The 134,747-nt window shown below is 54.7% G+C and overlaps 9 protein-coding genes and 1 long non-coding RNA gene across 22 annotated transcripts in view; 5 read left to right on the forward strand and 5 right to left on the reverse strand.

The window, feature by feature from the left end:
• Positions 1-582: 582 nt before the first annotated feature.
• On the reverse strand, positions 583-24,394 carry SPOP (speckle type BTB/POZ protein). The gene is made up of 10 exons (XM_061343225.1): positions 24,284-24,394; positions 13,968-14,110; positions 13,386-13,507; positions 11,650-11,801; positions 11,422-11,549; positions 7,261-7,438; positions 6,761-6,816; positions 6,221-6,343; positions 2,578-2,720; positions 583-1,844 (listed from the first exon to the last, which is right to left on the reverse strand). The coding sequence occupies exons 2-10, from the start codon at positions 14,043-14,045 to the stop codon at positions 1,700-1,702; spliced, it is 1,125 nt and encodes a 374-aa protein (XP_061199209.1). The 5' UTR covers positions 14,046-14,110; positions 24,284-24,394; the 3' UTR covers positions 583-1,699.
• A 10,639-nt stretch (positions 24,395-35,033) lies between these two features.
• On the reverse strand, positions 35,034-38,772 carry SLC35B1 (solute carrier family 35 member B1). Of its 2 annotated transcripts, XM_061343178.1 has the most exons (9): positions 38,648-38,772; positions 38,472-38,575; positions 37,951-38,081; positions 37,620-37,650; positions 37,273-37,430; positions 36,834-36,960; positions 36,242-36,348; positions 35,710-35,863; positions 35,034-35,262 (listed from the first exon to the last, which is right to left on the reverse strand). In XM_061343178.1, exons 1-9 carry the CDS (start codon positions 38,755-38,757, stop codon positions 35,210-35,212), a joined length of 975 nt encoding a protein of 324 aa, XP_061199162.1. In that variant the 5' UTR covers positions 38,758-38,772; the 3' UTR covers positions 35,034-35,209. The 2 variants fall into 2 exon arrangements, with proteins under 2 accessions (XP_061199162.1, XP_061199163.1); XM_061343179.1 differs by lacking the exon at positions 38,648-38,772 and having other exon boundaries at positions 38,504-38,575.
• Positions 38,773-40,115: 1,343 nt separating this feature from the next.
• FAM117A (family with sequence similarity 117 member A) lies at positions 40,116-64,721 on the reverse strand. 9 transcript variants are annotated; one of them, XM_061343171.1, is made up of 10 exons: positions 64,594-64,698; positions 62,731-62,834; positions 61,216-61,357; positions 46,495-46,661; positions 43,012-43,128; positions 42,389-42,502; positions 42,004-42,138; positions 41,308-41,524; positions 40,896-41,016; positions 40,116-40,452 (listed from the first exon to the last, which is right to left on the reverse strand). In XM_061343171.1, exons 3-10 carry the CDS (start codon positions 61,250-61,252, stop codon positions 40,119-40,121), a joined length of 1,242 nt encoding a protein of 413 aa, XP_061199155.1. In that variant the 5' UTR covers positions 61,253-61,357; positions 62,731-62,834; positions 64,594-64,698; the 3' UTR covers positions 40,116-40,118. The 9 variants fall into 9 exon arrangements, with proteins under 9 accessions (XP_061199155.1, XP_061199154.1, XP_061199159.1 ...); XM_061343170.1 differs by lacking the exon at positions 64,594-64,698 and adding an exon at positions 64,408-64,494; XM_061343175.1 differs by lacking the exon at positions 62,731-62,834 and having other exon boundaries at positions 64,594-64,721.
• Positions 64,675-75,644, forward strand: KAT7 (lysine acetyltransferase 7). Of its 2 annotated transcripts, XM_061343167.1 has the most exons (15): positions 64,675-64,892; positions 66,276-66,423; positions 67,046-67,222; positions 67,403-67,642; positions 68,204-68,286; positions 68,732-68,821; positions 69,478-69,576; positions 69,742-69,852; positions 70,432-70,623; positions 71,041-71,130; positions 71,542-71,682; positions 72,323-72,416; positions 72,579-72,725; positions 73,109-73,215; positions 73,867-75,644. In XM_061343167.1, the coding sequence occupies exons 1-15, from the start codon at positions 64,878-64,880 to the stop codon at positions 73,966-73,968; spliced, it is 1,836 nt and encodes a 611-aa protein (XP_061199151.1). In that variant the 5' UTR covers positions 64,675-64,877; the 3' UTR covers positions 73,969-75,644. The 2 variants fall into 2 exon arrangements, with proteins under 2 accessions (XP_061199151.1, XP_061199150.1); XM_061343166.1 differs by lacking the exon at positions 64,675-64,892 and having other exon boundaries at positions 66,252-66,423.
• A 688-nt stretch (positions 75,645-76,332) lies between these two features.
• On the reverse strand, positions 76,333-80,254 carry PRR29 (proline rich 29). The gene is made up of 6 exons (XM_061343180.1): positions 80,118-80,254; positions 79,737-79,824; positions 77,965-78,080; positions 77,238-77,407; positions 77,060-77,127; positions 76,333-76,902 (listed from the first exon to the last, which is right to left on the reverse strand). Exons 1-6 carry the CDS (start codon positions 80,193-80,195, stop codon positions 76,871-76,873), a joined length of 552 nt encoding a protein of 183 aa, XP_061199164.1. The 5' UTR covers positions 80,196-80,254; the 3' UTR covers positions 76,333-76,870.
• A 1,196-nt stretch (positions 80,255-81,450) lies between these two features.
• Positions 81,451-88,174, forward strand: LOC133206855 (vasoactive intestinal polypeptide receptor 1-like). The gene is made up of 13 exons (XM_061343129.1): positions 81,451-81,576; positions 83,022-83,136; positions 84,074-84,181; positions 84,759-84,865; positions 85,097-85,194; positions 85,275-85,407; positions 85,608-85,761; positions 86,346-86,406; positions 86,600-86,666; positions 86,768-86,859; positions 87,084-87,213; positions 87,625-87,666; positions 87,885-88,174. The coding sequence occupies exons 1-13, from the start codon at positions 81,505-81,507 to the stop codon at positions 87,975-87,977; spliced, it is 1,272 nt and encodes a 423-aa protein (XP_061199113.1). The 5' UTR covers positions 81,451-81,504; the 3' UTR covers positions 87,978-88,174.
• Positions 88,175-91,479: 3,305 nt separating this feature from the next.
• Positions 91,480-123,550, forward strand: SCN4A (sodium voltage-gated channel alpha subunit 4). 2 transcript variants are annotated; one of them, XM_061343251.1, is made up of 26 exons: positions 91,480-91,797; positions 97,709-98,004; positions 98,621-98,739; positions 99,589-99,678; positions 100,312-100,440; positions 100,537-100,628; positions 101,067-101,375; positions 102,616-102,679; positions 103,067-103,208; positions 103,866-104,078; positions 105,605-105,760; positions 105,940-106,063; positions 106,766-107,004; positions 108,015-108,188; positions 108,480-108,836; positions 111,403-111,831; positions 114,704-114,833; positions 115,051-115,205; positions 116,100-116,273; positions 116,799-116,921; positions 117,039-117,317; positions 118,271-118,324; positions 119,611-119,748; positions 120,516-120,620; positions 121,330-121,600; positions 122,068-123,550. In XM_061343251.1, exons 2-26 carry the CDS (start codon positions 97,744-97,746, stop codon positions 123,258-123,260), a joined length of 5,520 nt encoding a protein of 1,839 aa, XP_061199235.1. In that variant the 5' UTR covers positions 91,480-91,797; positions 97,709-97,743; the 3' UTR covers positions 123,261-123,550. The 2 variants fall into 2 exon arrangements, with proteins under 2 accessions (XP_061199235.1, XP_061199234.1); XM_061343250.1 differs by lacking the exons at positions 91,480-91,797; positions 97,709-98,004; positions 98,621-98,739 and having other exon boundaries at positions 99,479-99,678.
• Positions 123,551-127,030: 3,480 nt separating this feature from the next.
• CD79B (CD79b molecule) lies at positions 127,031-131,130 on the forward strand. Its single transcript, XM_061343096.1, has 6 exons — positions 127,031-127,212; positions 128,795-128,833; positions 129,296-129,604; positions 129,840-129,958; positions 130,232-130,273; positions 130,723-131,130. Exons 1-6 carry the CDS (start codon positions 127,119-127,121, stop codon positions 130,819-130,821), a joined length of 702 nt encoding a protein of 233 aa, XP_061199080.1. The 5' UTR covers positions 127,031-127,118; the 3' UTR covers positions 130,822-131,130.
• Positions 131,131-133,277: 2,147 nt separating this feature from the next.
• GH1 (growth hormone 1) overlaps positions 133,278-134,747 on the forward strand; it is a 5,209-nt gene continuing 3,739 nt past the window's right edge. For both annotated transcript variants that reach the window (XM_061343123.1, XM_061343124.1), the window contains exons 1-2: positions 133,278-133,665; positions 134,427-134,590. In XM_061343123.1, the coding sequence (XP_061199107.1) occupies positions 133,656-133,665; positions 134,427-134,590 (174 nt within the window). In that variant the 5' untranslated portion in view covers positions 133,278-133,655. The remainder of the gene's footprint in view (positions 133,666-134,426; positions 134,591-134,747) is intronic.
• Positions 134,439-134,747, reverse strand: part of LOC133206851 (uncharacterized) — a 2,935-nt gene continuing 2,626 nt past the window's right edge. The window contains exon 4 of the long non-coding RNA XR_009723890.1: positions 134,439-134,567. This is a non-coding gene — a long non-coding RNA (uncharacterized LOC133206851). The remainder of the gene's footprint in view (positions 134,568-134,747) is intronic.

A 134,747-nucleotide genomic window follows, 5' to 3' on the forward strand; every position in this document is an offset into this window, starting at 1 on the left:
GATCACCCAGTTCCAACCCCCTGCCATAGGCAGGGACACTTCACACCAGACCACGTCACCCAAGGCTCTGTCCAACACGGCCTTGAGCACTGCCAGGGATGGGACAGCCACAGCTTCTCTGGGCACCCTGTGCCAGCGCCTCAGCACCCTCACAGGGAAGAGCTTCTGCCTCAGATCTAACCTGAACTTCCCCTGCTTCAGTTTGAACCCATTACCCCTTGTCCTATCACTACAGTCCCTGATGAAGAGTCCATCCCCAGCATCCTTGTAGCCCCCTTCAGACACTGGAAGCTGCTCTGAGGTCTCCACACAGCTTCTCTTCTCCAGGTTCAACAGCCCCAGTGTTCTCAGCCTCTCTTTGTAAGGGAGCTGTTCCAGCCCCTGCTCATCCTCATGGCCTCCTCTGGACTTGCTCCAGTGTGCAACATTCCTTCCTTAATCCTACCTGACTTCCAGGAGCAGCGTGGCACTGTCAGTCCATGGCAGCAGACTGAAAGGGAACGTTTCTGGCGCTGGATTTTGAGTGGGCAGTTTTAGAAGTGAGCCACCCGCAGCAATGAAGAGACCACAGGTACCACACAGTACAAAATAGTCATTATTTATATTTTCCAAAAGAAAAAACAAAAAAAAAGTTACCAGCTATTTTGAAAGTTCTTCCCTGTAAGAAGAGTGACTAATAGAAAGGAACAGGACTGGCTCCGATACAGTCAGCAAGTCAGGTACAAACAGTTGTTAAGAATCATGTAGCAACTCAGGACAGGGACTCTCGACGCAGCGTTCATCAACAATAAAATTTATCTTTTTTTTTTTCTCCTTTTTTGTCCTTTTTTGTATAAAAAAAAGGGGGGAGGGGAGGGGGGAAATAAAGCAGGGAAAAATGCCAAAAACATTTCCCACAATATCTAAAACCAGGAACCGTTGTTCTCGTCAGACAGCACGCTCCGCAGCCAGGAGTTTCTAGAGTCCTTTCCAACCCAGCCTTGCTCAAAGGCTGCCTTCAGGCTCTCCCTTCTCCAGAACACACAGCCCTTCACTGTCCCCTTGCACTTCAACCTGTCATTTTATAAAGGGGGGGTTCTTGGCTTTTGTTTTTTGCAGTTAACATACAAGTGCTACTAACAGAGAAACTGATCTTCTTGTTGCTGGATGGCAATAAGGAGTTAGACAAATGTCCCGGTTTTAGCTCAGCTGGAAGGACTTAAATTCTCTTTTGTTTTGATATAAATACTACTGGAGCTCCCATCAGGTCTTTCCTTCCCAGAACCCCCCTGGGAATTCTTTTTGACCCTCCAATGCTCTCCAAAGCTAAAATGTCCTCTTGCTCCAGGCATCTGACCATTTGTTCTGTGCAGAGACGTTGTTTTGCCCAGGACCTCTGCTGGGTTATCCCGACTTGGGTTGGTGCCTAAACCAGACCCTGGACTTAATTGACTCAGCCAAGTCGAAGGGAACACACAGACGATGCAGCGACAGGGATTCATTAGGTTGAACAGCCCCAGAGCCCCAGGCCCACCCTCCCCCCTCTCCCCAAGTTACTTGGTGCTGTTTTAAAAAGTCTGGGTGTCACGAAGCAGTCTCTTCCCCCCAACAACAGAGTAAAAGCTCCACAGATTTCGCTGTCTACCTGGTGGTCAAGGTTACAGCAGCAACGGATGATGCTGCTTCCAGAAAAACATGGGGTGGTGTGACAAAGACGACTTTAGGATTGCTTCAGTCGCTTACGTGGGGGTCCCAGAAAGGGACACTGTGCAGAGGCCAGAGAGCGATATGCCTCAGCCACCAAATGGGGATGTGACACTACCATAGACTTCCAGCCTGATGTCTCCATGACGTCAGAAGCATGACTAGGAAGAAGAGAGAAGAGATCTAAGTTAGCACCTGGGGATAAGAAGGATTCACTAAATAGATCCTTTCCGCCTGCCTGAGAAACCTCCCATTTTTAGGGCATTGGTTTAGAGTCACTCTGTGTGTATGTTAGATAGCTTTTGTGGAGGACTGTAAGCTCTGGCTCTGCTGGCACAGCTCTGTGCTGAAAAGGCCTTCAACTGCAGGATGAAAAGCTCCAACATACATGATCCCAGGTGGAGGACAGCAGGAACACAACGCTCATCCACCCCGACAACTCAGCACAGGAGTATTTTAAAGCACTGAGAAAAGCTGCATGAACTGACAAATGAGATTAAAAACGTTTCCAGACATCAAAGTAGTTGGTAGCTATTTTACACCTACTGAAAAGGGTCTTTCTATTGTAAGTTGCAAGTAGTCCCTCAACATCAGGAACTACCCGATATTCTATTACCTAAAACTGCTTGTGATCTTAGGAAGAGATCCATAATGACTCACAAAAACAGTCCTGCTGTACACTCTGAACAGTCCCAGCAGGACAAGACTAATTTGCCTTTAGGGCAATGCCACTTCTGAGATGGCAGATAAATGCAGGACCACAATGGGGAACTATCAAAGAGAAATAATAGAGGAGAATCTCCCCTGCATGCGATGGTCCCCAGGTTGTGAACCCTATTGCTAATAAACACTTTCCTCTAGATTTACTGCATCCTGGACCACAAGTAAACTCACTAGTTAATGAAGTCCACAGCTTGAGTTTTCAGTTGATCAGCACTATGTAGGTCAGCTAGAATGAGGATCTCAGCTGCGTTTTCCACAGACAGGTTACTGCACAGGGCGTCCTCACACATCACCTTCAGACGTTCTAGAGCATACTGCAAAATACAAGCCATGGTACAGTTACAAAGCAGAACACACTTAATCAGGCCTGATGTGAAGCTTTACTCGTGCTCCTTCACCCTTCAGTACTGAACTACTCTATTATGCTGAGCAGAGCAATGTGCTTTGCTATATAAACCTGCACTGTACTCAAAGAAAATAGTGACAGCGAAAAAAAGAGATAAAGAGCAGAATCATGATGCACCCACCCTGAGGAAAGCAATGGAGAGGAAACATACCCACCATAACTCAGCCCGGCCTCCTTGTGTTACACGCTTAGTGGTGCTGTGTTCATGCTTTGAAATGAGAGTTTCAGGTCACCTGTAATACTTACTATCTCAGTTACTACAAGGCACAGAACGCTAAAGGCAAATCTTTAACTCTACTACTGCATGACAGTACTACTCAGGTTCAATGGGAAGACCTATCTGACAGTGAATGCTCCATAGCTGTTCCAGGGATGTTTAGGCAGTTTTCACTCAATATCTTTGCCATTAATGACCTGCACATTAAGGTCAGCCTTGCTCAAGCACATGCTACTAGTTTAATACTGCAATGATAAACACCCCTGATTTCTTGTAGCTGTCCAGCTGGAAGCAAAACATCACAGCCTGTCTGTAATGCCTTGGCAAAAGCTCTGTTCTAACTTCACATTCTCCATCTAAGAGTTTTTACCCTCCAACTGTGCACTTGCCTCGAGATTTTTCAGATCCACAGGGTTGGGCCATGTCAGTGCTTTGGGAAATTCAAAGGATATGCTCAGAAGAAGAGTGCTGCCCAATAAATTCCACACTCTACTTGCTGCAGCACTTCAATCAGGATTAAAACATGCCAAGAGTTTCAAAAGCAACACAGTGGTCTTGGGCAGCCTTCAAAAAGGGCAGCACTTAGAAAGCTGCTAAGTCACTTGTTATCAAGAACTCAAACCCAAGCCCCAAACCTCAGTCTTGTGGAACATCATAGCTGGGAACTGCTAGAAACTTGTGACACTCTTGGCATGTGTGAGCTGATTCTGGGGTTTGCAGCTCTCTGGAGGAAAGAAACAAGAGTATTTCTGAGTAATTCTGAATAGTCTAGATCCTATGATTGCATTTCACAGGCACTAGAGAGTAGTCAATTCTAATGCAGTTCTTACATGAGTTATGACATTAGCACCACAGAAGTTGTCCTAAAGATTAAGCACAGTTAAGACTTCAGGTTATGATTTCAAATTGAGTGACATTTCTATATCATAAAAAAAATCTTTCAGATTTATGTATGTGACAGAGAACTGCATTTGAGAGCATCCTTCATAGTGTTTATGAGGCTTCCCTGGACAACTCTGGGGTGACATTCTTCAGGATGCGAGGCCACAGTTGGAAGAGATCCTGGATTTGTAAAGACTGCTCTGTCAATCTGACCAGAGAGCTGGCACCAAGCTCATTCGCCTGATGCTGGGAGCGCTGCCCTCTGATGAGGGCTATTACTAGACATTGATTTTATATTCTAATTGAGATTTTCATCCCATCTGGATTAAATTTAGATGCCTAAATTTAGATGACAGAAACAGTTTTTCCACTTAAGACTCCATGATAACAAGTGCTTCAATTGAGGCATGGCACTCATAACCAGGACAGTTTTATCCCTCAGAACATCCCAGAAGGCAAATCAAATTTCCTTGCTTCATCTGTTTCAGTAACTAAACCAGTTTCAAATGAGGGGCAAGCCATGAGTTTCTATTATTGTCTGTCAGTAGCTCAAACCAGCAGCAAACAAAGGTAAAAGCATTCCTTTTGTCAACTGAATATTCTCCTCCACGCATGTACAACTTTTATGTCAATTTTCACTACAAATAGCTCAGATTCTAATTACACAGTTGGGCAGAAGTTGCCATTCTGGTCTCTCAGGTACCCAAACTCCCTCCTTTCTTAATTACACTTTAAAAGAACACCCTACCTAATAGCGTGCTTACCCAAGAGGCTGAAATAGTATCTCCTGGGCTGAGGAGATGTGCCTTGTTTTGGTTTTAGTCTAATTACATCTTTTCCCCAAGAGACAGGAGGAACTCGGAAGAAGCTGTTGAATACTTGAGCAAGTATGAGATGGTTTATGTGCTTTCATCAAAGAGGGTTTATTTCTGCTTTTAAAAGACACCCAATGAGTTTAAAAGGGGAAAAAACCAACACCCTACATTAAAAGCCAAGGAACTGAAAGTTAAAGCCTACTCTGTCCTTAATGTACTGCTTCTTACTTCCACATATCTCAGTTAAAGATGTGAGCTCTCAATCAATACTCTTTAAATATTGACTAAAATATGTGGCAATGATTATAATCAAGCAGAGAATCTCCTTGCATTACTTCCCACTTTTACTCTAGTTGCAGTGGCCTAATCATGGCATATGGAGCATTTCACCTCTCAAATCAGCATTGTTGATGAAGCCCAGGTCCGCAGTGACAGGGAATTTGATGGCCATGTGGTGGTTGCGTGGAACAAGGTTACATGCATCCACATCTTAGAATCCACCACCCTAACTGGCACCCACAAGAGAATCCAAGGACTGAAGAAGCATGGAGACTGAACTACGGTCTCACCCCTAGAGGTGGTCCCTCCAGGTCAGAGTTGAGGCACATTGGCAGGGCAGTGTGGAGAATCTTGCACTGCTGCTACCCGTGCTGAACCTGTTCCATGGATAAAGTCAGGACTTTAGTCTCCAGTGCTGTCAAACTGGCATCTTTCACCAGCACTAAGTTCACTTTTAAGAGAAAAAAAAAAAAAAAAGAAAAAGGAAATACAGTTTTGGTTATATATTAAGAATTTCCAGTGGTTAAGACAGCTCACTGGCCAGCAGAGCACTCTTCTGTCCTTGGGGCTGCAAAGGGAAGGAAGCAGCAGCTGCCTGGCTGGCAAGGCCACAGCACTGCTACATGGGGACTACTAGCCGCCTTCCAGTCAGACCATCCCCAACACCTCCCTTGCAGGGACCCTGCAAGACCACAGCTGGGTTAGGCAGCAGGGCTTCCTCCAGTGCACCCCTTCTCGCCATCAACAGCAGGGACTGCCACTGCAAGAAGAAAAGAAACAACACCTTCCCACTCTTGGCTATCCATCGCTTTAGAGCATCTCTTGAAGGTGCAGCTACCAGGCAGAGCAGAAGGAGAAGCACGCCCTGTTTGCCAAAACAGAACACTACGTTGGAGATTTGGTAATAATCACCCTAAAAAGGTACCACCAGGCTCACAGTGTCATTTTCTTCTCATCCCCAGCTCTTATGCTAGGTCATGCTGAATACAGACACGTCTGAAATCTCAAGAAAATGCTTAACAATGAGCAACAGAGACAGAAATTCCTGATTCTTGTATGTTAAGATATATATCTATACAGCTGTAGGTATCATATATATATAGCCTATCTTATACTACATCCAGGTTCACCTATAAGCAACAACCAAGGAGCACTCTGTAAAGCAAGGCATGTGTCATTCCTGGTTCTCTGCACACCCCTAAGTCCCAACCATACCTTGTCAGCAGCTGCCAGCAAGTCATCAGCCATTTTGTCCAGATTTGGTGCCTTCCCCGTGTAAATAAAGCACATCATTTCCTTAAAGACTTCAGGCTCCACATCATTGATTTCAACGCGATTCTGTAGCAGGACAAGGAAACTTATTAAGATCCTGACAAGAAGCAAAAGGCTTCCTTCCACCCAAGCTCCTTCAGCATTCAGAAATACCCAACAATTTAGAATGCATACTAATTGACAGAGAAGAAGGAAATCATGTGGATGGAGCAAGAAAAACTCTTTAAGTTGTATTTCACATTCTCTCCTTCTCCCTATCCCACCCAGACTCTTTCCCCATGAGTCACAAAGGCAACAAGTGCCTCTCGATCTCTTTCTTCCTCCCTTGAGGACAGCTGAAGCAGAGACCTGCATCTAATGTGAGAAAACCAGTTAAAAGATGACAACAGTCACAAACCCTACCTAGGTCAGATGGGACCAGTGATGCTAACAGCTGACTACAGAGCTATTCACCTAGGCAAAGTTCTCCTTCCTTCAACTCACCTTTTTACTCTCTTCCATCTCATGTTCAAACATGGCGCTGAAGACCGGGGAACGTGCTAGAGGTGAGGAACAGAAACCCCAGTTAGATACAAGTGGTACACAAGTTCAGGGTTTGACATCCAGTAAAGTGGCTGATGTAGCTTCAAACCGAGTATGGAAGTCCTTTCAACCAAGGCTGAAGGGCACATGGGTGGTAAGGAATGTTTTTTGAGTTTCCTCTGGAAACGTGCTAACTGCTCCTCACAAATGCTTTAGGAATACATTACAGTACACTACAGCCACAACAGAATCCTCTTCCCGTTCTCCTCATAGAGGGAGACAGGCAAATAAAAATGGAGTATGTATTTCTTCTCCACCTGTTCACAGCTGTCTTGTACTACAGCTCTGCAGTTAAAAGAGCTGCAGAAGCCTCCTTTAAAGGTGAAGCAACTCAGAAACAGCCATTTGCCATCAGGTCGTTGTCTCCTAGCCCACAAAGAGCCCTCCAGTTCAATACCAACCTGCCAGTATGGCTTTGTGAGCCTGGAACTCCTGGCCTGCCACGCACAGGCAGCAGTCAGTGAAGCGCGAGTTCTCCCAGAGTCCTCCCAGCTCATCTGCCAAGCGGCACTCGGGCACCTTCACCATGTTCATGGTGTTCTGGCCAGAGATGTTGACAGAGTCCTGCACCACGCTCACCTGGAGGGGGAAGGAGAGCAAACGACCCCAAATCTCAAACACATGCTGTGACAACTGATCTCCCTACAGGAAGCTTTTGTTTCCAGGGCAGGTGAAAACTACCAGCACGTCTATGCAACTTCATCCTTACTTTATTAGATGGTATCCTATGGAAGTGAAACCTTATTTTTCTGCCTTTACAGACATGACACCTGACCTAGTTTTTTCCTTCCATCAACACTCTTAAACCCTCCCCAATCAATAATGCAATATAGACAGCAGGACAAATGAAAATGAAGCATACACAGAGCTTCTATAACCAAGCACTGCATCCACACGTGTATGCAGGGCAGTGTCTGACCCCTCTTACTGCTTCTGGTTCTCAATTCCTTCCATCACATTGTCAAATACCCTTTAGAAGAAACAGTAAGCTAAAGAAAAGCAGCTCTGTGTCAAGTAATCTGGAAGTTTGGGGAAGGCAGATTCCTTATCACCTGCTCTAAAGCACACAGGGTTAGGCAGGGACCATCCATGCTGGCTGATGAGGAACCTTCACAAAGGGAAGCGTTAAAAGCCAGTTGAGCACTAAACCATTCTGGTTAAACACAGGGTAAATCATAACCTACAGCAGACTCCAGTTAGGAGACATCAGAGTGACTGACACTACCCTCCTCTAACAAAGAGGAAAGGAAGAAGGTGACTGACAGGGGAGCTACGCAAGACTCTTTCCTGGATTTGCTGTTAAGTCCAAGTTAAATTTCACTTCTATTAATAACCAATGGCCAAAGAAGAACAAGGGTCAGTAAAACAAGCTTCACAGTTATGTAAAAGGGGAAATGATGAAGTGAGATGACAGAAGTATCTCCTGAGGAAAGAAGCCTGCTAACAGCACAGACCCCAGCTCCTGACAAACCTCCAGTGGGTTTCTGAGGGCAGCCACAGTTAAACACCCAAACCCAAACCTGTATCAGATGCTGTTTGCCAAAGGACACCAATGGTCAGCCAGAGCTGAATCCCAGACTGGTTTTGATTGGAAGAGACCTTAAAGATCACCCAGCTCCAACCCCCTGCCAAATACGAGGAAACTAATATTCTTCCTTCATGGATTTGACAGCTACATTCTGGTCTTCCCCTGTGCCATCCAGACCAGCAACATGGACTCGATGGCTGAAAACCGATCAGATTCATTCAAAGGAATTCCAAGCTGTAGATCCCTTGCTGGAATTCAGTAGTGATTACAGACCAGCCAAAAACCCACTTGCTACCTGTGTCTCAAATGAACAAATAAACCTCTCCATAGATGACAGAAAGTCAATTACTCACATGAAAATCTATTACATGGCCTTTTACATAAGGAGTTGAGAGATTCCAAGTGGTGATCAGCCTTAGGGGTAAAAACAGGGAAGGTTTTGCTCAAGGTGATTTCAACATCTCAGCAAGGGCAGCAATGCTACCGAGCTCAGAAGAGAGCTATTACTGTCACTTTGAGAACACCATTCTTTGTGGAGCTTTACCAGGATATTTGCCTATGATGTTGAAGAGAACTGAAAGAGCAAAGAGTGATGCAGTTGGGATTTGAACAGTCAACCCCACCTGCAAAACAGCAGTTGAGAAATCCCCCAACTGACAACTAAGTGAGGTCAGATGTGAAACACTTGACAAGACACATCATTCTCTGCCCTAATGGCATCTGCAGCAAGACATCATCTGTGCTCAGCACCAGACATGAGCAGAGAGGAAAAGACCTTTTTCCTTTAATAATGCAATGACAAGGTGCAGCAGAGACAACCTTCTGGTCTCCAGAACACTCCCAACACATCCCCACCTAACAAACATCAAGTATTGTTAACTCCTTGGAGAGTTTCTACATGCAAAACACGCTTGCTGAAAGTACAGATGTGAGCAGCATCACTTGGCACCTGTGGCCAGCAGGGAAGCATTAGGAGAGCATATGGCACATTGGTTTACATGCAAGGAGACTTGTAGGCTCAGGAAGGAGAAGTAAAAAATAGAAAGAAAGAGTGGGGGAATAAAGCCCCAAGAGGAAGCTGGTGAAAGCTGTTGCCAAACTGTTTCCAGACAGCAAAACCTTCCCTCTGATATGACTAAACTTCAGATTTCTTACATGCTCGAGTGGAGAACGAACTGAAAGAGAAAACAGAAGACGTCAAGGCCAAGTGAAGGCAGCAGCAAGTTCTCTCTTCATCCAGAACAAACAAAACCACCGAGCTGAAGCTTTTCAAAGGAGTAGCTCAGTGAAGAATGAAGTGACTGGAATTACCAGTTGCCAAGACTACTGGTGGAGCTCAGGTTTAGCTGCACTGAACCATGCAAATTCCCTTCTCAGACATTCATTTTGGAGATTCACTCCACAATTGGGAGTTTTCTGGTTCTTTCATCATGGAGGAAAGAGCATTTGCCAGACCTACAGAGATGGGAGCCAAGACACTGTCCTCCTCCCATATTCACAGAATCATAGAAACGTTTGGGTTGAAGGGACCTTAAAGCTCATCCAGTTTCAACCCCTGCCATGGGCAGGGACCCCTTCCACTGGAGCAGCTTGCTCCAAGCCCCTGTGTCCAACCTGGCCTTGAGCACTGCCAGGGATGGGGCAGCCACAGCTTCTCTGGGCACCCTGTGCCAGCGCCTCAGCACCCTCACAGGGAAGAGCTTCTGCCTCCGATCTAACCTGAACTTCCCCTGTTTCAGTTTTAACCCATCACTCCTTGTCCTGTCACTGCAGTCCCTGATGAAGAGCCCCTCTCCAGCATCCTTGTAAGCCCCTTCAGACACTGGAAGCTGCTCTGAGGTCTCCACACAGCTTCTCTTCTACCAGGCTAAACAGCCCCAATGTTCTCAGCTTGGCTCCATAAAGGAGCTGCTCCAGCCCCAAGCACCCTCATGGCTTCTTCTGGACTTGCTCCAACAGTTCCATGTCCTTCTTATGTTAAGGACACCAGAACTGCACCCAGTGCTGTAAGTGGGGTCTCACGAGAGCAAAGGAAAGGGGCAGGATCAAGTGTTAAAGAAAGGGCCTTCTCCATGACAGTAACTATTTTTGCTAGTGATCCTTTAGAAGTTAAATATGTGAATGTCTATGGTGGCCAAGCAAAAGTGAAAATAAAACCCAAACAACAAACCCAAGGTAGAAAAACCTCCTAAAAAAACCCAACTACTGAACAGCTCTGAAGCATTTCCTTCACTCTTGACAGAATACACAGCAAAAGAAGGACTCCCATAAAAAACAACACTGCAAGAGATCCAAAGAGAGAACAACTCGTTCTACCTGTCTTCTGGCAAAAATCACAGCTACAGGAGGTATTCTGCAGCTAAAAAGCCAATAGAAGTGAAAGCAGCAGCAGAAGCACTGCAGACCCTGGAGAGTTTCAATTTGCTCATTTAAAACTTAAAACATCTAGCTGCAGAAGTAACTGCATCTTTGTCTGAAATTAGTGCTATTGAAATCATCATTCTGTAAGCAGTTGAGAGAAAAATACAGACACAATGAAGAGAAAGTAGTGGTTCCTATAAAATTCCTTTTTCTTCTGTTTTTCTTGTTGTTGGCTCCATAAGCACACTGAGGGAAGAATTTCTTTATTCAGCAGGCAAGTAATAGGCAGGCCAGTTGCCACCACAGAGCTAGTGCTGGTTATTATCCCAAGTGAGTTTCAACTTAAACAATAGAAACAGATGGATGATAACACTAAACCACAAGTGAAATGATAATCAAACACGCTTCATTCCTATCATCATCCCAGGTAAAAGACAAATCTAAAGTAACACACAAATGCATGGGAGTGAATCGCCATGAATCACACCCAGAAGCAGAGACAGGAAGCACACACACTGCCACACACATACCCAAATAAAACCTAAGTGCCATAAAACCAGGCAGGATTTCTCCTGACACCTCTGACTCTGTAAAAGCAAGGATGAAAAAATCAGGTCACATCTACCTCCAGCTAATGGAAATGCTGCTCTTTCAGCGGCACAGCAAGACTTACCTCACAGAAGAGAGTGAGTTTGTCATCTGGAAGAAGTCCATTGGCCTCATCCAAAAGAAAGTCTCTTCTAATGAATTTCTTGAATCCCCAGTCCTTGCCTTGTACAAATCGATACGCTCGCTGGCTCTCTGAAAGAGAGACGGTGCTTCAGACACCAGCTGAGCCTCGCCTCATCAAACAGCTAACACCAACCTGACCCCAGCAGACAAGACATGAGTTTTTACCCACCCATTGCTTTTGTCTCCTCTCCTTTAGCATTCAGGATGGAGAATTTGAACTTGGCTCGAACTTCACTTTTTGGACAGCTCACCAGCAGCAGATAGAGGGATAGATAATCTTTACTTTCTTCATCCAAGCCTTTGGGGTTCACACGTAAACACCTGTAAAAGCAGGGATCTGAGTCAGATGCCAGGGCCAGGTCTGGCAGGTCATTCCCAGCATACAGAGAAAGGCCACTGTGGAGTTTTCATCATCAAATGTACAAAAATCAGTTCTGTTTAACAGACACACTGAAACGATAGATGGGTAAATAGAGTGGAACTGCGCGCTGCACTCAGACTCATGCTACATCTCCACGACAGGTAATAGTATACAGACAGGAATTATGGGCAAAGCAACAAAACACAGGGGGAAAAGAGGAAGGGGTTTAAATTACTGAAAAGAACCCGGGATGACAATTTTCACAAAAGGAAAGTGAAAGAAATGGTTGAACGGAAGCAATGGCTCTGAGGAAGTGCAACAAATCCAGAGAAATGCTTGGTAAAAATTCCACAGGAAGCAACTGAAAGGAGAAATGGGGTTCTGGAAGGCTCGTGGTTTCTCAAACACCATCATACGAGGGCAAGAAAGAAAAAACTACTCCTGTGTGAAGAAAATGTTGTAAGTGCAGGAAGAGACTTAACTCATATAAGCACTTCCATGACCTGAAACTTGCCACAGAATCTTACCAAAAGCAAGATCTAGGCCAAATGACTAACAGCTCAAAGACATAATGACAAAAAAGCAGAAAGATCTAGACACTGACTGAGCTCTGCCCTGCAAAGGTTGCAAAGGTAACGTAATGTAATAGCAAAGAGCAGCCCAAAGAAAGCACAGGGCTGCCACCCAAAGGAAGGGAACACAAACTGTATCACAGACACTATTATTTAGCGTCTGATTTGCTGCAATCTGTCCTAAGGAGGTTTAAAGATAAATGTTAACACACTTAATATCAACAAGGGATAAAATAAGGAACTGGGTGTCTATGGATCTCCCAGGTCAGCCAAGACCCACAGTAGATGCACATTCCGAACAAAGTCTACTCTGAGTTACTGGGAATTACTCAAAGGGAACTCAAGGAAGGTAAGGAAAGTTTTAAAGGAAAGGGAAAGGGCAAAAACAGGGCAGAAGGAGTTACAGAACATTGTCACTTCCATCACCTCTATGTTAAGTCTCCAAATCCCCAAAAAGCTGCCACAAAGAGGAAGGTCATACAGTAGCAACAGTCTTCTATTGCAGGATTTAGAGTGCAGGCAAAAATTACCTTTCTAACAACACAGGGTATTAGGGACTGAAAGTGGGAGGCTGAAACAGAGCTTGAACACACTGGCTGTGGACTCACATTGCCTCATAGAGCTCACTCCAAAAAACCCCCCAAATTAAGACATTACTAATCCTCCACAGCATGTCTCAGCTTCAAGGCAGGATGTGATCTCCCTTCCAGCTATGGGTTTCCATTAGTGCTGAAGGTTTCCATTAGCAAACACTGCAAACAGCAGTTGTTTTGTGTTCCCAAACACAATGCTGAAGCAACAGCGCTTCTCTGTGCACACATTGTACAGTCAAGGAAGCAAGAGCCCATCTGTGCCCTACAAATATTTTCTTCCATATTTATAGATATATTTTATAGATTTTTCTCTGTTTTAGAACGCCAAACACACAGTTCTTTCACACAGTTGTAGAAGGTGAACCTCTCTATTCCTTACCATTTGAGTTTATCATTGGCTCCAGATGAAAACGTTGAGCTTTTGATGACCTCACCCATTTCTTCTCGGCAGAAGCTAAAGTTGTTTATGGTCCACATGTAGGAAAACTTCACTACCTTGATCTGAAAGCAGAGGAGAAGAGGTGGTTTAGGGTCATGTTCATTCACCCCATCCATCTTAAGGGCAAAAAGCACAAAACCTTCAAGTTTTACTGAGTCATTTACATGACAATAACCCCCAAGCACAAGACACAGAGGCAGCTGGACCACTCCAACCTCTCCAAATGCCTCCTCTAAATTTCTCCTTGCCAAGTGCAGAGGGCAACAGTCTGTTGCCTTGGAGAATCACAGAATTATAGAATAGTCTGGGTTGGAAGGGACCTCCAAAGCTCACCTAGTGCTACCCCCCTGCAATGAGCAGGGACATCTTCAGCTAGACCAGGCTGCACCAAGCCCCGTCCAAGCTGGCCTTGAACACTTCCAGACTCTGAACTCCAAACTCAAAACTTGTTCTGATTCGCTTCTTAACCACAAGGTTCTAATTGTGTTGGGTCAAGAGCATCTCAGCAGAGTGGGGACTTACCTGAGTGTAGCACCAGCTTTCTGCTACAGGTCCACTCGACATTTCTGCCGGAGGGGGAGGACTCGGCACTCTTGACATCGCCAGTTTGAAGATTCAACAGGATTTCAGCCCTCAGCAGAAGAAATCCGGAACTGAGCTTCACCCTGTCCATCCCAGGAAGAGGGAAAAGAAAAGGAAAACCATTGAGAATAAAGAAAAACCCAGACCAACCTCCAGGAGCGCTGCTACATCCCATGGGACACACGTTAAAGCCATCATCCTGCTTTCTCCCTCCCCCCTTCAAAATGTGTTGTTATATGAACACATTTCCAAGTGTTGCCATATGTTTTCTGGAGAGGGGATATACCACCTCCACTCATTCCTTCAATGTGCAGCTCCTTACAGGAATAAGCCCAGCACATCACCTTGCTTTAAGGAGTCCAAAACTCCCACTTGACTTGGAATTTACTACTTTACTCTGAGGCCACCACTCCGGCTCACTACTTACCCCCTGTTTTCATTCTGAGAGACTCAGACTATCAGAGATCAGATCTGACAACTGAAGTTCTTAATCTGAAAGAGCCACAGGTAGCAACATGCAACCCAAGCTCAACAGCAAAAGAAACCCTAGGTTCAGTGACTCCACATCAACAGAATGTTTTCTTACAGCTTCAATCTCCTGAAACCAGACTGCTAGGGAATGTGTTGGGAATTATTTCTCTACTTTTGGATGCAGACCAGACCTCTCTCAAGCAAGGCTCACACCAGCCTATGGCTGCGTTCGAGTTCTGTGCCCCTTCCCAAAGCACCTGGCAATACCAGCACACACGCATCAGCTAACTGTAAAAACCAGAAGTGGGGGTTTATTAGGTTTCATTTCCTTTGAAAGAGCACATGTGAGCTCATGTCAATACTGAAGAAGAGATACTGGCTATCAGGAGCTAAGAAAGAAGAGGAGCACCCTGCAGAGATGCAAGTTAACTCCATAGAAATGTATTTCCTGGAGCAAAGCTCAGGGGCAAACGATTTGGGAAGGTGACCTGCAGAGGCCCAGCACTGATGGTAACTGAGAGCTCTCACGGCAAACTGCTTCCCAAACTTCTTATATTTGCAGTTTGTGCTCTGCAAGTGGAATGAGGGGAATGAAAAGACAGGGACATCAAACTGCACTCCAGGCACTTGCTGCAGGTTTTATTACCTGAAACTTAAAATTACTCCAATTCCTCCACTCTCTGTCATTCAAATTAAGCCAAACTTGGCAGACACTTTTGAATACTCAGCTAACTGCCCTTCTATTGGCAACATTCAGTCTTGTCTCCAAGACCATCACTGCTTCATTGTCTCCAGACACAGTGAAGTGTCTCCAGGGTCTTTCTGAGACAGATAAAACCTGGAATTCCAGCACAAGCAGCAAAACCCACTTCCTCTCTCCAGGGCTGGAATGCTGCCTTATTGCTGGTTTTAGCCCAGGGGCAGGAGCAGGAGAGACCCAAGCTTCTTTCTTCCCCTTGGAGTTCACAGCAGCACTGCTCAACCCCCCCACCCCCCCCACCCCCGTTCCATTGTTCTGTTCACAGCTATTTTTAATCTATATTGTTCCAGTGATGTTTTATAGCACAGGCACAGACACGTGGGACACACACTCATGAGAGGAGAACAAGTAGCCAGGGAGAAGATGAAGTTTCTTAAGCTCACTCCTCACTGACATCAACCTAAGCAACAAGGTGCTAAGCCTAAAAAGTTTGACCAGAAGAAAGAGCAATGAATAAAGTGAAATCAGGTTTTGTTTGTTGCTACAATTGTAGTTAGTTTCAGTCATTTCAGATTTTAATAATACTTCATTTCATTCTCCCCTCGGGCAGGTTCAAGCCTGTCCCTCCATCCCTTGTCCCAAGCCCCTCTCCAGGTTCCCTGCAGCCCCTTTAGGCACTGGAGCTGCTCTCAGGTCTCCCCTTCAGGAGCCTTCTCTTCTCCAGGCTGCCCCAGCCCAGCTCTCTCAGCCTGGCTCCAGAGCAGAGCTGCTCCAGCCCTTGCAGCATCTCCGTGGCCTCCTCTGGCCTCACTCCAGCAGCTCCACATCCCTCTTGCGCTGCTCCCCAGAGCTGGACAGAGTCAATTAAACCTCAAGCCACAACCACCCATTTGGTGGGCACTGGTGCTGGGCACTGTCCACCACTTCAAGACACTGCAAAGCTCTGGTGAGGCCTGTGTGCAGCATCAGTGCCCAAGCCGCGTCTTCCCAGTGCCTGTGAGGTTACAAGGCTGCTCTTGCCCGGAACCAAGTCCCAGCCAAGGTGTTTATCAACACTGAGCATTCTTCTAGAGGAAGAACTTTTACTTCCAAGTAAACTGAAGCAATTAAATGCCTCCACACACAGATCAGAGAAGTGGTTTAACACTTCTGCGCAATTACACAGTTGAAAGACTCCAGAGGGGCCTTCTTGAAGACAAATTGGGAAATTTAGTGATAACACTTCCCCTTTATGGTATGAAAATGAAGGATTAATGACCAGGCAAAGAAGAGACAACAACTGTGTTACAATGGCACATTCACCAAGCCTGCTGGAACACCCTGAGAAGTTGGAGGGCAAAAGTTAATCCCAGATTCCTGCGTTTCACCAGTCTCCCAAGGAGCTGCTCTCCAGAAGGCTGCTGGGGAAGGAAACAGATAATCGTGTGATGGCCAAATTGAAACTTTAACAGCTCCTTTCTGTATCCAACAGAATTTCAAGCTAGATCATCTTACAGATGCAAAGAAGCTCTAGAAAGCTTCTGTGGTGTAAAAAGCAAGGCGACTGTATAAGCTTGAGACACATTAGACTATATAATGTCCTCTGAGTAACTGCCACTTTTATCTCTCATATCCTTTCCTCCCAGATGGCTTGGCCAGGTAGGTGGCAATAAAGGTTATGACAGCCTGCTAATAGAATTGCTGTATGCCAGTTATGCTCTTCAAATGGCCCAAAGGTTGGAGATTTGAAAGATTATTCTGCTCTTTGGAAAAGACACTTGGTCTGGTGTGTCAGAGCTTCCTACAGATGCTTTGTGAGGCAGTTAAAAATGGTTAAAAAGAGGTGTTAAACGCCAGTGTACCCACAGCTCAACATGGCAATTGACCATCAAATGCCATCACTGGTACTTTTACCACTGTAGTAAATCACAGTGGGCATAAACAGGTAATATCCAGCAGTGTCCTTTGCAAAAGCTAGCAGTAAGGAAAAACTTGCCTCTTGCTTTGCTCAGCAAGCACAGGAACAGGGGAAGTAAAAGGTCACTGAAATATATCCTTACAAGTGTGCTTTCGAACCTGCCATGTCCTGTTCCTCCTTCAAATGGAGCATTGTGTGCAGTTCTGGTGTCCTCTACATAAAAAGGACATGGAGCTGTTGGAGCAAGTCCAGAGGAGGCCACGAGGATGGGCTCCAGTTGAGAACACTGGGGCTGCTCAGCCTGGAGAAAGAGAAGCTGTGTGGAGACCTCAGAGCAGCTTCTGGCTACAAGGATGGTGGAGAGGGGCTCTTCATCAGGGACTGGAGCAATAGGACAAGGGGTGATGGGTTCAAACTGAAACAGGGGAAGTTCAGGTTGCAGATAAGGGAGAAGTTCTCCCCTGTGAGGGTGCTGAGGCGCTGGCACAGGGTGCCCAGAGAAGCTGTGGCTGCCCCATCCCTGGCAGTGTTCAAGGCCAGGTTGGACACAGGGGCTTGGAGGAAGCTGCTCTAGTGGAAGGTGTCCCTGCCCGTGGCAGAGGGGTTGGAACCGGCTGATCTTAAGGCCCTTTCCCACCCAAACCGTTCTATGATTTTCCATTCTTGGAATGGTTTTAATTTATTTTTCCTCCTAGGCCAATTTTCCCATTACAAAACAAGGGGGGGGGAATATATTAAAAATAAGTTTGGTCACTTCCAAAAATAATAATTTGTACAAACTCTGAAGGGCTGGGACAAGAGTCAGCAGAATATCAATGCTGTGAGAACTGCACGTCTGACATAGATTGTGGAAGAAAAGGAACACCAGTTTTTAGCTGTAGCACATCCTCCTCCCCAGATATCACCAGATAAAATAGCAAAAGCTAAAACTAACCCAAGGAAAGAGAGAGGAAGTTGGTGGGAAGCAGCAGCCAAAATTCCTCTAAATAACTTTCTGCTTTTATAAACAAAACCTCCACTGAGAATCTGTGCTCTTCAGTCCTTCAGTTGGATTTTTGGTCTTCTTCTAACACTGCCTCATTCCAGTGTTTGAACACATGTAGAAACCTGTACCCCCTTAAATCACATCCAACCCTACCTAGAAATAACCCAAAGTATCTGGAATTACACCCACACCAGTAAATATAAAAAGTAATCACATTCTTAAAAGTAAACTGGATTTGTAGTTTTAGACACTGTTTGTGTTTTGGTCACCGCATGTTTGCTTTGCCTCTTTAACTCTTTCTACTTCTATATTTAATCTTCTTGAGGTACATCCTGAGATGCTTAAAGCTTAAATCTCAAGACTCTTTCTCCTCAGAAGTTAATCTTCATCCTAATTTGATAACTCAGGTCAGAAGCATGTTCAAAGGCAAGCAAGCTCTCATTCCTTTCTCTCCAAATGCTCCTTTTCACCTCTTTGCTCTTCATTCCTGCCAGTCCATTCCTGCTCATTTCTTTCCTCTCACAAGAAAAAGTGTTACTGGAACACAGTACAGAAACAATGAGCTTGAGCAGACTCCAGTCTTCAGTAAGAAACCTGAGCTTGGTTTTGAAGAGAAGGGGTTTGTTATTGACCGTGAACTCCCTCATTTCAGATTCTCCCTCATAGGCAAACCGTAACAAGTATTTTACAGCTCCAGTTCCTACTTGTAGGGGAAATTGTTACCTGTCACTTGTCAAGTAGCTCAGTTGCCATTTTAGCAGATTTCTTGAGACAAGTAAACCCTGTGCACTTTCATAGCATGGAAGTCTTCCAAATGGAAAGGTAACGCCATGAACACTGCTCTTCCCTAAAGAACTTCCCAAGGACCTGGGCCAACAGACTGCAGAGCTGACCTCCAGCAAACCACCAAGACTGTAATTCCCTCTGGAGCCCTTTATTTAGATGAACTTCCCACTAATTCAAATACCTGCTGGTCCTCTCATCACATATTCCAGGTGCCACCTTGCCTTAATATTTCTAAGAGATTACCAAGCCCAGCTTGAGCTGAAACACACTTTCTGCCATTATCCTTCTGGGAATTAGGCTTTCAAATAATCCATTTAGAGATGACGTGTGGCCAGTTCTTGTTGCTTTTGTTTTCTTCTTCTTCCCCCTTCTGTTCTTATAAAACCACTTGAACAAGTCCTCCTCCTATTTTCCCCACCAATAGCAAAGCTCAATAAGCTACTGGGCAATATTATCTATGGAGAAATATTGATTATCTGCTAGCCAAGAGCCAACTCAAACTCACAGAAGTTATAACTCTTTCTAATACTGGGACTTACCACACTTGCAGGTTTGGTTAAGGTTGGCGCCAACCTAAAGCAAGGATAGTGCAGCACATTCCCAGGATATAGCTGAATATAATCTACTGTAATGCCTGTCCTTGCACTCCCTGCTATTATTGTATTATATCGAATTTGAACAACAGCCATTTCACTTGCTAGAGAGCAGAGGGCAGTGAGGCAGAACACAACATCTGATGGGCAATCTTCAGAAGTTCTAGATTTCAGTACCCCCACTGACACACTGTTCTCTTTGGGCAACAAATGAGCACAAAGCCCCCACAGTCTAACAGGAAATCTTAAGTAATTTGTCTCTCTCAAATGCAGGAGCGAACTAACTATTCTCCGAATTTCAGCTAGTGCCCACAAGTGCTTCTAAGAAATACAGCAAACTGATACATGTGGTTTTTAAGCACAACTTGTTGAGGCTGCACACTTCTACACAAAAAAAGCAGCTGAAGGAAACGAAGGCACCAATATAGTGGTGCCATTTAACAGGATTTTGAAATGACAAAGGCAGCTTTATGAGAGCAGGATACCCAAGAGCCTGACTTCCATGCAGCCAAGGAGATGCTGTATCGTGTCTTCACCATAAGCTAACGGAATCTTGGGGAAGGAGAAGGGGATAGGCAACATTCTGTAACAGTCCACACAGTTGTAAGCATGGTTCTAGCCATGTTAACTGACAACATTGTAGTGAGCGTCTGTTCTAGCCTCTTAAGCAGCAGCGCTTGGGAGGCAGCCAGGCAGCCTCTCTGCATTGCCAGCAAGCAGCTCCAGAGGTCTTGGTCTGCGTGGCTCCACCTGCACTCCAGTCTCACTGCTATGAGCGTGGCTCTAAACCCAGGGCTGCCAGCTGAGCTTTTCTTTCAGACACAAAGGCAAATCCATGATTTGAAATGAAAAATTAAAATGAAAAAACAATTTCTTTTTAAGAGAAAATAACTGAGGCCTCAGTAGCTTCCAAATCCAAGCAGAGGAAATAAAACTCCTCCTATGAGTGCTATTTGAGAAAAGTTGCTACATACAATTATGATCTGATTTATGAACAATTTCTGCAGTGACGAGCAAAGAATGTGGGCAGAACAGTAACTAAAGCCACACTTCAAAATATACATGCTCTAAAGTGAAAAGACTTATCCAGCTGATTAAGTCCTGGCAGCAAACTCTTTGTCTGGCTCCAAGATCAGTTAAGTTTTTCCAGACCATCTTCTCTGCCCATGCAATTTTGCTTAATATCAGTTCTTGTCACAGCCTAAACAGAGATATTCACATGTTAGACTCATTTGGGAGATAGCTGTTTACTGGGAAAGATAAGGACTTAGGCTTAATGGAAAGGAGGAAATAAAACCAACCTGAACAACTACACGTCACTGTTTAAATCCCACAAATCATTTTGTGAGCCTCGACAAGGGCCATTCCTGCATATTCATAGTTCAAAAATATATAATTCTTCAAGTTGTGTTTGCTATCAGAAGGCAGTTTCCATTTTTAAACATCACATAGCAGATTGATGCTGCGTAGATGTCACTGCCATGTCTGGCATCACACGTGTTCCCACTGTACTGCTATGAACTCAATGTTAACTCCTAACTAAGAGAACCTTAAACTATCAGGCAGCAATTTAAGTATCCTCATGTCCACCTACAGCGTATGACTTTACAGATGATGCGACATAAAATGGTTCTGAATACGGACAAAATTTAAGTGTTCAGAGATAAATCTTCCGCATGCTTTCAGAAGCAATATTACTGCACTTGCAAGATGCCTAATATTTAAAATACTTTTAAAACAGCATAGTTAAACCAAATATTCTGACTTTTGCTGTAGGTGAATCTCTTCAAGGTGTGCAGAGACATCTTTCTTTTGCCAGACAATTATTTCTGTCACCAGAAGCTGGATCAATTTTTAAAAGCATTAACACTCCTGTGTATGATTCACAGCCCAAGCATTACATCAGCCCCCATTTAAAATGCACAATGTACATGCTGCATTGCTAAGGCAAGCCGTTTTTCAAGTCCACACTCACACAACATAACCTATGGAGTAAGACCTACAACACAGGCTAAGAAAAGCTGAACTGAGATCTCAATACGGAAATGATAACACTCTTTCCTCCAGTGCATCTGAAGTCACCAGTATCCTACTGCCTTCTACTGTATCAATGGCTAAAACAGTATCTTATTCCAGTTATGAATTCAGTGTTGGAGTGTTTAACCCCTCCCATGGTCCTGACATTATAAACTCTACAGATGCTTAAAGAAATCTGGGGAGTTGTAAGGTCAGGGAACACGACAGTGCAACTCCTGCCTCCAGCCAAAGAATTTACTCACACTGTAAAAATGAACTCCCCAGTCTTTCCAGGCATTTGCTACACAGTCAGTGGTTCTGCATCCTTTTAGTCCTAAAACTGTACAGAAGAAAGCCCCAACCAAAACCCCCACAAATTACATTTCATGTGGGCTATGTATTTTCTTGACTTCTCAGCTATGCTCGTCAGCAAAGAGGAAGAGATTCCAGAATTACTCAACTCCTTCCTTCCAAAATGCTTCTACAGAGTTTAGTAAAGGGCCACGAGACCAAGAAAAGAAGTTCTGATACAGTAATATAGCTTCTGAAAAACAACAGCTTCTCTGCTTCCTCAAGGGTATCAATACTTTGATCTCACACCAGTTTCCTGTACCCTCATGTGATTCTAGAGCTTGAGACACATGCTTTATTTAAGAGGGCTCCCAAGAACAAAGTACAAGGCAGAATGCAGCAGCAGCTTATCAACTGAGAATCAAGCAGCAACACATTGTCGTTGTATTTCCTCTCTGTGCTGAGTAGGAAACACCAGCAGTCAGAGGCTGGAGGAATACAGCAAGATCTTACATAAGACTCCAATCGTGCAGAAAATCGAGCCAAAGCTGGGGAGGAGAGAAGGAATTTTCCCAAATTACAGTGCGTATTTCCAAGCATGGAACTATGAACGCAATCCCTAACACAGCAACAGCTCCTGAGCGTACAAAACACAGGTATCTGTCCCAGCTTTTCTGCCCACTCTTGCAGAAACGATGCTCAGGAAGAAATGAAGCAGATGATTTCAAGTTCACAGTGCAATGGCAAGCCCCACGAGTTAAATGCTGAACACAAGAGTGTGCCAAGAATAAAGCTGCTAAGTCCCTCTTATTGTAAACTGGATTGGTGACTAGAAAAATCACAGGGCAACAAACTCGGGTTCACAGTGCAGACCTAACACTGGGCCTGTCTCAGTTCAGAGATTAACCCTAAGCTTCCCCCCACCCTGCTTGGGTTCAGTGGAAACAGAGCAGACTGGTGAGAGGAATTGTTTTGACCATTTATCAGCCCTAACCAAGCCAATACTGTCGCCAGTGCTGGTACCTTCTCCATGTTAAAACATCAGCTAATTGGCAAATCCATTACACAGGAAGTCGTTTTTAAGCACTCCACTGAGCTGTGTGCAGTAAGTGAGGATACTGCTCACCATGTGCCACACCAAACCCCATTGCAACACCCTCCGTGATGCATATCTGTGTGTAAATCCTCGAGTTTCTGGGGAGGAAACACGATTAGTTTTACAGCAGTGGTAACCATACTCAAGTGAACCCAGGTATCAGATTTGACAGTAGTTACTGCAATCTTCTGGTGGGTACAGTTTTGTATTACTGTCCTTTACTGATAGTGACAGGCTGACAGCTTGCGAAGCCCTCCTGCTCTCATGTGGGCTCCATAGCCATCCACCACAAACTACCGTGAGGAAAACAAAGATGTGCTTTTTCTTCAGGTCACAACAAAACAAGTGACACAAGGAAACCAAAGCACTCTTGGCATCTGGGTAGAAAACGTCACTGGAAAAGAAGCGAGCCAGTTACATGTTAACTGAACTAATTCGGGGGGGGGTTAACAACCAGAAAGTTCTGTTGTACACAGCATAAACAAAACTGCAATTCTTTTACACAATTCCACAGGGTTTCACACTAAAACAACCCAAACATAACCACTTAGAACTCTGAAGGCAATCACAAAACTAGTATTCCCTCTCATTATGCCACGATGCTGCTCTACCACTACAGATGTAAACACGTTTAACGCTGCTGAGCTGGAGCAAAAGGACAACAAATAACGTTAATATTCTGTGGTTTTCTCCCCTTTAAAAACTCTGGTCACAAAAAGCCAAGTTTCACAGGCAGCCTCACAAATATTACGGGAATAATACTGTACCTTTATAATACCATCTATCACTAAACAAGGTAACGCTTTTAGCAATTATTAGCACTCCATCAAGCCGCACCAGTGGCATATCTAACTGCGAAAGGGGATTCTTCTGCCTTTCCAGACTGCAGGATGATGCACCATTTCCTCTAAACACCACTGCAGGCCCGAGACACAGCTAAGAGCTCCCAGACACCCGAGATCCGGTTAATCCGAAGCCCAAGCTCCCTCCGGCTGCCGGAACGCGGCACAGCCACAACCTGTCACCCTCACTCGGCTGGGCTGCTCCTCACCTCAGCTCTTCCGCTCCTTCTCTCTTTTTCCCACTCGTGTTTCCACACTCAGCTCCTGCCCCACCACCTCTCCCCTGCCTGGGGATCGCCGCCGAGCCCCGCACCAGGCCTGCTCCCAACTTTTCCCTGCCCTTTCCCCCTCCTTCCCCTCAGGCCCTGCTCCCTCACCCCCCCCCCCCGGCCCAGAGGGGCCGATCCCTGCCCCAGCTCCTGGCGGTCCCCGCCGCTCCTACCTCGGGCCCAGCGGGTGTCTCCCGCGGCGGAGGCGCTGCTCGCAGGCCGAGGCGCGGGCAGGTGCGCTGGGTGGGGATGGCGGCCGCGAGCTCTCCCCCCCCGCCTCACTCCGCGGCCAACCCCGCTACGAGCACACCAGCGGCCGCAGCTCACTATTTGGCAGCATGTCTTCCCAGGCCCGTTGCCCCCCGCAGCACACTCAGCGGCTCATTATTCCGCAGGTCCCCGCAGCAGCCTCCTGCGCATGCGCGGCGCTGACGAAGCAGCAAGACCGAGGCCGATTCTCCCCCCTCCCTCCCGCGCGCGCACGCGCGCCGCACCGCCTCCCCCAGCGCGCAGCTCGTGACCACTGCGCATGCTCAAGACAGCCCCCCCGCCCACCAACGGCCGGGCTGTGCGCGCGCCCCCTGCCGCCTGCCAGCCCCGCTTCCGCACATGCACCCGTGCGCTGAGCATGCGCGTTCTGCCCCGCCCGCCGATGGGTCACATTCTGGCAGCGCCGCGGAGCGCTTGGGTGTCCGCTCAGGATGAATAGCTCACTATTTGCCAAAGCGCCCCTCAGATACTGTAACTCACTGTTTGGCAAAGAGCCCCTCAACTGCCTTGGCTCACTATTTGGCAAAGATCTCCGTTTCCACAGCCGGCAGAGGAGGGGCGCGGCCCGGGGCCGCCCCGCACTCCCGGCGCTGGGGCAGGAGCCTGGCTCCATTCTCCTGCCAGGCACCTGTAGGCAGCGATCAGGGCCCCCTGAGCCTCCTCTTCTTGCCCAGAGGGGTTCTATGGTCCCTATGAAGGTGTTCAAGGCCCTTGTGGGGCCTCCGAGGTGACCCTGCTCTGAGCAGGCTGGGCCAGATGGTGCCCTGAACCCCAAGTTATCCGGCAGCCCTAAGATCCCACCTATGCACGGCCTTCTCTTCTCGTTGTAATGGTCTGCAACCAGAGGAAGCCAGCCTTTCATCGTTACTCGGTCTTAATGACCTAAATGAAGTTATTTCATAGAGAAGCTTCTCCGGAGCTTAAAGCACACCACCGGCCTTTCCCCACTGCCAGCCTCAGCCTGGGCTTGCAGTGAATTGCTACGATTGCAGCCCCACAACCACATTAACCCGTTTGCACCGTGCTCACACAGCTCTGCTTGTTCAAATGGGCAATGGGGTGTCCTTTTGTCCCTTATCTGCGGTGACAAATGCCGCTCCTCAAGCACCACGCCTGGTCCCGTGCTCGAGGGGCCCCATCTGCCCACTGCTGATGCAGAGAACGCTGCTTGCGCCATGGCTAACCCAGCATCCCAGGGTCTCCCAGCGAGCATCCCATCCACGTCCTGGCCTGCTCCTGGAGCCTGCTTCAGCTCCAAGCTGCTGCCCATGGTGACAAAGCAGCAGGCACCCGCCTCTTGTGGAGCTTTCCTATTCTGGCTATGGATCCCTCCTGGAATCCCATTTCCATGCCCTTTGCGTTGCCCTGGGGTTCCGGTTCCCTGCACAAAGTGGATTTTCACTGATGTGTTTTATCCCCCTAGGGCTCGAAGCACAAAAGGGGGTTACAGCACCAGTTCTAGAGAGCACAAAGAGGTTCCCCCCTTCCCTCCTGTGCTGCGCTTAGGCTGCAGATGGAGGGGTTCTCAGCAGAGCACACATCGCTGTGCTTCAGTCCAGCACCGGCTGTAGGGAGGTGAACCCCTTCTGCAGTTTGTGATGCTCTCCTGAGGAAGAGCCCCTTGTTCCCTCCCAGGAAGGGGACAGTGAACATGGGTACCTGAAAACACAGCTGGGATTCCGCCTCTCCTCCCTGTGTGAAGCTATGTGGGGTCAATGCTGTCCTGTCCCGGGTGGCAGATAGAAGCTGCTGTCACTTGCTCCTCACAGACCCCTCTGTCCTTAACACAGCTCTGTAACAGTGACTGCTTGAAGCTTGGCAGCCTGCACGGGGCCATGCTGGTGTGTGCATGGTTCGGCTCTACCGTGCCTGTGAGAGCACCCAGTTCCCAAACAGCTTCCCTTTGGGTACATGGATGCTCCAGGACAGGTTGGTTTCTCTGCATGAGCAGAAATGCACACCCAGGTTTGGAGCTCCTGCTTCCGCGGCCCTGGAAGCTGGGGTTGGATGGGAGGCTTTGGAAATGGATGCCCATGAAACAGCTCCTGCTTTTGGACATTCACTCCCACTTTGGTTTTAATGAGTTTGTTCCTGCGTTCCCCCTTGCAATTCACTGAAACTCTAGCGATGTAATTAGAGAGAGGCTGCATCCGAGCAAGCTGCCAGCGTTTCTACAGCCTGATTAAATAGATCAGCCATCCCTTCAGTGAGAGATTGAAAACCGGGATTCTCATCATTATCTCCCTGTTATCCAGGAAGGAATCTGCAGCACCACGCACGGCTCCAGAGTTATTGAAAATGCAGCACTAATTAAAAGCTCATAGAGGCTCCTGGTGATTGGGAGGGTATGAAAACAGTTATCTAATGATTTCCTGGATTTGCCATCTTTGGTACAAAACCAAACAAACCCACTCTCAACAAAGCCACCCCCAGCCACCACAGAGACTTAATGAGGCTTTTATGTATGCAACAGTCACCCAAACGCTGCAAGGTGCCTGATTCACCTCTCCTTACACCAGTGAGACACCTACAGAGCTCATGGGCCCTGTGTAATGCAGGAAGAATGCTGGGCTCTACTCACAACCTGCAATGGAATCCTTGCTTGGGTTGAGGGTATGGCTCCTGTTTGGGTTCAGTTTAACTCCGAAAATGAAGCTTTATGTTGCAGCCTTTTATGGTTTCGTTGTGAAATAGCAGTGTTTGTGTCCTAGCCAATTAAAAGAGCCAGGATCAAAGAGGTTCTGCTTCCAGCCTGGCTTCTGCTCGGGAACCTCCATCCTCTTGCAAGCGTGGTGCCTGACCCAGCCCAGCACGAAGCCTGCGGTGTTATTTACCTTGTCAAAAGAGCTCTGGCACTGGCGGGCACGCAGGAGGACAGGAAGTGCTGCTATGCTTTGTGATGAAAGCAAAAGCTTCTTTGAACCATGGAAGTCTGAGCATCCTCCAGGGAAAGGGAGCTGGTGAGCTGCTTCTGTTGCGGCAGCACAGCAAGTACTGAGCTAGACTGAGTGCAGCATCCCCCCATGCCTCCACTACAGAGTCAGTAATCTTCAGTGTTGCATGGAATAGGAGGGGAAGTTAAACATTACCCATCTTTACAAACTGTTAAAGAGGGAGAGAAGTTGAGCAGGTTCTTCATATATATGGATAGGTAAAAAAAAAAAGACAAATTTGGGAAAGCTCGCTTCCCATTTCAAAGCAGGAATCCAGAAAAGCATAGGAATTAGGTGGGGTTTAAGCATCCACATTCAAAACGACGACTGACACCAGTTCTTTTCCAACAGACATACCAAACGACAGGTCACTTGCTGCCCTTTCTGACCTGAAAGTTCCCTGTCCTCAGAGCTGTCATTGCAATGAGCAGTTCCCTCCCACCTTCACTGCATTTGGATCCAGCAGCACCTACGGCCCTTGAGGCATGAAGGGAGGACTTTGTGCCAGCGCAGCCACCCCATCCATACAGCATAAATTCAGTGCAAAGCCATAGTGACCAGCACCTCTCCAAGGAAGTGCTGGAAAAGGGATAGTTCCCTTTTCCACATCCAAACCTTTTTCAGGTCTGAGCTTCCTTCTGTGCATGTTTCTTGTCCAGATTTGCTTTCCTGGCTTCCGGGTGCTGTAAGATAACTTAGGCGTGTTGCTGTGATTAAAAACTACTCAGTTGTGAGAAAACAAACCAATCTTGACCTCCTTTGGAAGAGCCCTGACTTGGAGATTTTAATTGCAGGGAAGCTGCTCATAGCACTATTTTTACATGCACTGGAAAAGTATCAAAGCTAATGTTTTAGAAGAGTAAATTATACTTTAAAATGCACTATTATGAGAAAGTGACTCCCTAATGCCTTTGAGTTGGTGCTTTGTTTCTCGTTAGAAGCATCTCCTGTCTTCCCTGATGAGCCTGCTCTTGTTTTCAGGGCTGGTTTGCTTTAAGATGCTTTTGATCCTGGATTCATTAAAACCTGATCCTGCTGCTTCCCACCAGCCCTAATGGTCTGTGAAATGATTTTCCTTCCTCCAAGATGCTGTTAACTCTGCCAGCACCTGCAGAGCGGAGGAGCCCAGAACACTGTCACAAGCCCTCCCGTTTATTCAAACCAGCTTTTGCTGCACAAACGAGGATTCATCTTCAGTGTTATCCCAACAGCCTTCCTTAGGGGAGAAGTGGGAACGGGCAGCAGGCACCTGTAAAGGTTTTTCTCACTGTTCTTCTCCCCTTCTGCAGGTACAGGGAGATAATTGGACAGAAGCCTTGAAAACTGGGGATAAGATTTGCTCTGTGCAACAGAGCATGAGAGAAGGAACGAGCAGAAAGGGCTCCAACAGCGGAAAAACAAGAGCAAGAGAAAGAGAAAAAGAAGCAGAAAAAGGAAGTAAAATCCAGTAAGGGAGAAGTAGGGACCAATGAAGAGAAGCAATGCAGTAAAGGGAGAATGGAAAGCGCATTTGTGGTCTGCACCTTGCAGGGAATAACAACAGCAAAGGGAAAGGCAGGATTTTTAAGGTATCCACAAGGAAGTTTTCAATTGCTCAGCAGTGGAATTCCTGACCAAGTGACAGCTTGGTCTTGTTCTGGTTTTTAGTGCTGGTGGAAGAGGATGTGTGCGTTTGACACCATGATAAAGGTTAACGTTAGCTGTCAATATGCTCTTGATTGCTGAAATTCTAGTGAGGATTGTGCCTTAAATCCTGCTACTCCAGAACATTCTTACACAACTGAAGAGCTTAATGTGGAGCTCATCAGTTCTTTGGGTTTGCCTTCTCATTAGCAGTGTGCTGCAAGGACCATTATGGCATCAAGTTGCTGCAACCCAAATGGCAGTAATGAGTATCCAGGTGTCTCGTTCCATTTGAAGATGCACTCAGCTCTTGCATAGACAGTTGTTTTCTACACCATGTTTCCAAAGCCAAGCACTCAGTAGCCATGAAAAAAGCCAAAAGCAAGGTTGGCTGTGCAGTATTTCAGCCCTGCACCCTGTAGTCTTCAAGTGTGTGATCATATGCTCTTCAATCAGTGTTCCTCACGTTGTTTCATGCTCCCATGTACCTCATCCCTCCAGAACTTCTAATCCAGCAGGGTTTTCCTACCAAAAGTAGGAGCCTCAAAGATCATTGGGCCACTTTCCATTAAAGCAGGGTTGAGAATTCCAGCGTTTACAGAGCTGCTTCTTTGACTGGACTCTGCTACCCCACGGTATAAGGGGCCTGGGGCAGCTCCTGTATGGAGCCAGGCTGAGAACATTGGGGCTGTTCAGCCTGGAGAGGAGAAGCTGCATGGAGACCTCAGAGCAGCTTCCAGTGTCTGAAGGGGGCTGCAAGGATGATGGAGGGGGGCTCTTCATCAGGGACTGTAGGAACTGGAGGAGCTTTAAGGTCCCTTCCAACACAAACCAGTCTGGGATTGTACGGTTCCATGACAGCAGGGTGGAACAGGATGATCTCACACCAATGTGTGAGCCCTTTCTGTGGCTGGGTAAGCCTGTGGCCCATGAAAGGAGCTGGTGCATCCGGGGGGGTTCCCAAGGTTTCTGTAACTTGCACTTCCTCAGATACTCCCGACTGCAGGAACACTTCACCCCTTGCCAGGCATTTCCTCAGTCATCAGGTAACGGGGTCTTGCTGCTTACAGCTGTCACTGCAGCTCTTACCCAGGGCCTCGGGGGGTGTAATGTGAACGTGCTTCATGCGGTGCACAGGGAGAGAAGAGACATCCTGGGAGTCACCGGAGCAGAGAGAGCGCAGCTGATGGCAAAGCCAGGCCTGCAGTGCCCCGCTGGCTGCACCTCGGGCCTCGCTCCCTGGAGGTGGTGCTGGTTCAGTTGTGCTTTGGGTGTGCAGGGCCCAGTTCCACAGCTCCGCAGGGGAACGCTCCCTGTCTGCAGCTCCGGTGCAGCTGCTCCGCCACACGTGAACCCCAGAGTCACCACTGAGCACTGGAGGCTCTGGGCTTGCCAGCAGGTTCTGGAGCAGGGGCAGAATCTGCTCATCCAAATGGGTGCTGCCTCAATCCTGAGACAAGGGCTCTGGTAGAGCAGGAGCTGGAGCCTAACAGTGAGGGAATGAGAGCTCTCGACCTCGGCAGAAGGGACACTCCAGCTCTGAGAACAAACTGAATCAGAGCAGGCTGCAAATTCAGCTTGAAAGCAGCCTGAGCCCCTCAGAGCTGCTAGGGAATACGGCAGCCTTTGCCTTGAAAGCAGTTTGCAGGCTTCCAAGAAGAGATTTTGAGCAGTTTAACAAACGAACATCAAGCAGGGTATAAACTCAACTGGCTCCTGTCTCCAGCTCCGCAGAAACTGGAGGCAATGATCCCTGCTGTTGGAGTGCGCTTGGGAGGCCTGAGGGTTTTATTGCCTTGTAATGTTTAATTTGAGCTGGGAACAGCCCCTTGGAGGACACTTTGCTGCTCTCATTACAGATGGGGCTGGTGTTCACGCTACCGGTGTTCAGGGGCCACTGCGAGACTCCTTAGTGCTGGCTTGAAATACAAAGGGGAAATGACAACAACATTTGATGGCGAAGCATGGGGTGCTGCTCCCGCCTGCACAGCACCAAGTCACCGTCTGCAAAGACCATGATGGAAATCTCGCCGTGCTATCCCCAAAATGACACGTACCTGTTGGAATAGTTCACTTCTTTCCCATTTCCCAGTCTCAAACCAGCTGAACACTCCCATTCCACGGGATGGAAGGTTTCTGTGACTGACCTGGCTCCATGCTTCAGTGTCTGGTCTGTGCTACTAGAGCTGTGCTTGGCAATGCCCAGTGCTGCACATCGGTGCTGTTCTTGGAGTAAGTGCAGCCCCAGTAAAGGACCTGAGCCTGCTTCCCTGGCCCTGGCAGGCCAAACTCTGCTGAAGGAGTCAGCGTTCAGCAGGTTCTGGGTATGAAATCCCTGCTGCTCCTCAACAGCTCTGCTCTTCCCTGCTAAAGGAGGTGACTGCTCCTGAGAGCTTCAGGAAGAGGCCGTGAGCTCCCCAGAGTGACTGAACTGTGATGAGGAGGAGGGTTTGAAAGTATTCATGGAATCCCAGCCTGGTTTGGGTTGAAGGGACCTTAAAGCTCCTCCAGCTCCAACCCCTGCCACAGGCAGGGACCCCTTCCACTGGAGCAGCTTGCTCCAAGCCCCTGTGTCCAACCTGGCCTTGAGCACTGCCAGGGATGGGGCAGCCACAGCTTCTCTGGGCACCCTGTGCCAGCGCCTCAGCACCCTCACAGGGAAGAGCTTCTGCCTAAGAGCTCAGCTCAGTCTCCCCTCGGGCAGGTTCAAGCCATTCCCCCTGGCCTGTCCCTACAGGCCCTTGTCCCAAGCCCCTCTCCAGGCTTCCTGCAGCCCCTTTAGGCACCAGAAGGCTCAATGAGCTCCCTCATTCTGTGTGCATTTGGGGGTTTGAACTCCTGCTGATGGCGTCGCAGGGGGAAGAGGAAAGGAAGAGGAAGGAAACTGCGGGGCGGCCGCCTCTCAGCTGGGGAATAAACCTCAGCCCAGCTGATGCTGCCGCTGGTGCTGCAGGCGGGGACAGGCACGGGCACGGGCACCGCATCAGGGTCAGAGCTGAGCGCTCAGTGCCGGCTCCCGCAGCGCCTGCAGGCGCTCCCCAGCCCCCTGGAGCCACGGGAGCCGATGGGGCTCCTGCAGGGGTTATGTGGGTGCTGAGTGCGCTGCTGGGGTCCTCAGCAGAGGACGTGGAGCAAGGCCAGGGGAGGCCACGAGGATGCTCAGGGGCTGGAGCAGCTCCAGTATGGAGCCAGGCTGGGAACACTGGGGCTGCTCAGCCTGGAAAGGAGAAGCTGTGGCTGCCCCATCCCTGGCAGTGCTCAAGGCCAGGTTGGACACAGGGGCTTGGAGCAAGCTGCTCCAGTGGAAGGGGTCCCTGCCCTGGCAGGGGTTGGAGCTGGAGGAGCTTTCAGGTCCCTTCCAACCCAAACCATTGTATCTGTAATGAAGGCCACTGTGCAGAAGAGCTGGTGGTTGAGTGAAAGCCCTCAGGGACTTGGCTCCAACGTGGTCTCTGCTGATGGCCAGAAAGAATTAAGCAGAATCAAACCTGCCCTTCCAGGTGATGCTTTCGCTGTAGCGCGGAGGCCCCGCAGGGACAGGGAGGGCACTGCTCCGAGAGGAGCTGCTTTGTTTGCTGGTTTTCTCCTTGCCGAGGATTGAAATCAGGCTTCCCCCTGCTGGTAACCGCCTGAGCCACGGCCGGGCTCGGGGCTGGGGCTCTGCAGCCAGCACAAAGCAGAAGGAAGCTGGAATCTCTTTACAGCTTCTCAGCCTGACCCCTGTGCCGTGCGCTCGCAGGGCTTTGCCTGAGGCTCTTGGGCATTAATCCGTGACTCAGCTGCTTGCCCTGCGTCCTCTGCTCACAGAGAGCCCGCTCACATCAGCGCGGAAGGAGCAAACCACGAGCACTCCCTTTACCAGCCCCTTGGCAAGGCAGCTGGGCTCAGCACACGGCACAAGCAGCGCTCAGAGCAGCTACCGGCTCCACCTCGGCTGCAAAGGGCAGCGTTTGACCCTGTGCAAAACCAGTCTGGTGGGGAGAGTCTGCCACCAGCACCCAAACCTCCTGCTTGGGGCTGCAGGAACGGAGGGGCCGAGCCCCCAGCACTGAAAGGAGCAAAATAAACCCTGATTTAAGTCCCTTTGCACCCTTCCGATGAAGCAGAGAACGTCCGAACCCAGCAGAGACACAAAGCAAGTGACAGCAGAAGGGCTGAAGCCCCAACTGCTGCAGGAGAGCCTGGGCACTGCTCGCATCCCCTGCGGGCTCTAAGCTGCTGCTCTGTGCTTACTCCTCTAGAACTCTTCCTCCTTTGAATAAGCAGTGCCAGAGCCGGCAGCAGGAGCTGAGGCTCCTTTGCACAGCCTGGAGTGAGGCAGCATCTACAAGGGGAAGTTGTGCCAACACTTTGTCCATTGCTCGTCTCTTGCTCGAGGACAGAGCCTTCCCTGACACTTCCCCCAGTTCAAGCGCTGCTTCTGAAGACCCTTGTGCCAAAGAGACGTTAAACATCATCATCCCTCCGCAAAAGGTGCCTGGGAGGGGAGCTTCCATCCCCAACAGGAGGAGGTAACTCAGAGCGTGAAGCCAGTACCACATCCTCAGCCCATCCCCCTGGGCTTTACCTGCCTCCAGCTCCAGCACATGCCAGAAGGTGCCCAGGCTGTTGGGGGCAGAGGCACTGCCGCAGGCTCCTGGCAGCTCTGAGCTGGGCCCTGCTCTGACAGCTCCAGGCTGGGCCCTGCTCTCTGGCAGCTCTGGGCTGGGCCCTGCTCTGTGACAGCCCCTCACTGTGGGCAGGGGAAGCCGGCGCTGCGGTGCCAAGCGGTCCCTGCCTCGCCCCTGGAGCCCCCCCGGCCCCGCAGTACCTGAGCTCCGCAGGGCAGGCGGCGCTGGCCGGGCTCAGCCGCAGGCTCCCGGCTCTGGGTACAGGCGCTGGCTTTGGCTGCAGCAATCCTCATGGAGCAGGAGTCAGAGGTGGGGCAAGAACCGAGCTGGAGCAACACCGGGAACGGGCCTCAGAGCTAAAGTGGGTCAAGGGAGCCTGCAGCAGTCGGGAGGGAGAAACTCTCCTTTCTTTCCCCTCTCCCTGGCATTGCTGCAGATCTGTGCTCTGAATACAGACACAGCGAGGACGTTGGTGAGGACAGATCTCGGCTTAGAAAACACCCGGGGAAGCTCCCAGCTTCCTTCTTCCTGCTGCAGCGTGGGGCAGGGCACAGAGCTGAGCCCGCGAGCAGGAGCCTGCAGGAAGGGGGGGCTGCTTCACAAGGAGTCAGTCTTTGGTTTGGGGGGGTTTGGTTGGTTTTGGTTAAAGACGTGGTTTCTGCTGGAGCTGCAGCAGGAAGAGCGGCCTCTGCTCTGTGTGTGCACAGGGCCGGGGGAGCCGGGTCTGTCCCTGCAGGATTCTCACTGCTGAGAACGTGTTTGTTTGCTGCCGGTCGCTTGATCTTTAGGACAACGTCAGCCAGCGAAGAGGGGACGGTGGCAGAGGAAAACCCTCCCATAACCTGGGTTTAATCCTGCTGGGAGCGAGCAGCTTGGGTGCAAGAGTCAATGAGAACCAAACTGAGGCCAAAAGAACCGGAGGGGAGGGGGGAGCAGGGGATGGAGAGACAGAGCCAACAGCAGAGAGCTCAGGATCCCCATGGAGGGCAAGGGGCCAAAGGCACCGAGCAGATGGAGCCCAAGTGGCCGCTGGGAGGAAGGTGTCAAGGGCTCCTGCTCTAAAGGCAGGGCTGGGACAAGAGCTCCTCCCCACACCGCTCTCATCCAGACGGTGCTTCCTTGGCAAGGGCCCTCTCCAGATCTAGAAGCTGCTGTCAAAGCCCCTGGGCATGGGGTTAGCAGCAGAGGGTCCTGTCCCCCAGCACTGGGGGCACCCACTGGTTAAACTGGGTTCCTGTTAACTTCTGCATACACCAAGAGCTGCAGCGATGGATTTAATGCATCTCCGTGGTTGTGCTTCATGGAAGAACATCCAGCAGCTGCTCCAGCAGCTCCGGACCAGCACCACCACCCAATCCATCAGAAGAGGGGGCCGTCTTCACCACAGGCCTTTAATGCAGGCACCCTTCCAGAGCGCACCAAGAAGCTGTGAGGGCTCTAGGGGCAGCCCCGTCCTTGTGCTGTGTCCCCAGAACCCCTGAAATGAAGGCTCGGGAGAGGTGGCCACGGTCTCTTTTTCTTTAATAAAGAGATGGAGGCTGGGTTTTCCCTGTTAAGGCAAGGATGGATCCTGCTGCGGGGAGCTGGGGCGCAGCTCTCGTTACAGAGACAGAACAAAGGCAGCTCAATCACAACCAGAATGGAACTGTTACACTCGGAGGACAATCCTGAATCACGAACCCGAACGACAGCCGGGGCCAAGCTCCTCCTGGCTCCCGTCCTGAGCCCGGGGCAGAACCAATTCTGAGGTACAGGACAATAAATTAAAAGTCCATCCCAAGGGCAGAGATTGCCCCCTCCTCAATGCGACGTCTTCTTCACTCCCTTCCCAAACCTGGCATCGAGTCCGAGGCCTGCAAAGAAGAGAGAAAACAACCCTTGAACCATGGAATGCTTTGGGGTGGGAAGGACCTTGAGATCCTCCAGCCCCAACCCCTTCCACTGGAGCAGCTTGCTCCAAGCCCCTGTGTCCAACCTGGCCTTGAGCACTGCCAGGGATGGGGCAGCCACAGCTTCTCTGGGCACCCTGTGCCAGCGCCTCAGCACCCTCACAGGGAAGAGCTTCTGCCTACGATCTAACCTGAACTTCCCCTGGTTCAGTGTGAACCCATCGCCCCTTGTGCTATCGCTGCAGTCCCTGGTGGAGGTCCCTCCCCAGCATCCTTGTAGGTCCCATGGACCCTCCACCAACAGGATTCTCATCCACCCACCTCTGCTTTGGACCTGGTCTTCTGTTGGCTCTGCCCTCACTGAACCCCATCGGTTTCAGCTCGGGTCAGGGCTTTCCTCTCCAGACTTACCCAAGAACACGAGCACCGTCCCCACCCACTGCATGGAGCTGATGGGGTTGGCAAAGAGGATGACGGACGCTAAGATGGTGAAGAACTTGCGGGTTGTGGTGATGATGGAGCACGTCAGAGGGCCGAAGTACACCACAGTCATGAAAATGAAGCTCTGTAAGAGGCAGAGAGATGCCTGTTGTCAATGGGAGCAGGGAAAGTACAACAGAGATCGCGCTTTCAGGTGAGAACCACTGAGCCAGAGCTGAGTCTTGTTTCAAACCCTGATTATTTGGGTACATTATTTCACACTGAAGGAGCCAGGACAGAATACGAGCACCCCCCACAGCATCCAAACAGGAGGCAGCCTTTCCTGCCCATCTCCCAGCCTGGTTTGGACTGGAAGGGACCTTAAAGCTCCTCCAGCCCCAAGCCCTGTGCAGCAGAGGGGCAGGATCCCCTCCCTCACCTGCTGCTCACGCTCTGGGGTGCAGCCCAGCACACGGGGGGTGCCATCCCCACGAAGCCTGGGGCCCAAGGGAGGTGAATTTACCTGACCCAGAGCACTGGTGAGGCCGAAGAGCAGGATGTTGTAAATGACGCTGGGAAATCGCTCCGTGAAGCTCAGGAACTCCCAGAGCTCCCCAGTGAACAGAATGCCTGCAACAAAGATCCAGCCTGAGAAGCCAGAGGCAGCCCGAGGAGCCACGGCCCCCGGGGTGCACAACAGGAGCTGCCGATGGCGAGGACTAAATCCCAACACAGTGAAGAAAGAGGAGAAGCCACCACCGCCCTGGGTCCTGAATGAAGCCATCACTGAAGCGCACGTTCAGCCCTCCCAGAGCAGCCCCAGCAGTGCCCCCCGTGTGGGGCTGGAAGCTGCACTGATGCTCGCTTCGCTGCTGGGCAAGGGGGCAGGAACCGAGGGGGAGCCAGCGCTGGGCCGCTGCGCTCTGCGGGAGGCGATGCCCTCTAGCGGCCATGAGCAGAGCTGCACGGAGCAGCCCAGGTTCCACATCCAACCCCACCGACCCCAAGCGCTTCATGAAGGGCTTCGGAAAGGGGGTTCCAGCCCCGCTGCTGGAGCTCGGCCACTGCCACTGGGCAGGCTCTGGGCGAGGTGGATTCTGCAGCGCGCTCCTTACCAGCCCCCAGGAACAAGGTGGACCAGAGGTTAACGTTCAGCATCATGTGGTTGGAGCCTGTCTGGTAGTGAGCTCTCATGTGGTCCTGAGACACCCCAGTGAGCCCATCCAGGGTCAGCGACAGCAGCTGAGGGAAGACAAGAGGCAGCGAAGGAACCTTCCCTCTTCATCCCTTCTCCAGGAGGAAAACCTTGACCATTCCCCAGCTTTCACATCCCAACCACGCACTGAACAGCCACGCGTGGCCTCAAACCAGAGGCCAGGAGGGGTGCAAACGCTCTCGCCCTGATCTCACTCCATGGCTCTGGAGCGCTCCCCTCAACCCCAGTGTCCTCCTGTGGACGCATTTCCACATCACCTCCTGGACGCGCTCGAGGTCCAAAGGACGCAGCCTTATCTGTGCTGCGGCCGCTCCTCCTCAGCCCTGCTGCGGACTCACCAGGAGGAGCTCTCCGTAGCCAAAGACGTGCTCCTCGCTCCCAGCCGCCCGCTTCGGCTTGTACAGGAAGAGGGCGACGCCAGCCACGATGAGGAGGACGCAGAAGTACTTGGCTGGGGGGTACCTCTTCCGCAGCAAAGTCACTCCTAAAAGCATGACTGGAAAGAGGCGAGGTCACAAAGTGCTCCCCAGCCCTTGCAGGGGAGCCCAACCCACAGCTAAAGCAGGGGCTGCTCTGCCTGTGCTGCGGCTATGAAGAGGGCAGGAGCTGTTTGATGGGTGAGGTCCTGGTTAAGGGTACAAGAGACCCCCCCAAGTGTACAAAGGGAAAGGTGAAGCTTCCTTACCTGGAATGGGCTTACAAGATTTGCCAAGGACCTGTGAAAGAAGGACAGGGTTAAATACCCACAGAGCATCCTTCGGAGAGGGCGGCAGCAGGAAGGTGATGGCACAGGATGCACCCCCTGCAGAACACACCAGGTGCTTCAAAAGAAGCATCAACCCCCCTGCCCCAACCACCGCTGAATGAGCGGTGCCAGGCACCACCTCGAGCCCTCCAACAGCGAATTCCCACCGTTTCCAGGGTCTCCTGTTCCCTGGCTGAGCTCTCCCAAGTCTCTGCTGACTTAAACGCAGCGAGAGCCCAGCCCAGAACCCCCCGATGGCCCCGAGCCGCACCTGCGTGGGGTAACTGACGAACTGCAGAGCCGAGTTGCTGGACACCATCGCACCCAGGTACGAGAGGGAGCAGGCAGCGTAGAGCCAGCTCCGGGTGCGATCCACTTTGACAGCGTCGAACACATGGATCACTGCGGGGGGTCAGAGACACACCGGGAAACACCTCAGGGAATCCCGGACTGGTTTGGGTTGAAGGAACCTTAAAGCTCCTCCAGCTCCAACCCCTGCCACGGGCAGGGACCCCTTCCACTGGAGCAGCTTGCTCCAAGCCCCTGTGTCCAACCTGGCCTTGAGCACTGCCAGGGATGGGGCAGCCACAGCTTCTCTGGGCACCCTGTGCCAGCGCCTCAGCACCCTCACAGGGAAGAGCTTCTGCCTAAGAGCTCAGCTCAGTCTCCCCTGTATCAGGTTAAAGCCGCTCCCCTTGTCCCGTCCCCACAGGCCCCCATGAGCGCTCCCTCACCCGTTACGAGCACCCCCGGCCGTACCCCCCCCCCCCCCCCCCCCCGGACCCCACTCACGGAGCTTGGCGAAGGCCGCGTTCACCACGCACTGGATGAACACGAGCGTCAGCGCGAACCGGAACCTCTCCTGCTTCGCGCCCTCCCCGTACCGGCCGCGCGTGCTGCAAGAGCGGAACAGGCGTGAGGCGCTGCCGGGCCGGGCGCGGCCCCAGGCCCAAGCCCCCCCCCCTCACATGCTCTCCTGCAGGATGCCGTAGTAGAAGTAGCAGGCGAAGACGCCGAGGCAGCAGACGGGGAGGCGGAGCCGCTCGGGCAGGGCCGCGCCGCCCGCTCCCGCGCCCATCTCCGCGCCGGGGCCGCTCAGCGCCGGCGCCACGTCCAGCACCGCATCGCGCAGAGCGCCCGCCGGAGCCGCCGGCCTCATACGCCCGGCCTGCGCCCGCCCTCGCCCCAGGACCCCCCCCGCGCCTGCCCGCAGCACTGCCGGGCCCGCCTAGGGGGAGGGAGGGGAGCCGGCAGCGCCACGGCCGAGCGTGACCGTGCGGAAGGGACGGGACGGGGCCCCCCCGGGGATATCCCGAGACCGCGGCTCGGCCGCGCTCCCCGCCGCGGGGCACAGCTCGGGGCAGGCAGCGCCGCGGGCAGCCCCATCCTGGGGGCCTTCTCTGAGTGCGGCCCTCGCGTGACGCAACACGATGTGGAGCGCGCGGATTGGCTGTGAGGCAGTGGGCGGAACTAACGGAGCCGTTCCGGGCGGTGTTGCGGCCATCACCGGAGCGACTCTGACAGCGTGCGCATGCGCGAGGAGCTGCCTCACCCTCCGCGGTCCTAGCGCCCGCCCTGCCCCGGCCCCCCAGGTTACGCTCAATCCATTGATTGTAACAGAGCGAAACGGCACAGAAATGGTTTTAATGCCTGAAGGGTTTATTTCGTTCTCTCGCGAGGGCAAGGAACTCCCTCCGTTAAGCTCTGCAAATACAAACCCAAAATAGAGAATTTAAGGAACTGCAAAAATAGTGTCTTTGGAAACGTTTAACATCAAATACAGGCAGAGGCGGCCCCGCTCATCCCCAGCACGCACGTGTGGGCCAAAGGGTTTGAGCATCCCTGCTGCCATGGGCCACCCCCCAGCAGCAGCACCCCCTGGAGCAGGGACCTCTCCCACCTCCAAGGCACCTGGAAAACCTCTGCTCAGGCGCAGGGAAACCCACCAGCCCCAGCTGGCTCCCTCCCGCTGGCTCACACCAGCTCCCGGAGCACAGACGCAACATTCCCGAAGCTTCAGGCTTGTCCGGGGGGGGGGGGGTCCAAGGTGTGCAGGGAGCCGCTGCTCCCCAGCCCCACCTGTGCTGGGGGAGATGAGCTGTGCTGATACAGCCGAGGGCAGGGGGCCCACAGGCCCCTTCTTCCCCCTTCCTGCTCCCCAGGGCTCAGCAATCCCCACCCGAATCCTCCCAGAGCCCAACTTTGCCTCTGCTCCTCTGCACCAGGACAACAATCACGCAGAACAAGAACAATTGAGAACAGGGAAGTGCTTGGAAGAGGGGAGAGGCTCGGGGAAAGGAGCCTCTCCAGCAGCCAGGAATCCCACAGCACTCCGTGCTTCACAGTTCCATCACCCCGCTGTGGGGTGCAGTTCCAGGGCCTCCTCTTGGCTGTCCCATCCCACGCTCAAGGCACCGATCACCAGAGGCTCCAGCGGATTCACACAACCAGGGAGCTGTGGAAGACGACGCTCTCCTCGGCCTGACCGCGCTTCCAGGGTTCACAGCTTAGGGCAGGAGCCGTGGGGGCGTTGCTGAAGCTGCCGCCCGCAGCGTCCTTCTGCACCCCGAGGAACGGGGCCGGGGGCTGGCAGGAGGTCAGCGTGCCCGGGACGGGGCTGGAGGAAGCTGGGAAGCTCCTGAAGAGGAAGCCCACGTTTGGGAAGAGCGGCTTCACCAGGCTGACGGGGCAGAAGGCAGAGCCGGTGGGGTTGAAATGCACCTTGTTCTTGTCTGGGCAGGAAGGCTGGAACGGCTGCTCAGGGCTGGGGGAGCTGGAGAGAGATGGAGGGGATGGCACTGGGGACGGATGCTCCCAGGAGCATGGAGCAGCCACAGGGAGAACACCTGGAGCTGCAGCACCCTTCAGAGGGCCTGAGTGGGAGCTGAGCCCCCTCAGGTACAGAGCAGCATGAGGAGCCTGGTCTGTTGAGAGCTGACTTCTCCAACTGCTGCTGCTCCTCAAGGGCTCTGCTGACCAACACCCACTGCCTGGGAGGGGATGGCAGCACCAGACCCTTCCGAGGGTCAGCATTCCAGCTTCCTGCTCCACACCAGGCCCGGAGCAGCCCCAGTTTGCTCAGGAATGCTTCCCCATGGCTGCTCCCTCCTTTGAGGGGGGTGATTGTAGCAGCAGACCCTCAGCTCCCCCAGCCCAGCAGCCTCTTGCAGGACCGCCCTCAAGCAAGCGCTGCCAACACCAACTCCTGGTACTTACGAAGCTTCTTCAAAGGCCCGGATCCTCTCGCATCCCTCCGGAGGCTCCCGTTTGAACATGTAGCTGTGGTTGGGGCGAGGGGAGGATGCGAAGGCCAGTACTGGGGAGGGGCTGCCCCCCTCTGATGGGGAAGAAAAGGCACATTGGGAACAATGTTTAAAAGAAACCAACAGTGCTCCAACCTCACTGCGTTCCTTCCGACCCAGGGGCTGGAGGCTGCAGTGCTTCAAGCCCCAACCTTTCCTGTGTCATTCCCAGGTCACATCCTCCATCTACTGCTGGAAGCCACCACCACAACTTAGCCATGACCAAGACCCTCTCTGCCATCCCTGCTGCAGCCTCCAACCCAGCAGGCAGACAGGGATGAGCCACTGTCCCCTGAGCTCCCAACCCCTCTGCTCCGGGTTCTTACCTTTCTCTTTGGGCTCTGGCTGCACCTCATCCACTGCACAGGAGGGTTCTTCCATTGTCAGCCTCCCCGGGGGGTGTGGGGAGAGGGGCAGAGGCACCGAAGGGGAAGGAGAGAGGCTGCTCCAGCTGCCACTGCCGGGCTCCAGCACCAGGGATGCAGCTCCAGAGCCTCTCTGGGCAGGCGCCGGTGCCCTGTGCCCATCTGGGACATCCAGGATCTACAGAGGAAGCCAAGTCTTAGAGGAGGAAGAAAGCCCCTTGGCACCAGGGAAGGGGTTTAAGAGCAGCTTTAGCTGCAGAGAGCAGCTGCTTGGGGTGCTGGATCCACTACAGGCAGAGCCTCTGCTCCAAGGACATGGGTCCTTCTGGATCCTGTAACACGCTTCAGTTCCAAGCCATCTGGAGTCACTTCTCCCACATCTGCCCAGTGGCCAGAGTCTGAGTGTCTTAAAGGTGTCAGTGAGGAGTCAGCCACCCTGAGATTGCTACTGGCTGATATCTCACAGCACCAGCGAGGTCTAAGGAGGGAAGCAGCAGCCACTTGACCCAGTTTAGACCATTACATGCATAGGACAGACTGAAACCAGGCACAGAGACTGTCCCCGTGGCCAAGCAGCAGGTACAAGAGGTGTCTTTAGAGGAAGGGATTGCCAAGAGCACCCAGAGCGTCCAGGGCAGCCCCGGGAGCTTCACTTACCCGCAGCAGCTCCTCCTCTCCCTGCTCCTTCACAAACGCCTCCTCCAGTTCCTGATTTAGGCCTTCCAGGCTCCTGTGCAAGCAGGGGCTGAGCTTCCAAATGAGAGATAGAGAAGGGAAGCCTGAAGAAGGGTCCTGTAACACAGCCCAGAGACAGGGGAGTTCACAGCTGTATCTGCACAACTCATCCACAGCAGTTCCCAAGGCTCAGGCTGACAGAAGCCTGATGGCAGAGTCAAGACACGTCAGTAACTGCAGATCAAAGCACAGGCACATGGTGAGGTGGGAGAGAGAAGCAAAGAACAGGGTCCCTGAGGCACAGAACACCTTGGACACCTGCCCTGGGACAGTGGTGATGGCAGAGCAGGGGGAGGCAGGAACGTACCCGCAGGGATGGGAGGACAGCGTGGTCCCCCTGCACTGGGGAGCTCTTCTCCTTTTCTCTGCCACTTCTGCCGTGGAGCTTTGTTCTCTGGAGCTGCTGCTTCAGTTTGGCAATCTGGCAAACAGAGCTTGAGCTAGACCCAGGCAAGCCAACAGCCCCCCCCAGCAGGATCGGGCCCGGCCCCTCTCCTCCAACCCACAAGGATTCAGATGGCTTCAGTCACAAGGAGCAGCTTTGGCCTCCTCAAGGATGGAGCAGAGCCCCTCTAAAGGCCTCCTCACAGCCTGCCCTGCTGCAGTGCACCCAGCACCACTCCTCCAAAGGATCTGGGTTTGCCTCCACCTGCAGCAAGCTGGGAACCACCTGGAACCCACAGACACCACGACACTGACCAGCAATGCACCGCGCTGCAGTGGAGCTGCTTTACAATAGGTGCCTGCTAGAAGAAGCCACCAAGATCAGTCTTTAGCTGGATCACAGAGTGTCAGGGATGAGAATAAGGGCTAAGGTCTCATCTTCAGTAGTCTCCTGGCCTCCCACTCCCCTCCCATGCCAGCAGCAGCCTCCTGTACATTAGGAACTAGCACAGACCTTGCTCAAGCGTTGGGAGTGGTGTAGTTTACCTCTCTGCGGTGGTCTGTGCTACCCCAAGAAGCAGAACGCTTGTGAGCACTGGAGTTGGCTTTCCCCACTTCCACATCATGCCAGGACACTGGAGTCTGGAGTGATGAGAAACATGGCTGAGAATAATCACATTTACTGCTTTAGAGACTGTGCTGGAGTCCTAAGAATAAGTGACCACTTCTGCCCATTCACTGGCCTGCTCTCACCTCCCCCATTAATGCAGTGATCACAGAATCAGTCCCAGCCTGGTTTGGGTTGAAGGGACCTTAAAGCTCCTCCAGTTGCCAACCCCTACCACAGGCACGGGCCCCTTCCACTGGAGCAGCTTGCTCCAAGCCCCTGTGTCCAACCTGGCCTTGAGCACTGCCAGGGATGGGGCAGCCACAGCTTCTCTGGGCACCCTGTGCCAGCGCCTCAGCACCCTCACAGGGAAGAGCTTCTGCCTAAGAGCTCAGCTCAGGCTCCCATTTCAGTTTGAACCCATCACCCCACCCCTTGTCCTGTTGCTGGTGGACAACTGCCACAAGTGCCTTAGATGATCTTAAGCTCCTTTCCAACCCTGACTATGACTATGAGATAAAGAGCATCACCCTGGAGAAAGAACTGCAGCAGCCCCGTGCTGCTGTGCTGCAGGGTTTCGTGTTCGAGGCACTCATTGTATGAAGCAGCATCACCAAGAGGAAAAGCCTCACCCGAGGGTGAGAGCACACAAAGTGCTCCTGAGACCTCAGCCTCCCAGCCCAGGGTTTAAAGGTGCAACCAGAACCAGAGGGGCTGGAGGAGCTTGGGTGCCTCTGCAGCTCATGGGCCTCCATGTGCAGGGCTGCGGGTCCCAAGTGCCTCCTCATGCAGAGCAGCCTCAGCACCACGTTCCCAAGCTGCTGGCCAAGCACCAGGCACGGTTTGAGTAGCAGTGGAAATCAGAAAGCACTGTTAATGTGATCAGCAAAGGGTGTGAGCTTCCTCCCCCTGAACTCAGCCCCGTCCAGCAGCCCCACAGGCACAGCGTTTGAGACCAACCGTCACTCGTTCCTCCCCAACATCCCATTCCAGTGCCTCTCCGAATGCTCCCCCCGTGTCACTGCCATGTCTGTGGGAGGCTTTGGATAACATTTCCCTCCTCCAGGCTCAGGAGGTGCAAGGGCCTGAGAACAGCTCCTCTCGGAGCAGCTGAGCTGATCTCCCCAGAGGCTGCTGCAGGAACAGCAGCTGCTTTAACAAGCCTCTAGAATCCGGGGGATGACAGAAGCTGCTGCTCTCAAAACAGGCTTCAAAGTCTGTTTAAACCAAAGGAACAAGGCAAGTTACCCAGGGAGGCACCAGCCTTCCCTTCCAGAGAGGGATACAGGTGATTTCTAGGCAGAAAAAACAGGCTCTGAATGAAGCCCCTTCTTACACAGCAGCACTGTAAACAGCACTGTGCTCCCTGTTGCCTACATCTCCATTTTGCAATGCCTGTGAGCAGCAGAAAGCACAGCACAATTCAACTCCAGTTTGGTTGGAGAGAAGAAAGAAGAGCCTGAACCACTGCTCTGAGCACTCACAGCCACCCTGACATGCATCAGGCTGAGCTAAGGAGCCGCCTAACGCGATAGGAAATCCTATGGCAAGAACCAGCCTTGCACATGGCACATGAGCTCATTTCCTACCTCAAACACCCTAAACAGCTCAAACACCATTATCTGGCTGTTATCCCAAAGCACTGTGTCACTGTGCATCCCAGGAGATCACACACATAAGGACGAGAGGCACAGGTCCAAGGGACGAGACCGCAGCCCTGTCCCGTGTCACTGCAAGAGGCAAGTGTGTGGGAAGCTGAACTCCAGCTGCCAGGCACGGCCCTGCCTTGCAGGACGGGACAGAAACTGCCCTCAAGTCAACAGCAGCCTCCTGAGCCCTGCTTGAAGAGTCACTGCAGCCTATGGCTGGGACACCCAAGCACTGGGGCCCACAAGAAAACTCAGGCCTAAAAAGGAAGAGAAGCTGCTGCTTGCAATGGGAAGGCCTGAGAGCGGAGGGCGCAGACACCTCCCACCCCTGCAGGCCCGGTGAGGGCAGAAGGAAGTTACAGAACCTTTTGTACCAACTGTGACAAAACCGCTTCCTCAGAGACGGGAGAGAGCAGAGCGCTTTGCACAGCACGAGACAGCCACGAGCTCTGACCCTGTGCAGCGCTGGCACCCTCAGCCCCATGCTCAGACCTGCACCTCTCACTTACCCAGCCCATGGCAGCAACCAGAGCTCAGCAAGGGGATGAACGCGTGCTGATGACACAGAGAGTCCCAGCTTTGGGAACTCCCGAGCCTGAGAACAGGGCAGGAGCAGCAAAGTGCCCGGGTTATGAGGAGGAGGTGCTGATCCACATCCAAGGACTTCATCCCCAGCTATCACCAGCCCAAGTCCTTCGCCCCACACTGGGGTTTGTGTGTGAAGCACTGGAGATCAGTGCTCATTTCATAGGCATTGTGCAAGGTGAAAGTGCCATTTGCAAGGCTCCTGCAGATAATGCTGAAAGGCTGCAGCACCTATTCACTGCCAGGAGTGCTCAGCTCCATGCTCACATAGGAATTAACATAGTAATAGATTCCACTCCAGGAAAAAGAAGGTGTCCCTCTTCTCCAACCTATTCCCCAAGCCATGGCTATGTGCAAGACAAACTCATTAGCCCCAAAGCACTGGGTTAAGTGTTCCCAGCATGTGACAAGGCCAGAAAGGCAGAGTGTGCTTCCCTGCCTAGGAATCAAGTTAGGCAAATTCTTTCCCTTCCTTTCCAGCACGGCCTCTGCCCTCAGCAGAGCTCCTGGGCACTAGAACTGGAACAAAAGCAGGCAAGAATACTTTGGGAAGGGACAATGGAAGCTGGAATCCAATGGGGAATTTCCTGCAAACAGCCCAGCAATAAACCGTTGAACAGCAAAGCTCAAACAGGGAGGGAGCTCACAGAGGCTCCATGTGCTGAATAAACCACTCGTTGAGCAGACGGATGCCCTTACCCTCCCGAGTTCCTCCACCTCTGCAGCTATGGCACTATTTGCTGCCATACAGTAATATTTACAGGTTGCTAAGAGTTCCTCGAGGACTGGAGCTCTTCCATCCTCCAGCAGAGCTACCCGTGCCAGCGAGCCCGTGGTGGGAGCACCCCTGACTCCTCACGGAGTGTGGCACGCAGCCCAAGAGCTTTATATAAGGACTTGGCCCATGACGGCAAGCCAGGAAACACTAACGCAGCATCGAGCCAGTGCTGGAGAAGGGAGCCAGAGGCCATCTGCCTCCAAACAAGGCCAAGGACATTCTAACTCTGCATCAAAGTGGAATCAAGTGAAGCTGGGAAGCAAAAGGGGGGGAAAAGCCTTCCTAGAAAGCTGCAGCTGGATGGGTAGAAGGTTAATGTCTTCCCTATGCACCCCTGTTTACAGCTCACTGCAGTCCTGCAACCCCGTCCTGGGCCACAGGCCTCAAGGGCAGTCTGCAGGTGTTTTTACCTGGGTAGCTTTGTCATTCCTGCATGAGGTGGAAGCTCCTTCAGCATCCCGAGGCCACTGTCCCAGCAGGTAGGAGCCCACGATGGTGTCCAGCGAGGAGGTGCGCCGCACACGGGGCTGCTGGGGACGGCAGCTCTTCTCCACAGCAGCAGCACAGGGAACGCTGGCTGCACGGGGGGAAAGGAGAGAACATGAGACTTCCAAAGCCAAGGCTCAGCACCAGCAGTGTCACAATTAACAGGCCCACATCCATTGCAATGATCACAAGGGAACTGGCCCATACAGCCTGGAGAATCCCAGCCTGGTTTGGGTTAGCAGGGACCTGAAAGCTCCTCCAGCTCCAACCCCTGCCAGGGCAGGGACCCCTTCCACTGGAGCAGCTTGCTCCAAGCCCCTGTGTCCAACCTGGCCTTGAGCACTGCCAGGGATGGGGCAGCCACAGCTTCTCTGGGCACCCTGTGCCAGCGCCTCAGCACCCGCACAGGGAAGAGCTTCTGCCTCAGAGCTCAGCTCAGTCTCCCCTCGGGCAGGTTCAAGCCATTCCCCTTGGCCTGTCCCTACAGGCAGAATAGGCAGGGAGGGAGTTAAACCACACTAAACTCAGCCTTGAAACTGTTAAAACACTCTGTTGTGTTTGCCGAATACCTCTGTATACAAAGGTGTGCAGCCCCCAGCTGAGGCTGTTCCAGGGACATGGTCTGGTGAATGTATCTTTCTCATCAGCTAAAATCACATTTTTGAGCAGTGGAATTGGAGCTCTAGGTGAGAAAAGGGCAGGAACAAAAAGCCAAGCAGAAGGCAAGAGAAGCATCAGGCCCTGCACAGCCACACCTTGCAAGGGCCACACTGGCTTAAAGGCTCACTGTGCAGTTCCAGGCACACTCCCTGCTCCCAACAGTTAACAGCAAGTGCCATGAGCTCCAGTTTAGAAACCCATGAGTACCTGTGGCTTCCTCTTCAATGCCTCATTGCCCACACAGGCAAAGTCACTTGTACCTCCATTACATGTGACTGCATCTGTCCCTTCCTCTCCTGCTGCTCAGAGGAACTGAACCCTACTGCAGCAGGGCAGCCCCATCCCACACTGCTCTGACAGTCCATGGCCCCCAGAAGCTCTCTGGTCCAACCAGAACATCCTGAGTGACTGGGGTCACTTTGTATTCCAAACCTCCAACATGGGCAATGTGGGCAAAAACAGCCTGAAAGGGCTCAAGAACAGACACAACTGATACGATTTAGTGGTGGGCTTGAAGGTCTTTTCCAGCATAGTTGGTTCTATGGCTGAGTGCAGAGACCTGGCCTCCTCCAGTGACACCACTGTGATGGCTGAGCACCATCTAAAGCTACTGATGCATGAACAGCAACAACTGCTGCTCCTTTCCACAGAGCTCTGCCACCGAACAGCGCAGGGAAGGGCCGGGTGCTGCTGGGTGCAGAGGCTGCCTGCACAGCACTTGGGGCACTGAGGCAGGGTGGAGTGTCCTGTTTACAGTCCCTGTGCTATTATCACCCCTGTGCACCGAGCCTGCAGAGCTGCCACCTGGCCACAGGCTCTGGAGTTGGTCCAGGCCAGCTCCACAGCTGAGAAGTGTCAGGTTGTGGAGCTGTTCCTTCCCCTGTGATGGTGAAGCTGCTGCAGATAACAGAGCCCTATCTCCAGGAGCCATTTGGCTGCCTCCAAACGCTGCAGGGGCTTTTGTGCAAGCACAAGTTAGGCTGGTGCAAAGTAGGAAGTCTTCAGATGTGCAGTGTCCCTGCTCTGTCCCAGCCACAGCAGCAGTGAGCTCCGAGATGCCTCAGTCTCTCTAGAGCCAATCTCTGCATCTAGAAAGAGAAAACAGGAGCCTGCAGTAAACTTAATGCAGCTCCTAGGGTCACTTCACTAAGGAATGCTGACAGCTGGACCAGACAATGATGGCAAGCAAAACTAAAGTTCCCCTTACTACTTGGAGTTGTAAAATGTTCTTCCTTCCTTCCTTCCCTCTGCAGATTTCACCCTGGGGAAACAGAACCTTCAGTATCAGAAACTGAGGGACACGCTGTTCCAAGCCTGGTAGTTCTGGAGTACACCCCTGCAAAGGTCTATCTTCAAATGAAGAAGCACAAAAACAACAGTCTGTGTTTAAATACCAGCAGCTTCCCAGTTAACCACAGAGCAACAGATAGAGGCTTCCCACAGAGGGAAGCTTTTTCTGCATTCTGCAATATCCAGGTGTACCAAATGGGTTTGTATGTAGGGTTTGGGTTATTTGATGTGGCAGGGGGAGCCATGCCAAGATGGAAGCAAAGCAGCTCTGTCAGTAACTCACCTGTGCAAGTATCTGCCACCCCAGTGGAACAGAGATTACTATTACATGCGTATTTCACATCAGTGTCAGCTTCCCCAGTCTAAACCCTGTTCTTCTCATGCTCTAACACATCTTACTCAGACAAAGCCCCCAGTTTTGGGTGCAGTGAGGTAACAAAGGCCTAAGTTTAATTTCTTACAATCACAGCAGGACCTTGTGCCAGGAACTTCACTTTTAGGTAAAGTATCCCCATCAAAGCAGGCAGCTGGGTGGGTGTCAGTGTCCCCCACTGCACCCCAGCACCGCTCCCTGCATCTGCCACATCCTCCCACACTATCTGCCTGGAGATCTCTATACAAAGCACTTTCTTGCTGCACAGCAGCCACTCAGACACAGTTCAGGTGGCACAAGAAACACTGGCACTGCTGTGGTGGGCACCAGGGCAGCAGCTCCACCAGCGGAAAGGAAATGAGCTTCCCTACCATGGCAGAGCACTAAAAGCACCCTATGTACATCTTCAGAACTGCTCTGCTTCCCGACTTACGGCTCAAACCCCAGCTCGGGTGCAGAGCAGGTCCTGGCCACAGCACCTGAGCAGGCAGAGCAGGAGGTGAGGCTGAGCCACAGCAAGAAATCCAGCAGCTTCCCTTCTCCTCTCCTCGTCTTCAGATGTAACTGGAGCAGACACAGGCAGGACTTGCAGAGGATGTTAAGAACCTCACCCTGCACAAGGGTACCTGATGAGCAAACCTCTCTTCTGAGCCCAAACCCACTTCACCCCGGCGTTCCCAAGCAGCAGAGGTGGGACTGAAACCAAGACCAGAACTGAAGCTTCACCATTAGAACTCACTTAAATCTCGCCGCAGTTTCCCTGCAGCTGAGCAGTCCCAATCTCTACCAGAGCAGACTGTCAGTCTCCACAGGGAAAGAACTGCCTTTCCCAGCACTGCGCCTCTCTCCACACTAAGAGGGAATGTGAAGATGGGGGAACCCATCCACTGCAGTCAGCCCAGGCACTTCCTGGTGGCACACCAAAGCATTGCTGCTGCTTCATCCCCCAAGAGGACCTTACCTATCACATCACCTGAAAGCAAGGCAGGATTAGGCAAGAAATAAAAGCTTTTCCTCTGGGAATCCCAGAAAGCCCCTGAAAGAGAAGGGGCTGCTTTCCTTGTTCTTAATGAAATCTTAAATCCTGGTTTGAACACTGCAGGAATCTGCAGATGTGCTGGAAAACAGAGAAGCATTTCACAGGAATTCATGGCATGGTCAGAGCTAACTCCCAAGAGAGAAACAAAGGCAAGATCAAGAGCTGGAAAGGTGCTGGGAAGGGAAGTCACAGAAGCTGGAGACGAAAAGAAGATGCTCTCCACAGAGCCAGCTACAGGCAGGTCTTTGTAAGGAGGGAGGCAAGGGGGAGAGCTCAAGCTTCAACCAGCAGTGGAGATCAGGAGCCTGCAGAACGTGCTTGCTCGAGGCACCAAAGGACAAACAAGGCTCTAAGTCCACACAAGCAGAGGGGTCTGCACAAAACCCCCACCCAAGGCAGGGCCACCTCAACCAGCCCAGGCTGCTCCAAGCTCCAGCTCTCTGAAGGGACACATTGAGCACCTCGCTCCCTCTCCATACTTTAAACTCACAAACCCTCTGCTCTTAAAGCACATTTACAACTGAAAGGAAACTCCCACCCACGCCACCATGGGATTTCACAGCTCTTTGCTGCTTTGAGTCAACTGTACCACAGAAACAAAGCCCTCAGCACGCTGAAATCCACGGCACCTTCCGGTGGAGAGGCAGAAGCTGTGGTTGAACCACAGGGTCTGCCCCTCCTGCCTCTTGCCCAAACCACACACACCCAGGGCCCAAACTGCCCCAGAAAGTACCTGCTCTTCCCAAGCACAGCCCTCTAAGAAACCCCATGAGAACCTTTCTCTGCTTCAGCTCTTGACCAGCACAGAAAGGAGCTCCCCACCGAGGGGGACACTCCAGGGGCAAAGAGGGTCCTACAGCAGGTTAAGGAGCTGGAGCCCCTTCTCACACAACCCAGCAGGAATCTGCCCCGTGGGCTTTGCTGAGCCAGCCCCAAGGACTTCACAACTGGCCCTGGAGCACAAAGGAAGCAATTCCAGGCTCTGTAATCACTCCCCTGGTTCCAGGCTGTGAGTCCAGCTGGAGAGCGCTGCTCAAAGGCCACAGCATCTGCAGATAGCATTGAAGGGAATTAAGAAGGGACACCAGCAGTTCAAGACTTCTTTTGAGGTTTTTGGATGCAGATGCTGTTGAAGAGCATTTCCCTCCACCACAGCTCCGAGCCTGAAGCTGAACACGCCAGTGATGGAGGAAAAGAGCTGAACTCTTCACCTTTAACTTCAGGCTTTCCAAGTTTGTTTTTCAAATGAGAAAATCATCTGAGGGATTTCAACATCCTCAAGGCCTCAGGTTGAAGTGCACAGCTCCTCAAGCAAGCCTGATGCAAGACACTGCTTTGGTGGGACCTTCAAGCCCATCTCTCACCCACTGACAGGGGCTGGGCGTGCTTCTGGACTGGTTTGCACAATGACATTGAAGTAAGAACTAGGAAAAAGCAAGCAGATGGGCAGCAGCCTCTCATGGGCAAGAGACTGGGCTAGAAACAAGCAAACACTTGTTCAAACATTAGATCTTTAGGACTTGCTCACTCTGCTCCTGGAGCACACAGATGACTAAGGTGCTGCCAGGCCCATCCATGTCACCTCTATCAGAAGAGTGAAACCCAAGCAATGAATGTGGAGCTGTGGGTTGGGGATTTCCCCCTTTTTTGTTAACCCTGCTTAAATCAGCATCTGGGCACTGGGATGACTGCAGAAGGCAGGGCTCTCACTCTGAGAATTAGAAACCTTTGATTGTCAAGGCCTTGGAAATCTTCCAGTAGAGATAAGGCAAAGTCAAATGAAAACCGAGTAAGACATCTTTGGTATTTCTACAGTTACAAAGGTGGGAAACGAGGAAAATGAAGGTTTCTGTCCCTCACACAGACAGAACTATATAAATCACATTAACACTGGATGACGAGCCCTCCTGCCAGCTCTCTTCCTGGCTGCTTGCAGTAAAGAGAAGTATCACATGCGATAGACCTTCTGCTCACCTTCCTGCTGCCTCTTCTCACTGGGGAGCAGGACACCAAAGCCAACAGCAGCTCAGTGTTACAGCTAGCCTAGAGTGTAAGCACAACAGCATTATGCATGCAAGAGCTGCACAGAGCAGCCTCAGGCTCAAGCATGGCAGGGATCCTACAAACTCCATTACTGCTGTTCCCGAATGCTTCCAGCCTGAAAGAAGGAGAAACTGAGGCACAGGGAGGAGCAGCAGCTTGCCCAGAGTCATGCAGCAGGCTTCAGGCAAGCATGGAAACCATTCTCTCCCGTTATTTACCAACCACACAATCTCCTTTGAGATTGCCCTCATTTCCTGAAGAGCCAAGCCCACATCACCAGGTGGTTTCAATGGCAGCACCACAAGTTTCATTTTTAATGCAGAAAAGCCTGTTTAATACAAATTCCAAGAGGGAATTTACTGGTCTTTCTTGGAGATCTTTCTTGTCCAACTGGGAATCCCACTAACACGGGGCTTCAGCTGCAGGAGCCACGAGGGAAGTGCCCAGATCAGCTCAGTGCAGCCAGTGCTGCCACTTACCCAGGATTTCACCATCCAAGCTCTGCACACAGAGAACTCATTGCACTGTGGTGCTCAACACCATTGCTCTGCCAGGGCTAGGCCAAGCACTGCGGGTTGGCTTCCAAGTGAGCAGTCAGGCAGTGCAGGGCTCACCACACCTGGAACAGAACCACTCCTCTGCACAAGTGGGTTCCTTCAGTTCTCCACTCCCCATCATGGGGAAACCTTTGCTCTGGTCCATGCAGCTACACTGGGCAACCCCAGCTGAAAGAAAAGGTACAGGATGTTCAAGGCCAGGTTGGATGGGGCTTGGAGCAAGCTGCTCTGGTGGATGAGCTTTAAGGTCCCTTCCAAACCAAACCAGTCCACGATTCTATGAAATAAAAACCTACCCAGGGTAAATGACCTGGGAGCTTCCTGGTTCCCCTGGAGCGTTCTGCCACGCCAGGGACAGCTCAAACTGGCCGCAAACAGCACAAGCACTGCTATTACCCCACAAAGCTCATCCCAGCTCAGAGAACAGGGAACCTCAGCAGTGTGGCCTGCAGCCACCTAAGCTGGCAGAATGATGGATGCAACAGGGATGGGCCTGGCCTGCACCTGAAGAGGCTCAAACACAAACACATTACCTGTTTCACCACCTACAGCTGCATCACTAAGAAGAGAATGAATGAAAAGAACCCCAGTCGCTGACCACAGTGACAACCATCACAAGTCCTGCCAGCCTGGATCACTGAACAGCAAGTTAAGTTCTCTTAAAGTATTCTTAGGCCTCCTTCCTGGCATCCCCCAGCTCTTCCTTGGAACAGAAGCCCTTTGAGAGCCTCAGCAGCTGCTCCTCATCTCAATGGGATCCTCTATGATCAGAGCAGCTGCAGGATCAGACCCAGCTCACCCTGCACCTGATCTTCCAAAAGCCCACTCCAGTAGCACAGAGCTCCAGAGCAATCCGGAAAATCAGCAGAGTAAAGTGAGGAAAGAGGTGCTAAAGCAATGGATTTCCATGCTGGGCTCCCAAAAGGTAGGAGGAAAAGTGTCAGATGATGACTCACCAGGATACCAGGTTTTGGTTAAACACTGCCAGTTTACTGCTCCAGCTCCCACACAGGCAGGCAGCAAAGCAGAGCTTACAAAGAGCAAGGAGGCAATGGAAATGTGAACACTTCCAAAACTCTGGATGAAATGACTGTGATTGAGAGGAAAAACCCCAGCTCCTCGAGCCTGAACAGGAGGCACAGAGCCAGGAAGAAATGAAGAGCAGCAATTCTGGCTCGTGGCAGCAGAGCTCCAGCTGCTCTGCCCTCCGAAAGCTGCAGGTAAACTGCAGGGCTCTAACGCAAGCAGGAGCCCGCAGGCTTTGAGATTTCCTCTCTTTTCTTTATAACTTCAGAAGCTACTGAGTAATTGCCCCATTAAGTGCAGCTTCACCTCCAGCTCAGCACAGTGCTGAGGGAAGGATTCACCAGCTCTCCAAAAAATGTATTTCATTAACTTGTTTCAAATGGAAACGGAGCCAAATGCTTTTTAATAGCTCCTCTGATCAATACGAACCCTGCCAGGGGCAGGAATGACTCCAAGTCCCACGCAGGGAAACACAGGACACTTCAGGGCCATCAATTCTCATTGCAGGATGAGCTCTGGCCTCTGCAAAGCAGATTAAAGACCTGCTGCTTTAAGCAAGAGACAAGCGCTCTGAATGCCACAAAGATCGGCTGGACTGACTGTTCCCTCTGGCCCCATGAGTCTGCTTAGTCTTGTACGTAACCACCCAAAAATTGTTTCATTGTTATTTTAACGCTTCTGGAGAGAGCAAACAGCCAAGCACGAACCCAGCATCCATCCCACCAACAGCCACAAGTCACACACAGGAAGAAAAGGCAAAGACTATCATTAGGTCACCCAAAAGTTGCATTTCAATGGGCATTCCTGCAGCGGTCAGAAAACTCTCAGTACTGCAATTAGGGAGCCACTGCCACCAGCGCACAACCAATTGTTGTTCTTCACCAAGCCGGATCAGCCGCATCACACGTGGGACTTGGGTGCTTTTCTTAGGGGGGGAACCAGCTCCAAACAGGCAACTCGCGGTCGCCTGCAAGCACCGACACGTCCTGCCCGCGGGGACTCCCTTCGCTCACCGGCGCTGGCGTCGAGCCCCCGCTCCGGTGTGTGCCCCGCTCCCTGTTCTCCCAGCTGCCCTTCACTTCCCCCCGTACAGCACCAACCCAGTGCACACCGTACTAATCGCATCGGGCCCCGGGTGCTGGGACCGAGCCGGTTCATCCTCGGCCTCCTCCCATCACGCCCCCCCCCGCGAGTCGCACCAGGAGCAGCCGCGCCGCGAACCGGCTCCCGGTGCTGCTCCGGAGCCCGACCCCGGGCCCCGCCGTTACCTGCCCGGCCCCCGTCGCCGCGGCGCTGCTGCAGCTGGAAGGGGACCGTGGCGCGGAGCGGCTGCAGCCCCCCGGCCCCGCCGCGGCACGCGCCCGCGCCCGCTCCCGCCCCCGCCATCCCCGCCCGCCGCCGTACTGAGCCCCCCGCGCCGCCACCGCCGCCCCTTATCAGCGCTCCGGGGGTAGGCGGCGCCAACGGGGCGAGCCCGACGGTCATTGGCTGCCCGCAGCCACACGCCCCGCCCTCCTTAGCGAAAACCAATGAAAGCGCTCCGAGGGCTCCGCCCCCGCACGCGCTGTCACGGTAGCCAATCAAAAACGGGGCCAGCCTAAAGAGGCGTTGCCACTCACGCCAGAACCAATGAAGGAGGGAAGAGAGGCTCAAGCCTTTCCCACCCCGCAGCTGCGGCAGAACCAATCGCAAGAGCGGATTGGCGGGTAACGCCCACCCGGCTGCGGATCAACCAATCGCAAGGCTCCTCTAAACCCCGCTGCTGTTGGTCTTCCCCGTCCGGGCCGGGGGAGGCGCGCCCCGGTGCCCTGGCCCCGTCCCTCCCGTCCCGTCCCTTTGCAGCCCGTGGGGCAGCGAACCGGGCTCCCCCCGCAGCGAGGCCGGGCCGGACATAGAGAGGAAGGCAACGGGCGGAAGGAAGCTGAAACCCAGGCGCGATCGCAGCGCTGCTCCCGCCCTCGCTGCTGGAAGGGGCCGAGGGCTTTCCCGGCGCTTTTCCCACGCGGAGCTCGGCTCCGAGCCCAGCGGCTGCTTATTGCCTTTGAACCGCAACAACCAGTGTGGAAAGCCCCAATGGAGGTTTTAGTGCTGAGTGAGCTCCCAGCGGTGTGCCCCCCCGCAGGCATCCCACATCCAACCTTTTCCCGCTGCAGCCCCTCCCAGCTGAGTGTAAAGAAACATGTAACTGGGAAAAGCACGGTGTGTTCTCAGCGCTGGTGCACAGCAGAAGGTGGGGCAAATCCAGGCACAGGGGGCTGGTGGAGCCAGACAGGGCAGGATTGACCTTGCTCCTCCCTTCTGTATCTCAGGTCAAGGACACGACTCCTCCCAGCCCACTCACAGGGTCATAGAATCCCAGCCTGGTTTGTGTTGGAAGTGACCTTGAAGCTTCTCCAGTTCCAACCCCTACCACAGGCACGGGCCCCTTCCACTGGAACAGCTTGTTCCAAGCCCCTGTGTCCAACCTGGCCTTGAGCACTGCCAGGGATGGGGCAGCCACAGCTTCTCTGGGCACCCTGTGCCAGCGCCTCAGCACCCTCACAGGGAAGAGCTTCTGCCTAAGAGCTCAGCTCAGTCTCCCCTCGGGCAGGTTCAAGCCATTCCCTTTGGCCTGTCCCAACAGGCCTTTGTCCAAAGCCCCTCTCCAGGTTTCCTGAAGCCCCTTTAGGCACTGAAGCTGCTCTAAGGTCTCCCCTTCAGGAGCCTTCTCTTCTCCAGGCTGAACAACTCAAAGGTCATTGGGTTTCACCCTTTCCACTCCCATATCCGCACTTCACTTACAAGTGGACTCTATCTGCTGTGGGTCCAGGCCTATATTCTGCATCCAGATGGACACAGTTATGCAGGCTGAAGGAAGCATCTGCCCATGTGCAAAGGGTGAGGCTGATCTCTCTAACCCAGGAGCCTGGGAAGCTGTGGCATGGCTCGATAACAAGAGGGGGAAAGGCATGAGGTAGCAAAGCAGCCCGGGCTTCATGCCAAGCTGTCTGGAGAGGAGAGGTGGTGGCAGCAGCAGGCAGCTGGGCTATCACTGCAGAGCAGGGCTCCCCATGATCTTCCAGTACCTCTGCTCATGACGCTGCTTCTATTTGCATGTCATCAGGGAACAGAGGGGAAGAGGACAGTGCTACATCCTTGCTTCTAGAAACACCCCGGGGGAAGAGGTGGTGCATAGTGCAACACTGCAGTTACTGAAGGAAAATACAGGAGGTACCTCCTGTACCTCCAGACAGAGCAAAGAGACCACAGAAACCACAGCTTTGGTTATGAGAGCTCAGTAAACAAATAAGATGCCACCCATGGAACTAATCATCCTTATCTCTTCCAGCAAGGAGAGCAGTGAGATCTCTGATAAGATGGAAACCCAGTACACAAGGAGGCACAATGATCCCTGCTCAGGACTGTGCTAAGCTAGGGGAACATTCCAGAACAGCAAGTGTTAGGGTATATCCCTTTCTCAGAGTTACCAGCATTGCCCTGATGACAGGTCAAGTATTGCTCTGGTCATTTAACCTTACAACCTAAAATTCCTCATTCAAAGGGTCCTCGAGTGTCTCCTCTCCTCAAAGTTCTTCCCATCCCAGCTCCCACTGCAGCAACAAGGTAATACCGTACCCTGGTGATCTCCGAAACCTTCCTGCCACCCGAATACAGACATTTCTTCACAGCAACCCGTCTTCCTGAAAGCATTTCCTTCCCAAGGTCCACAGCAGTTATTTGAGGAACCCTTCAGAGCCCTTCCAACCTAGAAATTCAAATTCACCTTTCAGTTTCTCTGCCTTTTTAAGGCTCTGCAACTGGAACTCAATACCCACAGCTGGAACAATGTAAAACTCCTCCTCTGTGCTGCTCTGGGTTAGCATAAAGGAGGTCACAGAGCTGTGCCTGTTCTCATCACACCTCATGCTACAAACACAGCAAAGGAATAGTGTAACAAAGCTGTTTATCACAACCTAAGCTAAGCACCACTCAAGCCCAAGTTTTGCTTTCACCAAATGGTTTAAACCCACACATTTTGCTGTAGTATGTAGGAAGAGGCAGGAAAGCACCAACTGTCACCTATCAAATGGGCTACAGCCATTCCAGCTCAGCTGAGTTGCACGTTATCAGCCAGCCAAGTTTATCTGCAACAAGAACAGCCTTTCTGTAACCTTCCTCACAGACACACACCAGGGAGTTAAGTGAGAGAAAACTGAAGTCCTCCAGGCTCCGCTCTGGCCTACACACTGCAGTCATCTCCCTGTAGTTCAGGCTCCCAGTGACGTGCTGCATAGTAGCAGGAGTAACACCATTTTTTACAACTGCTCAAGGGCTGCACATGAACGATCCAACTGCTCCTCGTCCTCTGCCTGCTCATTTCCTCTGCTTCTGCCACAGCAGTTTCTCCTGGCCCAGGAGAGCTGAGCTACCACACACTAGGGAACTGTTCTGAGCCTCAGAAAGCACAGCAAACAATGAGCAACCACCACAAAGCTTCCCAATGATCAAATCCATCTCGTGGCTCTGGACTGACCCATTTGGCACATTCCTGACAGTCACCTTCTAATGCTCCAACACTGCCCTGTCCCTCAGTGTTTAAAGGAGACTATGTTTGTCTCGCTGGCCTTCCCTTCCCACTGGACACCTCTGAGCAGACCCTGCTATGCACTGCAGAACTGCTACCCCCCACCTCTTCCACTCTAGGTCAGTGTCACTTGAGGAAGTGACAGGCAAACAGGACACATGTGAGGCTGACCAGTTGCCACTGCAGTCCTGTCATTCTGGTCCAGTGCTCAAGTCCTAAATGAGATTATATTTCTGGCTGTTTGCTATGGGTAGGAGGGAGACAGAGCTTAGATTTAAAGTCCTGATCAGCTGAGCATGAACGTGGAAGATCAAAGGGTCATTCAGCACACAAGCTAAGCTTTCCCTCATTGTCCTTGAACAAAATTCCTCTCACTCTGAACTGTGGAGTAAAATGCCTGTCTGTCTCCCACTCTATCCCCAAGAGAGATGGCTGCATTTCACTGCTGGGCAGTTTCTGCACTCAAATGTTTTGAGATAGAAAAGCTCTAAAGAGCAGCAAGACAAATAAAACTGCAGTTTATTAAAAGACTAACAGATTATTCACCAGACCAGCCAAGCTATTTCACAGTCTGGTCATGCCTGCAGTGAAAACAGTGGGAGTTTTGGGAACAGAGCATAAGCCCTGCTAGGAGTAAGGAGACATTATGAAATATCATTTTCACCAAGGCACGGCAAGGCAGAAGCTTCTCCTAATAGTATGAATCATCAATACCCCAGCAGGAAAGAGTGCACTTAAAAGTAATCACTGAAGCCCAGCAGTGCCAACAGAGCATGGAATGGAATACAAGGAGGGCAAGTCAATCAACCAGGTCAGACCAGGCAAGGGACTCAAAACTACAGCTATACCAGATATGTCTCATACCTGCTGCTGCAACATCCTCCACTGCTGCTTGGGTTCCTTCTACCCACTCTGAGAGCCATCTGATCAGCCAACTGCTGTGGTCCTGCAGCTTCTCCTGCTGGAAAACAAGACACATCAGGGATGAAGTTTATGATCTTCTTTGGGATCCTTTCATCCTACACTTGCAGAATTTTGGGTGTATCATCATTAGTGCTGATTTATGCCAGGCTGGAGCTGACATTTGACTGCTCAGTGACACACAAAGGTTGTCTGCAGCAGGACACAACACATCTAAAGGGACATGAGAACTTGTGATTATGCTGGTAGAACCCACTTATGCTAAGTGCTGATCTTGTTATTCCTCCCATGCCCAAGCACACAGCTTCAGGAGTTAACCAACATCAGAGACATACTACAACTTCCTCAGATAACACAGGCTGCATGAGATGTGAGATGTTCTCCAGGAAGGGATGACAGCTTGCTCAGGAGAATGGCTGTTAAATCAGCTCTACAGTTTTAGGACAGGCAGTTTGCTCGGAGGAGTGTCAGCAATTAGAGCTCCAGTTCAGCCATCAGCCTGGCAGATCAGGGCTGCCTTCCTACTTCCTGAACCCACTCTTTCATTAGTGGAGTAAGCAAAGGCAAGTTCTTACCCTACTACACACATGTAACCTCTTCTTCATACCCCCAAAGTTCTTTCTACAACCAAGATATGCACATCAGCTGGAAACTGAGCTACAAAGTCTGTGGCTCACAGTCAGCCTTATGAAACAGAACTGCCCACAGGATGGGCTCAGAGATGCCAAACAGGATAAATTTTCACCTTCGCTTCCTACATCAGTGTCACCTTTGGTGACAAATGTTTCTTACGCCTGTGGAAGTCCGTGTCATTGGGCTGAACAACACAAACAGAGTTTTCCTCTAAGGAAGCATGCAACAGACTTGATTGATTAGGAAGCAAGGCATTAACATCAGTGCCAGGCATTTGGAGAGCACTGCCTAGACTGGAAGGAATGTATTAAAGGAGCACATCCAAAATCCAAAAGCAGACAAGAGTAGCCAAAAAATAGGCAGGAACAGGATGAGGATGGCATAAAAATATCTGGCATGTTAATATGCATTAGTCCTGCCAGGGCAAAATGGGGCTTTATTGCTACTATTTAGTAATTAGATTATCCCATGAGACCCAGGGGAGACAGGGAACCAGGAAGTGCAGCTATATTCAACTGTAACTAAGTGAGAAACTTCTGCTTTCAGCAGAATTCCAGTTAGGTCTTTTTTCCATTACAATTAAAAAGAAGAGAAAGATTTAGGCCAAACAGGACTGACCTTGCTCCCGCTGCCAGCAAACACAGCTCTGCTGGGATGTCTGCATGCCAGAGCCTCAGGGAAAGAGTGAGTTCATGGATTCCCTTCAAGTTTACCAAAACACCCCAATCCATCTGCAGCCAGTTGTGTTCTCCAAGACCTTCACTGTGGTACATGGCCAGGATTCTCCATCCAGGGGGCTTTGCTGCTTATTTATACAAGTTAGCATCAATTCAACTGAAAACCAACACACACACATGCAGCTGTTTGCTGAGCTGTCTGCAACCCAAAGCCCTCCAAACTGGAGTCCTCCTGCTGGGCACCAGCTGATGGAAGCTTTTTCTAATGCAAAAGTAAAAACTGCTTTGCCAATATGCAAATAAATGCCAGAGGCTGGATGGCTTCAGCACCACGAGGGAAGGAATTAAACAGCCCTGGTGTTGATGGGTTTGCTTCTCAAGGGTACCAAGGCCCACTGCAGAACAGGCCTCTTCAGCTGCAAACAGAAGACTCAAAACCACACAGATTTTCTAGCAGGTTACATTCTGTGTCTTGCACCTCCTACCATTTGTACATACAGATCTGCATTGAACCTGCCTGCACATCATGGAGCATCCTTTGCCAAGAACCAAGTTCAAATTTCTCAGTGAGTGACAGGCTCCAAACCCTGCTCAGAGCCAGGCCAGTGGAGATCAGGTTGCTCAGGCCCTGTCCAAAACTGCACTCAGCAAAGAGCAGCTCTCAGTTATCCTACAGTAAAAGTGCCCTTGTGAGAGACTGATTCACTCCCAGTCTTTACGACACATTAAATTGGATGAGGAATTCTTCAGGCTTTCCATGCTTGGCTCAGGAGGTTCTCTGATGCTGCTCTATCACCTACACCTACCTAAAGCCCAAACATTAAGCTAGAGCCCAAACCAGAGGGAAGCCACCTCCACTCACCTTCTGAAGACATGAAAGTAAAAGCAGCTGCCACCATCCTGGGTCTGCGTCTCAGGATAACAGTGCTCTGGATATCTGCAGCACTTCCTCATTACTAAGTCTTTCTGTAACTTCAGCCCCCGGAGCTGCATTGAGATGGTACCTAAAAGCAAGGAAGACATATTCAAGTGCACCATTGCACATACTCATCTGGTGTATTTTCATTATAGAGTTTCTCTCAGTTCTTTTAAAATACACTTGAGCAGGTAAGTCAGCCCTGCAGGAATGCAGCTCAGCAAATAACACACATCAGTGGCAATGTGGCACCTACATATATTCAATAACCAAGGGCTTAAAAAACAAAACAAAAAATCCCTTTGGTGTAATCTAACATGAAATTTCAAGTCACCAATTGCTATAAACTTCTGTCAGTGAAGAGACTGCAAGTCTGTTGTAAGCAGCTTATTAAAGGGAGCTTAACCCCAGCAGAGATCCTCCTAAGCAGAAGCCACATCACTTTTGCTCCCTCTCTTCCCCCATTTCAGTGGCTTGCTGAGGGTGAAGCAGCAGTTTCAGGCACTGACATCTAGTGGCGATGCCAACACGGAAGGCACCTGCCTCAAGCTGAACTCGGTGGTTTTCCATAGGACAGAGCAGTTCCAGCTCCAGCAAATGGCAGGGCTGGAGTTTCTTCAGTCCCAGCCACTGGCTCATGGCCAAGGGCTCTTCACATCTCTGCATACAACTTATTGCAAAAGATGCTTTTATTTCTGCTATCAACCCCTAAGTTTGGGCTGGATTTGGAACTGAAGCATTGCAGCAGGAAGGGAAATCCTTGCAGTGTGCTCTGCTGGAAGACCCACACAGAAGAAGAGCTCTTGCAAGCGCTGTTGTGATCATAAGATCTAACTATTGCTCTCTTAAGAGCTGGAGACACCTCAGCAAACGTCAGGCCACTTCCTCCCTCCTCACTGCTCCCTCCTCCACAGAGCAGGTACTCTGAAGTTACACTAAGTCCATGTTTCAACTGCACAGAGGGCTTATGCTTTGCATACCCATTTGAATGACCAGGAGGGGCTATGGCAGCACAGGGAACTGGGCTCCTGGCTTGTGTTCACCTCTACACAGATCATTAACCGCTCACTTCTGTTTGCTTTGTTTTTCCAGTCACATCCTTTTGGTGGTGGTGAAGTCCTGCCAATACCCACCAACATGAACACCTCACTGCAGACATACACTTCAGCACCACCAGAAGCTCTGATTCTATTTCATTTCTTTATCTGATACAATTGAGCACTGCGGTTTTCACACAAGGTAGGTTTTGGACGGGGAATCCCAAATTTACCTTAAACATTTTAAGTCAGTGTAATAACCCAAGAGCATCACACTCAATAGCCCAGCACTAGATTGGGCTCAGCTGCAACTGGAAATCCTACTAAATTCTAGGCAGTTTTTCCTTTTCCTTACGAAATAAGCACAACTCCCACAGGTGTGTACAAGCGCTGTACACGGATACACAACTCCCGCTTCACGTACCACACATACGGCTTCTCATTCCTCTCTGCTTCACCAGGAGCAGGGGTATTTCATCTTGACTTCATCAGGTTTGCCTTTCATATGTCACAGGAGCCTGGATACACCTAGGAGCAGTAACAAGTTAGAATGACAAAAACGGTGCTATTTACATGACTGAGGGTAGCATACCCTCAGGAGGATTACAGGATTAGCCCTGAAAAATCCTATAAATCCCTAAAGATAAGCAGAGCTGGAAAAAAAATCCTGTTTGACTAAATAACCTTGTTTTTAACCCAGGTCTTTACACAAATCATAGAATGGTTTGGGTTGAAGAGTCCTTGAAGCTCCTCCAGCTCCAACCCCTGCCACAGGCAGGGACCCCTTCCACTGGAGCAGCTTGCTCCAAGCCCCTGTGTCCAACCTGGCCTTGAGCACTGCCAGGGATGGGGCAGCCACAGCTTCTCTGGGCACCCTGTGCCAGCGCCTCAGCACCCTCACAGGGAAGAGCTTCTGCCTAAGAGCTCAGCTCAGTCTCCCCTTGGGCAGGTTCAAGCCATTCCCCTTGGTCTGTCCCTACAAGCCCTTGTCCATAGCCCCTCTCCAGATGTCCTGGGTTTAGCAGTAGCATTCATTTTTCTCTTTCTTGGTAGCTGGTGCAGTGCTGTGGTTTGACTTTCAGCGAGGAACAAAGCTGGTAACTATAATGTTTTGGTTTGGCCAAGGACTTTTTGGGCCTCATGCTCTGCCAGGGAGGAGGGGAAGCCGGGAGGAAGCAGAGACAGGACACCTGACCCAAACTGACCAAAGAGGTATTCCATACCACAGCACGTCATGCCCAGGAGTGAACTGGGAGAGTGACCCGGAAGGGCTAAGGGGACTGCAGGGTTGGAAGAGGTATCAGTTGATGCTTGGTCGGGCTGGGGGGGGGAAGTTATCGGTCACCTGGTGATGAGGTCTTGTATTCTCTTCCCTTGTTATTTCCTTTATCATTACTATTATTGGTGGCAGCAGTAGTGATTTGTGTTATACCTTAGTTACTAAACCGTTCTTATCTCAATCAGTGGGAGTTGCATTCTTTCGATTCTCCTCCCCATCCTTCTGGGAGCGGGGAAGGGGGGGCAGCCCCTGGGGAGGGCGGGGCTAACGTGGGCCTCGATTGCTTCCAGCCTGGCACCACTCACTGGGAGTGAGTGCACAAGTTGTCTGGCTGGGGTTAAACCACAACATCAGGTTTCCTGGAGCCCCTTTAGATTGTAGTTTATTTGCTATTCCTTTCACGTTAATGTTACTGCTATCCTGTATTTAACTAGCTATCAGCCTAATCAAAGGCAAGAGCTCCCACAGAGCTTGGCCCGCGCAGTGGGTGACGGGACCTCTCTGTCCCTCTGCTCCACAACCCCACGGTGCCTCAGTAGCTGCGGGCAGGAACGCGACCAGCTCCAAGTCCCCCGAGAGAGAACCGCACAGCAAAGCGCCACCACCCGGCCCCGAGGGTGTTTGGAGAGCTAAAGATTAACTAACGACAGCCCTCCCGAACGGGAGCCCCAGCAGCACCTCAGCCCTGCCAGGCCCGCCTCGGGCCGGCCCAGCGCGGAGCCGGAGCACAGGCAGGCCTCTCCCTGCAACAGGCCGCGGCACCCCCTCAGCAGCACCGGGCCGGGAGCCGCAGGCGCAGCCTCAAGAGCAACGGGGACTCACCGCCTTCCGCCACCCCATCCCTCCGCGGACGCTGTGGGCTGCCCGGACCCAACATGGCTCCCTGAGGGAAACCCCCGCTTCACACCCGCACTCAAGATGGCGGCCGCGCCGCTCCCGCCAAGAGCCCTCGGCCAGCACCCAAGATGGCAGCCCACAGCTTCAACGTCAGCGGCACCACCAGGATACCTGCCAGAATCCAAGATGGCGGCGCCCGCTGGCGTGAGGCTCGCTCGGGGTCACGTGACGCGGGTGTGGGGGGTGTGGACCGTGTCCCGGCGGAAGCGTGAGGGACCGAGCAGGGCACAGGAGCTGGCAGCGGCGGGAGCGGGCTGGCGCCGCCGGAGCAGACGTGCCGCAGGACGGGAGATACGGCTGCCACCACGGAGCCCGCCAGCGCTAACACGGCGGCGAGCGCCGCTTCGCGGGCCGGGGGCGCCGGGGACCAGGCAGCCTCCCTGCCCCCGCCCAGGATGCCGCGCAGGAAGGTAAGCGCAGCCGGAGAACCAAGGTAGGGCCCAGCGAGGGAACCGGGAGCTCAGGCCGCAGCTCCCCCGTCCTCCCCACCCCCTCCGCTACCTCTCATGGGCACAAAACCGGGGGGGAAATAGCGGCCTTCAGCCCCCAGCGCCCGCCCTGCTCGCTCCCTGATTGGCTACCGCGCAGGCACGCTGGGCGCTTATTGGCCATCTTGCTCGTCACTCATCTCCCTCAACGGTTACCGTTTCCCCTCCCCCGCGCCTGTAGCGCGGCCCGGCTCTTGGGCTGTCCGATTGGCAGGCAGTTGGAGAGCTGCTCTCCTATTGGTCGGACTGCCTTGCCGGACTGGTAGCTGATTGGCTGTAGAGGCTGCCCATCTAGCTCCCCACAATCACCTCCCCGCGCGTGCCTTGTTTCTCCCTTGCTCCCTTCCCCCACCCCTCTCCGTCCGCCCCGGATCGATGCCTCTGTGGGCGCGCGAGCCTGGCGCTGATAGGCTGGTGGCTGACGTCAGTCACGCCCGCCGGCCACGCCCCTTCGCTTTATGAGCGCCTATTGGGTCGTTCTCCCTCTCGGCTCCTCCCACCCGCGTTGTGATTGGCCGGGACGGGCGAGCGTCCGCTGGGTGCAAAACAAAGCGGCGCGGGGCCCTCAGCGACCTCTCTCGCCCTTCCCCTCAGGCGCGTCCGGCCCCGCCGCGCTCCCCTCAGGCCTGGTCGCGGCTTCGGAGGGAGCCTGCGCCCGAGGCGGGGCCTCCCGGGGGCCGCGACCCCGTGGTCCCGGCAGGGAGCGGGCTGGGAGCGCGGGGGGGCTGCCCGCCAGGTCCCGCGGTCGGCTTCTTCCCTCCAAGAGCCGCGCAGGCCGCGGCATGGTGCAGGGGAGCGCGGGGGTTCCCGGGGCGAGGTGAATGCCGCTCCGTTCGCAGCCTCTTCTGGCCCGGCTTCTCCTCAGGCTGACTTTGCGTTCTCTGCCGTGCGTGCACCCTGACACTGCCCTGAACTGAGTGGTGAGGAGTCAGTCCCACCCATTGCTGGAGCCCATCTGTGTCCTGTGGTGCCTTGTGCTCTGCTGGCTGCTGCTGTTGTGAGCTGGCAGACTGAGCGGGAGCGCTTAGCTCGGGGCACATCCTACCCGCGTTCCAGCCTTGAACCTTCATTTACCGGCTGCTTTAAGCACAACCAGCTGTTCTGTGGCCTTGGTGGATCCATTTGCACTGACACTACGCAGTTATTAAACTAAACTATTTTCTCCAGAGGAATGCACTTGATAGTTATTATCGCGTGTGTTGTTGTGTCAGCTTACATGTAGTCCCTAGCACCAAATACGTTACAGTATCAATAACTGCACGTTGCCATGCTCCTGTGCTGATGCCTGGCTCTGTGTCATTGCAGAGGAACGCAGGCAGTAGCTCGGATGGAACAGAGGACTCTGACTTCTCCACTGACCCCGAGCACACCGACAGCTCGGAGAGTGACGGCATGTCCCGGCGGTCTGCCCGCGTGACCCGCTCCTCAGCCAGGCTCAGCCAGAGCTCCCAAGGTGAATGCTTCAAGCAGCCTCTGATGCCCCAAGGATGATGCTCCATGGGCTCCGGGTTCCTGACCTTCAGAACTTCAGTGTGGCGGGTTATACCTAAATAAAACATGCAGGATCACCTGGGAATTAGGTCTTAAAAAGAGGAAAGGTGGTTTGGATGTGGATAGGATGATATTCCTAGGTAATGAAAGCATTGTTGTCTTGCAAAGTAGTTGTTATATTGTTAGGGGAAACGTAATAGTTTTATGAGCAGTATAGGATCACAAAGCCACACACGGGGTCCCAAATGTAGCTCCACACCAGAAGCAATCTTGCTATTCCCAAAGGTTGTCTAAGCAATGATAGTTCTTATCTAAATTAATGGTTCTCTGGCTTTCCAAATGGGAGCTGCATTGTAATTGCTAGTTATAATTAAGAAGGAATTAAGTGCAGAGAAAGCTGATGTGATTCCAGATTCCTTAGTGTTGGTAAAAGTGTCAAAAGATTTAAGCTGGGAAGATCAGAGCATCCCTTTGTGGTGACCATGGGGGGAGAGAACCCGTGGTGATGCCCAGTAGCCAGGGGAAGTACTGACTGGCAGTGGTTGTTACTGTGGGTGCTAATGGTGGTGTTTCTATGGCATTAGATTCCAGCCCAGTTCATAATCCACCATCGTTTGGAGCCGAGGAGCCTGTCTATTCCACGAGGAGGGTGACCCGCAGCCAGCAGCAGCCCGCTCCTGTGACCCCAAAGAAGTACCCGCTCCGGCAGACGCGCTCCTCGGGCTCAGAGACTGAGCAAGTGGTTGACTTCTCTGACAGAGGTAGGCAGGGTGCACTGAGGTGTTAAACCACACATGCTGCTGGGGGGGGGGGTGACTCCGCTCTGAGGACACCGTGCAGTATCCTGAGGACAGAGGGGTTCAGAGGGCTCCAGAGTTGCTTTGTGTATTTTTTGCAAGCTTGCTTTCAGGCAGATTTGTAACATCTTGATCCTTATTCAGACACTAAAAACGCAGCGGATCACGATGAGTCTCCGCCTCGTACCCCCACTGGGAATGCCCCTTCCTCAGAATCTGATATTGATATCTCCAGTCCAAACGTATCCCATGATGAGAGCATTGCCAAGGACATGTCCATGAAGGATTCTGGAAGTGACCTGTCTCACCGCCCTAAGCGCCGCCGCTTCCATGAAAGCTACAATTTCAACATGAAATGTCCCACTCCTGGCTGTAACTCTTTAGGTAATTTCAGCTCCAGGATTAATCTGTTGGGGTTTACCTTCGTGTTGTGATATTCAAAGTGTCCCATCCCCCCCAGTTCAGTTAGACATCCTATAACTGAATTAGGATCAGAAGTATACTGAGAAGTGGGTGTAGAGAAGGGATATGAAGCATAGCTGCAGGTGTATTCTTCCTGGAGTGTTTTCTGGCAAAGAGTGTTTGGGGGTGATAGGGTAAAGAACAAGTGAGGAGATGAGCACAGGAGGAAAATGCAGGCTCTTGCAGGTAGGGTGCTGGTGTCTGCCAGGGGCCCATCTTCAGACACAACTGTTGCAGACCTCAGACAGACCTGGCTGCTTGCACCAGTGCAGCTCTTGAGTTGGCCTGAAAAAGAGTTTCCTTCTTTGCTCTGAAAGCTTGTGCCATGAACCAGGGAGTGTGCTCCTTCTGCCACACTGGTAATAGACTGAGCATGCTCCTTGAAAAGCTCCTGTGAGGGGTCTGCCCACCCGGGATACCTTTTAAACAGAAACTTCTTCAGGAGCATATGTTAAAGGTTGTTTTCTTCCTGATCCTTTGCAGGACACCTGACTGGAAAACATGAGCGACACTTCTCTATATCGGGGTGCCCACTGTACCATAATCTCTCAGCAGACGAGTGCAAGGTAAAGGAGTCTTCTGTTTATCTTCCTCAGTTCTTCACTGCGAGGGTGGTGAAGCACTGCAACAGGTTGCTCAGAGAAGTGGTGAATGCTCCATCCCTGGCAGTGTTCAAGGCCAGGTTGGACAGAGCCTTGGGTGACATGGTCTAGGGTGAGGTGTCCATGCCCATGGCAGGGGGTTGGAACTGGGTGATCTTAAGGTCCTTTCCAACCCAAACCAGTTTGTGATTCTATGGCATTTGTTTTTTGAAACAAAATGCCAAGACCTGTCCTTTGTGAACAGAAAGAGAGTTTACACATTTTAGCTGATGTCTTTAGCTGCAAGACAGCAGCGTTTGTGTCAAACTGTGCATTGCAACTCAGGAAATTCACCTAAGCAGGAAAAGGAAAGGGTGAAGGCCTTGATAGCAGTTTTCTGCAGCACTGACAGGTGAATTTTGGCTTCCAGGTGCGAGCACAGAGCCGGGACAAGCAGATTGAGGAGAGGATGCTGGCCCATCGGCAGGATGACAACAACAGGCACGCCACCAGACACCAGGTGAGTGACCTGCACAGTGGCTGCTTGGTTCAGAGTGCAAGAACCTCAGCTTGGGGTTTCCAGTGGCAATGATTTTCACTTGATTTCCCTTCTTCACTTCCCAGATCAGCTGTTGTGCTCTGACACTCCACATTTATTGTCCCCAGTTTATTTTAGCAAGGACAATTCATTGTATTCCTTAAATGAGAGACTGGGACAGCTGGTGGGAGCAGAGAGGTGGCACTGGTCAGTAATAGTACAAAGGAGGCTGGAGCTGTTCTCAGGATGATCTTTGCTGTGTGCTTTGATGCGTAGGATAAAAGAATTGCTGCAGAACTATAACCTACAATTTTACTGTGACTAAATAGAAAAGAATAAAACTTCAGTTCATGAGCCTTGGACTTGAGCCATGATGACTTCATGAGTCGGGTCCAAGCCTCTCCCTGTGATTAAGCAGTGCATAAGGAGTTCACCCTGTCTTGTGGGATGGAGGTACAGCAAAAGCAAGAAAACCTTCCCGTTGTACCTGCAGTGCCCTCTTACTAGCACAAGGTTTGATTCAGAGGCACCAACCCTCAGCCAGTGAATGTTGGGGCAGAAGCCCTCTAGGGTGGGAAGGTGAAGAATGTCTGACGTGGATGGAGCCTGGGGAAGGTTCCACCTCTGGTTTCTTGCAGGCACCAACAGAGAGACAGCTGCGATACAAGGAGAAAGTAGCGGAGCTCAGGAAGAAGAGGAACTCGGGCCTAAGCAAGGAGCAAAAAGAAAAGTACATGGTAAAAGCAGTCACTTTATTCTTTCATTCCCTCCTGTCCACACTGAGGCCGCAAAGCGGGAGTTTGTTTCTCCCAGTCGTCCTGCAACATTCCCACCTAAAACGCTGCAGGATCCAACAGCTTGGTAGCAGCATGGCAGCGAAACCTCTTCTTTTCTTGTCCTAGGAGCACAGACAAACCTATGGCAATACCAGGGAGCCTCTGCTCGAAAACCTGACGAGTGAGTATGACCTCGAGCTGTTCCGAAGAGCACAAGCACGGGCATCGGAGGACCTGGTGAGACTTCGAACTCCTCACGTGGCTCATAGCAGATGTCTGTCTCAGAAGCGTGAATGCTGTCTGGGTTTTGCTGTGCAGGTAGAACCAGAGTTTGTAAGAAGAGCAGCTACAGCCCAGCCAAGCCAGTGAAGTTCCACTAGGGGAAATGATGAAGTGTCAGTCGTTCAGAGGGTTGACTGGAAGTGCAGCTGGAGTGCATTGGCAGTCCTGAATGCTACAGTGCCTCTGGGATATCTGAGGCAGAGCATTAGGCTGTAGCCTCTTCATACAGATTAGGAAAGAAGCATGAAGTGCGGCAAGGAGGTTGCACTGCTTTCATGGCAGGGGGAGTGTGATCCTAGTGCTAGTATGCTCTTAAGTGCTGATTCACAGGACATTTCCTGATGAAATGAATGGTCAGTACCTGTGTTTGACTGAAGAGCAATGTGGGAGGGGTCATTAGATGTGGCCACACCAAAAGATGAATTTAGAAGACCTGAAGTAAATGATTTCTTTGGAGAAATAAATAGGACCCTTCCTCTCTACCTTCTGGGTTTTTTAGCTATTTTAAATCCTGATCCACTCTTTCCTTTGCAGGAGAAGCTGCGGCTCCAGGGCCAGATCACAGAGGGCAGCAATATGATCAAAACCATCGCTTTTGGCCGTTACGAGCTGGATACGTGGTATCATTCCCCCTATCCGGAGGAATATGCTCGGCTGGGGCGTCTCTACATGTGTGAGTTCTGCCTCAAGTACATGAAGAGCCAGACAATACTGCGCAGGCACATGGTAAGGGCAGAGCTGATTCCTGACCTTTACATCCCATAGAATCATAGAATGGTTTGGGTTCGAAAGGACCTTAAGATCACCCAGTTCCAACCCCCTGCCATGGGCAGGGACACCTCATGCTAAACCATGGCACCCAGGCATCTGTCCAACCTGGCCTTGAGCACTGCAGGGATGGGGCAGCCACAGCTTCTCTGGGCACCCTGTGCCAGCGCCTCAGCACCCTCACAGGGAAGAGCTTGTGCCTTAGATCCAACCTGAACTTCCCCTGTAAACATTCTAAACCATGACTGTTGTTAGCTCAGTTGCTCACTCTAAGAGGTGAGAAGCCTGCATCTTTCCTGGTATATCCAGTAGCTGTTGTAACCTCTTATGCCCTTGGAATATGGGTGTCACCCTAACTTTGTTTTCCTGTCATAGGCAAAATGTGTTTGGAAACATCCACCGGGTGATGAAATCTACCGCAAAGGTTCCATTTCGGTGTTTGAAGTGGATGGCAAAAAGAACAAGGTAACAAACCGCCATGGTTGGGCCACTCTTGAGTGTGGAGCTGTCCTGGGTTCAGCTGTAATAGTTCTTTTTCTCCTTCTTAGTAGCTCGTGCAGTGCTGGGTTGTTCTGCTTTAGTCTAAGAGCAGTGCTGATAATACACCAATGTTATTAGTTTCTGCTAAGTAATGCTTGTGCTGTTCGGGGCATGCAGAGGTTGATATTGCAAACATCAGTTCCCCCCCTTAGGAAGCCAGGCTTACCAAGGTTCATTCGAAATGGAATTGTTTCCTGGCCCAGCTGCTCTGTTTGAATGACTGTACGTCATTGCTCAGATGGTTCAGAATTTTCCTGTCATTTCCCATGTCTTTGTCCATGCTTGGGATGTTCCACTGTAATAAAGGGGCATATCCCATTCTCCTTTTGCTTCTAGATCTACTGTCAAAACCTGTGTCTGCTGGCAAAGCTTTTCTTGGACCATAAAACACTGTATTACGATGTTGAGCCCTTCCTCTTCTATGTCATGACAGAAGCTGACAACACTGGCTGTCACCTGATAGGATATTTCTCCAAGGTTAGTTGAACATACATAAACATTACTACTCACTAGAGTGAGATTCAGGACAACAATTATCAGCACTGAATCTCTCCTCCAATCCTGCAGTCTTAGGATTCATTGCTTTTAGGAATAGACAAAGTTTCAAAACTGATGTGCATGAATTGCTCTTACTGTTTGCTGCAGGTATTGAGGTGCTTTGCTGTAGGCATAAGTAAGGATAAAGAAAATGTAAACAATGTAGAGAAAAATACATTGAAATAGCTATTAGTCACCATCTTTTTTTGTCTGAACATTTCAATCTACACCGTGTGCTTTTAATGCTGCTGTTGTTTTCTTGTTGCATGTAAAGCTGGCAGATGACAGAGGTGGTGGTGAAAGTGTCACTGGCTCCTCAGTACAACTCCTTGTCCAGCCACTCGAGAACTAAAATTGTGCCCCAACCCCCCTATCTAATGGCTCTTGAAGTGAGAAACACTGAACTAGGTTGGGAGCTGAAGGATGATCATGTTACTTGTTGTTAGGCAGGTTTTTCTGCTGTTTCTCCTTCCACTTGTATTTGTATCAGTTGCACAGGCTTGTTCAGTCTGTTGGATTATGATATACCCATTGCTTGTACAGACCTAGACCTGTTCTTCCTCTCTCATCTTGTGTTTAGGAGAAGAATTCTTTCCTCAACTACAATGTTTCCTGTATCCTGACGATGCCTCAATACATGAGGCAAGGCTACGGCAAAATGCTCATTGACTTCAGTAAGTAAAGTTCTGCAAACATCCTGTTGCCAAGAAATCGAACAGATCTGTGGTGGTGGTTGAGCAGTTTTCATCCAGAGATGATTTCTGCATGTGCCAAAGAGGCTGATGGTCAGGAGAGGGCGGCTTAGGAAGGATAAATAGGTTTTCTTTCCTTTGCAGGCTATTTGCTTTCAAAAGTAGAAGAAAAAGTTGGCTCTCCAGAACGCCCTCTGTCTGATTTGGGGCTCATCAGCTACCGTAGTTACTGGAAGGAAGTTCTTCTTCGTTACCTGCATAACTTCCAAGGAAAAGAGATCTCTATAAAAGGTATAGTTTCCAGCTAAATAGCTCGTTGTGAACTGGTTCAAGAACACAGCTATGCAGCTCACCCAGGTTCCTCAGTTCTGAGGCAGGTGGAGGATTATACCTTACTAACTTGGATGCTAAAATTAGTTAGCAGTCATTGATCCTCAAGAGTGAATCAAGCAAAGGCAAGTTGGATGCCAGTGATACAGATAACTGGGGTGGTCAAAAGGGTACCAAGTACAGCAGCAACAGTAATACTGCGCATACCTCCTTGCTATGTGCAGGGCACTTTGGGTGGTTCACTTCAAAAGGAGTTGCATAAAACTTGGAGTTGTGAACCACCAGGTAGGTACAGGTGCAGGAAACGTGTTTCTGCTCTGACATAAACTGATCCTGCTTTGCAGAAATCAGCCAGGAGACTGCAGTAAACCCTGTCGACATTGTGAGCACGTTGCAGGCGCTTCAGATGCTCAAGTACTGGAAGGGCAAACACCTGGTCCTCAAAAGACAGGTAAGGTTTGTGACTGCAGCTCAGGGGTTTTGTTTCTGTCTGTTAGGTTCAGACAAACCTGCTGAAGCCAGTATTTCCTTTGCACTGTGCTGGGCTTTCCAGCCTTTTCATTCCAGTGGGGGAGCACTGTAATTGTCAGGTGCAGTAACTGATAACATAGGTGGGCATCCAAACTGATCCTTCAGCAGTGTAGAAATATGTTGTATTGATCTTCCTTTCCAGTGTGTGGAATAACATTGCACATTATGTAAGTGGCTTTTTAGGGGAGCAATGGATCCACATTCCCATCATGGTCCTTATAATGCCTGGCCCTTAGTGGGCAGATGGATGATGTAAAGTGAACTGAACGAATGGAATCCTGAATGAGTCCTGTTTGTACCCTCATTAGACATGAAACAAGTGGTTTATAAATGCGCAAACATGACATGTTCCCTCGTTGACACTTCACTTTGTAGCTAACAGCACCCTTATCAGTGTGATTGGAAGGGCTTCAAGGAAGCATTGTGGAGGAAATGTTACTTTTCCAGGTGAAGCAGTTAGAAGGCAGTTTGTCATCTTCTGCTTTGTGAGCTTAGATGTGTGGTGTTGTAGCATGGATAATTCTCTAGTGTGGATTTGTTTTAACCTGCGCATTCATGCTCTCTTCCTTAGGATCTGATTGATGAATGGATAGCCAAAGAGGCAAAAAGATCCAACAGCAATAAGATAATGGATCCCAGCTGTTTGAAATGGACCCCTCCGAAGGGAACTTAACTGTGTCTGATTCCTGAAGCCAGTGAACCCCAGCAGTAGGAATTACCCTAGGGATCTCTGTTGTATCTGTTGCTGTTGTGATTGGCTGGTACAGTACCCTCCTGAAAGATCAGTTCCCCTTGGTACTGTTCTGGCCCAGATCTTTTGTGCACACCGCAGACGCTGGTTCTGAGGAACTTTATGTTTCGGCCTCAATGAGGTTGCAAGGATTGGATCTGTATAGGACCCAAACGAAGCTCCGAGCAGCACTGGCCCAAGGAGTTCTGATATCTGGTACTGTACCTGTCCAGTCACTGGTCTTACCCTCATGTTCTTATTCCGATGAGGTTGTGTTGTGTTCTATAATCTGGTTGTTTCTTCCTTCAGGTTCTTTGCATTCTAAGTAACGGAGGTAACTTCTGTGGCTTTTGAACAAGGTCTAAAACTGCTTGTTTGGGGAAGGTCTGGTTTTCCAACAAGCTGCAGTTACACTGACTTCAGCATTTTTAACTAGTCGGATGGACTGTTCTACTCCATGTATCAAATAGCTTTAGGAAGATAATATACCACCTCTTTCAGCAGTGTTTTCCATAGAATATAGCAGGGCTTCACATAGTTAATATTGTACAGTCAGAAGCTTGCATATCTTGTAACTGAGTGGTGTGATTCTTAGTGTTACCCTGGAGGAGTCGAGGCCAAGTGTGTGAGAACATCGAGGTCTGAGATGTTTCATAGAGTTGCTCTTGATGTGCACTCCTGGAGCTACTGCAGTACCACGTCTGGTGGAGAGACCTCTGGGATTAGCAGTTTTTCCTGGTTTCTCTCTTGGATCCTTTACACAAACAGCCTGTTGTGTGTTTCACTGGAGATACTTCTCCCGGAGCAGTCTTCCCTGACTTGCAGGTCTCTTTGCATTGGAGAGGCTTTTCTCCTCTAGACTGAAGAAATAAGATCTTTAGCCAGACTCTTTGCTGGCCTTGTCCAAACAGCCACAGAAACTCTCCAATGCCAAGCTCATCAGTTGGTGGCTTGCCTACAGTGGCCATTCTGTGCATCAGTGGCAGCTCCTGTTAGCTGTGTGGATGGTTTGCTTCTCTGACAGTGCATCCTTGTTTGTCTTTGTAAAACAACAAAGCTTTTACTTCCTCTCTGTCATCAGCACCACTGGAAGAAACTCCTACAATGGCTTTCAAGTATAACCACTGTTCTTGTGCCACAAGTTCCCTATATGGCTCCAGCATGATTAAAAGGAGGGGGCAATCTTGGGGTAGATGATGGCAGCGTCATATAGTGCTGATTTCATTTAGACCTTCCAATGCTTCCTCATGGAATGGTGGCTGAAATGAAGCGCTTGCAGTGTACTGGTAGGTAGGAGCCATTTCCTATTAACCACTGCCCATCCTAATGTGGGAAAGTTCTCTCTCACTCTCCTGATGGTGTCTGCCTTTCTCTGCCTCCTCCAAAACCGATCATCTATCTACATGGTGTAGACCTTGTGGGCATTACTGAATTTTGCTGTCTCGTGCCCTTTGCTCCTGTATTGTGACTACACGATATTCATGAAACTATCCAACAAAGCAATCTCTTGTGGAGTGGGGAAGAAGGCCATTCGTGTGCAGAAGCTGAACCTTGTTCCCATGATGTGGTAGAATGTGCTGTTCTTGTATCTCCTTCCAATAAAGCATGTTCTCTGCTCAGCTTGGGGCCTGCCCTGGTTCCTTCTGGTGCTCAGCCAGGTGCCGTTTTGCCGCGGGGACACCACGGGCCGGGAGCTGAGCGGGCGGGCGGCAGGACCCGGGGAGGGCGGGGTTGGCCGGAGAAATTAGGGGGTGGAAATTAGGAAATTAGGAGGCTGTTGTGCCTATAAAAGGAGGAAGGGGCGGGGCGATTTCTATAAAAGGAGGGGGCGGAACCAGTAGGGCGTGGCCATGTCCATACAAAGAACGGGGGGGCAGGAATTGTTCCTCAACTCCATCTAAACCTGCCCTGGTGCAGCTTGAGGCCGGTTCCTCTGGTCCCATCCCTTGCTCCTTGGGAGCAGAGCCCAGCCCCTCCCGGCTCCATCCTCCTGTCAGGCTCTTGTAGGGAGCCATCAGGTCCCCCCTGAGCCTTCTCTTCTCCAGACTGAGCCCCCCAGGTCCCTCAGCCCTTCCCTATCACAGTTGTGCTCCAGGCCCTGCACCAGCCCCATTCCCTTCTCTGGCCCTGCTCCAGCCCCTCAATGTCTCTCTTGTAGCGAGGGGCCCAGTGCAGCGGGTGATCGCCAGGAACATCCCATTCTGCTTCCCAGCGCCACCCATCAGCCCCTCCCCGGAGCACCCACGTATGTGCCCCACAAGAGCCTCGCACCCCCCAGCCTGGAGGCAGCCCCGCACTGGGGCCCAGAGCCAGCAGCCTGGTAATTACAGATGCTCAATTAGTGACAGCAGGGAGCTTCCTTAACAAAGCACATTAATTACAGGCAATGTGCTCCACTGAGATCCAAAGGGATGAATGAAGACCAGGACCACCTGGGCTGGTACCACCCCCCCAGCACAGGCTGTGCTGCAGCATCCCCATGGCTTGGCAGACACACGTTGTCCAGCCAGGACTGGGATGTCAGCACCAGCCTGTGGGGAGGGGCCCTCTGCAGAGCAGGGAGATAAAGCCTGTCCCTGTTTGGGGTCACACTGTCAGCAGGGGTTTGTGACAGGCTTTGTGATGGGGTGGCTTGTGGGGAGGAAGCCAATGTGCTTGAAGTGCCATCCTCAAACAATGGGTATGGTGCTCAGCAGCTGCAGGGTCTGTGTCCCTGTGTATCCAGGCGGCCCTGCCTTGGCAGGGGGTTGGAGCAGGTCATCTCCTTCCAGCCCCGATGATTCTGTGATCCAATGGGGTCGAGGGCAGGGACGTGCGGGAGAAACCATCCTGAGGAGCACGGAGCTCACGGCCTCTCCTCAACCACGTTGTAGTACTCTGTGGGGAGAAAGGAGGAGCTGGGGGCTGCCCAAGGGCACTCCAGACCCCATGGACGGAGGGAGCAGGGGGGGCTCAGCCTCTGCCCGGGTTGATGCATGGCTGGGGCAAGGTGAGAGCATTGCCCTGGAGGGCCATGGGGAGGACGCATCCTTACCCGATGCTGGTGGGATGCTGGCTCCCACGGTCCCGGTGGCGCTGGGGGGTGGGGGAGGCGGTACCGCGCTGCGGGAGGGGAGTGAGGACAGGAGCAAGGGTGAGCCCTCGTGTCCCGCCTCGGGCTGGAGCCCTCTTACACCGCATGGGAGGCCCAAAGCAGCGCCCCCGTTACTCACAGCTCCGCATCCTCAGCTCCTGAGCCCAGGTACCGCACGGCCGCCGGCCCCCGCTCCTGTGCCGGGCCCGGCCATGCCAGGACGGGAGGGGGCCAGGGGTAGGGGATGTAGTGGTGGTGGAACACCACGGCCTCCTCTCCCTCCGCCGTCTGCAAAGGCCCCTCCATGGCCTGCAGGGAGGAACAAGAGCCCCCCTTCAGCAGCCGTTTCCCAAAGGCACCAGCAAGGGAACTCCCATGGAGCCACAGCACGGCTCCATCCCACCCCATGGTCAGACCCTGCGAGAAGTCTGCTGGGGATGCACGGAGGTGGCAGCCCCATGGATGGGACCTCAGAATGCAGCTGGGAAGAGCCAGCTGGATCTGAGCACTGCGACGCAACGGGCGCAGGCTTTGGCTGGAGGTGGCTTTGAACCGGAGCCCTGCATCGGTGTCAGCCCCGTGTCGGTGTCAGCCCCGTGCCGGTGTCAGACCCGTGCCCTGCATCACCTGTGAGCAGCCCGGCTGCGATCTGTGCCGGCAGAGCCGGGGCCAAGCCAGCACAAAGAGCCCCTGAGGGCTGCAGAGCTTTAACTGAGCGGGGCTGGAACCAGCCAGGAGGGGCCTCGTGCTGTGCCGGAGCAGAACCTGCACATCCGCTCTCCTGAGCTCCTCTGCGAGGGTCCCTTTGCTCACCCTTTTGCTCCTCTTCGTGGGCCCTTGGCCCATCCAGCACCCCCGAGCCTTACCTGGGCAGCGGCTGGGGATGGCCCAAGCCCAAAGGCCGTCAGCGCTGACAGAGCCAGGCTGTTCATCAGCACCTGGTGCATCTGGGAGCTCTGGATCATCATCAGCTCCATGAAACCTGCTGGGGAGGCAGGGCCCTGCGTCAGAGGGACCAGAGCAAGGGCACCAGCAGCAGAGCCTGGGCTGGGGCGGGCCGGGGCTTGTCCCTGTGCCGCAGCAGTGGGAGCGAAGCCAGGCTCCCCCCAGCCCTGGAAGGCCCAGGTGGCACTGCAAGATTATTTGTGCGTGGGTACAGCTCCATTGCAGCCCTCTCCTCCCCTGCAAGTGTGATTGAACATCTGCTGTGGCTTGCTGGAGGCTGCTCCCAGGAGGTGACCCGCGGTGCTGGAGGCATCAGCCTTCCCACCCCTGTGCAGGAGGATGGCTCTGGTGCTGGCAGCGCTCAGTGCCTTGGCAGCGGCAGCAGAGCTGGTGTCCTGGGGCTGGCACCGCACGGGGGCACGGCCTCAGCTCAGCACAGGGAGCTCAGAACCCCTCAAAGGAGGCAGGAGCTGGGGCTGGGCCATGGGGGCTGCTCCCATCTCTGTTCCCAGGACCTGTGGCCTGTGGAGCTGGGTCCAGCAGAGGAGCAGGATGGGGGTGCTCGGTGCTCCCCAGCTCCTGCTTTGGCTCCACATGAGGAGCTGGGGTCCAGAGCTGCCATCATGTGCAGGTGCTCACCCCAGTGCCCTCGGCTAGATGCTGAAGCCATGGGGCAGCTGCTGAGGGCAGTCCCGCTCTGCATCCCCATTAAAACACCCCCATGTGCCGCAGGCATGAGCTTCCCATACAAAACACCTCCTGGAGGGGCTGCCCCGGAGGTCCTGTCGTGCATAAGCCCTGTGAGCCCCTGCTAGCCTCAGCCAGGGTAAAGAAGGGTTTGGGCATCCCTGTACCCCAAGTGTCAGATCCCAAAACGCCTTCACAGCCGCAGGGATGTGCTCCCAGGGCACCCATCCTGCCCTCCAGCGAGGAGCACGGATTGCAGCACGAGTGGGAGGTGCCTGGAGCTGGATCCATGAGGGAACGGGCCAGCAGCCAGGCACTGAGCAGGGAGGAGAAGGTACATAAAGGGCTGGCAGCTCCTGATGGATCCCTCCCATCCCAATGGATAAGCACCACAGGGCTGTGAGATGCCGGGCTGGGGTCTGTGTTCTCACTCCAGTTTTCAGCGTGCCCATTGTTCTGTGTATCCTTAAAGGCAGCTCAACCTTCCCCCCTTCCCTCAACCCATAGCAAGCCCCAGGCCCCACAACCTCCCCATCTCTACTCTCTGCTCCCCTCTCCATCTGGATGGATCCTGGCTTGTATGAGGTTGGGTGAAGCCCCCACAGTTGGTCTTTGCTCCTGCCTGCACATCCCATGGGCTTGGGGCTGGCATGTGTCCCACTCCCATCCCACCTCCCATGGCCAAGGAGGCGGTGCCGCCCTGGCTGACCCTGGTGATGCTCCCATCTCCATCCCCACGTGAAACGGGGATTTGGAGAGCAACGAGAGATGGATTTCAACAAACAGCCCCAAACCATTCTCTGGGAGCGTCCTGGTGCGGCCAAAGCCAGCCCCGGCTTCCAGGGTGGTTTAAAGCACCCGAAATCGCATCCCATGGGATCCGTGGCGGTGCAGCCGGCTCTGAGGCTGCGGAGGGTGGGCTCAGCCCCAGTGCCCCCCCCTCCCCGTGCTGGGCAGCGGGAGGAGGTCGAGGTTAACCCGCGTTAACGCCGCATCCATCACGCACCTCCGCGGACGCGCGGGGCTCCGGGGCCGGGCTCCAGCGGTGGGGCGGGCCCGGGGAGCTGCTGCAGGATCCACACCGGCGGCCGGGGCTGGAAGGGAGGGAGGAAAACCCGGGGTCTCCGCGCTCGGGTCAAGGCAGTGCCCGGGGCCGGAGGAGCGGATCTTGCGCTGGTCCCTGCCTCCCCATCCCTGTAACTGGGGTGAACGGCGCCCCTGGGGACCTGTTCCTGTGCACAGGCGGCATCCCCAGTGCCCCAGGGAGGCATCCTGCAGAGAGCAGACCCCAGTGCCCCCCCCAAACCCCCACCGCATCCCATTTTCCTAACCCTTTCCTCAGCAGCATCCCCTAAACGCAGAGGCAGGGCGGCTCTCCCGGGCTTACCCTGCTGGGGAGGATGCAGGTCCCTGCTGGGGTGTCCCTGCAGAGCCCACGGGGGTCCCCCGCTGCTCCCAGCTCCATGGCTGGGCCCGGCAGGGCAATGGGATGAGGGAGCTGGAGCAGTGCTCGTTGCTAGAGCTGCCCTAGGAGCAGCCAAACAAACCCTGCCCGCGGGAGGAGTGTCCCTGGGCTGGGTTTCCCTGCGGTGTGGCCCTAGGATAACCCCCCCAGTGCACAGGGCTGCGGGGCAGGGGTGCTTGGTGCCCCCCATGGGGTTTCCCCAGAGAGAAGGGCCGGGAGCAGGGGGTGAGGGTTTACCTGAGCCCTGCTGCTGCTCCCAGGCACTGGGAGCTGGTCCCAGGGCTGGGGCTGCTCAGCCCCACCGGCAGCACCTCACAGCTTCTGGCTTTGGGACCTGTTCTAAAATCCCAAGTCCCAACACGCTGTGGTCTCCACAGGTCCCGTCCATGGCTGCTGGTGGGGTACGGGTCTGCTCCTGCCCCGTGCCCCGTGCTCCTGGTGCCTGTTTCCCGGTCTCTGGGGCTGCATTCCTGAACTGGGAGGTGTTCGGGGATGCTGCATCTGGGCAGCTGATAGCAACACAAAGGAGCTTAGGGGGCTGAGGTCCAACCCCTTCCACTGGAGCAGCTTGCTCCAAGCCCCTGTGTCCAACCTGGCCTTGAGCACTGCCAGGGATGGGGCAGCCACAGCTTCTCTGGGCACCCTGTGCCAGCGCCTCAGCACCCTCACAGGGAAGAGCTTCTGCCTAAGAGCTCAGCTCAGTCTCCCCTCGGGCAGGTTCAAGCCATTCCCCTTGCCCTGTCCCTACAGGCCCTTGTCCCAAGCCCCTCTCCAGGTTCCCTGCAGCCCCTTTAGGCACTGGAGCTGCTCTAAGGTCTCCCCTTCAGGAGCCTTCTCTTCTCCAGGCTGCCCCAGCCCAGCTCTCTCAGCCTGGCTCCAGGGCAGAGCTGCTCCAGCCCCGTGCCCTCCTCTGCCCTTGCTGCAGCAGCTCCAGGTCCCTCCTGCGCTGTTGCCCGTGGTGGCCGGGCTCGGGTGGCCCCAGTCCCGCTCCTGCCTCCAGCCCCCCCGTGCGGAGGGAGCAGGGGGTGGAGCCTCCCTCGCTGCCACATCCCAGAGCCGTCGCGCTCTGCCTTGCGGAGACGGAGCCCATCGGCACCGGGGAGGGCCGGGGCACAGCCAGAGCCTGGGAGCGGGTCAGGAGCTCCTGGAGGGAGCCAGGAGCGGGGAAGTGGCGTTAGGGGAGGGTTTCCCTGGGGTTTGGGGTCCCCCCGTCCCGCGGGGCCATGCAGGAGGAGCTGGGCTGACCCCAGCCCCTCGGGCCCTGAGGCAGGGCACCCGCGGACAGGGAAGCCCAGGGGGGGTTCCAGCTATGCGGGGCTCACAGCAGCCCCCCGGCACCCGCACACTGCTGGTCCTGCTGCTCGCGTTCCCGATGCCGTGGGTAAGCATCCCCGGGGAGCACGGGATGGGAGCGGGCGGGCAGCACGCACGGGTCCCTGCCTGTGACATCCCGGGGAGCACGGTCCCGGCCAGGGCTCACATCCCCATCCCTGTCCCCATCCCTTGTGCTGCGAGACCCGGGGGGATTCCAGGCTCTGGGAGCTGCCGGCACCGCTGCACCCGCCCCTTCACAGCAGCTTTGGGGATCAGTTTGGTGCTGTGAGAGGGGGGGGTGCGGGGGTGGTGGTGATGCTGGGACCTCTCCGTGCTCCCCAGGGCTGGGACCATGCTCGGAGGCAGCCACAAAGCTCCTGGGGCTTCAGCTCCTGGGCGGCTCCGGGACATCCCAGGGTGGCTCCACTCTGCCCTGCCCTGGGGACCGTCCCCTCCATCCTCACATGGGTGCTGGGGCTGTGCTCACACTGACCCCAAACCTCAAGGGCTTGGGAAGCATCCGTTGGCGTGAAGGTCGGGATAGGTGTAGGGTGCTGCGGTCAGGACCGTGTGTGGGGCGCTCTCCATCTCCAGGCAGAGCCATAGGGAAGGTGACACCGAGTGTCCGCTGGAATGGGGGACAGGGAACGGTTGAGCTGCCGCGGGGGGGGCTGGAAAACCCACCCGAAGGTGTCAGATTGCTTCAGCAGGAAACGCAGGGTGAGGGTTCCTCCCCTGCTAAGCCTTCGGGATGTCTGCTTTGTCCCCTAAGTTCTTTAGCCAACATGGAGGGTTTGGATCATGGGGAAGAGAAAATTAAAAGAAAGGGAAGGGGAGGGAAAAATGGGAAAGAAAAAAAAAAAGAACTGGAAAAATGAAAATTAGATGGAAAATTTGAAAGGGAAGGGAAGAGAAAGAAAAGGGGGGAGAGGGAAGGAAAGGAAAGGAAAAGGGGAAAGGGGGAAGGAGAGGGGAAAGGAAAAGGAAAGGGGAAAGGAAAGCAAGCATGGCAATGGAAGCACTCTGAGGATAAGGAGAGCGATGGCTTCAGTGCCCTTCCCAGAAGGGGATACCGAGGCCCCCAGGGAGCTGCCTGCCCTGCAGCAAGCTGTGCCAGTGCCCGCTCTGGTGCCGCAGCAGCCAGGCTGCGTGCCCATAGATAACAACCCCCAGCAGCAGAAGGAGCGGATGTGCCCAAAGAGCTGGGGTTTAAAACCTAAAGACAGGGGCTCCTTGCTCAGGCTTTGGATGAGCTCATCTCTGCCCTGCTGATGGGGCCCCTCTGTCTTCCAGCTCAGCTCCTCTGCTTGTGTCCTGGTGGAGCACCACACACTTGTGGAGGGAATTAGGAATCATTGAGGTGGTTCCTGGTGGTGTTTACAAGGCAAAGGGTAGAAAGGCAAGGAAATGGCAGGGTGTGAAAGCTCTCCTGGAGCTGGCTGCTAAGCAGTGACTCTTGGCTGGTACCCTCCTGCTCAGGCATCCTCTGCCTGCCCTTTCCCCCTTCCCAAGGTGCGAGCAACGCATCCCGACTGCTCCGTGGTCCTCTATTTCCAAGAGCAAGAAGCTGAATGTCTGGAGGTTATCAGGAGTGAAAGGCAAGCACCAGCCCCCCCCGGGCAGCAGGGTGAGTGTGAGCTGCATGGGGCTCATCTCCCACGGGATGAGGGTGAGGATTTGCTATGGGGGACTCTATAGGATGATCCATGGTGAGGGTGGGTTGCAGAGAGGACATGGATGCAGGAAAGCAGGTATATTTAGGGAAATGGGAGAGAAAAGCCTTGTTTTATTTTGCCCTGTCCCCAGAACTTGCCTCTATCACCTCTTCTCCATGGATTCCAGCCCCACAAATCCCTCCAAGCCTGGCCTTTTGTTGGAATGAGAGAAAAATTAATCACACTTTGAGTCCCCATTCCCTGGCTGGGATTAGATGTGGCTTCAGGTTAATAATGTTCATCAATGAGGTTAATAATGTAGATATGCAAGGAGGAGTGCTGGAAGTGCGGTGTCCATGGCTCATCCTGCTCTGCTGCAGCACTCATCCTTCACGGCCCCACGTCTGCTTGGCCATGCTCATTTCCAGGGTGATTGGAGACCCACTGAAAGATGGACCTGGTGCTGGGGAGAGAAGGCAAACACGTTTGAGCTGAGTGCTCTCCAGCAAGCCCTGCTTTCTCCTCTTCCCCCTCGGGCTGGAGACAGCCCGAGCTGACCCAGCTGCACAGTCCAGGATAACCCCGCACTATTGCAGATGCCACCAGGGAAGCCCCAGCCCTTCCCACCCCCCCATCCCTGGGGTTTTCCCGCAGGAGCTCCGGGCCTGCTCCCCCCCAGGAAACAGCAGCGCCCGCCTCGCCGCGGGGCTCAAAGGAGACCTCAGCGCTGGGGAGGCGGCTCCCAGCAGTGGAGCCGGGATGCTCCTCGCCCCAGAGGGGAACGGCGCGGCCCCGTGGATCGGGTGACCGCGGCTCCCCCATTACCTCCGTGTGCCCAAGGGGCTCTGTGCGTGTCTGCGTGCCCAGCACGGCCCTTCCCGCTGGCGCTGACCCTCCCGTCCCTTCCAGGCTGCCCGACGGAGTGGGATGGAGTCAGCTGCTGGCCAGCAGCGCCCCGCGGCCAGGCCCGGGCCCTCGCCTGCCCCGGCGTCCCCCACGTCTTCAAGAGGACCAAAGGTGCAGTGCAGTGAATGCAGCGGGGGGGGGTCATCCCCTGCCTGCCCTGGGGCTTTGTGCCCCCTCCAGCCCTTCCCCTCTGTTCCCTCTGCCCCATCCGAGAGCTTGGCACATACTGCAGTGCCCTTCCATCAGCCAGTACCAAGCATCCCAAGTCCCATCAGCTGCCCGAGGGGAGCCTGAGCTGAGCTCTTAGGCAGAAGCTCTTCCCTGTGAGGGTGCTGAGGCGCTGGCACAGGGTGCCCAGAGAAGCTGTGGCTGCCCCATCCCTGGCAGTGCTCAAGGCCAGGTTGGACACAGGGGCTTGGAGCAAGCTGCTCCAGTGGAAGGGGTCCCTGCCTGGGAGCACTCCCAGAGATGGTGACCCCAGCACTGCCCTGGGCAGCTTGTTCCAATGCCTGAGGCGTTCCTGGGCTCTGGAGCCATTTGGATACTGGGGATCTGGGTATGGGGATGCTGGCGCTGGGGTTTAGGCTCCCTCCCGGAGAGCAGGAGCCATCCCCGGGCTGGACATCTGGGGGTGCTGGTGCAGAGGTGATGCCCGTGCCTCCTGTGAGGTCCCTTCTTGCTGCTGCAGCGCTGATCCGGAGGAACTGCACCGACTCGGGATGGAGCCTCCCCAGCCCTCCCTACTACAGCGCCTGCGAGCTGGAGCCCATCGGCAGCAACAACACCGAGGCGAAGGCAAGCGGGTCCCCAGGGACCGTGGGGCACCGCCCCCAGCATCCCCTGCCCCGTGCTGTTGGGCAATGGAACATGAATTTGCCTCGGGGATATGGAGTTGGCTTCATCCTGGGTGCTGTGCTGCCCGGAGGGGTCTGAGCTGGGCTGGGCAGGGGCTGGGGCATCCCCCTGCAGCCTCCCTGCCCATTGCAGGGCAGTGACTCCCAGGCCCGCTGGTGCTTTCCCTTCCAGAGGAGCTATTTTGTCACCATGAAGGTGCTTTACACCTGCGGCTACTCCACGTCCCTGGCAGCCCTGCTCCTGGCCATCGGCATCTTCTCCTGCTTCAGGTAGGGCTCCAGAAGTGGCTCCAGAAGGAGCCCATCTGCTCTCCCTGCTCCTCCCCGGGCCCAGCGCGTCTCTCCCGCAGGAAGCTGCATTGCACCAGGAATTCCATCCACATCCACTTCTTCACCTCCTTCATCCTGCGTGGAGCCGCTGTGTTCGTCAAGGATGTCATCCTCTTCTCAGACGAGTCCATCGATCACTGCACCATGTCAACGGTAAGGCAGCAAGTCCCAGCGCAGGCATGGAGCAGGAGGGGCCGCAGGGGATGTGCAGGACCGGTGCAGCATCCCTGGGATGCTCTGAAAGGCCATCACAGGTCTCCCCGAGCAGATGGACAGGAGCTGACCATGTCCTGTGCCCCCAGGCAGGGTCTGATGCCAGCCAGCACCCCTGAGCCTTCCTCCTCCTCTCCCAGGTGAGCTGCAAAGCAGCCATCACCTTCTTCCAGTACTCGGTCCTGGCCAACTTCTACTGGCTGCTGGTGGAGGGCCTGTACCTGCAGACCCTGCTGCTGCTCGCCTTCACCTCGGACAAGCGGTACATCTGGTGGTACATCCTCATCGGCTGGGGTGAGTGCGCAGCTCCCCTCCAGCATCTTCCCTCTGACCCACACCAGGCACTTCTGGGCACTGCCTGCTCTGAGACCCATCTGGCCAGAGCTCCACAGGCACCATGGCTCACGTGGCCTCCACCCCAGCCCCTCTCTGCACAGCCCTGTGCCTCCTGCCAGCCCCTGGGGCTGGGTGGGCAGCCTGGCCTGATCCCTGCCCTTGTGGCACCTGTGCAGGGTCCCTCAAAAGGGAAATGTTTGCTAACGCTGAGCAAAGCCCTTGCAACAGCACCTGATGCCAACCCGTCCTGAGCACGGTCAGGATGGGGCAGAGACAGCTCCTTCCTTCCTGCTTCCATCTGGGGCTGGAATCACCCACCCAAGGCATCCCCGTTAGATGTAAGAGTGCATGGAAGGGGAGGAGGGTGACCAGGATGTGACACAGGCACCTCAGCATCAGTGGGCTCCTTTTAACACCTGGAGAAGGGGGAATGTCACCTCCCTGACACCCCCCAGGCAGTTCTGGGGGCTGAAGGGGAGGTACAGGGGTTCCCCAGAGCCCCGGTGGGCCTCCTTATCCCTGCCTGGCTCCTGTCCTTGCAGGCGTCCCCATGCTCACAGTGGGCGCATGGGTGCTCACCAGGCTGCAGTATGACAACCACGGGTAAGAGCAGCCACCCCCTGCCTTCTGCAGGCCACGCATCCCCTGTGCAAGCCCCAGGGGATGGAGCTCTTGCATGGGAGGCTCCGGAGGGGAGCAGGGGGCAGCACTTTGATGCTGTCTCTGTTTTCTGGTGGGGCAAGAGGAGCAGTGCAGCCAGGGCAGGGCTGGCAGAGCCGTTTCTCCTCTCCTGCAGGTGCTGGGATGACTACAGCAGCCCTTACTGGTGGGTGATCAAGGCTCCCATCCTCCTGGCCATATTTGTGAGTGTGTCCCCTGAGCACCCCAGCCCACGCAGTCCCACATGGACGGGGGCACCCAGGCAGGGTCTGTGCAGAGCCTGAGATGTGGCTTCCCGTGGCAGGTGAACTTCCTCATCTTCCTCAGTGTCACCAGGATGCTAGCGCAGAAGATCCGCTGCCCGGACAGCAGCAGGAGCTACAAGCAGCAGTACACGTACGGGCTGGCTTGGGCAAGGGGACCTTTCCTCCCCTGCTTCCTGGGGTGACGCAGGGCAGCAGGGACCCTTCCCTGGAGGAGAGCGGTGCTTGGAGCCCCGAGACCTGCCTGTCACCGCGAACCTGCTCCGGGTTACCCCGAGCTCTTGGGCAGGTCTCAGTGATGGCTCAGCAGGACCCAGCCTGCGTCCAGGGCCCCCCTCATGGCACTGCTCCCCGCAGGAGGCTGACCAAGTCCACGCTGCTCCTCATCCCCCTCTTCGGGGTGCACTACGTGGTGTTCGCGCTCTTCCCCGAGCACATCGGTGTGGACGCTCGGCTCTGCTTTGAGCTGGTCCTCGGCTCCTACCAGGTACAAACTGGGGGGGATCAGGGAGCAGAGACTCACAGAGTGCTTTGGGTTGAAGGGACCTTAAAGCTCACCCAGCTCCAACCCCTGCCAGGGCAGGGACCCCTTCCACTGGAGCAGCTTGCTCCAAGCAACCCATCAGATGGGGAGGCAAAGAGCCCAGGTACCCATCCCAGCCCAAACCAGGAGCCGCTGGGATGTGCTGCTGGGGCTTTTCACTCTTCTGGGAGAGGCCTGTGTCCCAGGCACCCCTCGAACACCAGGGACAAAGCACAAGGGTTGTGGCCCACTGAACAACTTAACCCTCTCCTGCCCATGGGATGGGGTGAGAGGTGTAGGGGATGCTAAACGCAGGCAGCAGGTGAGCATGAAGGGGTCCAGCTGGGTAAAACTTGCTCTCCCTGTCCTTGGCAGGGGTTCCTGGTGGCTCTGCTCTACTGCTTCCTCAATGGGGAGGTGAGTGTCCCCAGCCTGAGTTCCCTGGGTGCCACAGCCACAGATGTGGGCACACAGAGCCCCCTATGGCACGGCACGTGTGCACGTAGGCACGCACGGGGGTCCCCACCTTCTTGTACTCTGAACCCCCTGTCGAGGCCTGGGTGCAGCTCCTGCCCCTCCGTTGGTTGCTGCCTGGTGGCCCTGGGTGCCAGCACCGGCCCCTGGTGTCGGTTCAGGTCCAGGCTGAGATCAAGCGGAACTGGGGCAAGTGGCAGTCGTCGATGGAGAGCAACGCCTTCAACCTGGTGACCCAAGACTTCACAGCGTGATGAGGATGGCGTTGGTGGAAGCACCCCCTCCAGGATGGGGGCAGGGGGGAGCAGCTCCGTGCCTGCTGCCCCATAAGCACAATAGGAAGGATTCTGTAGGATCTGGGTCTGGCATCCTCGGAGGGCGGTGGGAGCGGCTGTTGGGATGCTGTGATGTTGGGATGTTGAGCTCTGCCTGCTCAGGTGCTGGTGGCTCTTGTGGCTCCCTGTGAGTGTCCTCCCTGCCCAGCGCAGTGTGGTCAGTGTTTCAGGCAAAGGGAATAGACACTCCCCACCTTTTCTGCCCTGGGAATGGGTAGGAAGGACAAGCATCACTTCACATTCACGTCAGTGGCAGTTTTCATTTAGCACTGGAATGAAAACTGGAGCAGCCCCAACCCTGCAGGGATTTACTGCTCGTTATTTTCCCCTCCTTTCTTGGTTTCCAACATCATTTCAGCTCTCCCAAGGGCTTTGCACTGCAGGGACAGCAGAGTTTGCCAGCAGCAGGACTGCCCCGTCTTCACTGGGGACTTGTTTGCCTGGGACTGGGGAGGCTTTTGCTAATAAAGCCTTGTTCTGAACCCAGCATCGCTTCCCAGAGGATTTCCTGTGCTCACCAAGCCCAGGTAACTGGGTCCCAGGAAGTCCAGAGGGTGGAAGCTCTGCCAGTAACTGGACGTCTGCAAACACCTCCCAGGGAGGGAAGTACCTGCTATTGCTCTGCCTGTTGAAGCAGCAGCCCCGGGGCATGGCCATGGGGAGGAGATGCAGGAGGAGAGCACAGGATGGGTGCATCACGAGGTGCTCTGGGGCCATGACCCCTCTGGGTCAGAGCTGCCACCACCAGGCCTCATCCTGGCCCTGTTCAACCCCACGAGCATCCTTCACCCTCCCTGCCTGCGCTGCTGCCATGGCAAGCACTGTCCCCAGGAGCAGGGGAGGCCTCAGATGCCCTTTCCCCAAAAGCCTCTCCCGGTTCCCAAGACCAGAGCCACCCGATCCCACAGAGCTTCCCACACTTCCTGGGCTGTCATTTCTGCCTGCAGCCACGTGTCCTTCCTTAAATAAACCCCCCTTGTCGGCTCCTGCCCAGCTGCAGGACCTCAGAGATCCCGTCCTGTTTCACAAAGAGGCGCTGAGAGGCAGAGAGAGCCCCAGGCTTGATCTGAGGTGTGATGGAAGATGTCCCAGCAAACAACTTCCCAGGCCAGCACCCGCCAGCGACACCAGCGAGCAAAGCTCCAGAGGAACATGGGAGCTGTCACATCGGTGCCTGCAGACAGGAGGAGACTGCAGGTGAACAAACATCTCTCTTCATCATTAACAAGGAAGATGCTGTTCATGCATGAGGGACAGGCCAAGGGGAATGGCTTGAACCTGCCCGAGGGGAGACTGAGCTGAGCAGAAGCTCTTCCCTGTGAGGGTGCTGAGGCGCTGGCACAGGGTGCCCAGAGAAGCTGTGGCTGCCCCATCCCTGGCAGTGCTCAAGGCCAGGTTGGACACAGGGGCTTGGAGCAAGCTGCTCCAGTGGAAGGGGTCCCTGCCCGTGGCAGGGGTTGGAGCTGGAGGAGCTTTAAGGTCCCTTCAGCCCGCACCAGGCTGGGGTCCCGTGACCGCGGGAAGCGGAACCCGGGCAGGGTTTTCCAGCACGGTCCCTGCTCCCCTTTGCTCCCCGGGGCCCGGGCCCTGTCCCTCGGGCCGGGGCTGCTCTGCCGAGGCCCGGCTGGAGGCGCTGTGTCCCCGCCGTGACCCCGGCCCCGGTGCGCCCGCAGCGCCCGGACCCGCCAGGACCCGGGTGCCGCCTCCGCCCAGGCTGCGGGGTAAGGGGGGACCGCACCGCTGCGGGCAGCGCGGCCCGGCCCGGGCTCCTCCGGGATCCCCCTGGGTCCCCAGCGGCGGAGCTGGACGGGGCTCAGGGCGTGGAGAGCTCTGCTCCTGCGAGCCCGCTGCTCCTGCCCGCAGCCCCTGCTCCTCCGGGGGCTCACCCTGTGCTTGTCCCCCCGCTGCCCCCTGCAATCCTCCCTTCCCTCCAGCACCGCCGTTCGCTTCCACCCTGCTCCGTGCCGGCCGCTCTGCCTGCGGCAGCCGATGGCACCTGCTGGGCATCCCCTGAATTGCCTGCTCTGACCAAAGCAGCAAGTGGGAAGTGCCCACAGACACAGCGGGTCCCTGTCCCTGTCCCTGTCCCTGTCCCTGTCCCTGCCTCCTCGGCAGCCAAAACCACCGGACACTCCCGGGATGCTTTTTGCCCTCGGAATGGAGCCGTGCTCTGGTGCTGAGCTCCCAACAGGCTCCCGGCACTCCCTGACCTGGCTGCAGTGATTCACTGTTAGTGAGCTAGCACAGGGCTCTCCACTCCCTCCTTCCCTCGGCTTCAGCTTCTCTAAGTCTGGGCTCCAAGTCAGCTAAAAGAGCCCTGGGGTCTGCTTTTAAGTGAGGGAAGTTCTGCTTCCCAAAGCACCTCCTGCATGCACCAGTGCTCTGTCCCGTGCTGCAGAACCTTCCCTCAGGACCTGAGCCCGCTCTCCTGAGGTGCTTTCCTTACACAGTCTTGGACAGAAAAGGGAAACGAGGGGGTGAAAAGCAGACTCGAGCCAAGGAAAGGCGCTCCCCAGCTCCCTGCGTGCCTGGGTCCAAAGCCTGGCCCTGTTTCCATTCACTGCGTGGGATGCCACGGGCACAGGAGCCCTGGGTGAGGGCCTGGAGGCAGGGAAAAGCAAAGTGTCCTGGGAAAGCTCCAGTGAGGGACGTCAGGATGGGGGTCAGGTCCTGCAGCTCCAGTACAGCCCACACCAGCGTGGGAAAGTTGTGCAGGGTATTTTGGGAGCGTAGGAGCAACACAAGGGTTGTGGCAGTGCTGGAGGGATGAGGAGTCCCCTCCGACCAGGCTGGGTGTTGGGGTGCTTGGTTCACCCCCAAGGCAGCCCTATAGGCCCCAAAAGTAGTGACCCTTGTAAGCTGGGTGCCCACTGTGAGCATCCAGAGCACCCAAAGGCCTCACCAGGAAGGGGAAACAGGGGGACAACTGCATGGCAAGGTCCAGTTTTGCACCATCCTGTGCTACCCTGGTCCTGGCTCAGTGGCACAGGGATCCCCCTGGGCAGGGGAAGCAGGAAGGGACACGGCTGAGCTGTGACCCTGCAGGGTGCTGCCTGTCCTGCCCATCGGATGCTCCCGGGGTGCAAAGAAGCGTGGTGCTGGGGCAGAGTGGGGCAGATGAAGCGGGAAGGGCAGGAGCCTCCCACTGCAAGAGGAGCTGCGGCCGATGCTGGGCGCTGCGCGGTGGGAACTGCGCTCCCAAAGAGCCCCCGGCTCAGGGACGCCGCTGGCAGAGGCTGGCACCGGCTCCCTCCCCTCGCAGTTGTCCCGCTGCTCTTTCCAATTGCGCGTCCCTTCTGGGAGAGAGGGATGGGGAGGTGCTGGCCAGGCCCCTTCCCACCTCCCCTCGTCCCATTTGGTGCCAAAGCCGTCCCGAAGCCACTTCGCCACCGGGGACACCGCAACCGCTGATCCCCGGCTCCGAGCATGGTCCCCGGGGGCGCGGGCACATCCCTGTGCACGCAGGATCCCGGGAATGCCGGGCGATGCGGGCACGGGGGCTGCCGGCGCTGCCAGCACCGTGATTGGCACCGCGGGGGACGAATGTCACTGCTGAGACGCGGCTGAGGCTACCTGAAGGACCCCGCATGTCCTCAGGTTTCAGTCATGACCATCTGACAGCAGCAGCAGCTGCGCTGCCAACAGGCACTCGCGGAGCCAAAGCCTCCAGGAGTCGAAGGAGAGGGAAATTCTGGCCCTAAAAGGTCTCTCCTTGGGATTTTGCTCTCTCCACCCAACAGTAAGTACTGGGTTCAGCCCTGGGATGCTGCCAGGCCCCCAGGCAGGGTCTACGGGTCTCGGCTGTCCCCATGTTTGTCCCTGTCGCTGTGCCCGGAGCGGTCCAAGCAACACCAGGGGCTCCACCACCGGCGTGCTGGAGGTGGACGGGAGCCCCCGTGCTCAGCGGGGTGGGCTCAGAGCTGCCGGCACCCGCCGGACCCCCGGCATGGAGCCAGCCCGGGAGGGGGGGAGAAAGCCCCCACAAAGGCACCGTCAGGGCACAGGGACGAGGGTGCCGGAGCCACCGGAGCCTCGGTGGTCACGGAGCGGCTCCTGGAGGAGAGGGGACGGTGGGGATGTGACGGCAGCCGGTTTGTGAGGCACCTTCCCGCCGGAGGCAGGCAGCTCCCGGCAGGGCTCAGGAGTCGCCGTTCTCCTGCCTTCTCCTGCTGGGATCTAAATATAAACCTCGCTTGGGCAAGCCAAGGTTGCAGCAAAGGTCCGCGGGTGCTGCTCAGTGTCCCCTTTCGGGAAGGCGCCTGCAGAGCCCCTGCAGGGACCGCGCGGAGCAGAGGAGGACGCGGGTCCCCCCTGCCCTGCCCGAGCAGCGGTGTCGGGGTGACACCATCGCTTCCCCCTTCACACACAGGGGTTGCACGCAGAGCCGGTGGCTGTGGGGTGCTGGGGCTCAGTTCCCCCTGTGGGCAGTGGGGAACAGGCAGTGCCGGGGGGGATTCAGCTCATTTTGGGGCTGTTGGATCCCTCCACGTGCCCGCAGCGGGTGCATGGGGCTGTGCAAAGCTCCCGTCCCTTGCTGCGTGTGTAGGGACAAGGTTTTGGAGTTTATCCAGAGGGAGGCAGCCACCTTCACCCCCCCCCCGGATCTCTTGGCCCCATTCTGCATCCCTGCTCTCTTGCTTGTTGCAGTTGCAGTGAAGTTTGCAGATAAGCACAAGCATTTCCTCCCCTGCCCACACTGCTGCTGCTATGGAAGTGAGGGGTCAGACTGGGCATGCAGTGATTTAACAGTGGATATGGAGGGGTGGCAACAACTCCGTAAATCCCAGGAGACAGCAGCACACCCCAACAGGTCCTGGAGGGGCGATCCTGCACATGTAGCTGGTGGTTTGATGATGTCTCCTCTAGTCCTTGCTAGAAAATAGCCTGATGTTCTAATGGTTCAGGGGGGGAAAAGGGCATATTTACTGGAACTGGAGAACACAGAGTCCTGCCTTGACTCGGGTGTGCTAACATTGAAATAGCATCTTCTATTTTCCACTGCCTGCATAAGGGTCCAGTGAGCATCACTCAGGGCAAACGGTGCCCTGTGGAGCTACTTGGGCAGATCCATCTTGCTGGGAAACTTGCTGGATTTGGGCTAGGAGGCGAGCAGCAGGTACTGAGGAGACACCAGCATCGTTCCTGTGCTCAGCAGGTTGGATTAACCAGCTCACCCCTATGGAGGGGAGGAAGAGGGGAAACGTGCCGGAGGGTTTGGGCAGTTTTGATGGCAAAGACCTGAGCTCCAGAGACGCCGGGGTGGGTGCTCAGCCTCTGTGCCTGTCTGTCCAGCTGCCTCCCTCCTTGGCTATTTATACAGCCCTTGGGAACATCTCCCTTTCGAGTCTCCCTTCTCCCGATCCAAGAGGATTTAAATGAGATCCCTCAGGAGCTGGAGGGCAAGAGGGGGGTCTGCAGGACTCAGCACCTGGAGCTGGGCACGGGGAGGGCTGTGATGGCTGCAGGTGCCCTGTGTTGGTGCTGGTTTGCAGGGTGCTGCTGCAGGGCATTGGGCTACAGCGGCTGTGATGGGAAAGGGGCATCCCCCAGCCTGGGGGTGCTGCCCTCAGAGTGCAACTCCCATGGGAGCATCGGGCCTGGGGCTGCTCCCAGCGCTGCTCGTTGGTGGGAGCCGTGGGGCCGTGTCTCTCCTGGCACCCCTTGGAGGTGGCTGGGTCTCTGCCCCCCAAGCCTGGGGCACCCCATGGGGGCAGGAGGTCTTTATGGCCCCACGCCACCCTCCCTCTCCCCACGCTGTCCCCTCGCTCAGGTCGTTTCCAAGCCATGAGAGCTGCTGGCAGGGAGGAGCAGGGGCTTTGGGTGACACCCGAGTGCAGGCAGCGGGCAGGGGGCAAGGGCAGGGTCCCTGCTTTAGCTCCCCCCCTCCTGCTCCAGCCTTCACCTTGGCCAAACCCCCCCAGAATTAACCCAAGCATCCACCCACCGCAGCATCCCCTTCCCAACAATCCCATCCCGGGATCAACAGGGACAGGGACATGGGAAGGAGGTGGGGATGGGGTGGTGCCCCCACTTCTGCCTCCCCTGGCTCCAGGCAGGAGGGGGTTAGCGCATTGCTGCAGGATGTTGCAACCTCCTATTTCCATCTGTGGCCTTGGAGAGCATCTCAGGACTTCACAGCTTCCAGCCTACGTCTGCAACCTCCTCCTTCCACCTCCTCCTGCCAGCACATCGAGGGACCCTTGGTAGGGCTGCAGGCAAACAGGGAGCGAAGTGCCAGAGCTCGAGTAAATCCAGGACTATAGTAACTGATGAACTGTGGTAACGTGGTTTCCACGTGGCTCCTGGTGCCGGTGGCCAGAGTGGAGGCACCTCTGCAGGGTTCGTGTACGTCCCATGGGGAGGTTGTGCCCCCTCAGCACATTCAGCTCCAAGGATCTGGCTCTCCAAGGGAAGGCAGCGGTGACACGGGCTCTGCTCTGTCTTTGCAAGGAGCTGGGGCCAGGGAGCAGCATCTTGTGTGGCAGGGGATGGACAGGGGCTGGAGAGCGTTTGGAGTCCTCCTCTTGGTCTGCCCACGAAAGGCAGCGTCGAGCAGGCAGAAGGCAGCAGAGCAGCAGCATTCCCATAGCACTGAACTCGTTCAACGTGTGCTTAAAGCCAGGGCAGCCACCGAGCATCACTGCAGAGGGGTTAGCGCGCAGGGAGTGACCTTGGCTGGCCCGCACCAGCCTGGGGGACCCTGCTGGCACTTGAAGAGCATGAACTTGCTGCAGCATCTCAGACCCCTGCTCTGAGCAGGGAAAGTCCCTCCCCCCCGCTCGCTCTGGCGTTGCTTTCCAGGGGCTTTCAGCAGACCACCCCCACCCCTTCTCCTCGGTACCGTGCGGGCCGCAGGCTCCCCGGGATGACGGATGCTGCTTGGAAGCACCCCACATTCCTGCCGGTGCAGTTGGCTTGGGCCACGCTTCAGGTGCAGGAGCAAAACACACCCAGAGGAGGGTGAGGAAGCTCGGTGGTGGCAGGAGGTGGCACAGGGGGACATGTCCCTAACAGGAGCCGGGCTTGGCGAGCAAGAGGCTGGAGTTGGAGCCATGCAGGCCATGGGACTTCCAGCCCAGCATGGAGAAGGCTCAGGCCATTACTCAAAGGATAATGATGGAAAATGAAGAATTACTTTATTTTCCTCACTCTCTAAGTCTTCCAAGCCCAACGCCCAGTGAAAGCAGAGCGGGAAAAGGCTTGGGGTGAACCTCTCCGGATTTATTGGTGTCATTTTCTTTTCCATGAAAACTCAGCACCTTTAAACCAGGGCAGCCTAAAAATGCACTGGGCCCATGGCGGGCTCAGAGGGCAGTGTTACAAGAGGTGTTTTATACAGCAGAACACTTTGGAGACTTCACATTTATGTTCCCAGATAGACTTTGCAATGTAGTTAGAGCAGAGCATTAAGGGGATGACAAGATATCTGGGGATAGTCAGCATCAGACTCTCAAATAGCACATTATCATGTTACAGAAAGGGACATCAACTCGTTTATAAAATGGCTAACTTTGTCTGGCACAATTGAAGAGTGTTAATCCCGGTTACCACTGGAAACTCAGAATCTCAAATGCACCAATGCAGCTGCAGGCCCCGCTCAGCACGCAGGCAAATCACCCCTGGGCAGGTCTGGAAGCGAATTTCTCCAACCCTGTGCTATTTGTGGGCAGAAAAAATACAAAAAAAAAAAAAAGGTTTGACATTAGATTTTCATATCAATTTTCTCACTTTCTTTTCAAAACTCTGGGAAATACAATAGGAAATAAACTACAGCCTAAAGGGGCTGCAGGAAACCTGGAGAGGGGCTTTGGGCAAGGGCCTGTAGGGACAGACCAAGGGGAATGGCTTGAACCTGCCCAAGGGGAGACTGAGCTGAGCTCTTAGGCAGAAGCTCTTCCCTGTGAGGGTGCTGAGGCGCTGGCACAGGGTGCCCAGAGAAGCTGTGGCTGCCCCATCCCTGGCCAGGTTGGACACAGGGGCTTGGAGCAAGCTGCTCCAGTGGAAGGGGTCCCTGCCCGTGGCAGGGGTTGGAGCTGGAGGAGCTTTAAGGTCCCTTCAACCCGAACCCCTCTATGGTTCTATGAAACCCCTGTAGGACTTTCAAGCTCTGACATCCCTAGGAACTTGCTGGAAGGGGTTTTTCTGGTGTACAGAGGTGGGCAACGTAGAGGCCATAAGGACTTTGGTATTTAAGCACCCCATAAAGCTCCCTGTCCTCTATGGATGTATAAATGCTGTCCTGACCACACTGAGTGTCCTCACCCTTGGGAGAGGTTAGAACATCCACATGTTCTGCTGGCAGTGGGTCTCCTGGCCAGTGTGATTTGGGCTTTTGTACCTATTTAACACATGTAAGGGTGGGGAAGGGACCTGCTATGGGAGGGTTCACAGGGCATGCAGCAGGGTCGGGACAGCAAGACCCCTGCCAGGGCCGCAGGGTGAGGAGAAAGCTGCCACAGGGATTGGGAGCACAAGGATGGAAGCAGCAGCACTTGGGATGCAAATGACTGAGAACCCATCACTGGGCTGTGACTCATCCCCAGACCCTGGGGTCCCAGCTGCTCCCTATTGCATCATCCCACCCCACCGCGCGTGTCCTCATGGGATGGATAAAGGCAGGGGCGGGAGGGCCGTGCTGTGGGCGGTCAGGCTCTGGGTGCTGGGTTGTTGTGTCCGTTCCAGGAGGTTTTGGGGTGCCGGCAGCAGGGGCTGGGGGGCTGCGGGTGCAGCAGGGGCCTCTTTCCGGAGCTCTTTCAGCTCTGGGGCTGCTTCATCCGCCCGCCGTCCCGCCGGGGCTCACAGGAGGGCTCTGAGCTGCCCTCAGGCTCCTGGGGACGCTTGGCTCTGGGTTCCGGGCCGTGCCCGCGCTCCGCAGGCTCAGCCCCTCCAGCAGCACCGCGGGCTCGGAGCGCGCTCCCCGCTCCCCCGCAGCGCCCTGCGCTCGGGCTCCGGCTCCAGCTCCAGCTGCCTCCAGCCATCAGGGCGCGGGTCGGGTTTCTGCCCCCCCGCCGTGACTCCGCTCGTTCCTCCTCCCACGGCAGGACGGGAGCTCCGAGCCAGCAGCACCGGCGCTGCTTCAGCCCGGGCCTCCTCTTCCTGCCGCCGGTCCGTTTGCAGCGCTGGGGTGCCCAGCACAGGGATATGGAGCTGCTGGAGCCAGCCCAGAGGAGGCCACAGGGATGCTCAGGGGCTGGAGCATCCCCATGCGGAGCCAGGCTGAGAACACTGGGGCTGTTCAGCCTGGAGAAGAGAAGCTGTGTGGGGACCTCAGAGCAGCTTCCAGTGTCTGAATGGGGCTACAAGGATGCAGGAGAGGGGCTCCTCCTCAGGGACTGCTCTAGTGAAGGTGCCCCTGCTCACAGCAGGGGGTTGGAACTGGATGAGCTTTAAGGCCCCTTCCAGCCCAAACCAGTCTGGGATTCTGTATCATAGGGTGATTAACCTGATGGTGCTTTTTGCTTGGAGGCTGAATTGGGGTCTTGGATGAGGAGCACATGCGGTGTTCCATCGTCAGGTGATCCATGCATTATAATCTTCCTTGCAAGTTGAAAACCCATTTGCAAGCACTGCTTAGACCCTTCCATCCCCTTGCTCAGGGGCTCAGCAGCCGCATCCCACCTCAGCGTTGTCTTCTCCCTGTGTCCCCGCAGGCTGGGCACCGGCGTCCTGGTTGCAGAATGAGAGCATGGCCGGCCTGCACATCCCGGGCATCGAGAACCTGCGCCCCTTCACGCCCGCCTCGCTGGCTGCCATCGAGCAGCGCATCGCCGAGGCCGAGGCGCTCCGGATAAAGCGGCAGCATGTGGAGCTGCCTGAGGAGGAGGAGATCAAACCCAGGAGCGACCTGGAAGCCGGGAAGAACCTGCCCCTCATCTATGGTGACCCCCCCCTGGAGCTCATCGGGACCCCACTGGAGGACCTGGACCCATTCTACAAGGATAAGAAGGTGAGGGGCAGAGCTTAGCCCATGGGCGGGCCTGGCTTTCATAGAACCATAGAAGGGTTTGGGTTGGAAGGGACCTGAAAGCTCCTCCAGCTCCAACCCCTGCCATGGGCAGGGACCCCTTCCACTGGAGCAGCTTGCTCCAAGCCCCTGTGTCCAACCTGGCCTTGAGCACTGCCAGGGATGGGGCAGCCACAGCTTCTCTGGGCACCCTGTGCCAGCGCCTCAGCACCCTCACAGGGAAGAGCTTCTGCCTTAGATCTAACCTGAACTTCCCCTGTTTGTGTGAACCCATCACCCCTTGCCCTATTGCTACAGTTCCTGATGAAGAGCCCCTCTCCAGTGTCCTTGTAGGCTTTAAATGTATGTCCAAGAAAAAGGCCAAAGCATGCACCTCCTCTTATTTCAGCCATGCACCAGGGTCTCATCTGGGCCCATCCAGATGTTCTATAGCCCCAGGCTGCTGTGACTGCTTCTCTAAAGCAGAACATCCTTTCCTTGGCCTTTGGAGATCCCAAGCATGCATAGTGGTCTCACCTCTAATGGCAGCACTTGATCTATGGATGTTCTGGGGTGTACAACAGGGCTAACCCATCTCCCTCCTGTCTCTTCTCCACAGACATTCATAGTCCTCAACAAAGGGAAGTGCATCTACCGCTTCTCGGCAACCCCTGCCCTCTATCTGCTGGGGCCCTTCCACCCCATCCGCAGAGGAGCCATCAAAGTGCTCATCCATTCATATCCTTACCCTTTGTGGTGCTGCTTCATTGCCAGGTCAAACCCTGATGCTCAGAGGGCAAACCCTGGGAGAGGGCAGGGAGAGGTGTTTCCTGATGGTGTGGGGAGCAAATCTCCTGGGCTGGCCCCCACCATGGCCAGGACCCTTCTTGAGGAGTGGGTGTTTGACAGCTTTGGGTGGCACCAAGAGCTCAGTCAGAAAGGGAAGGAATCAGTCTGGTTGGGAAAGGGAAGAAATTCCAGTGCTGGAGCTTCCCAGGAAGAGGTTTGAGGTCTGGCAAAACTTGGAAAGGAAGGAAAATGTTTACGGGTCAGCAGACCCTGTCCCATCTGGGAAGCAGGTGAATTGGGGATGCTTTGGGAGAGGGAAGGCAGAGGAGCCAGGGCACTGGAGTACAGGGCAGGAAGGAGGCAGTTTGGTCAGTGCTGGGGCTTGGGTGTGAGACAAGCAGATGGAAAGACAGGAAGGGATGCCAGGAGCAAGAGGGACACTAGGATGGGTGGGAGGTGATCCCCCAGAGCTGTGGTGACAGCAGGGGTTGGTGGCCAGGAGGAGGGAGGAAAAAGAGGACCAGAGAAGTGGGGAAAGCTCTGTCCTGGCATGATGGAGAGGAAGGAGCATGGGACAAGGAGGGGAGGCAGAGCCAGCACCACGGAGATGGGGAGGAGAGCAGAAAGGGAGGGCAAGGGCCAGGACCATGCATGGGAGCAGAAGGAAAGTGTGAGCACAGGACTGAACCGGGAGACATGGGACCAAGGTGGGAGCCAGGGCAAGAGCTTGGCTTCATAACAGTGTGAGAGGGGGAAGCCAGGGCACAGCCACAGGGTTTCTCCTTGACCAGGCTGTAAATTATTCAGCATGTTCATCATGATCACCATCTTAACCAACTGCGTGTTTATGACCATGAGCAACCCCCCGGCATGGTCCAAGAACGTGGAGTAAGTCCCTGCCTCCTCCCCCCGCCATGGAGCATCAGGCCAGGCTTGGCCATGCTCAGCAGGGACAGGACAAGGCTGAGGGAGCAGTGTTGGGATGCAGGCACCTTTCAGAGGAGGAGAGGGGTCACTGGGGATGCTGGTGGCTCTCTTGATCGCAGAAGGGATGTCCATGATCTGCAAAGGCACTGCCAAGAGTGGGAATGTTTCAGAGCTGCCCGAAGTCTGGTGGGTTCCAGTGACAGGAGACCACTGCAGAGCAGGGTGGGCCAGGACAAGTGAGCAGTGAGAGGCTGAGCAGATCCAAGGAGCATGGGCAGCAGCCCCTGTGGGAAGGGGAAATGCAGCGTGTTCCGCTGTGGCTCTGCACAGTCGGGCCTCAGCAGGGCTCTGCAGAGAGCAGGGTGGTGGTGGGAGATCAGCAGGATCAGAGGTGCTGCAGAAGCCACCAAAGGGCCTGGTACCTCAGGATACCCCAACTTGTCCTGCAAGGTGAGCACCCCAAGAACCCAGCAGCCTGTGACCCCCAAGCTCAGCTTCCCACCATGCTCCTGCTGTCAGGGATAGACAAAACCTCATCCTGAGCTGGCCCTTGGACCTGGGTGAGCTTCCCCATGGTCACCGTTCCCATTCCAGATACACCTTCACTGGGATATACACCTTTGAGTCCCTCATCAAGATCCTGTCAAGAGGCTTCTGCATCAATGACTTCACATTCCTGCGCGACCCGTGGAATTGGCTGGACTTCATGGTCATCTCCATGGCGTGAGTGTGGTGGGATGGGGCAGGAGGAGGGCTGACAAACGGGTGTAGGTGCCTGTCTGCAGAGCCCTTGAAGCCCTCTCCTCTCCTGTCCTGCAGCTACATTACCGAGTTCGTGGACCTGGGGAACATCTCTGCTCTCAGAACCTTCCGTGTCCTCCGCGCCTTGAAAACCATCACTGTGATACCAGGTGGGACTTAAAGAAGGGGCCTCCTCTCTGCGTCTTCCCTTTCCTTGAGCTTAGGTTTTCCCACAGTTCACACCAGTTCCCTGTTCTTTTGACAGCTCTAAGAGACAACAGAGGAAATAAGGTAACCCTTATTTTCCACATGGCTTTTGGCTCAGGTCCTGCTGATTCCACATCTTCAAATGAGCTGCTCTCACTTCTTTTGGCCAAGGAAAGCTCCTGATGAGCCAGATGTGTTATTTTTAGAGTCCTTGGGGATGCCTTAAGTGGGCTTGTTCTTATGTTGTGTTTATGGGCTCGATAAACCCATAGGCTTTGCTTGGTCCTTGGGCCATAAACTCAGTTTTGTCCCTACTACTGATGGCTCCAGTGCCAGGGTTGAGGTATCGATTGGGTCTTAGTGCAGATCAGCAGGAGCTCAGCAGTGCCGCCTCCCCGCAGGGCTGAAGACCATCGTGGGGGCTCTGATCCAGTCAGTGAAGAAGCTCTCGGATGTGATGATCCTCACCGTGTTCTGCCTGAGCGTCTTCGCCCTCATCGGCCTCCAGCTCTTCATGGGCAACCTGCGGCAGAAGTGCGTGCGGTGGCCGCCCCTCAATGCCACCCTGCTGGAGGGCCTGGGGCTGGACAACGACACCATGGCCAACGCAACGCTCTACGGCAGCTTCAGCGCGGACACGGCCGCCAACTTCACCGGCAACCTCACCAGCAACAGCACCTTTGATTTTGAGGCCTATATCAGTGATGAAGGTAACGCCTGTGCATCCCCTTCTCCATTAGACCCATCAGCCTGGTTTGCTCCCCTGGTTTCTTTGCTCTTCCCCCATCTCAGACCAGGGTGGTTTGCTGTGAGCGGTGGGTAAAATAGGTTGTGCACAATCACAGGGTGGACAGATGGGATGAAATCCTCTTTGTCAGGGAAAATGCAATCCACATGGGCAAGGTGGAGCCCTCCAGAGAGATTTCACCATGATGAGGCCTGGACAAAACAGTGTCTCCATCTCTTGCACTTGCTAGTGAGGGCACAGCCTCCCCTTGCTGATCACAACAGGGATACCAAACCTTCCAGGAGCAGATGGAACTTTGGGTTGAAAACCAGAGGGAAAGCTGTCCAACTGTGCAAGTAGCTCTGGCATTAATTACAGGAAGGCTTCTTTGTAGAGGTGCAGATTCACTATTGGGGATCTAATGAGTGCAGTGCAATCAGCACCAGCACCCTGCGGCCGTGCCTTCACACTCACAGCTCCTGGGGCCAGGACAAAGCCATCCTGCCTGGAGCTTCACTCCCCAGTGAGCCCACATAGGGTGGGTAAAAGCCTGGTGGTGAGAAGCCAGCCGGAGCCAGGGATGCTTTGAGGATGCTCCAGCAAGGGCTGTGCTGGGCGATGCCCGGGGTGGGATCCTGCTGCCCTTCGCTGTGTCCTGGGGTGGGAGGCTCCAGGAGCTCCTCCATGGCTCCCTGGGGACGTGACCTGCGGTGGCACCGTGTGGCAGCTCCTGTGGCTCAGGGAGCCCTGGTTTAAGCATGGGGGTTCCCCACCAACAGGAGCTGGTTGGGATGGGAGCAGCAGGAGGAAGGTGATAGCCATAGCACAGCAGCAGTGCCTCCAGGCTTTCCTGGGCCCCTGCAGTCCTTGGTGCTCCCTAGGAATGCCCTGCAATTTTCCATGTTTTCCAGCAAAGCAGACCATCCCTTTGACTACTGTTAATCCACCTTCCAATGGGCCCTGGCCCTGGCCAGCCTGCCTGCTCCTGGAGCTCTTTATTGGCTTGGGAGCCATCTGGGTGGGTGGGTGAAACAATGCCATGAGTGAGCTCTCTGAGCTGGTGCCAAGTACCCCAATGCAAGCAGCAAAGTCGGCAGAGAGGAGATAACCCAGTGGCCAGTGCTGGGATTCTGGGAATTGCCCTGCCAGCAAGGAGCTGTCGAGATTCTGATGATCAGTGTCTGTGCTTTGATTTGATGGCTTGCTCTTTTCCCAACCCAAAGCCAATTTCTACTTCCTGGAGGGAGCGCTGGATGCCCTGCTCTGTGGGAACAGCAGCGATGCTGGGTGAGTGCAGCTCATGCTGGTGGCCCTTTGGCTCCCCAGGAGGGGCAAGGACACCAGTGCAGCTTGTGGGACTGCTGATGCTTGGGATGGACATGATTGAGGGTGGGAATATGGGTCTACGGGTGAATAGTCCAGGAACCCCAACTATATCAGCTTGGTATTGGTCCAGGCATCCCGACTGTATCATCCTGGGGTTGTGGGTCCAGGTGTGCTGAGTGTACCAGCTTTGGGGAAGGTGGTATCAGTTTGGGCATCCCACCTGTATCGATGTGAGGGAAAGGTCTTCCGAAGCATCCCAGCACCTCCAGGGATGGAGACTTTGGCTGCAGGAGCAGGAGGGGCAGCACCAGGGTCTCAATCCAGCTGCCCCTGCGGCTCCTTTGGTAGGAAGTGCCCTGAAGGGTACCAGTGCATGAAGGCGGGGAGGAACCCGAACTACGGCTACACCAGCTACGACACCTTCAGCTGGGCGTTCCTGGCCCTCTTCCGCCTCATGACGCAGGACTTCTGGGAGAACCTCTTCCAGCTGGTAGGCACCAAATCCTTACCCCTCTGCAAAGGTTCCTCTCGTTTTGGTGCTGCCCCAGTCCCTGACAGGTAGAAAGTCACTTGATCGGAAACCTGTGGGACCTTGTCCTGTTGTTTATGGGTCTAACGGGTGCCAGCAGAGATGGGCACAGCCCCCTGCAGCTGCCCAACCTGAGCAGTGCTGTGTATTTCCCACAGTAAATCCCGGGTGTGCTGTCAGGTGGATCATCAAAGTCAGGGCTTTCTAAGAGAATGTATGTCTTGTATGTAGCACACCTCTGGCTTGATGTAAGGGGGAAGAGCTGCTTGTCCCCTCGCTGAGTCATCCTCTAGGGAGAAGATGCAGACCCCATGAAATCCCAGCTCACCCTGGGTCCAGAGAGAGTTTACACAAAAGCAAGCCTATGTCGAAAGGCTCTGCATACCCTCTGGGAATGGCTGTACCCAGATCCACAGTCAGAGAAAGGCCACTCATGGCCCAAGGGTGAAACTGGGGGCTGCGAGACATCAGCTCCTGGCCCAGCAAAGCGAACCTCTGGTGAAAGATCAGTCCCATCTCTACATTCTTGCAGCCCTTGGGTTACCAGAGAGCACAGAACCACAGCCAGGAGGGTGCCCTGGTGCAAGAGCTGCCACTGGGAGCCTCCTCTTTCCACAGACGCTGCGTGCAGCAGGGAAAACGTACATGATCTTCTTCGTGGTGGTCATATTCCTTGGCTCCTTCTACCTCATCAACCTCATCCTCGCGGTGGTGGCCATGGCCTACGCAGAGCAGAACGATGCCACGCTGCTGGAGGAGCAGCAGAAGGAGGAGGAGTTCCAGCAGCTCATGGAGCAGCTGAAGAAGCAGCAAGAGGAGCAAGAGAAGATGGTTGGTACAAAGGGTGGGGGCCAAAATGAGGGACCTTAGGAACAGGGGGAGAAAAGGGGAGGCAGTGACAAACGTGGTGGTGCCTCTACGTAACATCCAAGAATAAGCCAAATTTGGGCCGTAATAAGATAACAATTGAGTTACTATCTGGGGGCTCACAGCAGAAATTGAGATATTATCCTGCGGGGGGAAGACAGAAATGATGGATTTCCACATCCCAAATCCAGTGCCGGGAGCACTGGGAGGCAGCAGAGGTGCAGCACAGAGGTGGGGTGTTGCTTCAAAGGAAGAGAGGTGTGAAAGGCACCAGAACTGATAATCTATGTTCCTACAGCATGTCAGGAGCAGGAAACCTGGCAGAGATTATGATCAGGGTATGAAAGAAGAGCTCAGGGAAGAGACGGTGGGCAACAAAGCTCAGTGCATTAGCAAACCACATGTGGTGGGAGAGGACCAGATGATCCTTAAAGGTCTTTTCCAACCCAAACTATTCCATGATTCTATAAATACCAGCTTAGGAGAGAACTCAAGGATCATCTGGTCCAACCTTCCTTGGTAAAAGCAGTCTAGACAAGAGACATTTGCTCCACTGTGGCCTCAGGTGTTATCTTAGCCCCTTTCCAGTCCGTGGGAGTCTCTTTTCAGCACAACATGCCCATAGAACCACGGGGAAAAGCTTCTGTGATGTCTGATACTGCAGCTCAGCCACTTTCCATCTCTAATCCTCCTTTTGGTCTATGTCAGCAGCATTCCCAGGGCACATCCCTGCAAACCCAACTATTAGTTTGGGCAAAAGACCAGCTTCCTTGACGTACAGAGAGACCCAGAGCAATGCTTTACTCCAGAACCTCTATCTCATTCCTTATCAGTTCCGAGCCACAACATCCTCTGAGGAAGTGACTTGCTCTTATCTGGCTGCTGCTGTTTGCAGGATGGGTCTAAGCAAAGCCCTGCCCCAGGGATGGGGAATCCAGGGCTGGGCATAAAACTGGTGCTGTGACTGGTTCCCCAGGCTATTTAACCAGTGAGTTACTCAGAGTATGTTATGAAGGAGTGATGCTTCTTTATTGTCACCTGGAGAACTAGAACAGACAGACAATAAGGCTGAGGGAGAGCAAAGCACCTACAGCAAACAAGGCAGAAGTTCTCCTGTGTGGCTGCAGACACGGGGTGAGGGGATGTGGATCCCGATGGCTGCAGACACGGGGTGAGGGGATGTGGATCCCGATGGCTGCAGACACGGGGTGAGGGGATGTGGCTCCCGATGGCTGCAGACACGGGGTGAGGGGATGTGGGTCCCGATGGCTGCAGACACGGGGTGAGGGGATGTGGCTCCCGATGGCTGCAGACACGGGGTGAGGGGATGTGGTTCCCAGTGGCTGCAGACACGGGGTGAGGGGATGTGGATCCCGATGGCTGCAGACACGGGGTGAGGGGATGTGGTTCCCGATGGCTGCAGACACGGGGTGATGGGATGTGGATCCCGATGGCTGCAGACACGGGGTGAGGGGATGTGGGTGCTGCAGTTGCAGGACCGGCGGTCCAGCAGCAGTTCCCTGCCCAGCAGCGTGGCCGAGAAGGAGCGAGACTCGGACCTCAACAGTGACCAGGACAAGGCAAAGGACTGCAATGGGCAAGTGATCCCCAAGGTCGTGCTGCAGCGCTCTGCCACGGTGGTTGATGTGAGTGTTTGACTCTCTCTTCCATTCCTTGAGGGTGCCCATCCCAGTTAACCCTCAGCTTATCGTGGGCTGGGTCCTACAAGCCTTTCTGCAGCATGTAGCTCCCATCTCTCCAGACCATGCCCTTTCTTCTGCCTGGAAGTGCATTAAGCACCCCCTGTGCCCTCCTCTCCTTGCAGTTCAACCCAGTCAATGACCTGGAGAAACCTGACCACAACCACCTCTCTGTAGGCAACCAAGATGGGCCAGGCCTCGAGAAGAGGGTGGGCAGTGCCATCAGTGTCCTCTCCAACGCTGTGGAAGGTACGTCCTGCCCCAGCCTGGCTGCCCGGGGGGGCTTGGGTTGCTCAGCACACACCAGTGGTAGAGGCTGGCACAAATTGGTCCTAGGCAAGGGCTGGCTCTGGACCTGGGGTCTCCACATGAGCTCACCGCAGTGATGCTCAAGGAAGGTTTTTCATCCCCACTCATTGGGATGGTTCCTAGAGGCAATAATGCAACATCTCACGGAAATGAATGGGATTGCAGCTGATTACAGCAGTCTCCAGAGCCAGCTGGGAGCTGTTGAGTGGCCTCCCAACAGCTGCTGTCTCAGCTTCAGCAAAAAGTACCAAGGACTCAGCAATAAGAGGCTTCTCAGCCCTGTTCTCCATGAGAAGGGGCAACCAAACTCTATGACCACCCCATGGCAGTTCCCTTGGGTGTCTTTGCAATCTCAGTGTGGCAGGGACACCTCAAATCCTGCCCAAGTGCTGAGAGCAGGATTGGACCCTCAGTTCCCTGGGTTACCTGATGTTCCATCCAGGTTTGGAGGGTGAGGTCTGCACCATCACCGTGCCTGGGCTTGGGAAGGCTCCTCCTTTTAGCCCCCATATTTAACTCCTAGATGGTCTGGGGCTGGTTCAGGACCTCAGGAGAGGTCTCCTTCAGGGGGTCAGCGCTGGCCCCAGCAGGAGGAGGACAGGATAAGCCTGCACTGATGTCATTTTCCCTTCCTGCCCTCAGAGCTGGAGGAAGCTCACCAGAAGTGCCCGCCCTGGTGGTATAAGTTTGCCCACACGTTCTTGGTGTGGAACTGCTGTCTTCCGTGGCGGAAGCTGAAGGAGTTTGTCAAGCTGGTGGTGATGGACCCCTTCGTGGACCTGGGCATCACCATCTGCATTGTGCTCAACACACTCTTCATGGCCATGGAGCATTACCCCATGACGGAGGAGTTTGAGAACGTGCTGAGCGTCGGGAACCTGGTAGGCAGCTATGAGCATCCCGTCCTTCCCCATTCAGAGCCACAGCATCCGCCCCGGTGGGCAGATCCCCTCTGCTGCCGTGGTGTCACCTGAGCAGCACTTGAGCATCCCTGAAACACCTCCCCCCTGCTGTGAAAGTGCTGCAGGGTCCAATCACAGCATCTCATCCCTGGGGGGATGCCCCATCCCTGGGGGGATGCCCCATCCCTGGCAGTGCTCAAGGCCAGGTTGGACACAGGGGCTCAGAGCAAGCTGCTGCAGTGGAAGGGGTCCATGCCCATGGCAGGGGTTGGGACTGGAGGAGCTTTCAGGTCCCTTCCAACCCAAACCATTCTGTGAGCCCTTTCTGTGGCTGGGCGAGTCTATGGCCAGTGAAAGGAGCTGTTGCATCCTGGGGGGCTCCCAAGGTTTCTGTAGCTTGCACTTCCTCAAACGTTTACTGACTGCAGAAAAACCTTCACTTCTTGCCAGACATTTCCTCGGTTATCAGGTAAAGGGATGGGAGTGCTCAGCATCTCCTCTCCTGCCACCTTGCCCTGCTGGGACCTCTCTGCATGGGCACTGGAGTGACACAGCAGGGTGTCAGCGGGCAGGGTGACGCTCAGCACACAGCTGCTTTGTCTCTGGTTTCATTCAGGAAATACAAGGGGATTAATCACTGTTGCTCCAAGCACGCTCACACTGCAGAGGTGGCTCCGGCCTCGGGCAGGATGTGCAGCCCCAATTCCCGGTGCTGGGAATCCCTGAGACTCAGCACTCGGTCAAATGGGGTTATAGCACATTAAATCCTTACTTTTAGTTTCCACCTCCCAGTGTGCACCTTTGTGTCTGGCCATCAGTGCTCCCAGCCCGGCCTTGCAAGCCACACTGGGCAGTACCTGGGGAGCTTGTTCCCAGCTGAGGCTGGACAGCATCATGGAATCCCAGACTGGTTTGTGTTGGAAGGGACCTTCCCACACTGAGGCTCAGCACTGGCTCACAGTGAAGTGACCGGCTGCTGTTTCCCACAGGTCTTCACAGGGATCTTCACGGCAGAGATGGTTCTGAAGCTCATTGCCCTGGACCCCTACGAGTATTTCCAGCAGGGCTGGAACATCTTCGACAGCATCATCGTCACCCTGAGCCTGGTGGAGCTGGGCCTGGCCAACGTGCAAGGGCTCTCCGTGCTCCGCTCCTTCCGCTTGGTACGTGCCTGGGGCTGAGGTGTGCCTGGGGTTTGGATGCAGTTGCCACCAGGGTGGAGAATGGTTTGGTCAACCTCCTTTGTGGTGGTCACCAAGCTGTCCCCTGTTAATGATAGCACCAAAAGTCAAGCTGAATACTCAGGAAAATAAGGCTCTTTGCAAGCAGTTGGGTATTTAATCCTTCCTGCCTTTAGAAAGCTGTCACGTGAAGGTCTAATCCCAGCCTTGATGAAGTCCTGTGGCAATGAACCCCCCAGGCAAATCAATGCCTTGTCTCCCTGCTCCTTATAGCTGAGGGTTTTCAAGCTCGCCAAGTCCTGGCCCACCCTCAACATGCTCATCAAGATCATTGGCAACTCGGTGGGTGCCCTGGGGAACCTCACGCTGGTGCTGGCCATCATCGTCTTCATCTTTGCCGTGGTGGGGATGCAGCTCTTCGGGAAGAGCTACATAGAGTGCGTGTGCAAGATCTCCGTGGACTGCACACTGCCCCGCTGGCACATGAACGACTTCTTCCACTCCTTCCTCATCGTCTTCCGCATCCTCTGCGGGGAATGGATCGAGACCATGTGGGACTGCATGGAGGTGGCTGGCCAGACCATGTGCCTCATCGTCTTCATGATGGTCATGGTCATCGGGAACCTCGTGGTGAGTCTTGGAGCTGGGGTGGACCCTCAGTGGAAGGTAAATTAGAAGTAAAGATGTAATTGGCATTCCCCACTCTCCTGCGATGCGGGGTGGGTGCAGTGTAGGCGATGCGGGGTGGGTGCAGTGTAGGCGATGTGGGGTGGGTGCAGTGTAGGCGATGCGGGGTGGGTGCAGTGTTGGCGATGAGGGATGGGTGCAGTGTTGGCGATGAGGGATGGGTGCAGTGTTGGCGATGAGGGATGGGTGCAGTGTTGGCGATGCGGGGTGGGTGCAGTGTTAGACCCACCTCACCCTTTGCTTCTGGGTGCTTCTGGGACCAGATCCCCCTGGAAAGCTTTTGCAGATCCCTGTCCTCCCCATGGTCCCGCTGCCATCCTGGGGCTCCTTCCCTGGCTCCTGGTGAACCCCTGCTCAGCAGCACCCTCCCCTTGCCCTCCCTGCTCTAACCCAAGCACTGCAGGTCCGCAAGTTCCAGGCGAGCACGAAATCCTTTCTAAACTTGGTCACGCTCTCGCTGGCAGCTCCGGAGCTTGTTTTCCAGCCTGCCGGGCCCTGCTCTCCCTCCTTAAGGAGAAGGCAGGGGAGGGAACCGCGGCCGCTTGCCGGATCGCTCCTGTTACTTGCCGAGGTTGTGTAAGCCCTTTGGAATCTGCTTTGAAACCCTATCTGCCCAGGGAGCTGCTGTCGCCTCCCCCCCCGCAGCGGATGCCTGCTCCAGCCCAGGCTGGCACCAGGCTCCAGAGGGGTGAAAGCAGCCTCCGGGACCACCCCATAGCTGGGGTCAGGGATGCTCAGAGCGCCCCGCTTTGGGGCAGGAAGGCAGGGTTTGGAGGCTGCTTGGCTTCCCCTGGCTCGTGCCAGGGATCTGGGCTTTGAACTGGAGAGATCCAGTGGCTGCAGCCCTCACCCTGGGGTGTCCCAGGGTCTGTGCTGGGCTGGTGTCTGTGCATGGCATGGGGGCGAGAGCACCCCATTACCCGGCAACAGTCCGGGGGGGAGCCCGTTCATCTGAATGGGAGGACCCCCCCGCACACCGTGAGCATCAGGAGCAGCCTCCAGACAGAGCGCAGGGGCTTGGAGACTGGGAATCTGAGCGGGGACTCCCTGGAGACCCCCCCAAAAGGGGCTCTGGGAACGTTTCCTCCTCTGGAGCCAGTTTCTGGGCTAGGGCAGCCCCTCCAGGAGCAGGGGTTTCAGCTGCCAGAGGTGTAGCCCCCCCAGTCGTACCCTGACCTTCAGGGCAAGCCCTGCAGCCCCCGCTGCGCTCCGTGCTGCTGCAAGGGGCTCATTTAAAGCTCAATGGAGGAACAGAACAGAGCCACCTCTGCCCTCCCCGTCCTCTCTGCCAGGCGCTCCCGGCTGTGCCTCAGGTATTTCCGAGTCCTGGAGCCTGTCCCGGCTGCAGGGAGGTGTTTGCTCCTCCCCTCTTCCCCTGAGGTGATGCTGGGCAGCCCTTTACTGCTCATGACACTTTGAGCATTTCCTTTGGGGTTATTAAGGGAAAAGGGAGGAAGTCAGTCGGGTGACAAGGGAACAGCTTCCTTGTCCGAAAAGGCCGGAGCCAGCAGCCCCTGTCAGCTGTAACTGGTGCTTAATGCGCGCATTACACCGAGAGAGCGGGGTGTATTTAAAGATGCGCTATGTCGGGAGCTGGGAGCCGTGCGAGAGCAGCAGTGACCTTGGGCAGGAGCCCGTTCCCTTCCTGCTGGCGGGAGGAGGCGCAAACAGCGAGGGCTGAGGCTTGGCCCCGGGCGGGGACTGCGGGGCCGGTGCTGCCGCAGCTCCCGTGCCGGGGGGAGCCCGTCCCGCGCCTCTTCCCGCTGCTGCTCCAGGGCTCTGGAATGCGGCGAGGCCACCCCCGTGCCAGGCCGGGCTGCCCCGGCTCCGGACACGTGCTGGAAGCAGGAGAGGTCACAGGGAAGCAGCAGGGATCCAGTGCGTGCCCAGAGGAGCTGTGGCTGCCCCATCCCTGGCAGTGCTCAAGGCCAGGTTGGACACAGGGGCTTGGAGCAAGCTGCTCCAGTGGAAGGGGTCCCTGCCCGTGGCAGGGGTGGGAGCTGGAGGAGCTTTAAGGTCCCTTCCACCCCAAACCATTCTACACGGAGCATTTGCATCCCATGAGCTGACTCTCTGAGGTAAACCACCACTTTACCAGAGACCACTCTGCTCCATGCAGAAAGGGATGAGGTTACTGCTGCAGCTTCGGCTCCTGCATGGCTCCAGGGCACTGGAGACCCTCAGAAGCCTGGGGGGCATCTGAGCTATCAGAGAGCTGAGGGACCCACAGGGGAGGTGGTTTGAGAGGGGCTGAAGTGATGGCTGGTACCCAAGCAGCTGGGGGTGACACTGAGAGCCCAGGGGGGCGGGGGGTGAAGGAGGAGCATGTCTGTGTCCTCCACGAGATGGGGCTGGCACCTCTGCAGTCCCCAGAGCAGGGTGATGGGAGGACAGGGTCCCATGAGGTACTTGATAAAGGGGTCTTCAGCACAGCCATGACTGGGCCCTGCTGGGAGGGACAATGCTGGTTCTGGCCGTCAGTGCTGGTATTTGCTTTTGTGCCCTCCAGGTTCTGAACCTGTTCTTGGCTCTGCTGCTGAGCTCCTTCAGCGCTGACAGCCTGGCAGCATCCGACGACGACGGGGAGATGAACAACCTGCAAATCGCTATTGGCAGGATCACCAGGGGGATCGACTTTGCGAAGGCCTCTGTCATCACACTGCTCCGCAGGCTGTGCAAGGGGAAGAAGGTGGCCCCAGAAGAAGAGCAAGAGCCCAGTAAGACGGACAACTCTGTGCTAAACCACGTGGACACCGGCCAGGAGCCCAAGTCGGAGTACCTGGATGGCATCACTGGCAAAGAGCACTTCTTCATGGATGAACTGGACCACATGAATTTCATCAACAACCCCAACCTGACCGTGCAGGTCCCCATTGCCTCCGAGGAGTCTGACCTGTACGAGGAGACCAGCACCCAGTCCGACACCGAGGATGCCAAGGTAAGAGAGGCAGGTGGAGGGGTTTCAACCCAAAACCTGGGATTGACCCGTTCTTGCTGTGCTGCCCCAAGGACCCTGGTTTGGGTCACTTTGAACTTCCTTGGCATAGGGCAAACTTGGGGGTTTTCAGCCTGGCATTTCCAGTGTAAGGTGGAGGTGGATGGGTCCAAGCAGGGTTTGGGGCTGGTTTGGGTCAGGCTTTGGGGTTATTGCTAATGCCAGAGGGCCAAAGCGCTCAGTTTGGGGTTAAAGATGTTCAAGAGGAATTTGATGCCAGGAAATCTGCTGATGGCTCCAACACTGGATCCACTGCTAATGCCTCTGAAAGCGTTATGAGGGAGGGCATGAAACCAGATGGAGGAGCTTAGCGCCAGTGAACATGAAGTGACAGAGTTTGGATCCAAAGCTGATGGGACAGCTGATGGGCACTGCTGCACTGCGGGGCAGGGAGGACTCGTGTCAGGGCTCGTGCTCCAGGAAGGTGTGGGGGAGATGTCAGAAACCTGGGAAGGCCTGAGCGGGCACAGGAAGGAGGATGGGAAATTCCTGCTCGCTGTGGCCCTGGGGAAGGCCAGGGCAATTGGGGAGGCTGCCTGGGCACGGCGGAGAGGAGCCACTGCATCAGTATGAAATGGTTTTGTATTGGTAACAGAACATCTCCAGCCCAGGGGTTATCGTGATTATCGGTGGCAAACGCGTCTGCCCGGGAGCAGAGGAGCCTCTGGGAAGCTCCATCAGCACTCCGGCTCAGGATGGTGTGGCTGGGGAGGATGAGGTGCAGTGTGGGTGCAGCCACAACTGGCTGCGGGTGCACAGGGAGCCCCAGCAGGGCTGGAAGATGAACCAGGACTCCCAAACCCCGGAGCCGTCCCCATCTGCAGGCTCCAAGCAGCGGCAGGGACCTGGCTCCACTCGGGGGCACCAAGAGGGGATGGATGGAATAATCCTGATTATTTCTCAGTATTGGTCTGGGTTTTCTCAGCTGGGAAAGGAGGGCGATTGGGGCAGGGGGGGCTGCGGGGAGGGGGTGAGTGCGAACCTGCGGCTGCGCTGTGCTGGGAAGGGACGAACTTGCCTGGAGCAGGCGAACGGGTGCGGGGAGGCGCTGCCAGCAGGAGGGCCGAGGGTCGGCCCGTACCCTCCTCCAGAGCTGCCCGAGCAGCCGCGCTGGCGCCCAGCGTGTGGGTAAGGACTGGAAGCCGGGCGCTGACCGGTGGGAGGCCGGGGCCAGGCTGCGGCTCGCTCCGTGTGCTCCGGTGCCGCCGATGGGCTCCAGATGGAGCCAGAGCCCGGCTCAAAGCGCGCACCCGCCGCGCTCCTCCCGCGCTGCCGCATCCCAAGGGCTGAGCTCAACTCCGCACCGGGAGCCGCAGGGCTGCGGGGATGCTCTGGGCTGAGCTGCACCCAGGATGCAGGGGTGAGGCCAGAGCAGGGCATGGAGATGCTGCGAGGGCTGGAGCAGCTCTGCTCTGAAGCCAGGCTGAGAGAGCTGGGCTGGGGCAGCCTGGAGAAGAGAAGGCTCCTGAAGGGGAGACCTGAGAGCAGCTCCGGTGCCTGCTCAACCGGCCAGGTTGGACACAGGGGCTTGGAGCAAGCTGCTCCAGTGGAAGGGGTCCCTGCCCGTGGCAGGGGTTGGAGCTGGAGGAGCTTTAAGGTCCTTTCCAACCCAAATGGTCTGGGATTCTGTGATTATGGGGTCACAGGGGGAGTCTGGGTGCAGAGCACCTGGATTCGGGTGCTCGGTGCTGGCAAGGACAGGGATTTGTTTCCACCTTGAATTTGGCTGGAAACATCCAGGCAGGCTGGAGGTGCTGCACCAGGCATGTGATGGGCATTGCCCAGGGATGGGGTTCAGGGGCCACGCAATGGGGCCAGCACAGTGACCCCTGTCCCTGCCCGGGGGGCAGGACCTGCCCTGAGCCCCAGCACACAGAGCTCCTGGGTTACATGAGCCTCTTGGGCACCTTCCCCCTGACCTCCGGGGCAGTTGCACTGGTTCATCCCTACCTCGTGCCTTTGCCAGGCTCGTCCTGGAGGCAGATGGTTTCCATGTGTCCTTCCCTGGGGTCACACTTGCCTGGCTCCATGCCGAGGCCTCCTAATCCCCCTGCCCCTCCTCTTCCCCCCAGCCCCGCTGCTCCTGCGAGCCAGCAGCTGACAGCTCCTCCAGGCCGTGTCCTGGTGTCCCCAGCAGGGCTGCAAGGGCCCCCCACAACGATGTCTTCTCAAAGAGACGCCTCCTGAAGCTGCAGGCAATGGTGGTGCCTCAGGGGCTTCCCTGGTTGCTGGGGGATGGAGCAGCTCCTTCATGCACTGCTTTTGGGCAAGCTGCTCTAGTGGAAGGTGTCCCTGCCTGTGCCAAGGGACTGGAACTGGATGAGCTTAAGGTCATTTCCAACCCAAATCAGTCTGGGATTCTACACTACGGAGAGCACCAGCATCCCTGGGGGGGGACTGCCTCCTTTCCATGCAAGCCAGCCCCACCCTGCACTGGAGATGCCCATCCAAGACCTGGTTCCTTGCTTCCCCCCAGGTAGGACAGGCAGGGCTGGGGACCTGCTCGTTCCTCAAGTGCTCCACAGGTTTCCCAGCAGGCTGGGGTCAGGGCACCTTTGCTCCTCTGAACCTGTATGAAAAGCAAAGCTTCTGCAAGCGCAGGGGCCATCAATCCCCCAAGGGCTGCAGCCCTGGACCACCCAACAGCTTCACTGTGGGCTCTTGGAGAGGGACTCGGAGCAGCCCCCAAGCAAGGGGCTCCCACCATTGGCTCCCCCAGTGCTGCCTGGTCACTGGGTGCAGCAGGAGGAGCTGGGGGGTGGCTGCAGGCAGCCGAAGCCCAGGAGCATCCCTGAGCCCTCCCCTCCCTTTGCAGAACCCCCTCTCCAGTGACAACGCCTCGTCCTTCTGCAGCACCGTGGATTACAAGCCCCCGGAGCCAGAGCAGGAGGAGGTGGCAGAAGAGGCTGAGGAGAGCAATGAGCCCGAGGAGTGCTTTACTGAGGGTGAGGACCCGAGCTGGGCAGGGCACGGGCTGGGGAAGGGGCTATTGCCAAAGCAGTTCTTGCAGCATAACCTCCTGCAAACCCACCCCTAAGCACAGCAGGACCTGCTCCAGCCGCCCTCGGGGAGGGCTGAAAATGACAATAAACTACGAATAGAGCCCCTGTGGTGGAAACGCCCTGGGCACGAGGTAACCCCGGCTCCTTGTCCCATCCGCAGCCTGCGTGAAGAGGTTTCCCTGCCTCTACGTGGACATCACCAGCGACAGAGGGAGGGTATGGTGGAACCTCCGGAAAGCCTGCTTCCGCATCGTGGAGCACGACTGGTTCGAGACCTTCATCGTCTTCATGATCCTCCTCAGCAGCGGGGCGCTGGTAGGTCCTGCCTTTCCCCTGTCCCGTTTGCTCTGCAGCAGCTCCCCAGCTGGCTGTGAGCCCAGGAGCAGGCAGCCCCAGGGCCTGGGCATCACCTCGCTGGCTCCTGTGCAGAGTAACGCAGCTGTGGGCAGATGTTGGGTTTAAACCCCCTCCAGCTCAGGTCTGCCCAAGGTACAGCTCGGAAGGAGAGCCAAACATCCTCCCCTTGCCCTGCATCGGTGCAGTCACCCCTGCATAACCCTCCCCACATCCATCACGAGCTGTGGTCCATGGCCTTAAGGGGATACAACCACCCACAGCCTCCTCTCCTGCTCTTAATGTCAATCCTGAAGCATCTGCACCATCTATTCAGCTTTATGCGGATGGTTCCTCATTTCACTGCTTCCATAACCGACTGTAGGAGGCACTTTACCATAACTCATGGCTGGGGGTGTCTGAGGCTGTAGCTAGTGCTGGAGTTGAAAGCTGAGCTAGGACATCTGTGCAACACCTGGACACCATGGGTGCTTCTGATTGCTTCTGTTTTACGTGCCATGTGGACACAGCAGTAACCAAAAGTCCTGTGAGCATTTCCAAAGCTACCGAGCAACCAAAGGTGCAGGTTGGTGTCCTTGTGCTCACGTTGCTGGGAATGTGATGCAGCTGGACATTCACAGAACCCTAGGATGGTTCGGGTTGGAAGGGGCCTTAAAGATCGTGTGGCTCTAAACAAGAGCTAGACCCCAAGTGGATCAGGTGCATCAGTAAATGCCACCCATGTTCAGGCTCTCAAGCTTCCAAGCTGCCCCAAGCCCTAGGAAAGCAGAGACAACGCAGGCAGGATGTGGCTGCATTGAGCCACAGCGAGTCTAATGGAAGAATGACTGTCACATAGCTCCATGCCTCTTCCAGGCCTTTGAGGACATCTACATCGAACAGCGGAAGGTGATACGCACCATCCTAGAGTACGCTGACAAAGTCTTCTCCTACATCTTTGTCATTGAGATGCTGCTCAAGTGGGTGGCCTATGGCTTCAAGGTGTACTTCACCAACGCGTGGTGCTGGCTGGACTTCCTCATTGTCGATGTAAGTGTTGTCTGATGAGCACCTCTAGAGCCACAGCTAGCCAGGGGATGTGGGAGCACTGCAGACTTGCAGCAAGCTGTTGGAAATGAACCCATACTGTATTTTAAAGGATAGTGGAGTGGCTGTGGAACAAGGGTTTAGACCATTGCTTAAAACAATAGCCCTCCAAAGGAAGGGCTACATCTTTCCCTGGCTGCAGAAACCCTTTCAAACCCTTTCTGGTTTATGCTCACACCGAGACCAAGCCCATGGTGTTCTACCAGTCCCCAGTAGAGATATGAAGGGACACAGGGTCTCCCAGATGCTCTGTGACAGAGCAGGCAGCATACTTCCATGCAGTATTCCTGCTTCCCTGTCACCTCCACTCACACTCAAGAGGCAGGGATGTTCTCCATGTGCCAGTCACCCCAGGGGCCCAAGGGCTCAATGCCAGTCCTAAGTCTAGACAGCGACCACCGGCCTGAGGGAGTGCTGGGGAGCAAGGGAAGGGCAGGAGCTGCTCATCCATTGGGTTGCTCCTGCCAGGTTTCCATTGTCAGCCTGACAGCGAACTGGCTGGGATACTCCGAGCTGGGAGCCATCAAGTCACTGCGGACACTGAGGGCCCTGAGACCACTGCGTGCCCTGTCCAGATTTGAAGGCATGAGGGTAGGTGCCTCCAGCGTGCTGCTGGCTCTGATGCAGACAAGCAACGTGGTACCAGTCACCTGCATCAGGGATCCATCCCGGCTGGTTCCCTATCCAAGCTCTTTTCTCCCCTTGCAGGTGGTGGTGAACGCCTTGCTGGGCGCCATCCCCTCCATCATGAATGTCCTGCTGGTGTGCCTCATCTTCTGGCTGATATTCAGCATTATGGGGGTGAACCTCTTTGCGGGGAAGTACTACCGCTGCGTCAACACCACCACAGGCGAGCTCTTCGACATCAGTGTCGTGAACAACAAGAGCGACTGCATGGCCCTCCTCCACACCAACGAGGTCAGATGGGTCAATGTCAAGGTCAACTTCGACAACGTGGGCTTGGGATACCTCTCCTTGCTGCAGGTGGTACGTAACGAAGGCAGCTGCATCCCTCCAGGATGCACATTGCTGTAGCAGCCCCATCCCCGGCAGTGCTTGAGGCCAGGTTGGACACAGGGGCTTGGAGCAAGCTGCTCCAGTGGAAGGGGTCCCTGCCCGTGGCAGGGGTTGGAGCTGGAGGTCCCTTCCAACCCAAACCATTCTATAAGAACCTGAGTACCAAGGAGGAAAGGGACAGGGTAGAAGATGGGAGGGGAAGGGAAGTGTCACAGGGAACCACAGATGGGTACAGATAGCACTGACCCCTGGGGCTGCAAGAAGTCCTGTGCAGAGCACAGGATGCAGGAGCAAGGAGGGATGCATGCCTGCTTTCCTCCACCTGCAGCAGACCCAGATGGAACGCTCGGATGCTGTACGTGCAGGAGCTGTGTGGGGATGGTGACGATTGGAAGGAGTGGGTGTGAGCACTGCAGGCAGGGGGTGAAGGCAGCTGAGCTTCCACCAACCACCCCAGCTGAGCCAGGCAAGCGGGAGGGGGACTGCTCACTGCTGTGTTAATACAACTGAAGGTGTGAGCTCTGCTGTTGAGTGGGCTGAGACATCCCTTCTTCACATCCAGGGGAACTGGCTGCTGCAGAGCCGGAGCATAACCCGCATCAATGGAGCAGCTTTTAACTGCAGCTTCCTCTTCAGGTTTGCTGCTCCATCAGGTTCAGGAAACAAGAGGTTCAGGCTTTTTGTTTAACAAATCAGCAGCAAAAGCCTGTCAAAGATGCAGCGTAGTTCTCCACCCTGCCAGGATCAGAACCCAGAGACCCAGCTCTTGGTCCCTCTCCTGTATTCCCAGGGAGAACCCATAATTCCAGGCGGAGCAACGTGCTCAGAGCTAGCCCCCCTGACTAAACCCCAACCATGCACCATCACCTCCCTCCCCAGCCCCAAACACCTCCCAGTGAATCTGTTCTCTGCTCTTCCCACAGGCAACCTTCAAGGGCTGGATGGACATCATGTACGCTGCCGTGGACTCCCGTGAGGTGAGCACAAGAGCAGGGATGTCACAACCAGCACCAAGAGCTCATCCCCTTGGATCGGTTCCCCTGCTGCACAGCCTCAGAAAGGGCAGCCGGTTTGTCCCTGTGCCACCCATGCCATTGCCACCTGCATCCCAGCTGCAGCCTGGCCCCACATCAGGCTCCCGCCCCACATCAGGCTCCCACCCCCCAGGATACATCCAGGGCTGAGTGAACCCCTCTTGGCTTCAGCTTCGTAGTCCACAATCCCTGCTCTGCCCTCCCCAATCCAGAGGGCTCCTCCTTCACCCTGCTGCCAGGTGATGCTCTCTATGTCCCCCTGGCAGTGTTCAAGGCCAGGCTGGATGGGGCTTGGAGCACCCTGGTTTAGTGCGAAGTGTCCCTGCCCATGGCAGGGGTTGGAACAAAATGAAGCAGGTTGAAGTTTCATGCAGGGGCTGTTTCTATTGTGATCCATCCCAAAAGCATCCCCCTCCACCACCACCACCTTGTGTGGACACTGCTGTGATTGGGAAGCAGGGGGACTCCTGCCCTCCTCTGCCAAGCAAACCTGCCCATGGGGCTCAGCCCCACACACCCACAGACCCCAACGCATTTGTTTCATTGCCTGTTGTTAGCATCAGAAGCAGCCCCGGCTGCAGGTGCTGGTGTTCTGCAGAGGAGCCACTTCCAGCACCCTCCCAGAATAGCTCTGGGCTCCCCTCGCCCCTGGGGCAGAGCTGCTCTGGGTGAAAATCTGCTGTTTTCTGCCAAGAGGGCTCCTTGAAGAGGGGCAGCCGCGTGTGGCCCCTTGGGATGCTCCAGTGCAGAGCAGGACTAAGTGATGCTCCTCGAGATGAGGAGTGTTTGCTGCGGCTCCAGGCTGCACCAGCCCTCCTATGCGAGGTGGGGTGAATTCAACCACTTTCCCTTTCCCCTCTTGACTTATTTCATCCTTTGGAAAGCTGGCTTTGGGGAGAAGCACAGGTTTGTTTATTGATACTGCTGCACCTGGGCATCCCTTCCTATTCCCCAGCCCATGCAGTAGGACTGGAGATCTGCACATCCTTGTCCACCAGCCAGTGCCGTGCAGATGGCCCTTCCCATGGCTGCTCTCACAGGGACTCATAGAATTGTTTGGGTTGGAAAAGGCCTTTAAGACCACTCAACCCACACAGCATTTGCCAAACATGTTGGAGCAGCCACCCCATGGCTCTGTTCAGGTACTGTGACCCCTGGCTTGCTGGCCTGGGGACATGCTTTTGGAGAGGGTTAGCCTCATAGTCACATTTCCTATCTCTCCTGGGCAGATTGAAGAGCAGCCAGTGTACGAGATCAACCTCTACATGTACATCTACTTCGTCATCTTCATCATCTTTGGCGCCTTCTTCACCCTGAACCTCTTCATCGGCGTCATCATCGACAACTTCAACCAGCAGAAGAAAAAGATAAGTATTTCCTGCAGCCACTGTTGCTTTGAGTGCTGGGGCAGGATGGAGGGAACCAGCAGGATCCTGAGGTGAGGGGACCATGGCTCTTACCTGTTAGTGGCTTCCTGCACAGGAACACACCTGGACAAACAGCACCAGGGTTGGTGGCCTGGCCACAGCATTTATGGAGGGCTTCAGTTATGGATGCAGAGGGAGGAGGCCAGGGGAGCTGTGTCCTCTCTTCCCTGTGCCACAGCAGGCACCACCTGATGCCTGTGCTGCCCCTTCCTATCCCATGACCCTTTCTCATCACTTTTCCATGCATCAAGGAGTGACTCAGCTTCTCCTCTCAAGCAAGCAGCACAGGACTAATACCCTGGGCTGGTGGAGAGGGGAGGCAGGAGGAGGGTGGGTAACACAGAGCACATTGTGCTGCATGAGGTCTGAATCCCACCAAGATGCAGCAGGATCCAGCCTGCAAAGCAGGGCTGAGCCCCACCAGCCCCCCCAAGGGGTGCCCCACTTGCTGTAGTGAGCTGGGAAGCAGCATTTCCCCTCTGCAGGAGGAGATCGTGGTGCCAGGGTGAGCACCCATGGGTGCTGTGAGCTAGGGGAAGCAGTGTAGGGAAGGGCAGGCAGGGAGGAAGCAGGTTCCACTGAGTGAGAGCAGCGAGCGGTGCCTGGTGGAGCCTGGCTGGAGATGCTTGGTGGGAAGAAGTGTGGTCAGAGATGGTTGGTGGGAAGAGGCGAGTTCCCAGGACTAACAGCAGCGATTCCCTTTATACTTTGGAGGCAAAGACATCTTCATGACAGAAGAGCAGAAGAAATACTACAACGCCATGAAGAAGCTGGGCTCCAAGAAACCCCAGAAGCCCATCCCCAGGCCAGCGGTACGTGGGGTTAATCAGCCCAGAACAGAGCTGGGGGGGAGCACTCTCCCAAAGGGAATGAGAGGGCTCCAGAGAAGACCATTTGCAGGGAAAGGAGCCAAGTCCTGGCTCCCCATTGCTACTCCTCAGACAGGACCTTGCTTAGAACTGGGGCTTCAGGAGAGGTTTACATCAGGCAACCTCCTTTGGGTCTCCTCCTCAGCCCTGGGTGTGCTGGCAAAGGCAAGGGGGGATCCCTTTTGCAAGGATTAGGGTTTTCATCCAGCTCAGCTCCCAGCTCCTCTCCCAAGGGGAGCTGAGACAGGGAAAGCTCAACTTTCAGCACTCCTACAGGGAACACTGCTCCCTGTGTTAAGCTGTGACTTGAGTTTGGTTTTGATCAGCTGCTCAAGTGAGGCCTTTTCCATGTGTTGATTCTTGCCCTGATGCATTGCTGTGGCTATAATTAGAAAGCAACCTTCCCTTCTGCTTGTGCTTCCTGGCTGTGGTGTCACCAGATAGGCTTCGTCCTGCTGAGTGCTGGGTACCTTCCTCCTATAGCTTTTGGGGCTGTGACCTGTGTATTGGCCACAAACCTGATGTGTCCTATGCTGTTTTAAATACAGATCCTCCTTCTCTTTCTGTTGTGCCTTTTGTTTTGTGTGTGTTTGTCCCATGTGCCCACCTCACCTCTGGTTCTCCACCATCACCCACATGGTCCGTATGGCAGAACAAGTTTCAAGGGATGGCGTACACCCTTGTAACCAAGCAAGTGTTTGACATAGTCATCATGATCCTGATCTGTCTTAACATGGTGACCATGATGGTTGAAACAGATGATCAAAGCGAACTCAAAACGTCTGTTCTCTACAAGATAAACCTGGTCTTCATCGTCATCTTCACCGGAGAGTGTGTGCTCAAAATGTTCGCCTTGCGCCACTACTTCTTCACCATCGGCTGGAACATCTTTGACTTTGTGGTCGTCATCCTCTCCATCCTAGGTGAGTCCTCCTGGTTCCACCAGTTCCTCAAGGCTCCCACTGGATAATGACGAGTGGAAATGGCCTGGCTGATCCTCAGCCACCCACTGACACTGGTCACCCCCTTACACCCACCCTGCGAGCAGGGCCAAGCCAACAGGACCCTGAGACAAGATGTGAGGCCAATCCATGTCACCAGGCTGGATGAGGGGCTGGGAGGGTGTCCCACTCTTCCTTGGTGCTGGGATCCCCTTGACTCCATGTTGCCTGCTGGAATGGAGCAGCAGCTTTTAACCTTTGGGTCTGTGCTCAGAGTTTGGCTTTTAACCTGTTCCCTTTGCCACCAGAGGAGCAGAGCTGTGTGCCATCAGGGGTGGCCTCATCTGCTTGTATCTGCCCAACTCTGGCAGGAGTGAGGTAGCTCCACCTCACCTCTCGATGCTGGCTGCAGAGCACGGCAAACTCACGTCTTCTTCATCCCTTCACAGGTATCGTCCTCTCAGACATCATAGAGAAGTATTTCGTGTCACCCACTCTCTTCAGGGTCATCAGGCTGGCGAGGATTGGCCGCGTCCTCCGGCTGATCCGAGGGGCAAAAGGCATCCGGACTCTCCTCTTTGCTCTGATGATGTCCCTGCCTGCCCTGTTCAACATCGGCCTCCTGCTTTTCCTTGTCATGTTCATCTACTCCATCTTCGGGATGTCCAACTTCGCTTATGTGAAGAAGGAGGCGGGGATCGATGACATCTTCAACTTTGAGACTTTTGGAAACAGCATCATCTGCCTCTTCCAGATCACCACGTCAGCAGGATGGGACGGCCTCCTCAGCCCCATCCTCAACAGCGGCCCCCCTGACTGCGACCCCGACCTGGAAAACCCTGGCAGTTCAGTGAAAGGGGACTGTGGCAATCCGTCCATCGGCATCTTCTTCTTCTGCAGCTACATCATCATCTCCTTCCTCATCGTGGTGAACATGTACATCGCCATCATCCTGGAGAACTTCAGCGTGGCCACGGAGGAGAGCAGTGAACCCCTCTGTGAAGATGATTTTGAAATGTTCTATGAAATCTGGGAGAAGTTTGACCCTGATGCCACCCAGTTCATTGCGTACAGCACCTTGTCTGACTTTGTGGACACCTTACAGGAGCCACTCAGAATTCCCAAGCCCAACAAGATCAAGCTAGTCACCATGGACCTACCAATGGTTGCTGGGGACAAAATCCACTGTCTGGATATCCTCTTTGCCCTAACTAAGGAAGTGCTGGGAGACTCGGGAGAGATGGATGCCTTGAAGGCCACCATGGAGGAGAAGTTCATGGCCGCAAACCCCTCGAAGGTTTCCTATGAACCCATCACCACCACTCTGAAGAGGAAGCACGAGGAAGTCTGTGCTACGAAAATCCAGCGGGCTTTCCGGAGGTACCTCCTGAGGCGCTCGGTGAAGCAGGCATCCTACATGTACAGGCACAGCAAGGATGAAGATGCCTTGACCGAGGATGCACCCGAGAAGGAGGGGCTGATCGCCACCAAAATGCACGAGATGTATGGGAACAGTGGGGCAGACGTGGAGGCAGCTCCTGCCTTCAGTCTGGAGCCCATTCCCGGCTCAGAGACGCAAGGTGCTCCCGAAGAAGCAAAAGCATGGGATAAGGAACGTGTTGTGAAAGAGTCGCTGGTGTAACAGAGAGAGGCTTCCGTCCCTCGCCCAGCCTCAAGAGGCTCTGTTTGTATCTCCTCCTCCAGAGCTCTCCCATGTACAGATCACTAGATCTTAGAGACTGAGCTGAGTTCAGATGTTTCAAGAAGCCACCTTAGCTCTCGGAGCAGGGCCTCGCACTGCTCTGGGCTTTCCAGCTCACTGCACTTGCAACCAGTTCAATGTTCTTCGATGAGAGTGACGTGTGCAATCTCTTGTTGGTGAAAGGGAAACAGTTGAGTTTGGAAATGATCTCAGCGTGGTAACGATGGTTTTCAGACACAAACAAGTGAGGATGGCTCTCCTTTGACTTCATGTGATTATTTATTGATGTTATTTCACAATCAGGATGTTTTCTTGGACATTATCCTTCCAAAGAGCAGCCGAGCGGCCGGTGAAAGATGAGCCAAGTGAAATAATATTAAGAATAATTACAGAAAAGACAAGGTTTTGTGAACAAAAAATCTCCAATGTCTTAAAGTAGCACCTTTCTTTTGGATATTTGAATAAGCTTGATGGATTATTTCTTTTGTTATATACAGAGAAAGTGCAATTATGTCTTAAAGATTTGTTTGCATAGCCAAAACAGAGCATCTGCAGGTATGTTCTCAGGGTTAACTATCAGGTTTTAAAGGTCTCTGAATATGCATTGAAATCCTAAATCACTCGGGTCTCTACAGTACGAATGTAAACAGTGTTTATAGTCATGCTTCCTCCTTGTTTTCCCCTTTCATCCAGGTTTTGTGGTGGCAAAGCCATGGACAAAGGTAGGGCTTGGAAAACCTGCTCCAAGAACCCCAGTCCCCGTAACAAAACCCTCTGGGGTTGCTTCAAGCCCCATAGCAGGAGGAAATATCCCACTGGAGCGCTCTTGGTTAGTGCTAATTAACAAGACATCCCCAGGGAATGGAGAAGGTGCTTGAATGGTCCTGGCAAGGAGCTGCTTCAATGGGATCCCTTAAATCCCACCGAGCACCAGGGGCCTTCATGCGCTGAATGCTCCCACCAGGGTGTAAATCCCCCAGTACCCGGGCACAGCATCCTTCACGTGGCTGGGGCTCCAGAGGGGACCCAGGGGCACGTGCTGGGCTCTGTGCAGAGGGGCCAGGCAGGTCCTCACCAGCAGAGGAGCTTTTTCCCCAAGCGAAAGGGTTTTGCTGCTCTTCAGTTCATCTCTGGACCTTTTCCTGCCTCCAAAAGGGGAAAGAAACCCTCTTGAGATCAAAACCAACATGAACCAAAACCTCTTCCAGACAAAACAAGGGCTGCTTCTTAAAGCCAAAGGGTCTGTCTTTTTCTGTCATTGTAGAATGAGTTTTGCTCGGGCTGCTTTGGCGCTGAGCCTTTTCGGATGCCCCATGTTCAGGCTGGCCAGGAGCGGTGCTGAGCTTGCTTTGCATCCATGTGCTGTTGGCTGGGTGGCAGAGCCGGGGTTGCTCTGTTCATCTCATAGTGTTGTTATTCCATTTCCATGTTGCATAGGGTGATGCTCCCTGGAATAGGAGCCTGAGCTGCTTTAGATGGTGTTTGCATGGGAAGCATCCATGGCACAGCGGTTTCCAGCCCGGATTGTGGCTCACAATCAATGCTGCTTGTACGTTTGTGTTGTCAGTGATGGGAAAAATGCCCAAGAGCAGGATTTGTGTGAGATAAAGCCTTTTTCTTTGTACATTTCTTAAAATAAACAACTGTAAATGGTCTATTATTACAATACAAACTGCACTGGTGTGTGTTAGAGGGGGAATGTCCCCTTCCCTTTGCTCCAGGGCAGACAAAAGGAGCCCCTGGGCATGGCCTTGGCTGCCATCCTGAGCAGGATCTGGTGGTCCCATCCTGCACAGAAAGCCTCCCACCGGGGCAGACACCAGAGTTGGTTCAAAGCCAGGCTGGACAGGGCTTGGAGCAACCTGGTCTGATTGAAGGAGTCCCTGCCCTCGCTCTAGCCCCCACAGGAGATGCTGCTTCAGGCTCAGCCAAGGAGAGAGGTGGGTTTGGAAGAGGTGAGGACTCCCTGAGGTGCCCCATGCCAGGCTCTGTGGGGCCAAACCTGCCCCACGACCACACAGGAGCAGCTCATCACCATGGGGAGAAGGCGGTTTCTGTGTCAATGTGCAGCTGGAGCAGGATGTGCCCCAGGACCCGCTGACGTCCCCAGGGCCATGGCCTGGCCTCGCTGCTGTGTTCTTGTCCTGCCTGGAACAGCTCGTCCGGGGCTGGCATCATTCGAGTGAGAGCATCGTGGTACCAGGGCTGGAGGGAGGAGGGGGCACTGCTCACTGTCCCTGTCCTCTGGCGGAGGGGGAAAGGACAGCACTGAAACCGGAGCCCTGATGAATAGGAATGGGCTGGGGAAGGGTGCAGCTGCCTGGCAGCAGCTCTGTGCTGCCCACAGGGCTTGATCTGGCCATGGGCTGTGTGCTGGTGGCCCTGAGGAAGGACACAGGGCCATCCCTGTGAGACCACCAGGTCCCCTACCACTGAGTACTGCAAGGAGAGACCAAGGCTGCCTGGACCAGGTCTCGGTCTAAGGGCACCAAGGAGCCTGCAGGCTGTGCAGGGGTAACCTGGCTGTCACTGTCACTGCAAACCCTCTTTAGTTTGTCCCAGGCATTCCTGTCACAGCTCCCATCTCCTGCTGGGGCTTGATGCAACCCCCCAGTGCCTCTGGGCACGGAGCATCCCTTGCTGCTTTTGCCTTGCAGGTTGTCACAGGAGGCTGTGCTGCTCCAGCAGGACCAGGGGTGATGGCAGCAGAGCCCATGCACAGCACCACCTAGGAGCTCTGCCAGGAGGCACCTCTCCCATCATCTCTTTCCCTCCTGGGACCAGCCTTTCTCTAGAACCCTTTCTGTCTCCTGGCTTCACGTCCCCCTGCGCACCAGGTGAGGCTGGGGCTGGCTCCCAGCAGCTCTGATAGCTCAGAGCTGGCAAAAACCCCACCAGAAGCACAGCAGCAGCAGCAGCGCTGGGGGGGGCCCAGGCAGGGAGCTGGGCTCTGGGGACCAGCGCTGCCGGGAGGAGGAGCCGAGGGTGTTTTTCCCAGGCAGGCACAGTTCAGTGCTCACAGCACGGAGGGGAACCGTGTTCCTGGGGCAGAGCTCACCTTGGGCTGTCACCCCCCGCTTCCCCAGGGACTGCCCATCTCCGAAGGGTCCCGGTTGTGGCAAACAGGGTACGGGGAAGGAGCAGGCACGGCTGGGACCCAGGGAGGGGGCACCTCATTTTGGCCACCCCTCTCCAACCCCAGATTTCACCCTTCCCTGCAAGGACAAATACAGGGATGGGAAGTGGGACACTGATCACACTGATCCCCACAACGAGCACAAGCATTCCCTCTTCCCACCTCATTCCTGCTCCAAATGGGCCAGTATCAACCCCTGCCCATCACCTGCAGCACTGAATGCCCCAGGGGGATCTCCCCTTGCCATGGAGCTGGGGTGCAACTCTGGGGTCACCCCCATCCTCTACCCCGCAGGGATGTGGCAGTGCAATGGTCACATCCCGCTTCCCGGGCCCATCCCCTGTGCTCAGCCCAGGTTTTGCACCACCGAGTGCTTTGCAGATGGGCTCCTCTCCAGTTCTGGTCCAGACCCAACCCAGTCGTGGCCGCCTTCATGGCAAGCACAGCCCAGGGACACGAGGCTGGACGGTGCCCAGGGCGCAGGCCCCGGTGGCCCCAGTGTCTGTGTCACATTCAAAACCATCCCCAAGGGGAAAGTCCCCATTGAGGAGCATTTACATGAGCAGGAAAGGGGCTGTCTCGTGTAGCAGCAGCTTTACCATTTTTAGGTACAGAGGCCGAGCCGGCCGGACCGGGTCCACAGGAGCAAGAGCCAGGGCTGGATGTGTCCCTGCTGTTGGCAGTGGGAGATGGCTGATGTCTGCAGCAGGCTCTGGGTGCTCCAGCTGAACCTCTGGGCGATGGCTCTGCTCACAGGTAGGTGCTCGACACAGCGGCTGTGCATGCACCCGCGATGCACCGGCGCCGTCCCTTGCTCGGTGCAAGGAGGGCTTCACCCAGCTCTGCTCGACATGCACTGAACTTGGGCTCTGGGGGCTGCTTCCCGCTGGGTGCAGGGATGGGACCCTTGGGGCAGCCACTTGGCTTTGGCTGGAGCCCGGCCCGAGCTGTGGTTGCAGCTGGCAGGAAAGAGGAAGGGTTCTGGGGTGGTTTTCACCACTCCTTGCTCTCAGGTCAGCACATCGCTGAGGCCACGGCAAACCCCATCCCTTTGCAACATGGGAGTGAAGGAGAAATGGGAGGAAAAAGGTTTTTTGGGCTGATCTGCAGGCCCTGTGTGAACATCCCTGTGCAGTTCCCCTTTGCATCCCATGCATAGATTGGAATCCCAGGGTTTCATCCTGGCTCTCATGTTGGCTTTGAGGGAGGACAGGGGAAGCTCAGCCCACCCATGGCTGCAATGGGGACCATAGAACCACGACCTGGTTTGGGTTGAAGGGACATTAACGCTCATCCTGCTCCATCCCCATCCCCATCCCATGGACAGGACCTTCCAGGCGCTGAGGGGTGGGAGCGTTCTCAGGAGGAGGGACCAGCCTGGTCTGCACTTGGAGACCCCACGGCGAGCAAGAGCCGGTGTTGGGCTGGCAGCAGCACTGCAGGCGGCAGGGACGTGCACCCGGCACAGCCCGGACGAGGAGCATCTCCCAGCTCAGAAAGAGACGAAATGGGGCTGGGGGGGGCAGTTTCCCTGCAGGGGTGCGGGTGCTGGAGGTGACCAGCACGGACCTGGAAGAGGTCCCTGTGGGGGGCTGCTGCCTGGGGACTGGAGGCGGCAGCAGGGTGGGAAGGCTTGGGGCAAAGGCATCGAATCTTCCTTCTCCTTCCTTCTCCCTTCCCTCCCCTCCACCCAGGGCCGGTCCAGCCTCCCCCCCAGCAGGGTTTGGCCAGCCGTGGTCTCAGGGATGGAGCTGGGCACTGAAGCGCTGCAGTAAACAGGGCTGGTGCTTCCTGCACAGCTGCAGCAAGAGGAACCGAGGCACAGGGGCGCTGGGGCTGTGGCAGGGGCACCCATGGGTGCTGGGGTGTCCCCGCCTCGCCCCATTTCCTGCACTGCATTGCAGGCCCCACAGCTCCATCCAGACTCATCCCGGGGGGGGTGCATGGCGCCAGGGGGAAAGGACCCCCCTCAGACGTCCCAGGGCTGCAAGGACAGGGAAGTCCCAGCAGGGAAAACGTTTCTGCTGTAAATAAAGAGGTGTGAGTCTGTGGGGGGGGGGGTGCCAGGCATGGGGACGTTAACAGCAAAGGCAGGTTTCACTGGGATGTCAACCGGAAAGCAGCTTAGTTAGAGATGCAGGATACGGGGTGGAAATAGAAGGGTTTGTACCCAATTCTGCGCTGCCCGGTGCCCTGGGTTGATGGTCCCAAGCACTCCATGCAGCATGGAGTGGGAATGAAGGGCCATGGTACATGCCATCCCATGTGGGACACCTGCACGGGCTTGTCCTGTGTGGGCTCCTGGCCTCTATCTCAGAGCCCATCTCCTGTTTTGCAGGTGGGATCTCAGCAGACAACAGCACCTGGAACAGCCCAGGTAACCATCCCCACGTGTCCCTCCCATTCCCACTGGATGCCAGGAAGGGGTGGGAGATGTCCCTTCTCCGTCGCAGAGGCAGTTCCCAGGCTGCAGGCTCCTCGGTGCCATCCCCCAGCCCTGCTCCCTCTGCAGAGCCACATCAGCTCTGTCCTCCCACGTCTCGTCCCTGTGCTCTCAGAGCGCGCTGTGTGAGCAGGCACTGCAGCCATCACACAGTGTTGGTGTCGTTGCCACCCGCGGGGGGGTCAGCACAAACTCTGCAAGCCCAAATACCAGATAAACCCACAAACCAGCAAAATCACAAGTGCTCGCATCACCAGAGCCAAGCTCTGTTGAAAGCAGCGTAATCCATAGCAGTGAGAAGCTGTTGAGCTGGGAGATGCTGGGGGCGTCTCATGGGAGCAAGATGCCCCCCAGGGGCAGGGGCCCTGCTCTCCATGACCCCCTTGCCCCCGGCAGACAGCGGGTGCATCACGGTGAGGCAGTACCCACGCTTTGTGGGGGCCAAGAGGAACACCCCCATCCAGTTCATCTGCTACTTCGAGGAGCCCCACAGCATCCAGTGGTACAAGCTGGCGGAGGGCAGCGACGACTTCCAGGAGCTGAGCACCAGCACCCCCCGCTACAGCATCCAGACAACAGAGAACTTCACCAGCTTCACCATCTCCAGCACCACCTACGAGGACAACGGCATCTACGTCTGTGACAGGAAGAACCTCACAGCGCAGCAGCGGCCGCACGACTGCGGGACACAGCTCAAGGTCCTGAGTGAGTGGGAGCTCCCCATCCTCTGCACCCCAAGCCATGCTCCTTCTCCTTCTCTCCCCCTTTCCCCCTCCATGGCGAGGGGTGGGTCCTGCCCGAGGTGTCTCACCCCAGAGCTGGTCCCTGATGGCGGTTTGCAATGTTCTGGTCTGTCCCAGTGGGGAGAGCTGGTCACCCCTGTCCCCCATCTGACACTTGGAGGTGGAGCTTGGAGCTATCCCTGTGCTGTCGCTCCCAGGTCACAGCAACATCCGGCAGGTGCAGAGCAGGAACACCCTGAAGGACGCCATCATCATCATCCAGTCCATCCTGCTTGTCGTCTTCATCAGCGTCCCCATACTCCTCTTCCTCAATAAAGTAAGCAGCAGCATCTCCAGCAGTGGGGATGTCCCCACAGTGCTCACAGCAGTGTCCTGCATCCCGGGCAGGATGCTGCTATGGACAGGGGTGAGCAGGGCTGGGTTTGGGGTGCTCCATGGGAGCGTGGCTACCTCAAGCGGGAAAACAAGCATCTAAACCAGTGTGGGACTGTGGGGGTTTGCCTGTGGAAGTGGGGGGACGAGGCTGGGGACAGGGGATGGGGGACCCTGGTGGGTGCTGACACCCAACCTGTGACTCTCGTCCCCACAGGGCGAAGGCAAGGAAAGCCTGGAGGAGGACCACACCTACGAGGTAATGCTGCATTCATTAGAGAAGCACCTCTGCAATATCAGCCTGAGCCCTGAGAGAGCCTCGTGCCTTTGCTGGTGCCTGATGGGCACCACCAGCCCCTGCAGGGCACATCAGGACATTTTCCTTCCCAACGCCTGTTGCACATCAGCTGTAAAGAGCTGCTCATAAAACCAAGGCATGCTCTGAGCGCATCCAGCATCTACCCCCATCCCCTCTCAGAAGCTGCCCCAGCCTCTGGGGGAACACCCTGGACATGGGTCCCAAAGGGCTCACAAACCACGTAGCCGAGGCCCTCAGTGCCATGGGTTAATGGTGGCCTTGGCAGTGCTGGGGAATGGCTGGGCTGGATGAGCTGAGAGGTCTTTTCCAGCCTGGTTGATGCCATGGTTCCATGCACTGTGGGTGAAGCCATGGCCCCCTGCCACGTCTCAGCCCCTCTCTTGCTGCAGGGCCTGGAGGTGGAGCAGATGGCCACCTACGAGGACATCACCCCCTTCCGGGACGTGAAGGCCAAGTGGACAGTTGGGGAGCACCCAGGACAAGAGTGAGGGGTCCTGCACCCAGCGCCAGCATCCACAGGGACTGGCCCCAGCTCCTGCCCTGGACCACAGCTCTGATGGGTGCCTGGATCCCAGGCTGTGGTCCCTGGTTACAAACCACCTCCGGCATCCCTGCACAGAGCCCAGGCCCTGCTACACCCCTAAAGCCCCTGTAGAAATTAGGAGCCCCCTGCAACCCCCCCAGTACCAACCTGGCCCCAAGCCCCGGCAGACCCACACCAGCACCGAGCTCCTGCATGGGCAATGCCACGCAAGCCCCACGGTGGGTGGGGGTCTCCTCCAGCCCCACCACCCCTGGGAAGGGAAGGATAGGACCAGCCATGGTCACTGTGTGCTGCAAGGACCCTCCTGGCTTGTGAAACCAGACTGCAGCCCTGGCAGAGGAGCCAAGGTGAGCAGCCCCATGTGGATGATGGAAGAGGATTTGGGGCCACCTTTCCAGCCATGGCTGTGCCCAGCAGCTGTCGGAGGGGGAGGATCCTCCAACCCCACCTCATTCTCCCCAAAGACTACAGGAAAAGGTGGGGATGCAGCTCTCAAGAGCTGGTCCGTGGCACGAAGATGTCCCCGCACTGAGGGACCCGTGCGACCTCAGAACCGATGGGACAGACGTGCACTGTGGGACACAACTGCTCAACTGCTTCCTGAGTCCTAATAAAGGTCATGGGTAAATTCCCATCCTGCTCCCTCCCGCCGTGCCCAGTCTGTGCCTGTCCCACAGCCCTGGTGCCAGTGTCAGTGCCCTGGGAATAAGGAGCAGCTTCCCGTGGGTCCAGTTCAGCTGGAACCCAAACCTCACCCCTGAGGGCCCTGAGCGCAGGCTGGGAGGCAGAGCCAAGAGCAGCCATAGACTTCTCCACACCCCAAAAGGTGAAAAGCTGCTTCACTTGCTCAGATGCTGCTGGTGATGCTCAAGGTAAGTGTCGTGGTTTAAACCCAGCCACACAGCTTGTTCACTCACTCCCAGTGAGCGGTGCTGGGCTGGAGGACATGGGACCACCCTGAAGACAACTGAGGGTTTTTTCTGTCCCAGAGAAGAAAAGGGGCTTGGAAAAGCACAGAGTGTCACACTGCTTTATGAGATGCTGCTTCGGGCCACAAATGAAACACTAAAGCATGCCGAGCTGGTATCCAAGAGCTGCTGATGCAACTGTAGTTGTGCCAGTAGCCTGTGCGTGCCCAGCCCAGCACTTCCCAGTGGCACTACTTTCTCCACAGCACTTCTGCCTCATTTAATGCCCAGAGAAGACTGGGAACAAACTGAGCCTCAGGGGCACCGGACAGGCTCAACCATCCTGGTTGCATTGTGGATCATTGCTTGGCTGCAACCCTGGCCACGGCAGGGGTTGGAACTGGAGGAGCTTTAAGGTCCCTTCCAGCTCAAACCAGGCTGGGATTCTGTGATTTAGCACCATGCTTGTACTGAGAGAGCAGCAGGGCAGCAAGTGAGGGGCAGGACTCGGGTCCCTGGTGCTGCACCAATGCAGCGGCAGCAGTAGAGCATCATCCTGCAGAGGCAGCTGAGGCGGTGCTGGGCTGGGGTACCTGCTGCCCTGCTCTCCTCTGACAAATATTGCCATATTTAAACAGGATCTGGAGGAGAAAAACACCCCCAGATGTTGCTGCTATTGGGTGACGGACACCTGATAGCTGCAGGACCCACTGTTCCCTCTGCACCACGGACTGACATTTACCCTGCGACAGCACCACGTCTCCAGTGAGCAAACACCCGGGGGCTTCTTGGAACAGGCCACGCTCTCCTGGCATGTTTATTAACCAGCTCTTGCACCCTCTGCCCCAGTGATGCTGCTGCCTCCGGGAAACTGGAGCCGTGCTGGGGGCACAGGAAACCCAGGGCCTGGGGGAGCCACATCACCACCGTGACCAGGGAACCATCCCTGAGCCTAGGGCAAAGGCCTGAAACAGCCTGGCTTGAGAGGCAATTGGTGCCTTTTGCAGGGGAAAAATCCTTTAAGCCGCCCCTGGAGCTGCCCGTCCCAGGTTTGATCAGACGCAGGGATAGGTGTGCACTGACCTCTCCTCTTGCCTGTGTCCCCTTCCCCATCTCTCCACCTCCTTCCCACACCAGCCCCCTGCTCAATCCAGAGATATTTCATGTTTGCATCTCAGACAAGAGCAGGAGGATGCTCATAACGAGGTCCAGCTGAGGACAAGAAACCTCCCAGAGCTCTGGCAGCTGGATCTGCAGCAGGCAGGCTGGAAGCTGGCTCTGACAGCAGTTTACCACCCCCATGGCAAACCAGGTCACCAAAATGATTCACTGAACCTTTAGTTTTGGTAGAAATGGAAAGAAATGACTTGGCAGGAACAGGATTCACCTCACTGATAACATCCATCCCTGCTCACTATGTGGGGGAAAAGGTCCCACCTGATTCAAGTCACATCTCCCAAAGTGGCCCACCAGCCCTGCCAAGGCTGCAGTGGCAGGCAGGGAAACCGGGCGGACACAGCAAGGTCCCCCGTGTGAAAGCACTGATGTAATTTTGCGATGGGTCTTCCTGTGATGAAGAAACCTTTATTTGTAATAAACAATGGAATATGGCAAAATCATACCCAGGCAAACAACCTCCCCAACCTTTCCATCTCTGTATAAATGACTGTGATTAGGGAGCACCATTGCGAACACTTGTGCATTTATGCACACAGAAGATGCAGATATGTTGTTGTGGTCATGACACACATATACATTTTAAACAGACCCCTGCTATATAAGGGATGGCTCAATAGTGGCCTTCGTCAGCCTACATGAAAGGAGGAAACCTTGACTGCCAAGCAGCACCTGAGCAACGAACCGGGCAGCAATGGCTCCAGGTACTTTATTTCAGTTCTGAAGACCTCAGAGCAGCTCCAGTGCCTAAAGGGGCTCCAGGAAACCTGGAGAGGGGCTTGGGACAAGGGCCTGTAGGGACAGGCCAAGGGGAATGGCTTGAACCTGCCCGAGGGGAGACTGAGCTGAGCTCTTAGGCACAAGCTCTTCCCTGTGAGGGTGCTGAGGCGCTGGCACAGGGTGCCCAGAGAAGCTGTGGCTGCCCCATCCCTGGATGAGGGGAGATGATGAGGAAGATGATGATGAGGATGATGGCACTGTGCTTGTGCTATACACACTCAGTGCCAGCCTTAAATGAAAATGTGGCAACTTATAAATCAACGAGAAAGGATACTTTTCCCCACAGTGCCACTTTAATCCATTAATTAACTCAGGTAGTCTTTGGCCTAAACTGGACCAGGAGAGGGTGGAGAACATGAAGAACAAGGTCAAGATGCAGTTATAACAGTTATCATTAAGATAAGCGTTGGCAGGACTATTAAAACTCATACTCAGAGCTCAAAGTGGGGATCAGGGTAACGACTGATGTGTGCATCCAAGTCCTACAGGCTCCAGGGCATTTGTCTGAGGAACTCTGGGGTCTTTGCAGGCACAGATGGACACTTGTGTGAGTGGATGGCACAGGCTGAAAACCTTTAGGGCAGCATGGGCAGAAGAGGCTGGGGCTCCATCACCGAGGGCCAGCCTGCTCCTCAGCACAGTCACTAAAGGGCTGCTAACACCCCAGCTCTCTGCTTTGCTGCAGGGTCCTGGCTGTCTCCTCTCTTCCTTGCTGTGATCACTCTGGGACTGCAGTGGCCACAGGAAGCTGCCACCTTCCCGGCCATGCCCCTTTCCAACCTGTTTGCCAACGCTGTGCTGAGGGCTCAGCACCTTCACCTCCTGGCTGCTGAGACGTACAAAGAGTTCGTAAGTTCTGTGGCCTCCGGGCACCTCCTCCACTTTAGCTTGGTGGTTCCAGGACTCCTCCTAGAGCCAGAGACTTTTCAACCATCAGCTCTTGATGAGAAGAAAGGGTCTCAATAGGATAGGACAGGCTCTGTCTCCACCTCTGATCCTGCACAGC

Source organism: Neopsephotus bourkii, unplaced genomic scaffold, assembly GCF_033783945.1.
Source record: "Neopsephotus bourkii isolate Nb327-2 ecotype Australia unplaced genomic scaffold, CSIRO-AGI_Nbou_v1 NB_1821, whole genome shotgun sequence".
Lineage (NCBI taxonomy): Eukaryota > Metazoa > Chordata > Aves > Psittaciformes > Psittacidae > Neopsephotus > Neopsephotus bourkii.

Excerpts from the sequence above, each read along its gene's own strand:
- SCN4A (XM_061343251.1), top strand. The coding sequence starts at position 97,744 with ATGGCCGGCCTGCACATCCCGGGCATCGAGAACCTGCGCCCCTTCACG. Across the intron at positions 98,005-98,620 it reads CATTCTACAAGGATAAGAAG|ACATTCATAGTCCTCAACAA; the intron begins GTGAGGGGCAGA and ends TCTTCTCCACAG. Across the intron at positions 119,749-120,515 it reads TCAACCAGCAGAAGAAAAAG|TTTGGAGGCAAAGACATCTT; the intron begins ATAAGTATTTCC and ends TTCCCTTTATAC.
- CD79B (XM_061343096.1), top strand. The coding sequence starts at position 127,119 with ATGTGTCCCTGCTGTTGGCAGTGGGAGATGGCTGATGTCTGCAGCAGG. Across the intron at positions 127,213-128,794 it reads GGCGATGGCTCTGCTCACAG|GTGGGATCTCAGCAGACAAC; the intron begins GTAGGTGCTCGA and ends CCTGTTTTGCAG. Across the intron at positions 128,834-129,295 it reads CAGCACCTGGAACAGCCCAG|ACAGCGGGTGCATCACGGTG; the intron begins GTAACCATCCCC and ends TGCCCCCGGCAG.
- SPOP (XM_061343225.1), bottom strand. The coding sequence starts at position 14,045 with ATGTCAAGAGTGCCGAGTCCTCCCCCTCCGGCAGAAATGTCGAGTGGA. Across the intron at positions 6,817-7,260 it reads TCACAAAGCCATACTGGCAG|CACGTTCCCCGGTCTTCAGC; the intron begins GTTGGTATTGAA and ends CCTCACCTCTAG. Across the intron at positions 1,845-2,577 it reads GCTGTGGACTTCATTAACTA|TCATGCTTCTGACGTCATGG; the intron begins GTGAGTTTACTT and ends TCTTCTTCCTAG.
- PRR29 (XM_061343180.1), bottom strand. The coding sequence starts at position 80,195 with ATGGAGCTGGGAGCAGCGGGGGACCCCCGTGGGCTCTGCAGGGACACC. Across the intron at positions 79,825-80,117 it reads CCTGCATCCTCCCCAGCAGG|CCCCGGCCGCCGGTGTGGAT; the intron begins GTAAGCCCGGGA and ends CCTCCCTTCCAG. Across the intron at positions 78,081-79,736 it reads AGCCCCGCGCGTCCGCGGAG|GTTTCATGGAGCTGATGATG; the intron begins GTGCGTGATGGA and ends CCTCCCCAGCAG.
- FAM117A (XM_061343168.1), bottom strand. The coding sequence starts at position 54,944 with ATGGCGGGGGCGGGAGCGGGCGCGGGCGCGTGCCGCGGCGGGGCCGGG. Across the intron at positions 43,129-46,494 it reads GGAATGACAAAGCTACCCAG|CCATGTTTCTCATCACTCCA; the intron begins GTAAAAACACCT and ends GATTATTCTCAG. Across the intron at positions 42,139-42,388 it reads CTGTCCTCCCATCCCTGCGG|GACCCTTCTTCAGGCTTCCC; the intron begins GTACGTTCCTGC and ends GCTGTGTTACAG.
- KAT7 (XM_061343166.1), top strand. The coding sequence starts at position 66,252 with ATGCCTGGCTCTGTGTCATTGCAGAGGAACGCAGGCAGTAGCTCGGAT. Across the intron at positions 67,223-67,402 it reads GGTTGACTTCTCTGACAGAG|ACACTAAAAACGCAGCGGAT; the intron begins GTAGGCAGGGTG and ends ATCCTTATTCAG. Across the intron at positions 73,216-73,866 it reads ACCTGGTCCTCAAAAGACAG|GATCTGATTGATGAATGGAT; the intron begins GTAAGGTTTGTG and ends TCTCTTCCTTAG.
- SLC35B1 (XM_061343178.1), bottom strand. The coding sequence starts at position 38,757 with ATGGGCGCGGGAGCGGGCGGCGCGGCCCTGCCCGAGCGGCTCCGCCTC. Across the intron at positions 36,349-36,833 it reads CACCTTGTTCCTGGGGGCTG|GCATTCTGTTCACTGGGGAG; the intron begins GTAAGGAGCGCG and ends TCTTTGTTGCAG. Across the intron at positions 35,263-35,709 it reads GACGGTGCTCGTGTTCTTGG|GCCTCGGACTCGATGCCAGG; the intron begins GTAAGTCTGGAG and ends TCTTCTTTGCAG.
- LOC133206855 (XM_061343129.1), top strand. The coding sequence starts at position 81,505 with ATGCGGGGCTCACAGCAGCCCCCCGGCACCCGCACACTGCTGGTCCTG. Across the intron at positions 83,137-84,073 it reads AGCCCCCCCCGGGCAGCAGG|GCTGCCCGACGGAGTGGGAT; the intron begins GTGAGTGTGAGC and ends CGTCCCTTCCAG. Across the intron at positions 85,408-85,607 it reads ATCACTGCACCATGTCAACG|GTGAGCTGCAAAGCAGCCAT; the intron begins GTAAGGCAGCAA and ends CTCCTCTCCCAG.